Raw genomic sequence first — 144,179 nt, 5'->3', positions numbered from 1 at the left:
AACCATAACATTTTGAAACAATTCATCGTGTCAAGCTTTGAACTGCTGACCAACAGCCTTTCAATGAATTGAAGGCTGCTGAGATATCTCTTGTAACTTAGTGCTGCTGCAACAAAATGTAAATTTAGAAGTTCAGTGAACTTATTTTTAAAGATTGAAGGGAAGAAAACTTTACCCTTGTTTACCAAGATACTGCAGAAATAGAGGTTGAAAAGTGGTGTGCCATATGTTAAATCTTTTTTGGACAGAGTGAGTACAAAACCCCTGAATCCCAGTTCTGCAATGACAAATGATTTCTCTAGTATAAAAGTGAAATGAAAATGTTGATATGACTTTATCTTGTCTGGGCTTCCTGCTTTGGGATTTAATTTTACCAGCAGACTGCCACCTGCAGTATCACTCTGAAATTCTGTCATTTTCTCAATCATAAGAGCTTTTTTCCTCTGAATGTGAGAATCCAATCACTCAGGTAAAAATTTATTTTTTTAATTAATCTCTTGTTACTGTTTTATATCAGTGTCTCCTCTAGTGTTTTGATGGGTTTGCTTCCAAAACAATGATTGCCATGAAAATCCCCAGAAGATACACTGTAATAGTGTTACACAGATGATACAGTCTAGTTTGTGAGCAAGATCCAGATTAAGTTTCAGTGGCTTACTGGCTTTTCAGAAGCTTTATGTGCATTTTTATGAACAGCTTTATAAGTAAAAAGCAAGCAACCAAAATACCTTGATTATTAAAAGTTTTAAATAATTTTGTAGAAATGAAGGGGTTTTTTTAAATCTTACTGGTCTTTCTGGGACATTTGGAGGTACAGTAACAACTCTGAAAAGTAACCTCTGAAATTTTTCATTCATGGGATTTTCACAGAGGGGAAAAAACGCTTTGGGTGAAACACCTCTCTTCCACTCCCTCTCCAACCTACATTGTGTGTCAAGTAAGTCAGAGGCTATTTCTGTTCACTGCTATGTGAAAAGCAAGTATCTCACTGTCATTTAAAGTAAGGTGTCCCATACCCTGTGACAAGAGAGAGCTTTCTTGTCCTGGAGTGGAGAGCAGGTTTCTGCCAGGTCAGTCAGTTCCATATTTAATTGATGAACTCGCTGTTTGATTTGCCTGTGCTCTGCTGGAGGGAGAGCCGCAGGACAGAAGCAGTGGGCAGCACATGCAGAGGTGTCACGGGCAGCTGTGTCACTGTCATCACCTGGAGCCCCCTGCCTCAGGCAGGAGGTTTTGGCTGCCACCAAAGGGATGCTGAGTTAGCAGAGACTGAGCTGCTGCTCTGCAGGTGGGAGTTGCACAAACAGGGACTATGCCATGGAAATGTTCTGCTACAGGTGATGTGGGACTGCAAGGGCAAGGTAAAAGTCTCATAAAGGCAAAATGACAGGTGGTATTTATACACACCAGCAGATTAATGTGAAATCAATTTTTTCATCAGACTTAAGTCTTGAAAATAAGCTTCTAACTCGTGTTCAGATATAAGTGTACTAAGATAACATTTCCCCTCCCAAAGACAAACCCTGTAAATTTACTTCACTCCCACGGAGATGGGAGGTGAGGGAGTTGAAGGGTGAGGTTCTGGGGGGTGGAGCTGTTGGGTCATCTCCAGACATTCTGTATTCCTGCTTCCTACAGGACTCCTTTTTTCCATAAGACATTGGAAGAAAAACCCCACACTTTTTAAATTAGCAGCTTTTCTGTTCTAAGGCCAGTTTTAATTTGTTTATAAATACCTTTTTTTTCTATTTTTTTGAGGAATAACTTTGTTGTTTGCAATAACAGAATTTATTTCCAGGACTAAATTAGAAGTGCTGTGTAACCCAGTCACTCCTGCAAATTCTGATTTTCTGAAGTCTCTTAGAGAAACTGCTGACAGCAAACTCAGGAGCCACTTGAGACAGCTTTGTGCTGTGTGTGTGACTTTGACTTCAGACACAAAACAGACAAAATGGGCTCTGTTCTGTAAAAGCCAAATGCAGACTATTTTTTCGGAGATTTCAGGTCTCTAGCATTCTCACTGAAAGATTTTTATAGAAGGAATTCATAAGTTTCCTCGAAGAAATTAAGGTAAATACAGTATATTAAACCTAGAAGTGCAAACTTAGGACTGAACAGGTTGTGTCCATGAATAGAATTTACCAGTGGTACTCTATGCAGATGCTCGGCCCTGCAGGGAGGAATTTGATGATACCAGGAGGGCAAAGAGGAGGGAAAAAAAACTTGAAAAGATGTGACTGTGTACCTTGTTGCCTGGGAGACTTTTTGTATGGATTATTGGATATAAAGCAAATTTCTCTATTATACCTGTAGTTTCTGGAAGAAAGAACCTCCTAAAGACAAATGTGCTGTGAACACAATCCAGGTCTTCCTTTCACCGTCTCAGTCTGACATGTCTTTCATTGTTTTAAATGTTTCAAATATCAGGTAGGTAAAGCTCCTTGCCCTCAAAATGGGCAGAGCAGCATTCAGTGGGGACACTGCCTTGGAGAGCTGAACTGAGCCTTTTGATCCGCTGGGATCGGGTCTGGCCAGACTCTGCTGTGTGGGAGCGAGGCAGCCGCTTGTCACCAGGAAATTGGGGCTTGCACCTGCTAGAGGAAATCTCCTGAAAGTGAGTTACAAATTGCTGTGGCTCCAGTGCTTTGATACAGGTTTGGAGTGTGATCATGCAACGCAGCCTTGCCAGGCAGCACTGGGTTATTTACCAGGCTGAGACACCCCAAACAGACGTGGGATATTTAGCTCTTAGGATTTATTCTTAGCCTTTTGTCTTGCTGTGCAGTTTGACTGACTTGTTAGTCCCATGGGTGAGCTCTTTCCAGGCAGAAGTTGTGATGGCCGTGTGGCAAGGGGTATAGAAAACCCTCAGCTCCTGCTTTTTGTTCGGGGAAAGGGAAGTGCAGGAGGACAAATGCTCATGGGGAAGCCCACCTACAGCAGGAAATGTGAGAAGAAAAATGGGTCCTGCTGGGTCCCCAAAATGTTAACAAACCCAGTGTTCAGGCAGAGCAATGGGATGAGTGAGCTCCCAGTTATGGAATGCTCTCGCAGAGGAGCACGGAGCTGGTGGTTTCTCCTTGGTTACTCAGTACAGTGCTGTGGCAAACTCCCCGTGGGCACTACCTGTGCCAACAGCTTGGGCAGCTGGATTCAAAACCATCCATGGACTAAGTGGTTGAAGCCAACAGAATGCAATATCACAATAATAATAATATTTATAATAATAATCTATTGAAAGGATGGCATCAGCTTCAAAGCATCTCACTGCTTCCAGGTGGAAGTGATGAGTTGTTTCCCTGGCCCAGAGGGAGAGTTAGAAGCTTGTTTAACACACAGCTCCTGATTGAGTGGAGCACTTAGCCACGGATGTGAAGCGTATGGATGCTCCTCAGAGTGTTACGGGAGCTGCTCATCTTTTGAAAGCAAAGCCTATAATTAAGAATTCCTCTGAATGGGGACCAGTCTGCTTCTCACAGCCTCGTGCCCCAGATTCCTGGTGTTTTGCTCATCCTTCGTGTAGCAGTGTATTGACCTCCAGTCTGCCTTGAGGAAAAGCCGTCAGGAGGGGGGAGGCTGCTGCAGGGCTGTGTTCAGAGACTCTTTCAAAAGACACATTGAGAAAGTGGGATTTGGTAAAAGACACAGGGAATGGTGTGTTTGTGTCAGAGGCAGGACTGTGACTGGCAGAAGGTGATGGGAAGGAATGGAGAATCCATGTGGGACCCCACAGGTGTCGTACATCTAATAGAGCAGTTCCAGCAAGGGAAGCAATGCCTATCAGTCCCTCCCTTGTGCTTGTGATTGGAAAGTGGATTTTTTGGTCAGCTTGAATTCTGAGCCTGGTGAAACAGAATGTTTTCTTACATGCACTTTTCACACATTGGCTAAAATTGTGGTGGTGCCCCATCCCTGGAAGTGCTCAAAGCCAGATCGGAAGGGGCTTGGAGCAACCTGGCGTTGAAAGAAGACCCTGCCCATGGCAGGGGGGGTGGTACTGGATGATCTTTAAGGTCCCTTCCAGCCCATATTGTTCTGGGATTTTGTGATTCTGAATATCATTAATACAACTTTCTTCTGCAATAGAAATGATCCTGAATATTGATGAGAGCAACAGAGGGCATGCATAAAAGCTTTCCCAGAAAATCAGTTAACACCCTCAGCATGACAGGTTCTTCTGTAGTATTACTCCAACCAGGCTGCAGAGAAAAATAGGATTATTCCAGAGTTATTCTTGAATGTTTAAATAGAGAGTGCAACACAACATGTGCTCTGTCAGGTTCTGAGGCTTTTGCCAGCAGAAATTCTTAGACCCAACTCATTATGGCTGGTAGCTGAAAACAAGCTGTCATTACTTAAAAATAAATAAGAAATGCCTGATTTGATAAAACTTGATTTATTCAAAAAGGGCTGAGAGAAACACACTTGCATTTATTGTTGCTTTCTACATTAGAGTAACTACTTGGAATTACACCAGTTAAATTTGGTTCAGAGGAAATATTGGCCACATATCAAGGAATAAAATATTGAGATCTGTTAAGTAGTAGTTTAGCTTATTTGAGCAAAATAAAACATGGTAACAAAGACAACGACATGGAAGTGTTATCAACTGCACAATTTTTGGGTTAAAAAAGAAAATGCTTGCAAACAGACTTCCATATATACACATTTTGTCTGTGTGCTCAAGTGCAAGCCTGTATGTGTGTGTAATTGCATTGTAAAAGCTCCTCATTTGGATGAAAGAAGTTATGTACACATATATACACACAGTTCCTCTGTTGTACTCTGCTGGTCAAGAACGGGGTTAGGAGTACAGCGTCTGACTCCACTTTGAACCCCATTTCAGATGATCCAATACCCAAAACTGCAGCTAAAATACGATATGGGATGGGACTGGGTGTTTCTGGATAGCTGCAATTCTCCTGTACGTTGAGCCATTGGGTTTAAAAAAAAAAAAAAAAAGCCCTTTGCCCACTGTTTGTGGGAATTATGGACACTCTTCCCAGGTTCATGCAGCTTGATCTGGAATTGTGCTGTAATTGCAAGTTTACAAAAAATCAGCACCACAAAATAGCTTGTCAGCTACCAGTGTTGAGCAGAAGCTTTTAGAACAAAATCAGATAGTTAATAATTTAAAATGGTGGGGGGTACCAGTGACCAGTGTTGAATCAAGCTGTTGCCATATTGATAATTCATGCTTCTAATTGGGCTAGATTTAGATGAAGAGCAAGGAGTGGGGATACTGTGCAGTAAAGCAACTATTCCTATAAAGCTGTGTTTTATGGCTTTCAGAACTTATCTACTTTGTGTACTAAACTTGGAACACTCTGCTCACCCCTTTCATTAGTTTACATAATATTAAATATATTCATTTCCTTTCCCCCCTTCTCCCCATCCTGATTATTTTGGTTTCATGCTGTGGCAAATAATTTCCTTTGTAGCTTATGAAAGCTGAAAACAAATTCCTTGTGTAATAAGTGTTTCACATAAGTAGTAACTTAAAACTTGATCGATGACACATTCAAACATCAAAAACACCCTTAACAGAATGACAATCTAAAGCCTAAATAAACATTTGTCATTTTCTCCTCCCGCCTGGTAGGCCTCCCAAGGCATCACCATGCAGTTCCAGCAGCAGTTGGGAGAAATGGGTCTGGAAAGTAAACTCATCTTGGTGTGGAGCTGTTAGGTAAATACACAGGGTTTTTACATTTGATGCTTGGTTTCATAAACACGGGGGAACAAGCTCCACCAGATGCCCAAATCAGAGATTGTTGTTAGTACAATTATCCTTATATGGACACTGAATGGGTGGATGATGACATTTGCATACACACAGAGCTTAATCTGGAATCACGGGGCAATTTTTTGCGAAAACTGTATGAATTTGCTAAACCATTCTCTTCAGTTCATAACAGCTTTTTATTTACAGCTACTCAGATTGGCATACAGCATAATTTTCAGCAATCTCCTGCTGCCCATTACTCTAAACGGGGTCAAATCCATGCACTGGCACATGGCATTAACTCCTTATTGCACAGGGTTTCTGGTGCCTGCTCCTGCCGGAATGAGAAGTGTCAGACAGCTTGTGTCCTCCACGGGTTCCTCGCTTCCCTGAGCGATCTGTCGTAAGGAAGAGTAGCAAAAAAAGAATTTTTCAGCTGGCAGTTTATGAAGAACACAATGAATGTCACAGTCAAGAACAGAAAGAAAAACAGAATGATGTAAGTCACCAGGTCTGGCTTATTTATTTCCCCTTCTTTTAACACCCTGGCTGTCGACGTGTAAAGAGCGGAGGAGCTCACGGGTCTCGGAGTGCTGCTCAGGTAGGGTGTGTTGGTCTGAATGATTAGGTGAGCTTCAGTGGCACTGGTTGAATTGAGCAATTCACTATACATGTTCTTGCTTAAATTTCCTCCACAGTAGAAGTAAAGCAGGAGGGCAAATGCAGTCAGTCTTTGGCATAGGAAAGAAAAAATGTTCCTGCTTGTAAAAGGCTGCAAACCAGCCTCATGTTGTCTAAAACAAATTAATTCACTTGCATGGCTCAGTGACTTTCTTTTAAATCTTCTTGGTTCATATTAACAGCATTTATCCACAAATATTAATCAAAAATGATACGGGTACCTCGTGTCCTGGCCCTTGTTCCCCCAGCACGCCTCGTTTGGGGAAATGCGCTGGTTCATCTGCTGGTCAGCCGGGACGTCCTGGGAGCTCTGGGAATGTGCTGGGAGCTCTGGGGATGCGCTGGGAGCCCCGTGCCACCGCTCCACCTGCATGGGGTTGGAAAGAGCCACTTCCAGCCCCGGTGCTGGCACCAGGCACAGAGCAGCCACGGCTTGGGCTGGCAGCACTCACTGTCCGTGACGGGAAGGCACGATGGATTTCCAGCCGATTTTCAGAAGTGGGATGCACATAAATCCGGAGTTAAACGGCATCTGCATGGAGAGGCAGCTGCTGCCTTGAGATCCTGCTGGATTTGCCGTCGCGGTTCTCTGCCTCGGGAGTCTCCGTGCTGCTGAAATCCTGGTGCTGGGAAGCATTAGTGGACTTTCTTAATCCCAGTTAACGGCGCTCTGTGGAGCCAGTGTTAAGAGGCTGAGCTTTCTTCTTGAGCTTTCCAGGCACTCCTTTCATAGCTTTGAGAAAAATAAATTGAAAAAAGAAATTTAAAAAAAAGAGCAATGTCCCTTTGTTCAAGAAAGAAACACCAAAAAAGCCTCCCTGGGAATGGGAGAGGGTCAGTTCTTTGGAAACCTCCTCCCTGCGCTGGGCTCAGGCGAGCTGCGAGCTGGGACTGTGCAGGGTCTGTCAGACCTGACTTTCCCCTCGACAGCCGCTCCACTTGGTCCGTGGGAAGGGCAGAGCTGCGTGGTGGTGCCGACCAGCTCCGCAGCCCGTGGTGCAGCTGGCAGTGACACGATGCTAAAGAGGAAGAGATCTTCGGATAAATTCCCGTGAGTGCCTGAGGCTCTGGCTGGAGGTTTTGAGCTGGGGGAGGGTAGCAGAGAATGGGACAAAAAAGAAGAAAATTGCCTCAAAACCTTTCTTTCTTCCTCAGTCCTTTATTGTTTAAATCTAGAGTAATCAATGTCTTCTCTTCTCCTTTTTTTTTTTTTTTTTTTTTTTTTTTTTTTTTTTTTTTTTTTTACTTCTCTGTGATCCCCAGCACCCTCTCCAGCCTGACAATTAGCATGTTAATTCTTTTTTTTTCAGCAAATTGCTTTATGCTGCTATTAGCTCCTGGCTGCTTGCCAGCTTGCTCTCACAATCTCCCATGCATCAGATAAGCACTGTTAATACTTTTATTTTAACGCATTGCAACTTGAAAAAGGGACAGGGGACAGAGCTGGAGGCGAGAGAAGCGGGGAAGAGAGGAGTAACTGGGCAGAGGAAAACACCATCTCCGGCCCCAGGGTGCTGATCCCAGCAAATGCTAAAGCTGCTTATGATGAGCTGTTGCAGCCAACAGTGCCAGTGGTTAAACATTTCACTTAGCATAATAAGTGTTTCTGCTGAGAGAGGGTGAATGAAGAGAAGAGAAATCTTCTGGTCAGTCAGATTTTAATAAACTCAAATCGCTGCAACACCCTCTGAGGCCCTGGTCAGTGTGTTCTCACCTCCTGCCAAGCTCCAGGTGCTCCAGTTAAACCCCTTGGTCCTCCAGCAGCTCTGCTGGGGTGGTAGAAAGCTGACACATCTCTGTCACATCCCTGTTCAAATCCTCCTGCAGCCATCCTCAGAAAAGCCATTACCTGTGTATTTACTTACAAGTCCTGGGGATCCTTTCATTCACAAGGAGATCTTCCTCTATGGAAGGTTTTCTTGATTTTTGTTCCTCTCTCTCTCTCTCTCTTTCCCCCCTTTTTCAGCCCGAGTGTTCTGACTGCCACATGCTGCTCTCCAGGATGGCAGCGGGGGCTTTTCCTGCCTGCCCCCAGTGCTCCTTCTGGGAACACATCTCCTGCCCACAGAGCCACAGGAGTGACACCTGTTTACTCTGTGTGGGTTCAAAGAACAGGACGCCGAGGCAGGCAGCCGTGGGGGTTGGAAAAATCAACAGAGCCACAGAGTTTGCAACTGTCATGTTGCAATGTCTCCTTTCATGTCTCCTTCAAAGCAGGGAGTCTGTGAGCAGCAGCACAGCAAGGCTGAACGTCTTCCCAGCACCATCCCATCCTCAGCTCTCTCCTCTCTGATCTGTTTTTGAGTTTAACCAAGCTTTACATCCTTTTTTATTTATTTCCTTTATTAATATGTAGGAAAAACAAGAAGGCATCTGGGGCTGAATCCTACAAATAGTGTGCACAGTTGTAATGTTTAACATACAGGTTCTCTGCAAATAAACTCTGTAATAGGGGGAAAATACTACAAAAGTTGCATAGGGATGTCATGGTCATTGTGTGTTTTCTCCCTGCACGGAAGTGTGGTGCAGAAGAAAGGGTTCTGCCAGGGGCTCCTTGGCATCTTTCACCTCCCTCCCTCCCTTGAGCCTGTGGGGAGCATTCCCCCACACCAACTGATGTGTCCCTGGAGGTGGATGGGACAGTCCCATGGGTGGGATGGTTCCCTCACTGCTGGGACAGGGCAGAGGGGCTCTTTACTCTGCCAGGTCAGTGCCTCCAAACGGCCTCGTGGGGCTGTGTCCCTTCCCTGCAAACACGGGGTGCCCCTCTGAGCATCCTCTTTCCACCCCTCTTCACATGCAGGTTGCATGTAGACACAGAACCAGAATCTTTATTTTTCCCTTTTGCTCCTACAAAATGTTCTCTCTCATTCTCAGAAGATGCAGTAGTTCAGCTCCAGTGCCAGCACTGTGGGTTGAGGATTGATTCCAGTGGTCACAGTCCAGCTGCCCAGCATGGGGATAAATCCTCGGGGTGTTTTACAGCCACTTTGTGTGCATGCAGGGAGTTCAGAACTTCTGCTTTTTGGCTGGCTGGTGCTTATATAGAAACTGATGAGAAGCCTTGGGAGTAAATCAGATGTATTTTCTGTGGCACTGTATCCAGGCTTAATCTTAAAACAGCTAAATTGCCATAAATAGCACCTTAATTGCAAAAATAAGAGGTGATCCTTTCCCTTTGTTCTCTTTAATTTGGAAGAGCATTTAAAGTCTTCAGTTCCTTGTAATTTTTCCTCATTAACTTATTCCTTATTTAGGAGTTTCAATAGGTTTGTTTCTTGGGTTTTGGGATTTTTTTAATTCTTTCCCAAGGCTGTCAGCATTTTGTGGCTTATTTTGTTAGTTTTTATGTGCACTGGCAGTAGCACTGCAAGGACAAACACAGAGCCTCTGACACTGGCTGGAGTTTAATGATAATAAACCTTAGAGTGTTGCAACTTCCTGTCCTGCTTAGAAACTGGGTCAGCATCACTGGCTCCGGTGGCATCATGGGGACAAGCATGGAGCTGGAAAGGCTTCTGCCTCCTCCTGTGTCACCCCCATCTCTAGGTTTGTCTGCCCTCAGCTACATTAAAGAGCAAGAAATGTGCTTCAGATGTGTTGGAGCTGGAGCCCCAGCAGACCTTAAGGAATTTGCTGATGGTTGTGGTGACTCGGTGACAGTTCTGGTCCAGTCTTGCCAAGGTGTGAAATAAATAATGACATAAACTGTCCAGAGATGGAAGGTGGGAGAACAGAGCCTGTGACCCTCAGCCCCATCCACTGCCACTCTCCAGGCTGGCAGGATGATCCTATTTGCTTTAACAATCCTTCAGCCAAGCTCCCACCAAACACAGCACAAATCTTAGCAGGTGGGAATTGCTGGGCGTTCATCCACACTGTGAAGGCTGGAGCCTTTCCCCTGTTTCAGCCTGGTAAATAATGCATGATCTCTCTCTCATATGCTTACGCAACCCCTACCACGATAAATACCAACCCAGGGAAATGAAAGTGGAAAGAAACATTATCTTTCTCCGTAATGCAACCATTTACAATCTGCGTTACGATCCTTCTGCTCTGCAGAGTGAGCAGCAGTCAGGGGGATGTTTCTATTACCAGACCAGAATGCAACAAATCACGGGCTGTAACTTTCCAGTGCCGCATAAAAGCAGCTTAAAACCATATAAAGGAAAGAAAATAAAAATAATATACAGGGATTATTTCCTTTTTTGTTCAATCCCAAGGCAAATACTTATTTTCAGGTGCCTGAGATTCATATATTTAGGAACATATTTTCAAGTTCAGGGCCATAAAACTTAGCACTAGACATCTAATGTGGGGATCTTGCCCTTGGTTCTTAAATATGGGGCAGGATGCCTGAAGAAATTGGCTCAAGTGCAGAGAAGTCTTGAAAATGTTTTGCTTCAGAAGAGCCTGTGTGTATTATTTAAAACTCACTTCTACCATTAGGTTTCTGAGGACATGTTTGCACCAGCTAAAGGAGGAGTATTTAGGAAGTTTCCAGAGAAGTCTGAGGCAATGGGGCTGGAACTGGATGATCTTAAGGTCCCTTCCAACCCAAACCATCCTATGATTCTATAAAGGGGAGCTTGTGTGCATTTGGTCAGTGCTGCATCCAGATCCTTTTTTCTTCTCTAGGTTGGGAGGAGCAATGTGACTCATCAAGGCATTGGGTGGGCAATAAGCACCACACACCTCCTGCAAGCCCAGTAAGCTTTGCCACTGCTCCAGTGGATGTAGGGAAAAGACTCTGGCTGTTACCTGAATGGGGGGAGCATCCCAGCCTCCCTGCCCTGCCTTCACTGGTCCAGCATAGCAGGCAGCTCCACACGGCTTCCGGGGGGTTTCGCAGGGCAAAGAGCTTCACTCATAGTGAACGGTTGGGTGTGGTCATGCATGGATTCCCCGTGTCCTGACAAAAATTGCCATTGTGCAGTAGCTTTTTTGGTGCATTCAGAAGGCAAAGCACAGCTTGATAGAGCTTCATACAGCCAGGAGCATGTGGGTGGGCATCCAGTGGCGCTCCTGGGGATGCAGCTTCCGTACATCCACACGTGTAGAACACGAGCAGGAAGGGGTTCTGGAAGTAAAAGCAAAAGGTTTAATTGTAGAGAAAGGTTGTCTTTGGTACCTCCTTTACACTTGAACTGATCTCTAGTCAAACAGCACTGGTTTGTCAGCTGAGCTGGGAACAAAAGGGGCCGTGGATGCTGCTCTGGGCTCTGCAGCAGCCCAGCTCTGGGCAGGAGAAAAGCTTCACCCAGGTCAGGGGTGTCAGCTCAGTCCTTGGCTGGACACAGGGGTGCTGCTCTCAGGGCTGCCTGCCTGCACATGTTGGCTCAGGACCATGTTAGTCCTGTCCCTGCAGCACAAGGACTCTCCCTGGGGCTGTTTCTGGCCCAGCCTGTTGCTCTCTCAGACAGGGAGACATGTCCAAGAACAGGCATGTGCAGTAACAAGGCTGTGTGCTGTTCACAGGGGCCGTGTTCCCAGTGTTTAACCCCAATTATTGGGGGTTGAAGTTTAGTTAAGAAAAGATGAAGGGTTACAACTCACTACAAGGTTTCGGTTTTGAATATTATTTGCTTCTGGTGTTAGCAGTCCCTTACCAGCTTGCAACATGAATAAAAGGCAGTATCAGTCCCATCCTGAATAGATCCTCTGGGGATCAGAAGTGGATTTGGGGAGGCTGTGGAAAATTGTGCTTTTCATCTCTCTCCTATTCATGCCTCTTCTCAAAAGGATTAAAAGGAGTCTTTCTCCAGGCTGCCGCACAAAAACATCCCACCTGTGTGTACAACCCTCCTCCTGCCTGTTCCACCGGTATGCTGCAAAACTTCCTATTTAACTGTAATGTTAACTTCGTTGTAGGGAACTCAGATCAGGAGTGGCTGGGAGTCCCCATCATCTTTTGAAAAAGTGTTGAACTCTCGGGGAAAAATCAGGTAGAAATTGCCCTCCTTCTTCCTACGTTAATTTTGCCAGCATCAGGTATTTGGGATGAGCCAAGGATTGTTCATGAAGCTATAGATCATCACAGGGATCTTTTATTACCAGAATCTGTCTTTATTTATAGCTTCTTGCTGGTACAACTCACCTGTCTGGTGTCAGAAATTTTTCCTCCTCTCTTTCTGACCCCTGGGCAGGGTCTGTCAGTGGTGGGCAGCTGTGGCTGTGTCTGTCAGGCAGCAGGTGACAGGCTGGGGAGATGAGGTTCCTCTTTCTTCTCTGGTTATTGATTTTTGCTCTGTTTTTCTTAAGGTTGGTATTAATTATAAATTCCAAGAGGAGTCAACACCAAGTAATAAGGGGAGTTATTAAACCTGGGTGATGCCCTAGACATACAGATGGAAGGTTTTTTTACAGACTGGGGGTGTTCCTGCCTCCCTGCATGCATGCTAAGCCTGGATATCTCTGGTCATGTTCTGTGCAACAAGATGCCTATTTTGCAATATCTTTGTTTTCAAACTCCTCCTTAGTTTGAAAAACAGACTTGGTAATACTTCCTTGCCCTGCAGGGATCCAGAGGATTAATCAGTAAAGGTGGCAAGGTGCTCTGGTGTGGTTAAAAAATTTAAAAAAAAAGACTAAAGAACCATCTAAAACAGGGTGGAAGATGGAGCTGAACCCTGGGGGTGATGAAGCTGAAATATTAATAAGGTATTGACACTCTGGAAAGTTAAACCATCATCCCACTGAAATACCAATCCCTCAGTGTGGCTGGTTGCTGCTTTAAGACATATTTTCATTTATGATTGTGAAAAAATTAAAGGAAAATTGAACACAGTGTTCTCCAGCAGACCAGGGCATTGGAGAATTTAATTGCTTGTGTGCTGCTCAATAAAGAAAAACAGTTTTGTGATTCCTAATTTGTCATTCAGAACAGTCTGAGTGAAGAAATCACATTGCTTGTTTTTAACTCCAGGGTCTTTTTGGTGTTATGATAGAAACCTTCTCTAAATCACACAGAGCACCTCTGAAAACAGGGCCTGCCCATAGCAGGGGATGTTCTGTCCTCAGTAGACACAAGGTTTCCATCAGTTGAAATCTTGTTTGCTTCCCAAACCGAAGTAAATTATCTGTAGGATGGCAGAACAAAAACTTTGTTTCGATTTCTTTGTATGAAATCCTTAATGGAGAAAAGCAACCTCTTCCCTATTTTTATGCTCTCTAAAAACACCTGCCGATGTACAAGGAAAGGGTAAATTTGTCATTTCCATTCCTACAGAAGAGCTGATCTGAAAGATTTGTACTGTTCACTGAAGATATTCACCCAAAAAGGGAGACAAAAGGCTCTTAGACCTCTACATCAGGTTTCTGTGTCTGTTTATTCCTTGTTCTGTGGAGTCTGAATCCCAGAGAAGGATTTGCATATTGTCAGCACTTTATATTTCAGATATATTTTATTGTAGAGATGACAATGCATTGTCCCTGCCTGAGCAGACCCAGCCTTGAATCAGACGAATTTTTTCTGGTGATCAAGATTTCTCAGTCTCTCTGCAAACCTTGGAGCACCCTCTCCTCATTTCTGTGGGCAGTTACTGGTCAGAGCTTTGGGGAGAGCCAGAAGAAAAGAAAGCCCAGGTGCCAGGGAGGGATGGAAAATGAGATCTGTGAGTGGGAAGCCCACCTGTCAATGTCTGCAGGAGGGGAATCCACCCTTACTCATCCCTGTGGCTGGCACAGCTTCTCCTTGTGAGTCCTCTGCGTCCTCTGCGTCCCCTTCCCGGCTCTGACAGCTCCGTGCCTTTGGCTCTCATTGCCTGAGCCTGTAATTAGCAGTGATCAAGGCAAGGTGCCTGCCCACGGCTGTCAGAGGGGATGGGAGCGCAGCGTGCTGGAGCAGCCTGTGCTTTGGGAAGCCTTGGAGAAGGGCTTCGTGGCAGGGCCATGTCTCAGCCACGAGCGTGTGGTGTCCTGATGCTCGCTGGCCACCCCCAGGAAAGCTGGAAGATGCCCTCAGCAAAAATGGTCTGGAACTTGTGCTTATTGAATGTACCCTGAAATAAAATCTATCAGGGTGTGACAAGGGTTATTTTAATAATCTAAAATCTTATTGCTTCTGGAACATCTGCTCTTTCACAGAGCAAGCAAATTGGTTTTAATTTCATTGCCATAATTTCATGGAAATAAGTTTGAAAAACTCAAACCCCACTATCAGTTAGAAAAACAATATTATCTTTTTCACACCTCTAACAGTGCTCATAAAACTGCATGAAATAGAAAGCAAATAAAAATATTTGCAACTAATTTCCCCCCTTAGTAAAGTAAAAACTTCACCTGATTTTTAACTTTGCAGAGAAAAGCAGTGTTATCAAGAGATGGTTCTTTTGAGGTGATGGAAGAAGATGTTACTCAGTCATGTTCCTTGCCTACATAGAGGCAGATACGTTCCTGTTGTATTTTAATTAGTTCTAAACCTATGCAGGTGAGGAGTACAGTACAGCATTATTATTAAAATTCATGCTTTATAATCAGAACAGTTAGTACAGTCTCTGAGAACAGCAAACTAAAGAGCTTTTAGCTTTGGTTAATAGTGGAATTATCTAACTCCTGCTATCATTTAACCCATTGCAAAGTTTTTAAGTAGAGAGAAAGGTTGTGATCATAAAGTTAAATTGTTGCATTAAGATCATCAAGAGAAAATCTGTGATCGTTCTCAAAGGCTACATCAGGCCAGCCATTAATTATGAATGCTCATTAATTATAATGGATTTTCTGCCACAAAATCTCTTTAACTGATCTCTTGAACGGAACTTCAGTAGGGCAGCTGTGACAGATGTAGGAGGATTGCCCCTTTTAAAAGGCTGGGAGTTTCTCTCTTGTGGCATCCATACTGAAACAGAAGCAAAATGACTAATGAAGTTAAGGACCTCATTTTTTAGAAGATCAAAGTCATAAAATTCTGTTAATTCCCTTTGAGATGAAACTATCAATTATAGCAAAGAGATTGTTCCCTGTAACTTTTTATTGCATTTTAAAACTCCCTAATTGTTCCCCAAGACCATCTTCTTTTCTATTTTGCTATAATCTAATTTGCCGAAGTGTCAGGAATCTAAAAAAAGTATCTCTAGGACAAAACATCACGTATTCTTCTTAACATATATTCTTCTTAAGAACAGAAGTAACACCCTATTCCTCTTCAGCAGAACCCAGCACAGGCTGTTTGGTTATCAGAGAGCTCTGCTGGCGCTCAGCTACACAAGGTCCACGTTCCTAGGAAAGGGGGAGTAAATTTGGTATTTTTGTTTAGTGTTTATAGTTCTCATCTTCTCCTCTCTGAGCTGCTTCCATCTTCTCTTTTTGGGGTTAAGGACTCTTTGCTGAATTTTTGTAGGATAAATGTCAGCTGAACTTCTTCAAATCACCCCTCCCAAGTGTATTTTTGTGTCCCCATTCAGTTTTAATGAACCCTGGAAGGTAAGGAGGGACAGAGATGTTTAACTACATGGTGGCAACACAACTAAATTTGGCTGTAGTTTTTACCTCTCTTTAACTGCAGTTTTTAACTTCTCCAGTGCCAGGTTGTTCCTAGAGCTGCTGCCATGGCTTTCCGCTGTCTAGTGCTGCATTTGGCAGAAATACCCCAGATCTGTGTGGACCCTGCTGTGCAGCCTGCAGGTGCTCATCTCTTCAGTTACTGACAAATTTCTACAGAAGTGTTTTTCTCCTTTGATATTTTAGAAAAAAATCACAGGATAAAAATGTAGCATCAATATTTTTAATGGTTATTTAGAGAATGAGGTGTTGGACATGCTTGAGAATACTGCTGGGCATCTATTTGCATGTGTAGGTGCCTAAATATCTGAGAAAAACAACCATCTGGTGTCTCTGGGCTTGGATCCTCAGGAAACATGTAGGCTACTCAAACAAAGAGAATTTAGGCACATACATTTCTTTTGATGATTTGCTCAACTCTTAATGTTTCCTTCTCTAATGCGCAGAGGAAGAATACACAAAAGGCTTTGAAAGGCTCTGATGCCTTTGTACTGTCTGTATGTACAGACAACATTATGGAAAACTAGCAGGAAAAAACATATATTTTATAGAAGTATTCTGCCCTCCAATTTCAACATCCCTTAGAACTCTTACTTTATAAAATAAATAATTGCCCACCCGGTGCCTAGATAGCATTGCCAATTATTTCAAAGTCAATTAATTTCTGAAATAATTTTGAGCTACTTCAAATTGCTTCTCCTCCTTAAAGACTCATTTTCTTCCATCCTGTTCAAGCAGAATTTCAGATTTCATATTTTAATTTCTGTAGAACTCCTGGGTTGTCTATAAGAGAGGATTTGGCCTCAGCATGCCAGAACACAAAGAATACAAACCATTCTGCTGCCAGAAATCAGCCCTGTTTTGTGCACACCTTAACCTGGTACAGAAGACAGAAGCATTAACACCTGAATGCAGAATATTTTCTGATCTGTGCATGGTGTCACTGCTGCAAAGCAATACGAAATCCTGTAATTCATAGCAGAAGACCATATTTTGCCAGATTTGGGTGGAAGTTCTTGCTGACATCAAGGTAACTCCCAGTGGGTGACTGCCCGCGGAGTTTTGGGGGGTTTTATGTTTGGTCACTAGATTAAATGGACACTGAGAAACATTGGTTAAAAACCCCCACTCCTAAACATAGGAATTGCTCCAGCTTCCACAGGGCAAATCCTGGGACAGGGAATTAGTAAAATTATATTAATTTCAATGCTGATTCTTCAGATACAGGGCAACGTCTTGATTCTGAACCTGTTACATGACTTTCTTCCCTCAGTGTTGACAGTATTTAATGACAAAATTAATGAGATACTCATTGATGCTGGGCCAATTCCCTGACTTGCACATTGTCAATCAGGTAGAAATCCAAATGTTCACCCACTCTCTAAACCATTTTATGTCTCTGACTCCATTAGGAGCACATGACACATCTTGTGGATCATGTGGAATAAAATCAGATATTCTTTCCTTTTCACTCTGATGGAAAAGAAAGCACCCCACGATTCTCAACTGTATAATCGTTTCCTATAAAATAAATTACTTTATCTGTCTTAATACTGTCACACTTCTGTTCTCCAGTGATCTACTTCTTCCATCTGTGTGCATAACTGTAATCTTCTCTACACCTACTCTATGTATGCTCAAGTGTCAAAATCCAGCCTCAATCATTCCTGTCATCAGTCTCTTGTTCCTGGTGGGATAGTGGGTAAGACATTACTGCTCCTCAGGCTTCTTTGGGAGATTTCTGGGCTCACTTGGCAGAGTTTACATGAGCTATCAGAAATATGGTGTGACAGAGCTTTGCTTTGCTTTTTGTCACTTGAAATTTTCCACTTATGGAACAACAGGGTATTTTCATTGCTGTGTGTGTCTTGTTTCCATCATGACTGATGCTGCAGCGAAGAATAACTTCAGGAGATATCCACATTACCCAAATCCTGTGAAAGTTGACTTGCTGTTTCTTATTGAGTAATTCTAAGTGACTCATCCTTTGTTCTCTGATACAATTTTTTTCACTCGTTTGCAGAATATTGTTCAGACAATTGAGCTTACCTACCCAAATCACCATCTTTTCTGGTGAGGCAGCGCAATCACTTTCCTCTTTCACAAAGCCCTTGTGAGGGAATGAGGTGACCCATAAGTTACCACCATCTTGTTTGCCTTAAAATACAGATTATACTCGGCTAAACGAAACAACTGCAGGAAAAAAGAAACCCTTTGGAAGCTGTGCATCGTCGTAGTTTGACGTGACAACGTGCCTCTCCCGCTGAGCCATGACCTACTTTGCTCACAAAATGCTCTCATTACCTTCCCCCAAACACGAGGCTGCGGGAGGCTCAGGAATTCTGCACCTCGGGATCCGAAGTGTCAGTCACCAACAGTCCTGCAATGGTGAATTTCCTTGTGAATCAGTGTGTCAGGGGCCGTGCTGCTTATCTCATGTAAATAAAATAACCCCTCTTCTCCTGCTGTTTGTATCATTTCCTGTCTCTGCTCCAGATTCCAGGCTGCCCTCAGCACCCACTCTTCAAACTCACAGCTGGATAAATTTTGCCATCTCATGAAAGATTTTGATACTTTTTGGACTGATTTATTTATCAGCCTGATTAAAATGTTTTGCTCTAGTAGTTCAAAATTTTCCTTTTTTTTTTTTTTTCCCCTCCTCCTTTTCCTCTTTCATTATTGGAAAGGAATCCTTTCTCTTTACCCAGTCTATTGTGTGCATCAAAACTTGGTAGGATGCCTGCTCATGGAGAAACAAGAGGCAAGAGTTTAAGCATCAACAGCTGTAGGAATGACCTACAACACATGGGACATTTGGTAATTATCCAGTCTGTATTATGTAAGACATAAAATCATGTAGTTCTGCTAAAACTTGAAAGTGGAGAGAAGGAAAATGATGGCAAATGACTGATTGCAAAGATAAAGATTCTTAACTGTACATTCATATTGTTTGGATCTAAAAAAAAAGCCTAAAGTTTGCTTGTTGAATTCAAGTTTGTCACAGAGCAAAGGCTCGGCTTTGAAGGATGTTTATTGATAAAATAAGAGATGTTTGAATCATAAATATCCACAGCTGAGAATGATTTACAAATGTATGACTGCAGGGACTGGCTGTAAAAGAAAGTTTGTGCTGGGATTTTTCTGCTCCAGTTGGAGTAGGGAAAATCTCTGATGCATGTCAGAAGACAGAAGGGTAAGCTGTGGACTTTCAAAACCCTCCCACCCCCAGTGCGTGGTATTTGATGTCCAAATGAGGCAGGCATTTATACTTCCAGAGGGTGAAGTCATCAGAGCAGAACCAACTTACAGCAGGGGGAACTGTGAAGTTATGTGCTGAATAGATCTCAGTAACGAAAAATTAAGTCAGTCTGTCCTGCCAATTATGGATGTTGAGTTGGACACTACAGGGAAAGACTGTGTTGGAAAGGCTATCCACTCCTGTGATTTCTACAGGGAATTTCCCCCCCCCCCCCCACATTATTCAATGTTATTGAGCCTAGTAACATACTGGAAAACCAGCTCACACACAGAGTGTTTAGGGACCCAAAATGAATTTACAAACTCTCTCCAGGAACTGGTCCAGTATGTGATTTCCTCCCTGACACTGGAACTTCAAGCAACATTAAGGAGTCTCACTGCATATTTATCAGCTTGAAATTTGGATACCACCATAATGTTGGGAAGTAGAACTGGTTTATAATAATATATACCATTATTTTTGAAAATATGTTTCTTTGTAATTAAGATGTGTGCAGAAGTGGCAGAGTGAAGGCCATGGTATTTAGAGGTCCTGTGTTTGACACTACAGCCCAAATGATGAGTCCTGGAAATTCTGTTCCAGTAAGAAACACCTTCCATGTTTTTAATGCTCAGAAGTTGCCATTTGCAGTAGTTCTCAAACTCTTCACTTATTACTTACAAATTCATTTTGTATTGTGTTTTGCCTGCTTATGGTATTGCTTTACTTGGATTTACAGAGCCCACCCGTGCATATAGAAAGAAGCTGTTTGTGCTGTATCTTGCAGGAATAAATGCTGTAATCTGTGTATTTGGGTTAATACATCTTTTATTATTCACAATTCCAGACATTCTCCTGGTGAAGCTCAGCAGCTCTGCTTTCTGAAAGCAATGCCTGAATCAAGGATGAAAATTGTCCTCTGAGTTATGAGAAACACACACAGCCCAGCACTGCCCCTCCTCAAGAAACTCCCAAAGAGCTGTCGAACCGTGGCTGTGCTGTCCCCCTACCCTGTGCCACACACTGTGTTGAGAGAACTTTATAGTAAATAAGTGGCATAGAAAATAACTCCTCTCTGAGCTTGTAGGGGCCTCAGCAACTTCCATGGCAGCAGAGCCAAGGTGATGTCCTGTGCTGTTCTTACCAGCTGGCTGAGGTAAAAAATCTGCTGTGATATGCAAAAATAAAAGAAGGGGAGGACTCTGGTTTATAGCTGAAACCACAGTCTGCCACTGGAGGACATTTATCAGAAGTGGCTCAGACTCTGCTTGCCCTCCTCATTTTGAGTTGTCCCTTACTCTGGAGTGCATTGATTTCATCAGGGCTACTTGCACTCTTAAGTACAAACAGTTCGAAGTGAGGGTGAGAGAACTGTACCCTAATCCCCACACTGTATTTCAGATCTCTTTGTCTACCCACTAAAATTTTTATGCCACCAGAGTGTAAAAAAATGATTTGCATCAAAAATCTTCATCTTAGATAAAAGATTTGAGTAGCTGTTTAAAAAAAATAAGTGACACTACCTCTCAAAATGCTGCAGATTCACCTTTCAGATATGCAATTTTCGTTCTATTGAATTTTTTGACATATGGTTATGTAAAACATCTAATAGCAAACTCCATCCGTTTACACCTTCCAGAAGGCAGCGACTTCAGGAGTTAATGTGGGATTATTTTTAGCATGTATTCAAGTTTATTCATGCTGAAAGGTAGTACTTATCTTTTGTAATTTTAGAGTAGTTATTTGAATAAAAACATGAGTATAGTTCTATTTTAACTGTCATGTGACATCTGGGAACTGGTTCAAACCTCCCTCTCTTGGAGAGGTGGAAATCTCAGCAGTTTTTCTTTCCAGCATCTCAGTGGTACACACAATACCTGTGTATGTGTTGAGACCTATGTCTGTAAATAATATGAGTAACAAAATATGAGTAATCTTCTATACACTGAGAGAACATTATACCAGAAACAATGAAAGCACCCATCGACCAGAGAAAGTGCAATTTTCAGTGTTCTTTGTAGGAAAAGCTTGTTGAAGTTAAATTACCCCCTTGAATACAAATTCCATGTTAAACTGTCACTAGAGACACTGTTAGATAAAAATCTGTGGCTGAGTATTTTCCCTTGAGCTGGGTAAATATTTCTGTTAGCCAGCTAAGTGAGCCCTTTTTCAAGTTCAGAGATGGTCTGTGCAGAGGTTGCAAGTTTCTCAGGTTTTGGGGTCACTCTTCATATAAATCTTACACTGTTTCTACTCTCCAATGGAATAGTGAAAAACAAGGGGTCTGCAAATTCAGTGTGTAATTTTGGTGGAAGGAGTTGAACTGTTTGTCTGAGAGGACACACAGGGATTTGGCTGGGGCAGGCTGATGCAAAGGCAACAGCAGGAGGTCAGCAAAATTTTGCAAAGTTTTATTTGTTCCAAGTTTGATTTACAGGAAGGGGAATACAAACCTCTTACTTAGAGACGACTGTGGGTCCAACAGTGGGAAAAGCTTTGCAATAAAAATAATAATTAAGTCACAATGATAATGAGGCTGTAGTTACTCAATGCCAAGTGATCTCTTTGCCTTTGCAGGCAATTCGTGATTGTACATTTTGATATTCGAGATAATCTGGGTTGCTCCTGCCTTGGGGCCTGCATTGATAGGTCTGTGCTTTATCATCCTGCAGAAGAAAATATACCAATATTCACAGAATAATGCCTTTCACAGTCTCTTTCACAAGGAAACAGGCCATAAAAGTATTAGTGACACTGGGTCTGTTGACAGTGATGTTTGAAGAGGCATTTTACAATGTAGTTCTTCTCCTGATCTGTATTTCTATTCAGTGCATTTTGAAAGCATTTTCCAGCTCTGAGTCTCAGTGAACCAGCCCTGAATATGCCACTTCCCTTGATGACAAACTCTGAACCCTCAGGCAGTGTTTGGGAGTTGATGTCACGTAGAGCAGGTTCATGGCAGTGCTTCATGATGTGACCAAGTCACAGGAACAAGAGAGTGTGCTCGATTTTCCCCTAACAGCAGCAGAGAAATACAACAGACCCATTACTGTGGGACCCCACTGTTTTCTTAGACCATGAGCTGTGTGTGGGGTTGGGGCAGGCCCAGCAGAACTGTGCTCTGACAGGGGAGGTTGGACCCCAGCTCTGCCCAGCTCTTTCCCAAGGGCTGTACCCACCTCCCGCTGGGATCCCAGCCCCCACATGTGCCTTGAGATCTTCTCAGCATCTGGTCTGACCCCCCACAGATGGGCAGAGTGTGTGCCTCCTTCAGGTCCCATAAAACTTGAAACAGCCCTTAATTTCAGCTGGTTGAACCCCCTGCTGGCTGCAGCTTTGGTGGTAGGGTGGAGAAGAGATCATAATTTCGTTCCTGTGTGCTGCTAATTTTCACACCAAGTGTGTGTATCTTCTCCTAATCCTTTGCCTGAATGGAACATTTCTATCACTTGTTATTGCAACTGATTCCAGAAGACTGTAAAGAGGTCCCGAGCTGAGTGATCTATTGTAATTGACTGAGAAAAGACTCAGCAACCTACATGGATACAAAAAGAACTGAAGTAAATCCCCTTTGTCTCAGTTACAGGCCTCTTCTCTTGAGTTTGGAATTCCTTAGTGAGAAGAAGCTCCAGGAGATGTTCCCTCTCTCTTAGCACTGCTGCTGCATAAGAAATAAACTTCAGTAAAAGAGTTATTTAAATGAAGGAACCGTTTTGCATGGGTCCCGTCAGCTTTGTTACCATTTTGATCAAACTGGTCTAGTGGAAGGTGTCCCTGCCCATGACAGGGGGTTGGAACAGGATGATCTTTAAGATCCCTTCCAACCCAAACCATTCTATGATTCTGTGTTCTTTAACACTCCTCTGACCTGCATCTCATTTGGAGAGTGGCCACTTGGGCAGGTTGTTCATGGGAGTGTCAGTATTCAGCCCTCCAAGTTTGGCAGGGATGTGATTTGCCAAGGAGCCTTGGGCAAACAGAAGAAACACCTCTGTGCCCTGCTGTCTCATCCCTGCTGCCAAGTCAGGACAAGTACTCCCCTGGCTATGGAGAGAAATCAGACCATATTTCTTCACCTGCTTTGGAAACACTAGTACAAAAAGATTGTGGAGTCTAGTAATTCCTTGATGTGAGAAACAGTTGTTTTGTGTTGTGTCTGTCTTCCTTGGGAAGGTGTCAGTGCCATTACTCCTGCCCCTTCAGTGTCCAAAAATGCCCTTTCATCCTCAGACTGAAAGCATAAACAAGAGCGTCTGTCACTGGTCCACCCTCACCCCAGTGGCTTGGATAAACCAAGAGCCAGAGAAACATCCCAGTTTTTTGAAGAGCTGCACTTTTGATTCCTCCTTGATGGCACCTCTTCTCCTCTTCAGCCACCCCTCCCCAGCACCCACCTGTGCCTTGCTGAGAGCCCAGCAGCCCTGCTGGACCCGCCAGGGCTGCCACTTGATCCCAGCAGGAACAGCAGAGCTCACCAACAGCCAGAGCATTATTTCTTTACCCCTGAGCCTTCCTCATCTTGTTAATCCATTCACTGCATTAGTAATTGATTAATTGAGGCAATCTCCTTTCTTCTCTTTCCACCTGCATCCTTCTTTTCCCTCAAGGGCTGCATCACTGCTCTTGCATCACTACTCACAGAAGCTGCTCTGCTCCTACTGCTGGTCTCTCTGTTCAGTTTTTCTGCATTTCTGAAGCAGAGTTTTGAGTGGAATTGCCTAAATCTGGAGAAACACCCCCACGAATCAGACCCATTAGTTCCCTGATGTTTTATTCTTTTGTTTGACTTCTCTTTAAATATATTTGGTGGGAAGTGACATTGACAGATCCAAAAAGCCAGTATTGACATGTCCCCAGGTGAAGCCCTGCTGCAGCATGTGGCTTACACACACACTGGGCTCTGTCAACCCCTCCACTCCTTCCTGCTGACACTTTTAAGACTGTCAGTAGTGAAAGCAAGGCAGGAGCTTGCTCCTGACCCTGCTACAAAAGTCTTAATACAAAAATTCCTCCTGGGTGGGCTCCAAGCACACGGCGATTGGCAGGAGCTGCTGGCAGCAGGTGGATGGCAGTCTCTTCTGGGGACCTGTGTTACACATTGCTTTGGGTTTTAGCTGCAAGCAAGCAAGAGAACAGCCCAACATCTGCTTTGGCAGGGAAAACGGTAGGAAGCTCCCGGCAGTGCCAGGATGTTTCTAAATTGATTCTTACTCCCTCTGCCTTCTTGTGTGAAATAAATTGGTATATTTTGTTTGTGAATTAACATAAGGTGGCTTTAGAGATACAAAAGGTCTTTGCCAGGCTTAATCCGTTTACAGCTTGTGAGAAAATTATTTAATTAGTGGGAAATATTTATACTAAGGCTTTAGCCAGGATCTTATTCCAAGCTATGTGGCAGCCCTGGAGAGCCCAGAGTGAGCTGGTACAGGATGAAGGGCCATGATGGGTGATGGCTCAGATCCTTCCTTGGACATTTTCACTCCAAATGAGACCTGGTGTCTGGTATGCCTGACATAGCTCCATATTTCAAAGGTCAAGGTGAAAAGTGATTTTTATCCATCTTTATGGCAGTGTCTGTCCTGCCCTGCAGGAATGACCCGTGAGGCCAGGCTGAGGGCCAGACTGCCTGTGTTGGCTTGTCCAAGGATGGGCAGAGCTGCTCAAGGGATGGCCCTGGCTGGAAGGAACGGGGGCTCTGTGGTTTGGACTGGCCTCAGTGGATCCCAGTCCAGTTTCCCAGGGGCCCTCGGAGCCTGGGCCATACTGGGACATGGAGTGGGCTGGTCCCAGTGCCCTGGGACACCCCAGCTCCATCCCCTCCAGCCTCTTGGCAAGACGGAACACAGCAGGATGTGGTAGGAGAGACCCAAAAGCAGCAAAGCAGATCTGCAGTGATCTTGCAGGTAGTGTCCTTTCTTATGTCTACAAAAGACTCAAAAACCTGAGAAGTTTTAGGGAAAACAGAGCTGTTTTCTTTATTCACTTGCTTCTTTGGTAAACTAAAAAAAAGGAGGAAAAAAACTAGCTCTTGTTTTTTTTAATCTCTGTATCTGGCTTTATTTATACAATCCATCAAGAGGCATCTCATGAACAACATTATTTAAGCTGAAATAGAAGACTCACTATTAGTCTTAAAAATTCATAAAATAAACAGGTTTTGACATTTAATTTGTTGTAGCCAGTGAAAGAATAAATCACCGAGCAAACATTATGCAGAAAATATTTAAGCAAAGAAGAAATCAGTATTCTTTATATGGGAACTTAAACCAGAACCATATATTTTGCGTGTTCTGTTTATTTTTGTGTTGGGTAAGATGAAGTGTGCAGTTTGCATTGTTTGCTTAGGGAATAATTTAAGCATGGCTTAGAATGGAGCATCTGTCGAACAACTCTTGGTCAGTAAACAGTATAAGATATTTTTTATTAAACATAGCCCAGCCCTCCCCCTTTCCAGGGATGGATGAGAACAGCAGGCACATGAATTATCTCCAGCAGAAGGACCAGGCTGAGCAGTGGAGGAAGAAATGGCTGCTTTGTTTCAGAGCTATGCAGGCATCGAAATGATTTGCACTGTGAAGAAAAGAAATGAGGGGTAGAGCCAACACAGCTGGGCTCCAGAAAAAGTAATGAATGTCAAATAAGTGAATGCCTGAGGTACCATCCTCCAAAAGAAAGCAAAAGTGAGGTTGTGCTGCTGGATGATAGATTTTCCATTCGTTTACCCAGGCTCATCATTTCACTGAGTTGATTTTGTTACAAAAAGGACAATCATGTCTCGTTTAGAGATCTGCTGTGCACCACTACCTGCTGAAATCCATGAATGGCCAATGCAGACAGAGACCCTGCAGAACAAGATATTCCTCAGGGGGAAACACATGGAGAAAACCCAGGCGTGGTATCAAAGGGCAGTTTGGGGCTGTTGGGACTTCACCCTCTTCATCAGACAGTGCTAGGAACGGCCTGACTCCAGTGCTGCCTCCTCCTGCCCTGGCCTCCTGCACTGGCTCTTGTGCCAGAAAACACCCTGGCCTCAGTATCTGCGATAAAACAAACATCGTGGTTATGATTTTAAAGGCATCTTCTTTAAAATTTACAAACTGTTAAGAAATTCTGTTATAAAAAACAGGTGAGGATGGAGGTAAACACACTGCTCTGATTATTTACTTCTGTTTAAATTTCAATAGCTTTTAAAAATGTTAATAATGAAAACCACACTCATATAAGTGTTATTCAAAGGAGCACATGGCATAAAACATGGAATTTTGCCTATCTTTCCCTGTTTTGCTTTCCCATCCCTCCATTTATTCAGCTGCATCTCTCACCTTCTTCTGACCTGCAGAGATGAGCTCCCAGGGTGAGCTGGGGCTCCTGGCTTTGCTGCCCTGCAAATAATGAGAAGACAGAGTTAAAAGGTGTTTCCACACAGAGCAGAGCTATTTTGATTATTTCTAACAAAGCATGTGAGACTTCCAAGTTCAGGTACAAATTAATTAATACGTTCTGCATTTGATCTAATGGGAGCTGTGGTACAAACAAGAGAGATGAGGCTGGGACTGAGCAGCCTGTGCTGGGACCCCAGTATGGAACAGCAGATGCTGGAGCTTGTGCTGAGAGATTGGATTCAATTTGCTCTTCTGCATCAAGTGCTATAAAATTGGGAGTGGGGTGAGCCAGATCAAAGCAAAGAGGTGGCAGATGGGATGAGGCTAAGATTAATAGAAATATACCAAGCAGCCTTGTATTAGCTCCTGCTGCGTGTTTGTGTGATATGTGTGAAATATTGTCTCCTGAAATGTGTGATTGTGAGGATCATCTCTGCTTTAGGGGTAAATCTGCTTCTCTGTGGTAGCAGTCCCATTTTGGCCTTCAGAAGCACTTGACTGTCCACACTGCTTACCAAGCTGGGAAGTGAAACAGGAAGAGAGAGGAAAAGAAAGGAAAAGAAGAAAAGGTTACACAGGAACAGAGTCTCCAATTCCCTGAAGGCTGAAAAAGAGGGACAAGAAATGAGGAGCTGCAGCAGGAAAGCATTAAATAGAGAATCAGACAGGCATAATGATAGAGACAAACTTTTAGATCAGTAGGAAACTGTGAAGACAAGTCAGTTCAATAAAAAATCTGCCAACAGGGAACCACAGGGAGAGTATCCACTAAATGACATCATTTACCACTCTGCTTGTTATCACTCATTATGCTGTAGATCCTATTATGTGCTGCTTAATGGGAATCTGGCCCCTGCTGTGTCAGGCACAACACACAAAAAGAGGGGAAAAAATAATTTCTTGCCCCAAGGAGTTCATGGTGGAGAGTAAGGAGTATTTCTATGAAAGGTTGCATTATCAGTTCAGTGCTGGAGGTTCTGGAAGACAGTGACTGGTGGACAGTGTTTTTCTCAGAGTTCAGAGTTTTATAACAAAAGCAAATTATATAAATGTAAAGTAGAAATTACAGTTGGCTGAGTGCACTACAAGAAAACCTTGGAGGTATGGCGTTTCATTTTGTTGAAGGGAAATGATTCATTTTAGTGGCATAAGGATGCTGGAGATTTCATTAAATCTTAGAAGGCTACAATTTTCACTGTTCTAACTCCTGTGGGATTTGGGCTTTCATCTGGGACTCGACAATCCTTGGTAACAGCTCTTGCTTTGATGTTGGTTGCTGCTTCTAATAAAGAACCCAAAAGTTCAGCAAGTGATAAGTGCCAGCAAAGAGAAGAATTCAGGCAAAGTCTTGTAATCCAAAGTGATCTCTTTTTAAACAGCTCCAGGAAGTCTTCATAGCACCATGGCAGCCTGAGTATAAGGGAGGAGCAGGAGTGAGCAAGAAGGATTGGCCAGGAGGAGGCTGTAGTCAGCCCAGCCCAGCAGTACCCACAGGTTGGCTGAACTTAGGATAAATAAGAAACTTGACTTGCCCTTGGTAGGGGGGAGCTTGAAGGTATGCTGTTGGTTTTAAGCAAAAATTGTTTGGCTTTCTTTTGGCAGGGAGCATAATTTTCAGTTATTAGAGGTGTATTTGGTGATAGCTGGGAATTTGGTGTGATATTTGGTGTGAATTTGTGAAGGAATGATTGTTGGCAGATGGCTTGTAGCTACAGAAGGACACATCCCAAGCCTGAGGTGTCCTTAACTACCCCAAATGAAAAAATTATCCTGAGACCCAAGAGAAAGGAGCTTTTTTTCTAAATTCATCTACTGTGGTAAGTGGGGTTGGGTGTTCTTTGCAAGAATGGCAGGGTAAGAGATAATGTTCAACAAATTTCAGGGTATAAATTAAACTCCACAAAGCCTCACCAGGCTTCTCCATATGTAAATGTATGTTTAATTCATACATTTAATTGAACAAATTCAGGAATGTCTAACAGCACAGGACTAGGCCACCCTGGACTCTGCTACAAACTCCTGAAAGAAAATCCAAGCCTTAGGCTTTGCCATTTGCATGTTAAAATGTATGCTGGAGTCAACCACTGAATGGGTGTGAAAAGGGTATAAATATTTCAGAGCAAAGGACTTCCATGGGAAATTCATGTCAGCACCCTCGGGCCTAGCCAGAAGAAAACACCTGCTCAGGAGACAGAGGCTGAGGCCAGACTAAGCCCCAGTGCTTAGCTCAGTCACAGGGACGTAGCTCTGACTCAGTTTCTTCAATTTAGGGTTAATTGGATTTATTTTGAAGAACACGCCTTATTCCACAGAACTTACCATATTTCATTTATTTCCACAAGTCCCCATCAGCTGCAGAAATTTCCTCCTTTGTTTCACTGCATTTGACAATAGAAGAGAATTTTCCTCTCAACTGGCAGATTAACCATTATAGTTAGTGAAAAACACTGTCCAACAGGGTTAAGTCATCCCACTTAGATGGCTTTGACTTTGCCATGCCAATTACTAATTTCCATTAAATTCAAAATATGTTTTATGCTGATAAAGCTTCTTAAAGCATTTTCTCTAAAGCTGTATTAAAGAAAGTGATGCTTACATAAGTCCTTTGGAATACCTAATGTGCTGTGACTTTTGCTATAAATATGTGCCAGTTCATTATTTTCACTAAAGTTCACAAGTGAGTAGGTATTGATTACTTTACAATTAAAAGGGAAAAATCTTGGATAATTGCACATGGTCTGGATAAGCTTGCAAAGCAATCTGCTGCCTTCAGTCTGGCCATGTGGGTGATTATTTTCCTAGATTTCCTACCTTCTGTTTCCTCCTGGGTTTTCGTATTTTTATGCTGGACAGTAATTTGCTGCCTGTTAAAGGCGCTTTACTGATAGGATTCAACTAGAAAACTCTCTCCCCCAAGTCCAAATAGGTTTTTCACACCAGGGAAGAACCTTAAAAAAAACGAGGATGGGAAGGCTTTAGAAAAAATGTGAAGATAGGGTGGTGAGGGAATGTGAATCCTGGCAGCTGGCTGTGGGTAGAGCCGCCTAATCAAAGAGAGGGTAGAGCAAATCCCTCCTCTATGGGATAGACAGGATTTAATGGATCTATCTGCACAATGGAGCAGCATCTCACACAATTTGCCCAAATTGGTCCTTGTTTGTCTCTGACTTCTACCTTAAAGCTCCTGTGGCCTCAGGGTGATGGGTTCCTGGTCCAGCACCCACAGCAGGCTGAGAGTCACTTTGGGATGTTTGTCCACACTGTTACACACAATTTAATTAGCCTGTCTGCCAGTTGATTGCCTGCTCCTCTCACTAACAGGCCCAATAAAGCAAGTGAAGGGCTGTCAGTCTGGTGTGTTTTAGGCACCTTGGAGCAAAAGCAGCGTGCCTGGCTGCTGATGAAACTGCTGTCAGCTGAAGGACATTGTGCACAGTGCTCTGGGGACGAGCCATCAGCTCTGGGGCACTTTGGTTTGCTGCTTTGCTGCTTTGCTTTTCCCTGTCATTTTCTCACACAGAAATAATTTCCAAGGTCTTGTGTTCTATTATAAAAGTCTATAAAATCATCTTTCTCTGACAAAAATAATTCAACACTGTCCACGGTTTTCTCACCTCTTCCATGGTTCAGGAGATTCACAGCCATGCTGGATGTGACCTCCAGTTAATCCTGAAATTTCAGAGTGTAACATGTCCTTTATTTCTGAATATCAGAAAGGAATTTGCTAATTAGGGGGAAACCAAGGTCTCTCACATGGGGAACATTCTGAGAAATCAGAAGCGTCATTCTTCTGTGACAAATGACACTTAACAATGATAAAATAACACTTCATAGCAGCAGAGGTTATTTGCTGCTGATATTGCAGAAGTCAGAAACTTTGAAGGACTTGAAAAACTTGATCTGTGCTTCCAGCTTCATAAGACAGAAATAGAGAAAAGTAAAACATGATTCCTTACTTAAAATAAGAGAGGGGGTAGCAACAGAAGGAAGATGACTCTCCTACCTCCAAAGGGAAAGATGTCCAAAGACCCATCTGGAACGTCTGAAGGAGCAGGCAGAGCTCATACTGCCACGTTGCAGCTTTTTACACTAACCTCTATCACCACACCTCCCCTCCACTCTGAAATTACCTTCAGGTCACTGAGCCCAGTTTGCTGTGGGAACTGGGTTAGGCTGAACTGGGGGTTATTAATTTTAGGGGGCAGAAGGAGGACTTAAGGCAAATGCTTGTGGCACTGATAACTCCCATCCTGGTAATTCCCATCCCGGCTGTTTCACATTGGTTTCTCAGTGGAGGCAAGCCCTGAGGATGTGACTTTGATTATCTGAATCAGGCAGCTCCAGATTACCGTGATGTGGTGCTGACCTCATCTCACCTGGAGCGCTCGTGCTGAAAGGGTGATTAACCACGCAGCCATTAACCGAGCACAGCCGAGGGCAGCCGCGACCGGATCAGCTCCAGGGGCTTGGTGAAATCCTGCGAAATTGCCTGGTCTGGTTTGACACTGCACCAGAGCAGACTGGAACAGCAGCATCTGCTCTTGATGGATGAGCCCTAATTTATTTCCACTGCACGAGGTTTTGGTGACAAAGTTACCCTACAAATAATGTTTAAATTGTAATTTTGTTAAATACCCTTCTGCTGTAGGAAAAAAAGAAAAATTGTTGCCTTCTTTGATTATTCCAGATATTCAGTAACCCATCCTCATGTCCAATGCTGTCAGTTATTTTATACAATATGTCTGTATTTTTGTATAATGTGTGAATCTATGTGTACGTGTATTTATATACATATATATACACATATATGTATATGTATATAGATGTGTTATCAGGAGAAAGATAATTCATGGAGTGATGCTTGATCCACCTAAGATCTGCACAGGTCCATCAGAGCCATGGGCAGCCATCACAGCTGTACCTGCTGCAAGATGACACATGGCACCATCCCCGTGGGACAGCGTGTGCCATCTTCAGGAATGTGTCATCACAGCATTTGCTTCTAAGAGGGTTTCCTCTGGCTCACAAGAAATGAGGAGATGCTTTCTTCCTGACAAGCCATGGACAGGAAGTGACTGAAATCAGACATCAGAGACACCAGTGTGGGGAAGGGGAGGCACAGCCCCGGGTGTGTGTCCCAGTTTCCAGGGCAGGGTGGAAGCTCAGTGGCACTGTGATCCCTGTCTGAACCCTTTCCTAGAAAGCCTCAAATATGGTTCTGGTTTGCTGTGGAACAGAAGAAACATGGACAGATGACTTCCCATCCTGACTCCCTGATTTATTCTGATTCTCTTCACTGGGGCATGGGGCAAATTAAAAACTGGGGCTGCTGCTGACAGATCCAGTGGCATGTGCAGCACAGCGGCCGCTGTTTCCCAGCACTGTCTGTCATTTGTGTTCTCTCGGTGCTGGTGCTGGCTATGGCTTCATTAATAAGGAACTGACCTTTTCCGAGCAGCTTGTTAGCAGGAGAGGTTTCAGCTTGACAGCTTCTGGCTCCCAAACGTTACCTGGTGCCTGGCTGGGAGAAAGGCAAGCTGCAAACACAGCCTTGGAAAACCTCCTTCCCTGAGGGCATGTGGCAGAGAGGCTGCAAACTTTTCTCGGTTGATGCTTGAGCATGATAGTTTCCCCTGCAAGCAGCTGGGACCTGACTGGTGTTTGGTTTAAAGGTTTAATTTTTAATAGAAATTTGGCACTTGATTTTGAGAACAGCTCACTCTAAAAAAACTGCATATATTTTAAAATAATTTTTCTACTATAGACCCTTGTTCTTTTTCTGTAGCCTTATTAGGGATGTGTCAGCCAGCAAAAGGCCGGCTGATGTCTCAGGTCCAGGCGTTTTGTCTTTAAAAAATGAGAAATACTAACATAAAACCGGGATGTAACAGGTGTGTAATTTAAACAAACTTTGGGGTAAACAAACGGGTATTTGTTTAAGTCTGTCTTCAACGCTTTAGTGGACAGCTTAGAAACTTTTCTGCCTGTGAGCAGGTTTGCTGGAGCATGATGTGAGCTTGCAGCAATCCTGCCAAAAGCAGCATTGCCTGTTTTACGAGTGGGTGTATTGCAAACACTGTCTGGAAAAACTGTTTCGAGGGGTGTCATTGAAGGTGTTTCAGCCAGGATGACACCTGGGGCAGCACGAGCAGGTTTAGTGACACAACCCGGCTCATCCTGGACGCATCCCAGCCATGGCCGCAAGGAACAGCCCAGCCCCCGCTGCCCAGGGGGGTTGGCCCCATTACCAGCGCTCACACAGCACCTCCCCACATTCGGGCTCCGGCAGGATGGAAGATAAATCTCCGGGGGTCATCTCCCCTCAGGGATTTTGGCAGCTGCAGCACATGGTGCCTTGCAGTGAAGCAAGTCTGTCTGCTTTTCCCAGCTCAGGGCTGTGTCTCCTCTTGGGTCAGATTCAGTCAATGAACCCTGTTTCCCCATCCCCTCAGAGACAAACACGAAGGGCTGGATGGAGATTGCCTGAGGAACACCAGGAACTGGCAGCAGCAATTGCTCAGCATCTCCTCTAGAAGCCTTACCCACTGCTTGGAGGATGTGGAGATGCATGTGGCATGACAAAGGTCACCAGTGGGTATGTGACATGGGGATGGTAAAAGTAAGGCACTCCAGATACCTACCCACCACTGGGAACTTACAATGGTGTGTTTATCCAGGCAGAGGGGGAAGGAGTGTGCTGATATTCACAGCCAATAACTCAATTCTCAGTGCAAAATATTATTTACGTATTTACCTCAAAAAATCCCCTTCCAAACAATCTAAAAACCTTCATAGGGGAACCAAGGAATTTATAAGGGCATGTAGTGATAGGACAATGGGGAGTGGCTTCAAACAGAAATGGAATAGGTCTAGATTAGGTATTAAGAAGAAATTCTTGCTTGTGAAGATGATGAGGCCCTGGCACAGGTTGCCCAGAGAAGCTGTGACTGCCCCGTCCCTGGAAGTGTTCAAGGCCAGTTTGGATGGGGGTCTGAGCAACCTGGGATAGTGGAAGGTGTCCCTGCCCATGCAATGAGCATGGAATGAGATGATCTTTCAGGTTCTTTCCAACCCAAACCCCTCTGTGATTCCACAATCCTGTGAAATAATCAAACTAAGAGAAGATGTTTGCAAAGGTCAAACAAGTGAGTTGTTCTGCCCTAGAGTCAGAGAAATTTCACTTGAGTCATAATTGATTTTTGTCCATGGAAGAAGTCTGAGACAGACCCTGACACAGACATTCTGTCTACCCAGACATCAGGGAAGGACTTCTTTCAGTCCCAGGGATGTGACTGCACAGGACTCAGGACTGAGGGCTTGAGCTCCCTGATTCGCTGCAGTTATCTAATGGGAAGACTAATGTGAAAGGTGAGAAGGGTTCTCAATTATCAATTTATGTAGCTTTAAACTGCATTCCTGCCTCTCTGGAGCACTGCTGCAATGAGACACTCACCGAGGAGCAAAGTGCAGAAGTCTTGGTTCAGCAGGTCCCATCACTGCCAGGTTAGAAGCCTGGAAAATCACAGGTTGCAGAAGCAGACTGCCTTAACCTTAACTATAGATGTGCTCCATAATTACAGTGCTGTTTATGTGCAGAGCCAAGTCTGCTGTGGGACACTGTTCTCAGCTGGAATTAATGAAAGAATCCAGCAGCCCCATTGACTGAGCAAATCAGGAGTCAGTTAAGTGCATTCTGTCAGCAGAAGGTGATTTTAATACTAGGCTGTGGTCTATCATTAATTAAAATAAACATCTATTATTTGGTTTTGAGATTTTTCCAAGAAGGAAAATACAATTTGGAAAGGTTTTCAAAGCTGATTACTTTGCACAGCTAGGGCTGTGCTTGAGACAGGCACGAAGAGGATCTGGGAAAGGAAGACAAGGATCAGGAGGAACAAAAGGTGTTGAAATCAATGTCAGAAATTAGAGAAAGAACAGGCAGGGAGGGAACAGAAAAAGCAGCAGAATAAAACCAAAGAAGACATATAAATGTGATTGATTGGGAGGGAGGGTGGCAAAAGACGGCTGAGTGACTGGTGGGAGTGACAGCATAGATATGAAGCTGGGGAGGTGGGTCTGGAGACATTGTCCCTGGGGTCTCTAAGGACAGGCTGGGGAAGCATTTGCCAGGCATGATGTTGGCGTGGTCATTGCTCTCTGAGGTGGAGGTGGATGAGAGGATCCCAGAGGTCTCCTCCAGCTCTGGTTGTCCTCAGGCATCCCATGGAACCCTGTGCCTGCCCATCCCCTCACCCAGAGGGACTGCAGGTCGAGGCTTTACCTGTCAGATCTTCTCCCAGGTCTCTTGCCAGACCACACAGCAGGTAGCCAGATGCAGGAAAGGCTTGGAGACTCCTGCCTGGCCAACATCATCTCCATCCTGAGCACACAGAGCCCAGGGCCAGCTGCAGCACGTGCTGCTCTTGTCCTGCTGTGGTTAACCGGCAGCAGACACCAGGTAAGCACAGCTTTCCTCTGGGAGTGGGGTAGAAATTCCTGGTACCTCCATAAAACATGTCCACAAAACATCTGTGTGTGCAGGGGGTGTCAGGGGAGTGCTCCAACCCCAAACCCACATTCCTCAGAGGCTTCCTTCACTGAGCAGACGAGCTTTTGTGGTGGCTGCTTGTCCTGCAGGGACCTTGAGTCCTCTGTCCTGTGGCTACAGGAGAGGCAAGCCTGCACTTAGCCATAGTTTATGCTCTCTGTTTAGTTCCCAGCAGAACAGGGCGCTGTTATTTTATGGGAGGCGTGAGGCAGATCTAAGGGCAGAAGGAGGAAAATGTAATAGAGCTTCACACCGTCTCTGTAGACAAAAAAAAAATAACAGCAACTCCCTAAAATCAGAGGTTTTTTTATTGCTTGATGCTACACCTATAGAAATCAGAGGAGAATCTACCATTGAAACCAGATTAAATGCTGATATTGTCATTTTGGGTTTTATATTGACCAATAATATGTTGACTGTCATTGAGAGTAGACAATATGCAGAGACTGCAAGGTCTGTAGGCAGAGAGAAATTTTTTTTAATTGATCTAGTGTTACTGGAAAGTTAGGAGGGCTTTTCACAATCCAAGTGCTTGTAAGTAGGAATAGCAGCCTTCAAAATGAAATAGGAATTGAGAACAGCTGTTAAGAGCTTACCTGGATGTCTGTCCCTCTCATGATAGGAGGGAAAGAAGCAGGTGTAGTACTGATCAGCAGTGAGAGCAGCATCTCCTCATCAAGGGCTCCATGTCTTGTGTGCTTTTCTGAAGGTGTCTCAGGCTCCTCTGCCTGCTGCTGCCTGGGAGAGACAGGCAAGGAGAGAAATGGGAAATTCAGGCTCAACCTCAGCCGCCTCTGGACAGTTGAGATAACGCAGAGGGGGATATTCCAGTTAATGGGATGGGCATGGGATGGTGCATTGTATGACTCAGTGGGCACAGGCTGCAGCCTGGACAGTTGCCTCCCCCCTGGAGCTGGGTACAAGGTGTCCTGAGAGAGTGCAGGGCTTGGGATGCTCAGATGCTTGGGAGTCTGGAGATCCTGTAGCCAGGTGCAGATTTCAAGGACCCACAACCCCAAAACATCAGGATATTTCATGCCTTTCAACTTCCACCTGCTCGTTCTCATTCCTGAACCCCCATGGACCTTCATGTCCGGGGAATCCCATGTTGTGCACGCATCCATGTCACAACTGAGCACGTTTCCATCATTTTCCACTGCTGCAGAAAAGCCCTCAGGGATGCCTTGGGATTCCCGGGTGAGTATAGACACAGACGCAGCCTGAGCTGTGTGGCCCACATGCCATTTGATAAATTCTTAGATGAACTCCTTAATAGTATTTAACTCCCATGGGGTTTTTAGTCTTTAATGTTAAAGCTAATGGTCAACAGTAGCAAAGAGTTGCCACACTATCAAATGTGAGATCAGAGATGTGGCATTGCTTATGTGCTCTACACTAGTGACTACTTTCAGAGCATTTGCTCAGACATCCTGTTGATGGGGGAATGTTTTCCTTCTTCCTGTAACTATTTCACACTTTAGAGAAATCAAAACCTGCTTTCCAAACAGCTACAGACACTGCCTGTTTTCAAGAAGGTATTTATGGAAAGATGCTCAGCACCTCCTACGTGGTTCTCTGCTCCCCTTGAGCAACAGCACCGTGCAGGATGAGGCCCCGTGTTGGCATCAATTCCTGAGTAAACTGCCTCTACAGAAATGGAGCATCTGTTTCTATTAGCAACAGCTGCTTCTGCATGTAAGAGTGTGCTAGCGCATTTAAACACCTCATTATTAAATTGTGTTTGTTTGTGGGTTTGGGAAGTTTGGGGGCTAGATGGTGAGGAAGGGGCTGCTACAGGAGAGCAGGTTACTGTCAGTGGGGGAGATGGGAGAGCACAATTCCTACATTCACCTGCGCAAGAGCCAGGCATCCCTCCAAACCCCCTATAAAACCTCCTGTAAAACAGGGTGTTTCGTCAGCCAGGGATGTGCCTGATGGCCAGAGAGGAGCAGAGGTGAGTGTGGCTGAGCCCCGTGCCCAGGGCCTTGCTGTGTGTCCTGCTCCTCCCAGCCAGCCAGGACAGACGGACACGGCAGATAGCAAAGGGGTGAGGTAACATGGGAAAGAACTTGCGGGGCAGTTCTCGTTCAGAATAACAGGATGCTGCCAGCATGTTCCTGTAGCTATTCCCGGTAGGTACAGGGAGACGGAAATGCCTTTTGCCGTGATGACTAAAGCAGCACGAGAAGAGCCGTCGGCTTTACCTTTCCCTGTCACAAGTGCCGGGTTCAGCATCGGCGGGCGGGGTGGGATGGGACCGAAGCCAAGCTGCTCGTTCGCTCAGTGGGCTGGGGGATGAAGCCCAGCATCTGCTGCACCTTCCCGGTATCCGCACGTCTGCAGCCTGCATCCACAGCAGGAAAAGAAATAAACACTACGGAGAGGCTGGATGTGGGAGGGTGGGACGCTGCAAAGCAGGAGCAGCTTCAGCTAAGAGCAACTCTTGTTCACAGTGCGACCAGCCCAGCTAAAGGAAAGGCTGGAGAGCAGCCACAAAGCAGCCGTGAAAGTTTTTTCCTATTTAGCTGCAGGGATTTTGTTGCACGTCTGAAGGAGACTTTTTCATTTCCTTTGGCAAATAGGCTGCAATCACCCAGAGAAATGGCGTGTGACAAGATTAGGGCAGGAATCACCAGTGAGATGAGCATCCAAAGTGAGCCACAGGCTACATGAGCATGTTTCACTAAAGGTGTGAATATTTTGTTCTGCTGCGCTAAAGCTTCTATCTATTGAAGTATCGGCATTTCCGCATCGAAGAAAACAAACCCATGAAACTCGGGGTGCACAAGGTGAAAATTACATTGAAGTTCCTCTCAGGCTCTGACTTCCTTTCATACAAGCTTTGTCCAAGTGGAACTTACCGTTTTCTGCCATGGAAACGCTAAATTCTTCTGACTCAAAAAGTTGTGCTGGAATGACTAAACAAATCAGACAGGCTTGTTTGGAAGGTTAATGCAAACCTTAAAAGCTGGGCCAAGCTTATAGCAAATTCAGCTAAGCAGATTAACATGTATGAATCTTGCAAGCTGCCAATCCCTTGCACAGGATTTGTATTGGGCACTTTGGACACTCTTGGCGAGTCCCTGCCGGCTGACACCGCCTGCTCACTCCAGATTCACTGAGCAGGCAAACTTTTCTGTTCTTCTTGGGCTTTTGTCCTTCAGCTAGTTTCCCTGAGAAGGGGGAAGGGAAACACATTTACGTATTGCCATGGTTGCAAAACCTGGCATTCCAATGGCAAATCAGCTCCCTTTGTGTGTTATTGGGTCAGCTGTGATGAAATGAGGGGCAAAGAATGTGTCTAAGCCCTTCAGCTTTTGAATGTTCAATGAGAGAAGCATTTAAAGGGCACCAGCAGGTCGGCTGTGATCTTGCTGCAGCAGCTGCAGAAAACATCTCCACTTGATGCTCACAACTCCTCAGCTGATAATAACCACTGTCACAGCCAAAGTTGACAAAAATTGCATAAAGGCTACTGTTTCTGCACAAAATCAGCTGGTTTATTTTAACAACCTTCATTGGTACAATTAGTGACCAACCCCTGTGAGCTGAGCTAGGATGGGGGGGTGGGAGGGGGAAGATGTGCAGGCAGCGTCTGCATCTCCAGGTAACAGCAAACAGCCCGAGGGTTGGGGTGGAAGGAGGGCATGCATACAACTTCTTAAATGCCTCCAGGCAAGTTTCCTGGCACAACACGGATGCTTTTAATGTGTTTTAGTCATCTTTTAAAAACAGCACAATGGTGAATACCTGAAAAGAGCAGCACCTCTGCTGTTTGGGAAGCAGGTGGCAGCTGACTCCTGTGGGTTTCCTGGATCTCCGAGGTTTGCTCAGCAGACAGCTTAGGGAATACTTTCTAGTAGGGCTGCTGAAAGACCTTGCTTTTGCATGATGTTAAAAAAAAAAAAAAAAAGAAAAATAGGAAATGCTGCTGAGACTGCTCATTGCACCTCTCACTTACTCTGGCCTCGTTGCTGTTTAAAACTGAGTATTTGCTGGTTTTCTCCTCCAGTGCTAATCCTGTGCCTTATTGCTGCCAGTACGTGATTTTTATCAACCCTCTGATGGATACCGTTGATGCTCTGCCCAGTACAGCAGACGGTAGCCAGGAAAACACATTCCTGTGAGACCCTGCTCCAGAAAAATACATGCCGGGGCTGTACGAGTTCCCTGGGTCAGCAGTGGAGGTGCTGCCCTCTCTGCTGGCTGTCCACAACCTCCACTGAGGTTGGAAGACAGGGGTTCAGGCTGGGATCATTCCTCCCAGGTATCCATCTCTAATCACCCTCACCTTCCGCAGTAGGAAGGAACTAATGTTGAAACCTATTTGCCTGGAAATGAGCTTTTCCTGAGCAGGCTCATGATTGGCTTCCTAGGTGAATTCCTATAAATGTGTTTATAATTATTTACCTAATTGCAAGTACTTTCACCAATGCTGTTGTTAGCGCTTACTGGGACTAAAGTAACCTCTGAAGTTATAGTAATGAAAATGTAATGCTACATGAGAGCATGATAACACCACCAAAAGGACTGGTCTGAGTGGGAGTAACATCTCAAGATCCCAGCTGTGGGTGGGTAGTTAGGAGCTCTCAGTGCAAGGAGCTGCTCTAAAGTGTAGACAGGCAAGGGGCATGGGGAGAAGGGAGATGGTAGGGATGTAGAAAAGAGGAGAATGTAGGACACCAGGAGACAAGGACCCTTTTTTAGAAGCATTGTCAGGCTATAGGGGTCATGGGCACCAACAGAAAGAAATAATTTTTTTTTCAATTGAAAAGTTTGGTTGGTTTGGTTTGGTTTGGATTTTTTGTTTGTTTTTTTTAAAGTGACTGGGGCTCTGAATATGGCATCCTGGCTTTCATTGTCTTTTTCTTCTACAATGATGTGAGAATTGCAGGGTGGTCTTTATTGCTGAAAAAAGACAGTCTAGAATACAGAGCCCATAGAGGGGAGTTCTGTGGAGAAGGTACAAGGAACCTGTACTGAGTGTGTGCTGAGTATTCAGCATCACTGGTGCAGGGCACAGCCCTTTGCCGACGCCCCTCCCCCGCAGGTAAGACTGGAGGTTTATCCTCTGTGGGATGGATCCAGAGGGACCCCCGCAAGGTGCAGAGGTGACATTACCCAGGCCATGAGGACACTTGGCCTCTGCCCGGGAGTACTTTTGTTTATAAATCAGTATCCACTTCCCAGGAAAATATTTTTGATGTTGACTTCAGACATCCTCTCTGGGAGACGGCCCAGCCTCCTGGCTTGCCCAAGAGACAATAGAAGGAAAACAAGCACAATAGGTGCATGTGCTAAACACTTTAATGAGCACTTCCACACCATTCTCCTGCATTTCCCCACATCCCCATGAGTCAATAAGCACCTCATGCAGCTTTCTAGATAGTGTGCAATAAAACGATGCAGCCACAGACCAGCCCGAACATCAGCTCTCATTCACTGAATAATTGATGGAGATGTGAACTGATTTTATGCCGTGTGTATTGTCTCAGTGACTATTCCCAGTAATCTCTGTGCCTGTGTAGGCCTCCTACAATGAGATTATGCTTAAAATATTTCAGATACAATTATACTCATTTGTGCAAGAGGGACTGAGACAATTTTTGCACATGCACAAATGCCCAGTTGATTGATCTGCACCTGCAAACAGAAAAGGGCCCTTGAATTTGTTGCCCTGTGGCTCTGGAGGATGTGTGTCTCTTGTTTTCTCTGGTTCATTTTGAATGGTAAGTTAATGATAGAGCACAAATCCCCAGTGATTATGCTCTGGTCTCCATTGTTACCCAACATAATGTCCTCCTCCTGTGGCTCTTTGTGATGATGCTCTGTGATGCACAGAACAGTCAATAAGTGCTGTAAGTTCAGTATTAGAAACTCAGCATTTATAGCAGTTAGTTGGGGCAATTTTATCTCCTGGAGACAGGGCTTTTAAATTATGACTAATACATGGTATCTGGGAGTCTTTCATCTCCAGCTCTCTCTCAGATATTTAGCCCAGATATACTTACATTACTCCCAAACCACTCAGCCTTTCTCTTCCAATGCACACAAGAGAAATTTTTATGATTTATGTAAATGGGAAATTATCAGGCTTCAGAAAATTTATTTATTTTTTAATATTGTTTACATACAACCAGTAAGAGGATCTGGACTGAGGGATGTGGATAACGGAGCTTTGCAAAGAGAAAAGAGATGTGAGCAGAGAGGACTTAATTCTCATTCATTTAGACATAAATTAATAATAAATATGCTGGTTTGGGATGAAATTCTGCCTTCATGTCCACCAAGACCAGCTATTTTAATAAAGTTGGTTTGGCTCTGAGCTCTATGTTGATTGCACCAGCTCAGGACCTGTTCTGATCATTCCTGCCTCTCTGCTGACTCTCTTTGAAAGTTTACCAACAGCTTTTCAATTATCTGAGCCTGTGAAAGCTCATATAAGTATCTGATTTCATTTAGTGTTTTTCCATCATGCTCTCGGCTACACTCAGTGCTCATTATCTTTGCACATTTAGTAGGTGTGTGACTACAAATATAACTTAGTGTGAGTATTCAGAATTGGGGACTGTTGGGAATTTTTCAATGAAATATCTTTGCAGAAGAAAAAGAGTTCTCAAACTGGCAGTGCAGCACTAAACCCAACTACTGTACTAGGAAAGGTGATTGCTCAGGGTATTGGAGAACGGGATCCATTTTTCATGCTGCCTTCAGTAAATGCTGTAACTCGACCTTTGCACATCTGGGTTGGTATCTGAATCAGCTGAACTTATTGGAACAATTTTATTATCGAAACAGGGATTTTAGCCTTAATCTCTCAGACTATACCCACACTAATATAATCAGCACCCCACTCCAGCAATATACTTTCTCCTCTCCTCTGAGTGTTTGTCTTCTTGCAAAGGCAACCCAAGACTGAGGCAAGAGTTCTGCCCTCAGTGAGTGCATATCACTGAGGAAGTGATGTATGTGCACTCTCAGCCATGTCCTACAGCCTGCTGGCCCAGCCTTGTTCCTCCTGACACAGAGACATTCCATTAATTTTGGTTGGGGAAAAAGAAAAAAACCCCACATTTTTAGGAAGTTCTTCATTTCATCCCTCTGCCAAATCAGACCTTTCTGAGTTCTTTTGATGGCCAGAAGACTTTGGCAGAATGAGGCTGTTCCTCACTGTCCTTTATAGCTTTAATCACTGTTTTCCCTTGTTGGGGTCTCCTCCCCCCGCCGTGTAGCCCTGGGAGAGGGGCCCTGAGGGCACAGACACGGGGTTTCCCTGCCCCTGCTCAGCCTCGTTCCCATGGGTTGGTTTGTGTTCCCTGCGCGGGCAGAAGGATCCTTGGTCCCGTGACTGGAACAGTTCCTGGGCAGAGCTCCGGCCATGCGGCTGGAGAAATAAACACCTCTGAAACATCTAGCAAGAATCTGTCTGTCCATATATATTTCCTTTCCGCGGGACTCCTGGTTTGATATATGCATGTTGCAGTATCCCCACTGCAACAAATGGTGGAGAATTGTGAGCAGAACGATCCCCGATCCCTAAGCGACTGATTTGTGTGAGTAAACCCTGGAAACTTTGGATTCCTCTTCTTGGTTTTGCTTTGCTATTCCATATCTAAACTATGGAGGAACGGTGGGAAGACTCTTGGCTCTCAGAGCCGCATATGGACATTTATCTTAAACTTAAAATGATTCTTGAACAACGATTTGTAAATTTTAGCTTGATTCAAGCTCAAAAAGAACTGAAACACTTCCTGGCATGGTTGTTTAAGAACTTTTTCTATGTTTCTTGGGATTTAATTCTTACGAAGGGCTTTTGGAAAACCGTTTGGACACAGTTAATACTGGAGTCAAAATATATGCCAATGGAAGAATATTTTCGTGAATATTATTTAGTTACCGAGACGGTTGAGCGATGTCAGCTGTGTCCTGGCGAAGGGAAGCCTGGCTCAGGGACCGTGCGGCCCAGGCCACGTGCGCCGAGTGCTCTGCGAGCAGCAGCGAGGCAGTTCCCGCGCGCGGGCGGAGCCACGCGAGCCACAGTGTCGGTGGCGGAGCGAGGAGTGGTGGGAGCGGCGGGACCCGGCAGTGTCTGCCCGGCCCTGCGCAGCGCGTGGTGGAGCGAGCCCCGTGAACTCCCGGCCGAGAGGGGCGGCGCGCGGGCGGCGGCTGGCGGCAGCGGCGGTGGAACGGAGCCGCGCCGAACCGAAACACGCGCTGGAGCAGGGCGCGGGGGGGTCATTGCTCGGGGGCCCGGCCGAGACGTGGGTACAGCGCCTGGCAGCGGCAGCGAAGCTGCGACCAGAGGAGGTGACTCACGGAGAACTGAGCGGCGTGGCCCGGCCCGGCCCGCGCAGCCCCGAACGCGACCCCGGGAAGAGCGCGCAGGCACCAGCAGCCTCGACAATTCCAACACGGGAGCGACCGAAAGAGAGAGCAAAGACGCAGCGAGACAGAAAACAGCAGCCACTCGGAAAAAGGAAAAGATCATAGTAACTAAGACCTTAGGGATAGTAAAATGGTATAATGTTAAGCAAAATTATGGTTTTATAACAAGGTGTGACAACCAGCAAGACATATTCGTGCATAGAACTGCTATTAGAAAGAATAACCCTGAAAAATGCATCCCAAGCTTGGGAGATGGAGAGGTGGTGGAATTCAAAATTATACGAGGTAGAAAAGGGTTACAAGCATCGCAGGTCACTGGGCCTGATGGTGTTCCTGTAAAAGGCAGTATATATGCAAAAAATCGTAGTCATGTTAGACAATATCTCCATTGTAAACCCCCCCTACAGTCTCCCTTTCCTAATCCCACCTTTCCCTTTTACCCTATGTCCTATTACCCCCAGTGTATTCCCAATCCATTTTTTCACCCATGGTTTCCCTCACAAAACCATGCTTTTGCCAATTGTTTCCCCAAAAATCCCTTTCCAATGCCGAGTGGGGGATGAAAAGGGGGAGGGAAGAAGTTAAACCCTCTCCTGCCTCAGTTTCCCCACAAAGCATGCTCAGAGAGTTCTGTCTCCCTTCTGTCAGCCCTAAGATGTTCCACAGAATCTGACTGGACATTTAAAGACTCAGGAGGGTGGCTTGTTTTGTTTTGAAACTGTTCTTGTTATGTTTATCCAGTTGTTTTCATTCTCCTTTTATTAAAATAAAACGGGTGAGGTGTTGGGGTCCCTCCCCTGCCATGTAGCCCTGGGAGAGGGGCCCTGAGGGCACAGACACGGGGCTTCCCTGTCCCTGCTCAGCCTCGTTCCCATTGGTTGGTTTGTGTTCCCTGCGCGGGCAGAAGGATCCTTGGTCCCGTGACTGGAACAGTTCCTCGGCAGAGCCCCGGCCATGCGGCTGGAGAAATAAACATCTCTGAAACAGCTATCAAGAATCTGTCTGTCCATATATATTTCCTTTCCACGGGACTCCTGGTTTGATATATGCATGTTGCAGTATCCCCACTGCAACATTCCCTGTTGTTCATATGATGAACTCCAAACCATAGCTTGGTTGGCAGCTCAGTATCTCTTTAAATCACTACTGGTTTCTCCTATGTCATTAATATTTTATTTATGTTGTATTAAATTTCACATCAGTCTCCATGCCAACAGTTCATGCCAGCAGCAATGTCTGACAGAATAATTTAAATCCTCAGAGATATGAGCAATTTCTTTTTGAAAAGCATCACAAAGTTGGATTCATTTTGTCCTTGTTTTGCAGTGTCAAGAGTTAGGCCTGGACACAGAGGGGTTTGGGTTGGAAGGGACCTTAAAGCTCATCTCGTTCCAACCCCCTGCCATGGGCAGGGACACCTTCCACTACCCCAGGTTGCTCCAAGCCCCATCGAACCTGGCCTTGAACACTTCCAGGGACACTTCCAGGGACAGAGCAGCCACAGCTTCTCTGGGCAACCTGTGCCAGGGCCTCCCCACCCTCACAGGGAAGAATTTATTTGTAATATCCAATCTAAACCTGCTCTTTTTCAGTTTGAAGCTGTTCCCCCTTGTCCTAGCACTACAAGCCCTTGTAAACAGCCTCTCTCCAGATTTCCTGTAGCCCCTTCAGATGCTCAAAGGCCACAGAAAGGCCCAGAGCCTTCTCTCTCCACACTGAACAATCCCAATTCCCTCAGCCCTACGTGTTCCTCCTCTGGCCTGTGTCTGTGGGGACACCAACAGGGGCATCTCTTCACACAGAGAGAGCTGATGACTAACACTCAACCTGGCATCAAATGTCATCTATGACTGACACCAAATCCCTAGGGAAAGGCAGAGCCTTTTGCTAGACCAGATGATAATTCTGGGAAAACAGAAGGTTTTGAATAGAAAGTCCCTTCCTCAGGACACTTACAAACTCTTGCTTGTGGAGTTGCATCATTCTGGCTACACCCCTGTTACTGCTCTCATTCCCATGGTAAGTGCAATCCATGTAATTATTTTATTGTTTCCCTGTTTATATCGTTTATCTGAACTGTAGGTTCCTATCTGCTTGGCTGCTGTCAAGCAAATCTCTTTGACACTGGTCTGGAGATAAAGACACTGAGAGGGAAAACCAGCAGCCAGCTTAACTCCCCCTTAGCCACATACGGTATGGTCTTAATTTGAATTTATTCATTTATTTATTGTTATTTCAGCCCTTAGTAGATTTCCAGTAAAGAACAAGGAATGGTACTTTGTCCCAGACGTTCAGCAAGAAGGGACAGCTCTATTGGGACTGCATGGCATCCATCCTGTCATCTCTGGGATATCACACCAGCACCAGAGAAATGCAAAAACCAATAATAAAACAGTGAAAAGTTGAGTAGAAATAAAAAAGGAGAGTAAACTCTTCAGATTTAAATAAGAGAAGAATACGCAAGAGAGTACAGCCAAAAATGGATGGAGTCTCAGGCGAAAGAGCAGCAAAAAAAGCTTGAGTGTGTTTCTTCATATTTAACAAAAAATGCGTTCAAGGGACCCCTAAAGAATCGCTATTTGAATGTGAAGTCTGGATAAAATAATGTGTAAATGGGGATAATCTAATGCCACACAGGGAAGATTCGACACTTAAAACACTTTAGTCTCCTGGGGCCCAACAAATTCAAATTTTCTCCCACCATATTCTCAAAATCCCAAATCTGCAAGACTTGGGGAATGCCATTAATCACAGGTGTAGCCAGAGGCAGAGATCCAGGAATCACAACTGCCTTCATAAGCCTCTGCAGCAGAGGGGATTAGGGAGAAATGAGTTTACTCGAGGAACTGTGCAGTTAGCACATATCATCCCGAGGAGCAATTTGTCAATATACAGCAACTCTGAGTGGAGGGGAAGGAAAGAAAGATCCAGGCAACAACTGCAGCTTATCCACATGGCTGTATTGATTTTCCATGCCAATTAATGCCAGCAAAGAATACATCCCTGGAGACCACACAGCACGAACTGTAGGTAAAATTGCCTCTCTTGAGACTGCAACTGCCTTTGCAGCCTCATGGTATCAACCCTCCTTGTTTGCTTCTGCTTCTTTTATTAAAAATCCACAGTGGGAAAGAGGCTGGCGCACCTTCCTGCCCTTGAAATGTAGTTGAGGGAATATCCATCTGTTTCAATGAGCCAAATCTATCCTCTATCTTGTTATTGTTGTGTTTTGCTTTGTTCTTTGTGAAATATAATGAATGGTCTTGCTTCTTTCTCCCAACTAGCAATTACTTTAGAGATCAAACCACAAGCAGCCCTACAGCCTTCTGACCGGGCAGGATTGTGAAAGACCGGCAGAAGTGTCATGCAGACTCTGCTGTGAAATCTGACAGTTTAAGAGGTTCTATCTTGGTCTAGGCAGTGATGATTTTTGATACCCTTTTAAAACATCCTGCCTTTTTTTTCTGCTCTGACAGGTATTGGAGAAATAAATGAAATCTGCAATCCTTTCTGCAGATGGGAGGGTATTTGACGATTCACTGGCCTGGAGGGTGTTAACAGCCATCCCTTGCGTGTCTTGTCTTGGTTTAATAGGTAGTTTGCAGCTGTGGGATCACTGCTATATTTCACACTTTTGTTCTATTATTAGGTATTGGGGGAATATGAGACCATGGACAGTGTTGTGTTAAACTACTGGTTCCTGTATTTATTGGCACCACCTGGGGATTAAAACAGCTGCTGTCACTCTGCAGAGTTATCTTCAAAGCAGGGGAGATATCATGAATACATGATCAAAGCACCCTCACTTTGTCCCATTGTGCAGTAATTACAGATGGAAATGTTCTCTAAAAAGGCAGCATTGGCTCAGGGGAAACAGCAGACAGAAGCTTTGCCCTGACATGGGAAAGCAAAGCCAGTCATGGAATCATGGAATATCCTGAGCTGGGAAGGACCCACATCGAGTCCATCTCCTGGCCGTGCACAGGACAGCCCCAAAGATCTCACCCTGTGCCTGGCAGGGTTGTCCAAGCACTCACTGAGCTCTGTCAGGCTTGGTGCTGTGACCACTGCCCTGAGGAGCCTGTTCCAGTGTCCAGCCACCCTCTGGGTGAAGATACCCAACCAAAACCTTCCCTGACACAGCTTCATGCCAGTCCATGAGAGCTTCAGTGGTTCAAACACAGGAAATGCTCAATGGTTGTTTTGGGTCCCTTCGAAGAGGAAGCCACAGCAGGAGAGTCCAGCGGTGCCCTCCAGGGCATGTGAATACCCGGAGGTAGCAAGATGGCTCCTTATTCACAGTGACCAGAACCACATTTATAACAAAAACTCTTTCCATGGCCTTTTGTGATAATTTCAGCTCATTCTGCCATGGTTCCTGGGCAAGATCCTGCCTCTCCAGAGGCTGGTTGGAATCTTTTCACCCAAGGAGAACTCTGCACCCACGGGAAAACATATTTAACTTGAAAATAGCCTGGTAATCTGTCCTTTAGAGGAGAATAGGAAGGAAATCTTGGAGCTGGGATGGTGTATGAAACCTGTGGCAGAGCCACTGGCATGTTCCTTGCATGGGCAAAAGGAACTCAATAAATAATGCAGCAAATGCACAATAAATAATTTAGGTACCATGAGGCTTGGATGAGATACACAAGAACCCCTCTTAAATTTAAAGTGGCTCTCCCTTTCTGCATGGCAGGATGGCATCAGCCTCTGGGACCCGTGTTGGTGGCATCCTGAGTGTGCCACTGCCCATCACGGCTCCAGTTCAGCAAGTGACACACACTGAAAGGCAGCAGTTCCAGCAAAGGCCTGAGTGAGTAATTTGAACATTAATTTGCATTTATGTAAAGTGCAGCTCTGTCACATGACTGCAGCCCTGTGCCAGGTGATGTGCTGGAGGTGTGTGGTGGCTCTGGGTCAGTGAGTTTGTGGTGAGTCCTTTCTGGGACCTGCACGGTGTTGCAGTTCAAAGTTTGGTGATAAGGGGGTGTTGTGGTTAATGATAAATGTGATCTTCCTCCTTCAAAAACTGTGGGAACTACTGAGGGGAATGTGAAGCTGGAGGCCAGTGAGAGAAAGGCAGGAGCTGGATCCCGACAGCCCTGTGTTCTAATGGAGCCCTCGGAATAATTACGAATAAAGCACTGTTCTTCCAAATCACTTTCTAAAATAAACCATCCAGATGGCTGTAGGGGAAGACCTAGTCATCAGTCTGAGTAATGCTTATTTTGAGTACATTAACCATGAAATGTGTACAGTTGTGCTGGATTGTGCATAATGAGGCTCAAACGGATGCAGAAGCAGGAATGTCCCAAGTGCCAAACAGTGGTGGCCCACGCTGTCATTCTGGGCTTGGTCTGTGGGACAATCCTGAGAGCTGTTTCAGAGTGTCTCACATGCAATGTGTAGAGAGGAATGTCTTTTCTTTCCTACAGCTTTATTGGCTCTCGGATCACTCAGAAATATATATATGAGGAGATACTCAGTGCTAAGAAAAGGTAAATGTTCTCTCTTTCCTTTTTGGGAGAGGTGGAGAGGATAGAGACATTTTCTGATAGTCTGTGTGAACAAGGTTATTTGGCTTTTCAGTCAGTGCTGGGATTCTTGCCCCTCCTTGCCCCCAGAGTGTCCAATTCAAACTTGATAAAAATGAAATCTGAAAAGCAACACTCCCACAGAAATTCAGAACCCCGGTGCTCTGATAGGGTTGCCTGTGTCTGCTGCAGCATAGTAGAGTGAACTAGAAATTCACAGAGGTGTTTTCCAGCTGCTGAGCCCAAGCTAACACCTTGTTTAGTGCTTGTACTGCACTTCCTGGTACGTGCAGAGCCGTGCTTGACTGCTTTTTATGGGGGCACTCAGCAGGATGGCTTCCAGCAGCATTCGTGCATAAGTGGTGAGGTATTGTCACTAGGTCAGCTGGAATTGTCACCAGGCTGAGGAATATTGGAAGGGTCTTGTTGGCTTCTGCCATTCCTCAAACCTTGAGTGAAAAGCTCTCCACAGGGAACACCTCCATCTGGCTGCTGGAAAGTGCTCCCCCAGTGCCAGGACAGGTGGAGGGGCCTTGCAGAGCCCCCACCCCACTGGGTCCCTTTCATTGGGCCCACCTGCACATGGCAGAGCTTCAGCTGAGAAAAATACCTCCTGAAACTCAGTTTGGCCACCACACACTAATTTGCATCACCAGACTTTGTGCTAAAATACAGCCCTAGTAATAGCAACTGCTTTATCTATTTAATTTTCCTGAATGCAATTTTTATTAGCTGTGAAATCAAGCCCTTTCTGGAAGTATGTGAGCAGCCTTCATGTATAGGAAGATTATAATGGTATAGCAAAAAAATCAAACCACTGGAAGCTCCTGAGGCATAAATTCAAACCCTCATTAATCTCTGTGGGCTGCATCTCAAATCTGAATTTTTATAGAACGTGGGTGGTGTTTTCAAAGCGAGTTGCTGGAATTGGTTGGCTGAGAGGATTGACTTAGATAACAATACGTTTCTGAACTGCAGCCTGCTGCCTGAACAAGATGCAGGCTGTGGTTCAGGCTGAGCATGTCATGTACAGGGGGGTGCCTGTGGCGTGGGGGTGGCTCCAGGTCCCCACAGTTCAGGGCTGTGGGAAGCACGGGGAGCAGTGGGACTGACACACAGAGCTGTTGATAGACTCGTTTTGATGTTTCTGATGTTCACTAATTCAGTTACAGCACGCTTTTATGTCTGCTTTATTCTTTTTTACAAGAAACAGTTGAACTTCTTTATCTGGGCCAGCTCAGCTTTTTTACTGTGAATACCCAATTTAAAGTGAGGTGTGGTGGATGTGTCATCCCCATAATTCTGTGTCACTCCTGCCTTTCACCCCACCCCCACAGGAGTCCCTTACTACTGACAGAGCATCTCAGGTACTGCTGGAGACCTGAACACCAGGAATGAGTTAATGCTGGCTTTGGAGAGCTGCACTTGGCTCCTGAGCTTTCACCTGTCTCTTGTGCTTCCGGGAGCACCAAGGTCATTGGTTTAAGCTGTTATAACATGAAGATTTCTGGCTCACTTCTGCAAGAAGACTAGCAAGAAATAAACTAGTGCACTTATGGAACTTTAGGTTATGGCTGAAGTGCTTGTCTTTAATCAAGGACAGGCTTTGTGCCTAGAAAGGGGAACAAGAAAGAGGCTTAAGGCTCAATTCCAGCTCCAAGAAGGATGAATGTCGGAGGGAATCCCCATCAAATTTTGGAAAAAACTGTCAGTCATTCTGCTATCACAAACATCTTGGTACCTCAGATGTAAGAATTGTCCACATTTTGTTAGAAATACTCCTAAAATTGGAAGAATGGATTAAGGAAACCCTGCATGTGAGATGATAGCAGAAACATGATTTTATTTTCTAATTTAAAGCAGTGTGGTGTTGGCTTATGTAGGTACAGATTGGAAGAGAACCTAACCTTTATATTTTTAAATAAGTTTAAATAGTAGAATCTCTTATTTAGGGAAGCAGCAGTTCTGGCCACAGTGGGTCCTACACACAAAATTCAGCGGAAGAGGGAATTTTCTTCTGGAGCTCTATGTCTATATTTTGTGTAGGTATGAATGAGAGAGAGGTATTGAAAGGTGTTGTCCCCTGGGAGCCAGCAGACACTTAAAAAAAAAAAAAAGAGTAACACAGCAAAAAGCAGAAGACTTCTTTGCGTTCATCAGAGTCAGCTGAAGAAGTATTGACTTTCTAACAAGAAAGCATCAGCTCAACATTTCTTTTTTTTAGTAACAGAGTTTAATAAGTGCCAGATCCTTGTGGCTTTATGGGCTGTTAAAACATGCAGGCAGGCTGCTATAATGAGCTGGAGAAAAACCCTGCAGAAAGAGGAATGTTTTTTTCCTGTAGCTTTGCTTTTACTCCGGAGCATCCCAGAGGCAGAGCTGTGGATTTCTTGTTCATGAGCACAACCTGCTGGCTTCCACCGCAATCAGCAGCGAGAGGCACGGGTCCATCTCCCTCCTCTCCCATCCACAGCAGTTTGTGTTTGGGAATGCTCTGGACTGTGTTTTCCCCTCGTGAATGCCCACTGAAATCCCTATGAGACATCCACAGCTTATTCTAAATCATGGAGGAAATATTAAAAAGCCAGGAAAAAGCGCCTGAAAAAACCCCAATCAAACAAACAACAAACAGTTTCTCTCCTCTCAGAACACCAGGTACTTGGGGGTCTTGGGCACTGAGGGCTTACTGCAGGCTGGGGCATCAGCTGACATTACCATGCACAATTATCCCTTATGATGCTCTCTCTGAGCCACAGCCAGTGTCACAGAATCACAGAATGAACTGGGCTGGAAGAGACCTTTGAGATCATCAAGTCCAACCTATGACCTAACACCTCCTCATCAATGAAACCGTGGCACTGGGGGCCATGTCCAGTCTTTTTCTAAGCATGTCCAGGGATGGTGACTCCACCTCCTCCCTGGGCAGACGATTCCAGTGCCCAATCACTCTTTCAGTGAAGAATTTTTTCCTGATGTCGAACCTAAACTTCCTCTGGCACAGCTTAAGACTGTGTCCTCTCATTTTGTCAGTTGTTACCTGGGAGAAGAGACCAACCCCCACCTGGCTACAACCACCTTTCAGGGAGTTGTAGAGAGTGATAAGGTCTCCCCTGAGCCTCCTTTTTCCCAGGCTAAACAACCCCAGCTCCCTCAGCCATTCTTCACAGGGCTTGTGTTCCAGGCCCTTCACCAGCTTTGTTGCCCTCCTCTGGACATGTTTGAGCATCTCAATATCCTTCCTAAACTGAGGGGCCCAGGATTGGCTTTTGGCAGACTCTGTAGGTGTATCCATGCTCTGTTTATCCCCAGGGGTTAGCTCTGAGCCAGCACAGCTTGGGTAAAGGTGTTCACAAGCAGCAGTTAGTGCTGGTGGCTGTAACTCCAGTTGAGAAAGGGCTATTATTTTCTCTTATGCCTGCTGACACCCACTTTCTTTCCTCACTTAATTATACTTTTAGTTGCACCTTTCCTTCCTCATCATTTTCACTTTAGGCTGGGTGCAGAACATGAGCCCCCACCTTCCCCAATATTCTTCTAAACATTTAAAGAAACCCAGCAGTAAAACTCAGAGACCATGGCCTGTAATTCACCCCAAAGGGTGATGAGGCACAGGCAGGTGATGCACAGCTCAGCCTCCATGCCACAGCTCAGTTGCCACAAGTGCAAATTTCCTCCTTCATTCCCATGCCTCTCCTGCCTGCAGACACCTGCTCCCACTCTGTTCTGCTCTGAAAGCAAAACCTGCTGTAAGTTTGTGGCTCAAGTCTGTAATATCATTGCTTCCCTCCTGCCCTGGAGGAAAGTGGTAGCAGTTTTACCCCCAGACCCTGTTGCTCTCTGCGGCTTCTGTGCCTGTGCCATCACACCCCTCCACTGTATTCCCCACACTGATTCCTGTCACAGCAGGAATGCTGGCTCAGGAGCATCACGACAAAGGTGGCTCTGGTGCGATGCCTAGATGGCAGCAGGGACCGAGCCAGGTGTTATCAGGTACATAATATACACTTAAGAGTGTTTAATAAGCACAAAAGTCTCCCTCTAGTTGTGTCTTTTCACTCTGCAGTGAATGCAGAGTGTCTGATGAGGTGTCTGTTATTCATTCCCTGTCGTACTTCCATCTCACTAATGCTTTGCCTGAAAGTTGGGAGCTCTCAGGTGTGCTTAGAGGCTGCCCCTTGAACAAGCCTGCTGGCCTCTTGTCACCTGAAGGCTTGCCTGAAATCCGTGACAAAAATAAAAATCCCTAAGCTGTGGGCTCACTTGGCTGGCTGCAAATGCACAGTTGGGAGGAGGAGTGTGGTCTTCTGAGTACCTTGCTGAAGCCCCGTCTGTCTGTCCCGGCTGGCTGCAGGAATGACTGACAAAACCAGTCAGCGCTTATTCTAAACACATGAGCCCAACAAGCTTCTTTTCAGGATGAGCTCAATTTTTTAATTGCGTTTGGGAATCATGAGGAAGATTTGGCCCAAAGCATATTATTGTACAGAGAACACTTTTGCATCAAACCAGCTTTTTAATTTCATGGAAGCTTTCATCTTCAAATGAAAACCTTGGAGTGAGTTATTGCAATCCCTGCTGCAGAGCCCTTGCCATCAGAAGGGATGCTGGGTACCAGAGCAACGGGACTGGGAGCCCTGCTCCAAGGGGAGAGCAGGACAGCAGTGCAGGATGCTCTCAGCTGACAGGGGACAGGGACAGGTTTCTATCAGCTTGTTTTCAAAAGCAAATTGTTATGGAGTCTGTGTGCCACGCACTTGGATGTGGGAACAACCTTCATCCTACAGAAGATCTCAGCCATCAATCTGCTCCCTCACCACATGGACGTGCTGTGGTGTCAAAGCTGTGCTCACCACAGGGGCAGCTACTGGAGAAGAGCCTGGAGTCAGGGCAGTGACTCTGCACAGAAATTCATCTCCTCACCAGATCCCCCATGCTCCTGCTGTGTAAGCCTAATTAAAACTTTGCAGCACAATAATTAATCATTAGTAGGGGAATTAAATATTAGTCTGTATTATTGTAAACATTAGCTGTATATTAACGGGATCATTAGCTATTCATTAACTCTTTAAGCTCTTCAAAATCCCCTCTGTCACACTGCAGGTTTGTGTTAAATGTCTGTCTCAAATGACCTGAAGCAAGTGCCCTTTTACCTGCTGTTACAGGCATCACAAATTCCAGAAGCAGTTTAGTTATTTTGCTCCTTTCATTATAATCTATTTGAATTTATTTAAATTCAACTATAGTGAAGACATATCATTGATATAGAGCCACTAAAACCTCCCAGAGATCAAAGGGAACGACTTCCCAAAATTATATATGGCCACTGAGGCAATCATTCTTGTTTTCTTCCCGTTGCTCTTGCACTGCTGGCATCAGGCATTGGCAGATCTTATCCCTCACTGAGGAGTATATGCCCTATAAAGATGCAGAACAGGGACTAAGAGAGGGCAAAGCTAATGATTATATTTTCATTCTAATAAGATTCAGAACCACAGTCCCATTTTTGGCCCCTTCCTTTCAGGTCATTAAGGCAAATCACTGAATTTCTCTGCACCTGCCTTCCTTCACTGGAAGCTAAGGTTATTTCATTTCCCCTGTGCAATCTCTATCCTTTCTCAATAAAAATGTAAGTTTTTAAGGCTGTAGTTTGTGCAGGCTGCTGTCCAGCACCAGGTGTGGTACCTGCGGGGTTTACAGCCCAGTCACAGCCAAGGTGAAATGGGAGTAATGGGACCTGCTGCCTGTAGCATCTAACATGGAGTGCGGAGGGATTTGTGGGCAAAGCAAGGGCAGCACTGTTTTGCAGGTCACAAGGAAAGTATTTATAGTGTCTGGATAGAGGAAACACCTACCCTTCCCATCTGAAAGCCACCAGCCTTGGCTATGAAGTCATGGCTTTCATTCCCCTGCCAGTTGGTTAGCTGGGGAAGCAAACACAAGCCAACTGAGGAATGAAATTCCCTGTTTGTCAGGTTCTTGTTTGCCAGGCTCCTGCTTGTGCCTGGGAGGCAGCAGAGCTGTTCTGTGGCAGGGTGCTGCCCACCATGCAGGACTGGTCCTGTCTCATCCCTCCCATCTGCAGCCCAGGGCTGCAGCCCAGACCTGGCCATGGCTCAGCAGAGATCTGCTCTCAGCTGGAGATGTGTTTGGAACCCCGTCCACACTGCTCAAGTCTCCTGCCTTTGTGGTGATGGACTGTGTCCTGGCTTGTCCTTACTGAGTGATCATTCATTTCTTGCATCTTTTAATCAGGGCAATTTCTTTTGGCCTGCTGCAAATGCTTTCCTCATGTAGATTAATTAAAAATAAAGCCTAGCTCTGACTATTTAATATGAGCCCTGGTCAGGATGCAGGCAGCCTTTTAAGCCATTATTCATTACACCATTCATATTCTTATTCATATATACTTTTAAACCATGTTTTTGGGAGCTGAGGACAGTATTTGTTAGTCATTCTCCATAAAGTTTCAGGCAGAATTAGTCCAGCTGGAGAGAAAGATGTGCACGAAGCATCACATCTGCCTTGTGGCTGCACAGCCCATCTCTTGCTGCTGAAAGCAGGGGCATGATGCCAGCTGCCCTTGGACAGCTCCTTTGGTTTGGGGCTTGCACGTCTGGGCAACAGGGCTTAAAACCAGGCTTAAAACCAGGCAGCTCAGCCCCATGAAATATCAAGTGCTGTTAATGCTTACTGCTGTTTGTTCCTCTCTGTTAGCAGCAGCTGACTGGTTTGGCCTTTGCAAGGTGTGAAACAACTGTCTAGAGACTTGGGCAGTCAATAAATCAATACTGGCTAGTGAATGATTTTGTTCTGATTTCCTCAGGGTGTCTATTTAAGTTCTAGTTTGATGGGCCTGGGGGATTTGCAGAATTATGACGATCCCTTGGAGAATATTCACCTTTCTGTGGACGACTTCAGATTAGTTTCATTTTTGTATGACCTCTCTTATTTCCCATAAAAAGATATAATTCTATCTCTACAAATAATTGGGGTAAAGTTCCATCCCTTCACAGTATGAATTTGTCCAAGGAACATTAAAACCTGTATTACAAAGCCAAAGGTAAGAGGTGTTACAGACTGGACCAAATGCTTCTCAGTGGGTGGTTGATGTGTCACTGCACTGCCAGGAGGTCCCCCTGGTGATGGGAAATGGGACAGGGGACCCACATGTCTCAGGTCTAATCTAATCTGGGACTCACCTACCTTGATTCTTCCTCTTCAAACTCTTTAAGTTCTCCAAGGGATCTTTCAGTGAAGCTTCTTAATTTTAACTTCTTATAAACTGACCTTGGAGAATCAACTTTGCTCCTGCTGGCAGCCCAGTAATACACAGGGAGCAGCTCCTTTGGGTGTGCTATTGGGACCAGATGAGGAAAGTGCTCTGTGGAAGTGGGATTTTGCTTGTCATGAATATTTATATAGAGTCTCCATACTTTGATACTTTCAAAAATGTAAATGCAAAAGGGGAGGAAGAAGATTTTTTTAAATAGTATTTTTAATACATCTTTTAGTCTACTTTTGAAGTCCTAGAGAATATTGTGCTCTTCCATGGCAGATTCCTGAGTGAGAGCAGCATGCCAACTACCTGTTGATGGATTGCATTGCTTCACCTGTACAGATGCTGGAAGGACAGGAGCTGATGGGCACAGCTGTACCTCCACCTGGGACCCAAAAATTCAGCAAAGTTATTCACAGTACAGTGTTATTTGTGCTGACCAGACCATGCATTGATTGCAATATTTAGCAGCAGAAGAATATTCCCATAGGTGTTGCTGTACTGTAGATCAGGCATTTTGCTGAGCTGCATTTAAATATACAAAATATAAGTGCATCATAGCATTTCCACTAATCCTTTTTGCAGGACTTGCATTCAATGTCATGAGAAATTTAAATTATGGTGGTTGTTGTAAGTTCTACCAAGAACAATTTTCCTTAAATCCCTAAAACACTAAATGGGAAGGGTAAAGCAATACTTCGATCAGGAGCCATGTGTAGAGCTGTAATCCGATTAAATTTTAAGACAGTGCCATGACAACAGGGCCGTTTTTTCAAATGGAAAAAAAGTTTTACACAGTGGCTGGAAAGGTGGGGAGGGGGAAAACAGTATTGCCATAAAATATATTCCCTCTTCTTATGGGGAAAACTGAACATATATTGGCAGTACTTACTGCGGGAGACAGCCCAAAGTGATGAGTAAATGCTGTTACCTGCAGTGTCTGATTTCTCACACTGATGCTGGGTGTTTCATGCCAACACCACATTGCAGGAACCGTCGCACAACAGGACAGATTTCCCACAGCTGCAACAAGCGGTTTAGGGGAGCAAAGCCCCCCTCACCCAGATGGGGTGATCAGGGCAGATGCCCCTTCACTTGTCCTGCCAGCTAAAGTCTATAAAACCTTTGTGACTTGCTTGACTTTGGTTTGCGCACTCAGTACCACCACTATGTTTGCTGAAGCCAGCAGAGCTGAATTTCTCTTTTTAGATGTTGATTTTACAAATGATACAATAATTTCAAATTAAGCACAAATGAGGAGTCATTTTTGTGGACTGTAGTTGGTCACACAGCCTTTAATTCCCTAGTTTTGTTCATTTTAAATGTATTTTAGTTTAAGTGTTGCATTTTGGCTCTTTCAGGCTTCTTATGCCAGAATTCTTATGGCAAATTTGCTTCATATAATGATTTTATTGTTAACAAACACAAAAAAGCAAAAAAAAAAAAAAAAGGCCCTGTAATAGGTAGTCAAAAGATCAAGCAAATATTTCACTCAGTGTACAACAAAATATTATGAGGTAATTTTATTTTTTTTTCCATTTTTAGGTAAAAATATTACAGTATACAAGATAATCTTATTAAAGGTAAAAATACAGTATTTTTTTGTCTAAACAGATCTACGTACAGTACACTTTTTTATTTTGTTTTCTTTTATTTTTGTACAAATATAACTATTATTCTATTAGGCTATATGTATTCTCATCTGGCACTTAAGAACTGATCACAGGTCACCTTCTGGCTCTGCTTGTCTCAGCTGAAACCTAAATGTCATCTTCTTTTTATAGGTGTCTCTTGTAAACAAACAGTCCAGTTCCATGGTTCCCAAGTAGTAAGGTGTGCTTTAAGAAGTTGAGATCATGTACCCAACCATGAAAACCCAAGCCATCCACTTCTGCAGTTGTGTTGCACAGACTCACAACTTTCCTGTTGTAAAAGTGTGATCCTTGTATTACCACAGCCTTAGAACAGTTTGAATCCCTTTCTCACCCTCTGTAAGAGCCAAAAACATTACAATTTCTACAATGATTTTTCCTTTATTTCCTTTTTTTTTTTTTGTTTTTTTTTTTTTTTGTCACAATGTTCGATTGAAGCCTTTTTGTATTAATTTCAAGGTTGGAAACTACTGGGCAATGTTCTTCGTGATTGATCTCTCCTTATGGCTTGCAGTTTGACCTCTGGAATCTGAAAGCTGAGCTCAGTTGCATCGCTGTCTCTGGATTAATGCTGTTCTTTGAACTGAACACTTTAGCACAAGGTGTTTTACCTCTGGGTATTCCTGGGAAGTGAGCTTCACATCATTACGAATATTTCAGTACACTGTTGTCGGAGATGGGATTGACTAAGGATAAAAGAGAGGCTAAGTGCATATAAAGAGACCATATCCATCAGCAGACTAGCTAATACAGCTGGAAAAGGTGGAGAGGAGTGTTTGGCTGGAAATCCTTTCATCAGGTTAAAGGATAATTTACCCCACAAGCTTGATTACATTTTTCCAGTGCTGCCAGTGTCTACTTGTTATTCACTGCCTTGGTCACTTCAACAGATGATTTCTCATTAGTTTTTCACTAGCCACAGTGCTGTTCAAAGTCAGGGTTGCCAATGTAAACAGAAAAGGAGCGTACACACCCAAGAATAGGAATTTTAAAAATTTTGCAGGGAATATGCTTGGCACATTATTTCTTCAGACTTCACCCAATTCTGGTAAGTACAGACTCTGTTGGTATTAATGAGCACAGTTACATTGTCTTCTCTGGTGTCAGATGAATGAAGATCTGGCTTTTTTTGCCTTTAATTGGAGGTGCCTTCTCTGTGGTGCATCTATTTCTGATGTCAAGGGGCATAGATTTTTACCATTAAGTCACTTTTGTATTAGAAAAGATTTAACTGGTCTCTCACCAAGTGCAGGAGTAACGCAAAGTGCTCCTACCAACACTTGCTTGTCAGCAAAAGCTGAGTGTGCAGTACCCATCTTTCCCATGGTTTTTGCCCTCCTAAGATGCTGGTTGAGAATGAGCAATGTCTCAAGAACAAGTTGTCTTTCTCTGTATTCACCATCAAATGTCCTTATTTAAGGTCTTCCCAAACTTGTCACTCAGCTGCTGTATTAGTTTTGCCAGCTCACCGGTAGCTTGGGACTTTTCCTCTAAGAGTTCATAGCGGAGACTGGAAATGTCTTGTTTGATTTCTTTAAGTTCTCCTGAAAGAGGAAAATGTTCTTATTAGCAGTACTGAACCAAGTCAGTAATCCCTATGATTTCAAGACCCGAGAGAGCAGTAATTCCAGTGTGTTTGGTCAGGAATGTGTGTGGAGCTGCATTTGATCTCCCTGCACTATGCACTTGATATCTGCAGTTATAAGGAATAACCTGTACTCGCAGTAGTGGTACCAATAGCAACAGCAAATATGTGTGGAGAGTTCATGATTTTTCCTCAAGTTTGTTCTCTCTCCACATGTTGATCTCCACCTGCACAGGGTATTTGCAGGAGGGTAGCAGTTAAGAGGTGTTGGAGCTTCTTTTCCATCTGCACACAAATGCCACATGCCAGCATGGCAATATGGATCTGGATCCCGCTCAAAGCAGTGTCCTTGGGGCAGGCCTGGGCAGCACAGTCAGAAAATGCTTTACTTAGACACCAAGGTCAGGTTGGGTGTTGGCAACACCCTGGCTGTTGTAAGGGAAGGAGAGTTAGAGCTACAGGGGTTAGAAGGGCTGTGGAAGATCCTGTGACATGTGTGTTCCACTAAGGAAAAACAAGGACCTGGAGTTTCAAGGTTACAAGGGTGGCTCAGAGTCAGCACTGCTCACCTGAGTGTGAGCACGGGCAAGCTCTCTCTACAGAGGATCTTAACTGAGCTCAACCCTCGTACTGGCCAGGTCAGCAGCAATAACAGCACATGCTCATTAGGTCTATCAATTATAAAATTCCACTTGCCTTCATTGACCTCATCATTTTCTCGGTCAACCTGAGCCTTCAGCACATAGCGCTTAATCAGACGCTTCATTATCTTCTGAAAGGAGAACAGAACCACTCCTTTAGTGGGAGACTGTCCACATTGCCTTCATTCCAGACTTACTATGAGCAATTCAAACATCTGTCTTCACTAGGGGTATTATTATTATTACTATTATTATTATTATTTCTCATTTATTTTATATTTTATATTGTGGACATTGTACTACAGTAGTTGATTGACAGCCATTCGATCATGACCCCACATATGAAGCACTTTGGGGTATTTTGTGGGATGTGTGTGAATGTAGAGCATGTCCCACAGACAGAACGAAAACACAGCTGATCCAATAGAAAGCTAAGGAATGGGTTCCAAAGCCTTCTTTTGGCATGTCGCTGTCTAATAGTAATTTACAGGAAAAAATAAGTGGTTAATTAATAATGTTAGCAAACTCACGCACGATGCAGCTGACCTGAGGTTCACAGAAAGACTGTCAGCCTTGTGACTGGGTTTTTAAGAGAAAATAAATTTAGAGGAGGACAGAGAAAAGAGAGTTTGAACAGAGGTGGGGAACTTGGCTTAAGAGAGAAAAGTTCCTTAGGGAAATGGCAGATTTTAAGAGACATATACAGTGAAAAATACAGAGCCACGTAGACTTACAAAATGGAAGATGATTGTTAGTGAGGAAGGGTATGTATGGAAATAGATTATGGTTATGGATATGAGCTTGCAATGTGCTATTGTTCCAAAAATGTCTAAGTTCTTTTCATCTAGAAGGAAAGTAACTTTGGCAGTCTTGGGCTGCACACTGGGGTATCGGTGATAGCCTCGTCTTCAATGCAGAAAAGATACTCAGTGGGGAAAAAAATCTCATAATAAAAAGCTATAAGGGAAAAAAAGGAATAAAAACATCTAAACATAAAAAGAATTGCTCTCTAAGAGACAGAGATTTAGGTACATTCTCTGCAAACATAGGAGAGCTCAGTGTCTTTGATTGACCAGATGTCCAGTGTTAAGGGAGAAGCCTCTCCCAGCATGGACTCACTTCTCCACAGAGCAATCACATCTCTGCTTGGAACATCACTGAAAAATTCTGCAAAGGGTCTGAAATACAGATTAAGGAAACAGTACACCTGCTCTTTTTTCTGAGCAGCCGAATAAGGCTTATAGCAGTGCAAAAGGCTTGTGAAGATCAAAGAAGGATCCAGTCATTTGTATATGCCATGCAGCCATGGAATATGGGATGTCTAAGACTGTCCTTGTATGTCAGAGGCATCTGGCTAAGCAGGTGAGTCACTAAGGCAACAGAGATGAGGCACAGTGCACGTACGCTGTGTTGGAGATGGCCAAGGTAGAGGAATCCAGAGGGAGGTAGGGTTGTCACCTGAGAAAACATAAATGAAGTAATGTTTGGGGAAAGTAGGGAAAACCTGGATACAAAAATAAGTATTTTTTTCCAGAGCAGAAGTCAGAGGAAATTTAGACTAAAACAAGGAGTCAGAACACAGGCTCTTATTACGTGGGAAAAAAAAAAAGATAACATACCCTCTCTCTACTCCAGTTCCCATATCCTCTTTGATAAAGGTATCATTTTTCCTAGACTAGTTTATTCCCAGATCATGGCAGCTGCGTTGACTTGTTCCTCATGCTTTTCAAATTATTGCATGTTCAAATTCTGTATATTTTTGTTATCCCTCCAGAGCACTGTCCATATGTAGTCTTAAGTACACAGACTGCAGGGACTGCAGATACATCACTCAATAAACACTGCTAAAGAAAACAGTTCAGCAAAAAGCATCTGCTTCAAAGGTTTTCCCAGTTGTAGAAGAAAAGCTTGCCAGCCAGATTATCACACTGTTCCTTCTTCTTTATTTTTAGATAATGAAGACTATTACACTCTCCTTATATTATTTGGGCAATTTCTTCCTGCAGCAACTGAAATGTTCTAAGATAATTTGAAGACAAACCTAGCATTATTAAAACAAAATAACAGGTACTTATCCTTTTCTATCTATTTTTCACAGTCACCTCTGGCTTTTTCAATATTGGAAATAAGGGTCTAATTTACCACAACTGTTAGGTGGTCTCATTGAGAAATAATAGCTACAGGAAGAGAACCAGTCCAGCAGAGGCTGACACATCACCTGTGGGTTTGGATGGGAGGGAAAGTGTCAAAAGTGCTGAAATGCCACTTTGAGCAGGACACAATCTCTCATCCCTTTTCCTTTGATGGAATCAAGCCAACTAACTCCAGGTGCCCGAGTGAATGTATCCCATTTCTAACTTAAATTTTAGATACCCCTCCTATTGTGGTAGAAAAGCCTGAAAAGTTTTTGAAACCAGTAGAAATTTCTTACTGGTCAGCTGAACAGCTTGGGAGCCCATTGTGCTGGTTGCTGTACCAACAGAAGACAAACCACTTCTAGAGTGGGCATTGCACATTTTAGCCAATTTAACTATTATTTTCCTCATCTGTCTTCAATGTCAGTCCCTTCAGACATATCACTTGCCATCAGATTCCTTTTCACTATATGTTAAAGAAGAAGGCAAAAATCCTGTGGGGCACATTCTGTTTATTGTATTGCCCTAGGGACACACTTGCACGAGAAATAACACTTCTGCTGGCACAACACTCTTGCTGGACAGACAGCTGTGGTACCCTGTGCCACCTCTGCAGCCACAAGGAGGTCTCTGAACCATAGCACATTGCAGGTTTAGCTTGCCAGGATGAGCCACTGCCAGAGGAAGCACATGCAAATGTTAATGAAGCAGCCGGAGAGATGACTCTGTGCCGTGGGAAATGAAATGCTGTCAATACAAGATGGGAGGAGCAAAGGTTGGATGACATCTCGTGTATTAAGTTAAACACCCTCGAGTGGAATTAATCAGCATGACAAATGCTAACACCAAGCGTATTTCCATGGGTGACAGGCTGCCTTTGTCTCCAAAACACCCCAGCCCAGCCCTGTGCCAGTGCCCCAGCCTGGCACATCCCAGGATGGCATCGACTGGGAGAATGCAAACATCACCCCTGCAGGTAAGAGCTGTCCACCGGCAGACCTCTCCCCTGGCTCTTGCTTTCATGCTGTGATTACCTGGTATCTTGTGGGCTTGTTATAAGCGTTCTTCCCAGAAAAACTCTCAGTGTTTTGAATGCTAGAGTGAAAACGAACTTTCTGAAATTATAAAACATCATGATATGATTAAATCAATGATAGCTTCTCATATCCAGACAGCCCCAAACTAAGCAGAGCTTTAGAAAAACAGTAGGAAACGCTTCTATGTACAGTAGAGCAAAAGCCAGAACATTCAGGGCAAACAAGTAAATTTTTGGAAGACAGAAAAGAGAAAAAAATATATAAATTAATGGAAAAATCTGGATTCTAAATTATCTAGACAGAAATGGTATTCACACAAGTTTTAGACAACAAGGTGTTAAGAGGCACAAAATACTTTTATCTTAATGAGGCTGATGCTTATCAATCTAGAACACAACTTAAGAAAGATAACTACTTGTATCTGGAAAGAACAAGACTGTGGTATAAAACCTAATTCTGAAACACAATTGATTTTCACTGGTCCTTTTAAAACAGCAGCACATTTTGCCACTTCTTTTGGCTCAAGAAAAATATATATTTTTAAAATAAACCATTTTATTTTTATCAGAGGCATCGCAACTCTAGAAGCTTCCAAGGAGAATTTTCTGGACTCCACACACAGTATTTGTTAGAGATTTCTCTGACTGTAATCCACCTCTGAGGTTTTTGGTCCAAGTACTAACAAAAAAAAAAAAATCACTTATTCAGAGGAATAAATATCATAGACTTCTGCACCTATGTGCAATTGCATGTAGAGGGAAGGCCCTGGATAAAGGTTTTTCTTCCCTGGTTGAACCAGAGATCCTGATTATTATTATTATTTTTTTTTTCAAATCAGGATGCTTATAATGATTAGATTAAAAATCTGAAGTAATAATGTAATTTTTAAAAAAATTCTTTCTTATTCATCAGGTGTGTCATGAGGTTACAGAGACTCTTGAAGATGTTATGTGAACAAAATCAATAGGCAAGCAAGAAATGACTGATACTCCTAATTGTTTATGCTAAAGCCATGGAAAATATGAATTTTGCATGAGTTCCATGAAAAAGGGCAAGCCAGACACTTTCACCCATGTGGCCTGGGGAAGAAGAGGCTTAGAGAAAATTGTATTACTTTGTTTTAGGCTTTGAAGCAGAAATTAAATTTCAAACAAAGTGAGCTTAATGGGGTTTGATTCAAATAACATTTTAAAAACATTATATTTTTAAATCATTCTTTGAGGTAGTTGAAGGAGAAACACTTCTTTCATTTTGATACTCCACTGTTCTAGTGGTTCTTTCAGTAACAAACAGCAGTGTTAAATGAATTTGTAGACATGCTTGTCTATCTTTGCAATGCTCACTATGTTGGTAGTTAAATTATTTGGTAATATGGACTAAACCCCATGGATAGACTTCCCGCTTTAATTTAGGGGCTGGCAGAGACTGGATGAACACCAGACCCGAGCAGTTCTCTCAAACTCCGGAGAGAACTATCCTTTTTGGAGGCTGTGGGCTTTGCCTGGAGCTGGATGGCTCACCATGGGTGGATGGCTCACCCTGGGCTGGATGGCTCACCCTGAGCTGGATGGCTCACCACGGGCTGGATGGCTCACCACAGGCTGGATGGCTCACCCTGGGCTGGATGGCTCACCACGGGCTGGATGGCTCACCATGAGCTGGATGGCTCACCCTGGGCTGGATGGCTCACCATGAGCTGGATGGCTCACCATGGGCTGGATGGCTCACCCTGGGCTGGATGGCTCACCATGAGCTGGATGGCTCACCATGGGCTGGATGGCTCACCACAGGCTGGATGGCTCACCCTGAGCTGGATGGCTCACCCTGGGCTGGATGGCTCACCATGGGCTGGATGGCTCACCACAGGCTGGATGGCTCACCCTGGGCTGGATGGCTCACCATGGACTGGATGGCTCACCCCGAGCTGGATGGCTCACCATGGACTGGATGGCTCACCCCGAGCTGGATGGCTCACCCTGAGCTGGATGGCTCACCATGGACTGGATGGCTCACCCCGAGCTGGATGGCTCACCCTGAGCTGGATGGCTCACCATGGGCTGGATGGCTCACCACAGGCTGGATGGCTCACCCTGGGCTGGATGGCTCACCATGGACTGGATGGCTCACCCCGAGCTGGATGGCTCACCCTGAGCTGGATGGCTCACCATGGACTGGATGGCTCACCATGGGCTGGATGGCTCACCCTGAGCTGGATGGCTCACCCTGGGCTGGATGGCTCACCCTGGGCTGGATGGCTTGGCTGTTTGCGCCTCCAAGGAGAGCCAAGAGATCCAGGTAGACATAAAGCAGTCTACATATCCCAAAGGCAAATTCTGCAAAGCCTCCTCCAACTTCCCTTTCCTTCTCCTCAGTCTCTCTTTCAAGGTTACAGCTGAGGGCGGGCTGCACACGTCTCAGCTGGAGAGTCCCAGTGTCACTCTGTTCTCCCCTCCCTGGGCAGAGTCACAGAGCTCAGCTGGGAGAGCCTGGACCAATGGGCCTGAGCCAGACAAGCTGTGAGCCTGTTTGTGCCTCTGCTTCTGCCCCTCTCTTTGACCTTGTTTATTTGGCCTCGGAGTGCCTGCTTTTACAAAAGTTATAAAAGTGCCTGTTCTTATAAAGGTTGCCCTTTCCCTGGTGTGAGGATGGTGCCTAGGACAATGAGGCCACACCTCTGGGAGGACCCTCTGCTTGCAATGTGATACAAACAACATGCAGTGATGAGGTCCTGTGAGAGGCTGTGCTGTCCCTGATGTCCCCGTGTACCATGCAAGCCCCTCCAGAAGGTCCCTGGCAGGAATCCTTTCCACAAAGAAGCTGAAAAGGGAAGATAAAACATACCCGTTTTTTGGAATTCAGCATCCCCATCTCAAGGTCATTTTCACAGTTTTTGGCCTTAGATTTGCAGAGTTTTATGAGGCACATTTTTATTCTCAGTATGAGATAATAAAATGACTTAGGGCTTGGCACTAGATTAAAAGGAGCAGGTAAAGTCCTTCCTTCATCAAAGTAGGATAGCCAGAGCTTGGCACGTGCAAACTTCCACTCCACATCCGCATCCTCCTTGGGAAGGGAAGAAGGAAAAACAAATCAACACCCAAATTAATAAATAGGAAGGAGTTTAGCTATGACTAGGACAAACATACAGGTAGGAGTTAACTAGAACCAGATTCTGCCTGCCAGAACAAGGCCCCTGCACAAAATGTGTATTTGTAGGCTTCTCTGTGGTAATCTCAAAACAAGGAAAATTTAAACAAAGTAGTGCATAAACAGAACATATGTGTCTTCCAAATATTAGACTATTTCCCTGTATATCAAAGGGGTTGTCTCAGTAACAATCTGGTGGTTTTGCTATGATGATGAATGAATGTGTCAGAACATAGAGACATGGAAAGCAGGAGAAACTTTTATGAGCATAACAGCAGCAAAGACTGTTGCGATGAACTGCAGTGCTCTGTGTCATCTGTTACCACTGCACTGGCCAGGAATCCCCCATCGGGAGGCTCAGACACTGCGTTCTTCTGTCATCCGCTGATTTCCTCATGGATCCTGTCTGCATTCACCACCATGTATCCCTATACACCTTAATCCTCCTACTATTCACCTCCTGCCACTGATGAAGGTGGAGAAAAACTCCATCCTTCAGTGTCTGTGGATCTCCTTTATAAATTGCCAAGGTGGGCCATGATCACTTCCAAGTAACAAGGGCACGGTTAGCAAATATTTTATGGAGGAAACCGTTCACTTGGCATTGATACACGAGGATGGTCAGAGCCATGTATCAGAACCATTTATCAGGCAGAAGAAAGGATGAGATACAGCTGCTGTACAGCTGTGTTCATTGTGGTGTACATGGAGGGCAGAAGCAGCAGTAGAGGTGTGGATCTGCCAGCTCCCCGTACTCGTGTATATCTGTGTTCTGCTGGAATTCATAACCTCTGATTACCCTGTACCTCTGAAACCTGGTCAGGAACTGGGCATGACACAACGGAGATTAATTCTGCCACAGTTACAGCAATGTGTCTTCACCAGAGCAGCAGCATTCACTTTTGCCATTTGCTCTTCTCATGGTTTGGGGTTGCACCTCACAGAATCCTTAAGGTGAATTACAGAATAAACCACTAGTGAGCAGTTCTAATGCCTTTCTGTTAAAGCAGTTAAAAGTACTACTGATGGGAGTAGCTCTGTTTTATGGCTGGCAAAAGGATTTCTTTCCATAAATGCAAATTTGTCAGGAAGCACCAATACTTGAGGCATAAACAGAAGAAAACCTGAAGCAGATGAAGAGGGATATTAAATGGAAGGCAGGAGAACATGGTCTTGTCACTCCAGCTTATGGTAAACCACCTGCCCACTGACCAGAATGGAATTTAATTCCTCAGTAATGTCCATCCTAGGACACTACTGACGTTGCTCTCATCAGACAAACACTTTGGCAGTAGGGACTTTTGCTGCAGTCAGTCACCATCCCTGGGGATATTGAAAGATGTGCAGATGTGGCACTTGGGGACATGGTTTGGCACAGCCTTGGCAATGCTGAATGAATGGTTGGAGTCCATGATCTCACAGGTTTTTTCCAACCTACGTGACTCTGATTTTACAACTATCTTTAATCTCACTGCTAGTGAGGACTGAAATTAATTAGTATGAGAAGAACTAGTTTTTCCTCAATTAGGAGGATCTGGGCCAAACAGTTCACACTTGTTTTGCTTGCTGATACTTAAAAGTAATCTTTAACAAAATTTTGAAAATTTCCATACAATCAAGAAGAATGACAAAGCATTTTGCCAAGAAAATGGCCATCAGAAAGTTTAGACTGCAAAGTTAATATAGGGCACCTCTTCAGATAGTTTCAGAGATCTTTTTTCTCTCAAAAACTTTCAAGAGCATCTCTGTCTACTACAATAAACTAGAAAATGCAGTAAGAGGCTGAGACCCCTTCTGAAGCAGAGCTTGTTTCAGGTGAATAGAATTCAGGAAATTGCTTGATCTTAAGTGATTAGAAACCTTTGGAGAAATGACTCCACTTTCTGCAAGCCTGGAAGATTCTGGGACAGAGAGCATATGTAAGGTCTCTCTGACATTTAGACTCAGTTACAGCATGCACAGGATAGAGTTATACTTGTACTACAGCACATGGATGAATCAGACATTACAGTGAGAAAATATTTTCAGCCCTGGCCATTTTCAATGTCAGGTTCTGAGTGGAGATTAGGACAAGTAATTAATACAAACCCAACTGCAGAAGTTTGACATTTAACAAATCAGAAGTAAGAGGTGACTCAACATTAACATTATCCAAATAATGTATTTTTTTTTCTGCCTTTATTTAGATTAGCAGGGAGTTGTTTATGTCCAAAGCATTTAGCAAATCCACTCTGTAACAGCCATACTACTGAGCAGGGCTGGGTAAACCCTGCAAATTCCTTTCTGCAGAAACCTATTCATATTCCTTGAGGGCTCTGTTTATATGCTTTAAAAGATGGTTTTTGTAAATGTCCACAAAGTCTTGTTTTGCACACGCTAGAGACTCCTCAAAAAAAAAAAAAAGTATCAAATTTTATGCCTGGTGATTGGAAAATACGGAATTTCTGAATATTTTCATGAATGCACATGAGCTTCAGATCTACATGGGCTGGAATGTTTAAGCAGTAGAGAACAGGGCAAAAAGTCAGAAGAAATATTACTCTGTCATAAGCAAACAATGCAACTAAGGCAACACACATTGATAAATTATCATAACCAACACAGGGAATAAAAAATATCACAAGCCACTTTCATTAAATATATGTAAAGGAAATTGGGTTTACTCACAGAGGGTCATTAAAGACAAGGAATCCAAAATTGTTCTAGAAATGATTCACTGTTGATTATTAATTCAGTCATAATCCGGGAACAGACTCAGCCTTAACTCATAATGTGTAAGATCTGTTTTCAGCATTCTAACCTTGGATGTGGAATAAGATACACTCTCTTTGGGTTTTTACCATTTACATTATCAGTTACAATTAAGTGCATTGAGTTTATAATCTGATTTCTTATCTTACCTCAATTTCCTGATAGGAGTTGTTGATCATGGCTATTAGCATATTAAGCAGCACAACCACCATAGTCACGTTATATACTCCATAGAGTACATATCCAATATTCTCAATGAATTTATGGTCGTACTTCAGCACCACAGATATCACTTCAGATAAGCCAAATATTGACCAGAATAAGGTTTTAAAACTTTCTTCTACCCTAAAAATAAAACAAACAATCACTTTATAGAGTTGACACCAGGTTAGCCAGGCCACATCCTACTAATAAAAGCAGCAACACACAAATATAAATATGTCTTGGCACAGTTGTTGTAAACCATTATCCATCACCTAGGGAGGTGCCAAATCATATTTCCTAATTTGATAAAGAAATATGATTTCTGGTTAATAGTACAAAGTTCCAGTGTGCCCTGATTTGCTCCATCTGTTATCAGGTGCATTACTTGTCACTTGGATTTTGTGTCCCTAATAGGGATGACAAATCCATGGGCAACTTGCAGTTTGAAACTTTTTATGTAGTGCTTTTTGCTTCTACTCACTCACTCTTTTTTCATCCTGAGAAGATAGAACCAGGTCTGACCTCATTCTATGCAGTTTCCAGGGCAGAAGAGAAGCCTTTTACCCAGGAGAAGGGATTGAAAAGTTCTGCTTTGTGGCATTAAGATAAAGAACACAGAGTGCAAATATAGTCACACCATAGTCTGATTCTCTTCCCATACTGCTTTGGGACTGCAAACATGTCAGACACCCAAGCATTTGCAGGAAAAAACTGGGCTTAAGGAGGGGTAGAAGATGTTGCAGAGAGGCATTTTGATTTGTTTATTATCTTTGCTTAAAAGTAGAAAGGAACAAGAGGAAAATTAAAAGGTTAAAAGATGGGAAAAAGGGGAATAAGCCAATGACAAAGAGAAGTGGGGCTGGAAAGAATGTGGCTGGACTAACATCTCAAAAGGAGAGACTGATCCAAGGAGTCGGGGCTGTAACAGGCGGAAGGGGAGCAGCCACAAGCCACAGCTGAAAAGGATGGAAGGAGGAGGAGGAGGGATGCTGGCACATTTTTAAAGCATTTTGCCTAATAATTAATTTAGAAGGCATTTTGCCTTTGCCGAGCAATCCTTAGCCATTAACAGTTAATTTCCTCCTTTCTCCTCTTGCCTGCCAGGAGGTGAACACCTTCAAATGAAACAATGCCATAGACAAAATTATTTTGATGAAATGTTTTTTACTAGGGTGGCAGACTAATCCTGCTAAATCTGTTAAAAACAACTTATAGACACAAACCACAGCATATTCTACAAGAAAAATAAGCTTTACATCAACTCTGGTGTCAATTACACCATTCACAAAAGCAAGAGAAATTAATTTCAACCCTTTGAAAGGCTGGTGCAGCTTGCTGGGCAGTTCCTTTCTGCTGCAGCAAACTGGGTTTTAATTCCCATCATACTTTGTGTTACACCATGTTTCATTTACAAGTAAAACTGCAGTAAATAGAATAGTTACAACGTACTCTTGTGGGGAGTAACCTTGAGCGATGTTTCAAATAAATGTTGCACAGCTTTATTGATCCGTAGAGCCCCTGATACCACAATCACTGACCCCTGTTGCTCCGCACAACTGCAAAGATACCCTTGTGGGATGATCTCTGCCTGTGCTACACTCAGGTACCAGCACTTTTCCACTTGCTGCACATTTCACGTCCTGTAACACTCTGCTCTTTTCTCCTGCCCTCATCTGCAGCTGAGCTGACCTAGCATTAATGTGTCAGATTCCCTCCACTGTACAGTAGCAATCTGGCCACTGCTTCTTCAATAAATGTTGTACTTTCCAGTTAAGGAACACATATTACACCAACGATCTCTGGCATTGAAACCCACCGCCTAAGTGATTTCACAAACTAATAAAATCCATAACCCCCAGCCTTGAGCCCAGCTGCACCCTGCTATTAACTTCCCTTTTAATTTGGAAAGGTTCCCTAAGTTTTCCACCCTGCTGGCAGATTTTAATACAATGTGTCAGCTCTGCTCCTTTTCTGCAGCTTAAACATTAACCTCTACACTTGAGCAGTGCCGAATTCTCCTTGAAAAGTTAATTGAGAGCTGCAAGCAGCCTTGACCACCCTGAGCCCCAGAGGTAAGGGCGGGGGTGCTGGGCTCTTCTGTACTGTCCATAAACCTTATTTCCAGTGTTAGGTAAGGGACCAATGCCCGTGGTGGTGGGACTGGGAGGGTGGTGGAGATGTTGACCTAACCTGTAGCGCCAAAGTGATGCTTAGCAGTGTCCCCAGGCAGATACAGTTCTCCCTCTGTCAGAGGAAATGGTTTAAGGAGACCTTGTACTAGTCCATCCCTACCCTTCAAAAAGGCTGGATGACCCTTTCCTTCTCCCTTTTAGATTACTGCCAAAGTGCACGAGATCTGGCACAGGTTGCAGGGAACATCAGTTGGGCTTTTTTTTTTAAGAATATCTCACTAAAACGTGAGAGGAGGACCTCAGGAGCCAAGTTCTAAAATACTCCACGATGCCAGTGTGTCTCCTTGTTGCCAGCTAAGCAATTTACCCCCTTCCTGCAAGGTCAGCAGGTGTTTTATCCTTCTCAAAGGCAAACAAATGAAGGCATGGAGGAAGTCAGGAGTCCTGCACAGACTGACAGCTCCTGGCAGCAGGAGGGTCTGGCAGTGACAGATTGGCTGATGCTCCTTGCGGAGGTGGGTACGCAGCAATCACCTTCTTTACTGACTGTTGCAGTGGGGAGACCACAGAGATTTTTTGGTTTTTGTTTCATTACACATATTACAGATTATTATTATATTATAATCTGTATATTATGTTAAAGATTTTGCATCAAGGAAGATGATGCTTCCCAACAGACCATAGCCAATCGTCTAGTTGCAGATTTTCCTTGCTTTTGTAAAGAGCAGTGTGCTGTTCATCAAAAAGGATCATGGCAAGTGTTATAATTGAACTGACTTAAGTTGGTTTTCATAGCTGAGAGAATAGTTAAGGGTTCTCTGTTAATTGTTAATTAGTTAACCACTTAGTATTGGCTTTGCCAGTTGATTGTTAATTGTTAGGAAATTTGCTGATTAACAATTGTTATGGGGAAGTAGTGTTAGGAGCATTTTCTGTATTAGTGTTAGGATGGTGGGGAGTGTTGCAAGTTGGTAAAGAGGGAAAGTTCTAGAAGCTGTGAGGGTCTGTGCCAGTCATGTCTCCTTAGCATAAGGGGATCAATACCATCTGCTGATAGGACCGAGACCAGTGAATCGCTCGATGCCCAAGAATCACCCCACAGATGAGAACCTATATCCTAGAGGTGACATCTAAACGAGCCAATCGGACTATGGAAGGTGCAGGGGCCTGGGGTGTAAGAGGGTGGTGCCTCTCTGGGGAATAAAAGGCAGCGTCCCTCAGGGGACAGGGATTTCTCTGCCCGCACACGGCCATGAGTGGAGCTTCCCGTGCGCATCCTTTCCCTCTGACTGTTGTGCTGATTTGCCAAAGAGATTCTTAATCGTCTCAACTTAAACAGTGAACTCTAAAAAAGGACAACTGGCTGCTGTGGTCATTTCTCTCAGCAAGGCTATGATTTCATATCAGTCTTGTGCCCTCTTCAAGAAAGCTCAAGGCATCCGTTCAGATTTATCTCCTTAAATGTGTTTGAGAACTAACTCTGCCAAAAAAGTAATGCAGTCAATATAATTACAAAATGATCACATTTTGACAAAACAAGTAGAAAAAAGCCTTCAAGCCTCAAAGTAGCTGTGGCACTGAAGAGTGAGTCACATTTCCCTTTGGGAGAGTGAGACAGAAAAGCTTCCCTTGTAGCCTTCAGCCTGATTTCTGATGCAGAAAGCAAGATGAACACAATCAGCCTTGCCTCCATTTCGATTTTGTTTGCATAGCATGTTCTTAATTACAGGCTGTTTCAAGAGCTGTGTGCTGTACACAGCATATGATAAACAGATAAACATAGCTGGCGTAGTGGCAACTGCTGAGGAAATGATCTGCTCTTCAGCATTGAAGAACTTCCAAAAAATTTTAAAAGTATCCCATGGTTAGTTAAATAATCTCTATATTTAACTGTGTGGAGTAAAAACAACTGCATCTTTATTTCCTTTGCTTCCAGAACATCAAAATGAAAGAAATGTCACAAACTTCATATAATAACTCAAATCAGAGGCCACTGGGGTACTATGTGCTTGCTTTGTAGATGACAACAGAGGAGAAATTGAGCACACACTTTCAAAAGTACAGTAGCAAGGGAGGGTGAAAGTTAAACCAAACATTCACTAACCATTATCATTAGAACGAAGCAAGCAATTCCCTCAGCATACACTCTTTTTTTCTGCTTACATACTGCCCTGGAAAGGTGTGCTTTTCTTAAATGTGTAATTTGGAGTTGTTTTAGTGAGCAGCTGTTTGTCTAAGGGCTCCCACTGAGGTATCCAGGGAGCTGTCAATGCTCTTTGGAACTGGCCACAGTCAATTAAGTGCACAAATCCAATGGGTCTTTTTCTGTCACAACTGTCCAAGTGACCTCTGAGAATCAGGTCCCACAGTTAAATAGTCATATTTTGGACTACAAAACAGTGTAAAATTTCACCCATTCTCATTAGAATTCACAAACATGCCCCCCAGGAAATGCCTTCTGTGATGTTGCTGAAGTCACAGAAGGGTTAGGAGGACACCAAAGTAAGCATTACCCCTTTTTGGCCCAATGATTTTTCAGTGAAGGAACAGCTGAGTTCCTTGTTCAGCTCTAATACTGAAATCTTCCTTCTTTCCATGAGTAAGTTAATGGCAGCAGGAGACCACCACCTACAGCAAGGCCAACAAGCAGCCACAAAAAATAGAGCAGGAAGCATTGCTAGAACTGGTGACTGCCCATCTGCCAAAATAACCTTGTCATTAGCTTATTAAAATTGTTTGAGACTGTCTACCTCAAGGCTTCTAGTTTGTTGAAAGGAATGTCTAAGAAGGATTTTTTGGAATGAATGTAAATCTATTCTCTTTGTTTCACATGATGAAAGGGCTTTTTTTCCCTGATCATCATTTGCCACTCTTGTGTGTTTAAATAATCAGAAGAAAGTAAGTATTTTAAAAGTCTTTTCTGAATTCTTAAAAGGAAAATTTATGCTCTTGCAAAATTTGCTTTATAACAACATGAAGTCCCTCCAGGATAAGTAATCAGCAGTCTGAAGTTAAGGAGGATCTCTCCCCAGTCCAAATATACCTGGGGCATTTAAACAATCTTTACTCCAGTGAGCAGTCATCATTTTAGTGAATGTTTGATCATTATTTCAATCAAAGGACAGTAACTGCTGGAAGATCCACTTAGATAATGAGTGCTAATAAGAGAGTTACTGCGCTGAATTGCACCAGCAACTGGAATTTGTCAATGACGTTCTCCAGGGATGTGCCTGGGGGATGCTGTAAGTGAGGGCTGCTGTGCCACCAGGCAGTCAGGGATGGTACTGACTTGATTCTCATTACGTCTTGTGCTTCAAGGGCATCTTCTTTTCAAATATGAAGCAAGTCACATCCCACATACTCAGCTCTCTTCTCCCTGACTACTGAGCACAGATAGATGTAAATGCATCTGGTCTCACAAATCCTTCCATTAAAATACACCCTGAGGCTACAGGAGAAGTTTAGAAGGCACATTTGGCTCAACAAGGGAAAGTAAACATTATGTTACAGGTTACATGTTGCACAAGAGGGTGTGTGGTAAAACTGGAAGGCAACAGCCCCTTGCAGGACAGAAATGATGCTGAAAAGGTCATTTCTCCAAGAGGAGCGATGAGCTAAGCCCCAGGCTCGCTGTGTAACATGTTCCAGAATTGACACATCAAATGCAGCATCAAGTGTCTGCTGTGCACACTGTAACCACTGTGGGCTCAGGCACTGTGGCTGTGGTTTTCTGGAAGTCAGCTCACAGCAAGGGCAAAACACCATGCCAAGCTTCCCACACACACAGGTGTGTGGGAAGGAAAGCCCCCCCTGTGTCCCTAAGGCAGTCAAGGTGGATTTGTGAGACTCAAAACTGACTGTCCCAGTGGTGTGCTGGTGCCACATCGCAGTGCAAGGGAGGAGGCTTTCTCCTGGATGCATGGGACACGTCCCTCATAGTCAGCAGGACTGTACCCTGCTCTGAAAACTCCTTTAGGACCTCAGCTGTCCCTCACAGGATTGAGACTTGTGCTCCTGGGGTCCTGCAGAATTGAGACTGCATTTTGTCCTGCCACCAAAGGGCTGTAAGTTCAAAAGCAGCCTCACTCTGAACCGCATTCCATTGGCGTTTTTCAACCTCTTTCTCTTCCCAACATCCCTGACAAGGTGAGGGAGGGGGACACCTAGCACAGACAGCTGTGCAGGGCTGTGGGTGCTGGCAGGTGAGCATGGGCCAGGCAGACCCACTGTGGAGAAGAGCCTGGTGTGATGCTCTGTGCAGCTTTCAGATGGCTTCTGCTGGAAAGTTCCCAGTCAGGACTTAAACCCCACATCCCAGGCACCCTGGTTGGTCTTGCTCTGTTTTGAGCACTATGACCAGCAGTTGGCTCTGCAGAAGGGCACCCAGTAATCACACCTGCACTCAGATGATGTCCTAAAACAGATCACACAATCAGAATATTCTGAGTTGGAAGGAACCCACAAGGATCATCAAAATGAATGATGGCCCCCAATCTTAAATGAATGGCCCCTATTTGTTGGGTTCAGTTCCCCCAACGTTGGCTCTCAGAGAAGCAGAATTCTTTCTTATTTTACATACATTTCATCCTACAGGTTTAGGAACAATAATCTTAGGTTTAACTTATTCTCCACTGCTTCTCTTCACACACTGAACTGAACATCTCACAAAACCTGTCCCTGATCTGCTGTTTTGATTTCCAGAGATAACCATTTCTGAACTGCTCCTCTCCCTACCCTCAGGCCTAGAGCTGGCTGCCAGGGCTGCAGGCTGTGGTACAGGTTTCCCTGTCAAAACCTGGGTGTGATTTGCCCACACAGCTGCAGCAGAAGGTACCTGAGCAGACCTTGCATCAGCAGCAGGCTGGAAGGGGCTGAGCCCTGCGAGAGCAGCCTCTTTCCCCCAGGTACTCACGTTGTAAACGCGGGGTTGTACTTTGCACCAAGGTAGTAGGAGTAAAGGTTGAACATCCCAATCATGAAGGCTAGGAACACCATGATGAAGATGACCATGAACTTGAAGATATCCTTCACAGTCCTCCCCAGAGAGATCTGCAGGGGGCCGAAGCTTTCGTTGGCTGGAAGAATGTAAGCAATGCGGGAGAAGCTGAGTACCACAGCTATGGCATACAGGCCTTCTGAAATGATCTGAGGATCCGAGGGGAGCCACTTGTTCCTGGCTAAAACAATACATGTACACTAGGTGTTAGTAACAGAAAGGGTTAGATGGAAGCTACTATGATAGCTTTTTTCCAGACTCAGCCTTGCATTTGGCTAGGAGTTAAAGAGAAAAAACAGCTTTGGAGCAATTGTTCACTGGACCTCAGCATGCTGTACAAATAGGGGTGAATTAGTTGTATTTTTCACATGGTAAAGATGGGAAATGACCAAGTCACTGGGATTTACTGAAGCCAGACAGTGAAAACAACCAGCATGGGTTTAAACAAACTCAGTATTTTCTGTTTCCTAGTTGAATATCAACTGGGTTATGCCTTTTCCATTTGAAGCTCTTAAGATGGAGAGCCACAACCACAACACAGTGGAATGTAGCTGTAGATTTGCATACAGGGCACTGTGTCAGTATTTGGAACGGAAGCATTATGGAGACCAAGATCTCTCTCCTCACCATTAGAGAAGAAAGTTAGGATTTGTTCGAATAAAGCAAGTATAAACATTAAGTATACCATTTTCATGTTAACTCTAAATTAAAACCAGTTTCTGAAGTCTAGTAACTGTAATATTTTTACTTTAGAAAACTCCAGATATGCATCATTTACCTAATATTCTGAAAATTTAAACATTTATATTAATATGGCTTATAAGTGTCCTTGCATCAACTGAGGTTCTTGGTGGAAAGATTGTGATTCACAGCTAAAACATGCGACATCTTCAGGGCCACAGCAGTAAACTTAGGCATTATTTGCAGTAATGTGAACCAAAGGAAAAGCAGCAGATGGAGGGATTCACAGGATCTCATTGGGATATTCTGTTCTGGACCCTTTGCACCTTTGTATCATGAACTCACTTTAAATGGGTGAGCAGCAAGCCAGAGAGGGAAAAGCCACATTTTCTGTGGCCTCTTGCTTGCGTGGGCAGAGAGGGATGCAAGAGACGGAGCTGGTGGGACCACGCAGATCCTGTGGCTCTATACCCTGCTGTGGGTCAGGCACGTGGCTCTGGGGCTGTGTGGGGTATGTCTGCAGGGCAGGAGGTGCTGCCTCAGCTCTCCGCTGCAGCCCAGCACTACAACAACCACCTCACAGCTCTAGGGAGCAAGTGGTGTTCTTGGTGCCCAGCTCTGGAGCTCCTGCAGCCCCTCTGTGAGCAGAAATCCCCATGGATTTTGCCCAGGGTGACATCTAGAGTTTGCAGAGGTGTGCAGTGGATCCAGTCCCCACACGGGTGTGAAGCTCTATTCATTTCCGTAAGCAAAGGAAAACCATTTCAGCCATCCAAAATAACAATTTCAAGGCACTGCTGCTCCTTGCATTTCCCAGTATCAGCACTTATAGGTGATACAGGCTTTACAAAAATGCAGGTTTTGAGGAGCAGCAGCTATTGTTATTTATTTTTATAGAGGTGTTGGATGTAGCAGAAGTACAGACTTACTGCAGCCTCAGTTTACACGTCTCCCTCCTCTCACATCTGGAAAATGAAGCAGATTAATTCATCTGTAATTTAAATTATATTCTGCTCACTCCCAGTTCCTGATTATCTGTTGCTCAAGCTACTTTTTCAGGATGTGATTGACCTGAATGGCACAAGAGCAGAGGCTGCATGAGGCTTGGATCCTTTCTTACTGGCTGGGAAGATGGCTGGAATGGGTAGATCTAGGGAAAATAATTCGGTTTAATTAGGAAAAAACCTATATAAATTCACAAGAAAAAAGCTGCTTTCAGTACTGCCACACATTAACCTAAAAGAACAGGAAGTATTAGATAGCAAAAAGCATCTTACCGTAGGTAAAGTAAGCAACTTCAGGGGGAAGGGTGACATTATTGAGGTCATCATCTTGAACGTACTGGTCTACGTACTGTTGTGCCTCAGAGGCTTTGAGAAAAGCCATGAACCTGGCAGTGAATGATGCCACGAAGATGGACAGCATCCCGAAGTCCAGCAGGTTCCAGAGATGCACCACGTATTCACGTGGACCCTCTTCCCAGATCTCCTTGCACTCTGACCATATCATACCTGTGGAGGGATCAGAGCATCTTTAACTGGCAAACACAGAAGGTGTTTTTGTATCCAGACAGATCTGTTTCCTGTTTTCAGTGGCTTCTAAGACCAAAGCAAAAGACTCTTTAATTAAATGACTTTATGGGGAATGGGTCATGTAATCTTTTCTTAAGAATTAATTCAACCTTTTAGTTTGTATGTCCTTTTGTGCTTACAAAGTAGAAATCTCAAAATGTCACTGTTTAAGTCAATGGTAAAGCTGATTTCTGATGATGACAGAAAAAGCACAGTTCAAAAATTCTGATGACATGACAAAATCCTACTGCTGATGTGTTTGGAAAAAATGTAGATTTCCTTTCTTGTCCCCAAAATGACCTTCCTACACTGTGCCACTGAAAATGGCACTGCTTGCTCTGCTGCTCTTTTCCTCCTTCCCTAAGATAGTGGGTGTGTCCATTTTGAGAATGCAAACAGAGCTGTTCAAGAGTAAGTTTAGTATGATTAAAAAAGGGTAGGATAGAAGTTCTGTCCTTCCAATTTCATAAAGCTTTCTGTATTAAATAATGAATTTCCATATATCAAAGGCTGATCTATCACTTTGAAAACACTGAGTTTAGCCCAAATTTAGGATTTCTGAAAACAGACTTAAAAATAAACCTTAATGCCAAACCCAGTGAATTCAAATATTTAACATCCGTGTCCTACTGGGAAGGACTGGGGTGGACAAGTGAATTCAGTGGGCAAAGAGCTCAGGTCAGATTCACTAATTTGCCCAACTTTCAATCCCAGCAGGGCTCCAGGGCCGAAATCTTGGTCCTGAATAGCTAAAGTGTTGGAATATTTAACCCACTGATAAATATTTCCTGCACTCTACCCAGTCCTGTTTCCATAGCAGCAGCAAAATTCACATTTAATCAAGAAGGAGAGGTGCCTGCCAATTTCCATGTGACCTCCTGCAATCTTCTCCTTTCTGTGAACTCCTTTCATTCTCTCTGCTGGAAGCTCTCGTCGTGTGGCATGTAAATGCATTTGCTTGGCTACTTCTGAGACTCCTGGAAGCACAGGGTGTCCCCAGAGCTGCACTCAGAAGATGGGTTACTGGGAGGGAAACAGGTCAGTGGGAATGTAGCCTGGGGGTAGAGGAGTGGAGAACTGCTGCTGTCAGTCCATGTGCATGGAGAAGGATTTAAAGAGAAAAAGGAAAGCTGAGCTATCCATAGCACCATCAGCCAAGGTTACAGCGAGCCCATGAGCTCCACATCCCTTGAATCTCCCTGGAGATGTACCCTGATATAGGTTATGCCCTGTGTAGATCTGTCTTGGGAGAGAGCCTGAGATCTGCAGAGCACTGAGCAGAGGCAGAGGGAGGGCAGGAGAGGAGCCTCCCAGCTCTCCTCCTCCAGTCTGCAGGTGCTTGGCTGAGTTAAAAGCAGGAGCTTCATCCTGCACTGGCACTCACCGTGAGTGAGATTTAATAATAAATAGCCTAAGGGAGAAGGTGGAAGAATTGGTTTCTCAGGACTTTTCCTGGAGCGAGGATGAAATATTAAAGAAACATTTCTACCTTGAAAAAAAAGCATCCCAGAAGTGATGGATAGGAGCCATTAGCCCTGTGCATTACACATGTGTGCTGTATAAAGGTGCTAAAGCACTCAAGGAAATACCACATGCGTGGTAGCATTGCCCAACAAAGCACTTGTTCATTGATGACCAGAAATGACTCCCATCCAAATTTATTTCTAATCTTGCTCACTTAATATACCTAAGTCACAGATTAATGAACAAAGAAATGTCTAAAACTGAGGAGTCTGAACAAAATTAGAATCATTATGTGAAAGTAATGTGCCTATAATTTGCACTGTTTTTTTCCCCAACTTTGTGGCAATCATTTTTAAAAAATGTCTATTCAGGACAAGTAGAAAAGTTCCAGTAATTACTTGGTCAGCACTGCTGGGTAATTGTAGATACATTGTGAGATAGTAATTCAAAGCTTCTCCTTAGTAAAAGTATTGAGAAGAGAAAAATCAGCTAAAATTCAGGGGATGGGACATAAGAGGAGGTGTAAGAAATAAGGAGAAGCAAATAGGCAAAGCAGCTCTGCCAGGATGTAATCACATTTCCATGTGGTGTTTCTGAGACCCTCAATGGCTCTGGCAGGGGGCATTTCCCTGAGTTTGATGTTCAGAGATGTGGGATATGAGCAGCTCCTATGCTCCAGCTTCTGCATGTCTCTTGTTCCCACAGCAGGGATGATCAGAAATGTCACCTTGATGGGCAATTCTGGTTTCAGCGGGGGAAGGAGAGTCAAGATATAGGCACAGCCCATCTGGAAGAAAAATGGGAGTGTGAAAGAAGTGCTGTTCACCACCTGTGCACACAAAGGAACAGTTTGTCAGATTTTTATATCCTCTGGCCTGGTACATAAATCAAGAGCATCAGCAGATGTTGCAGAGCTGCCTTTGAGCCTTTCTGGGTCCACCAAAGGCTGTTGGACTAAGAGATTAAGACTGCTCAGATTGCATCCACCCAGAGTTTAACTGCTACCCTGGTTGCTCTTGCAGTGGGGATTTTGAAATAAACGCCCCCTGCTTTCAGTGCACGCTTCTGTCCATACTGATCACAAGGAAAATCCCAGCCTTCCTCATTTGAAGGCAAGAGATAGGAAGACCTGGCCACAGGGAAGAGGCATGCAATGAGCCCTGGATGCATGAGCCAAAATTGCTGTGCCCAATGTACAAGGGGATGTTGGTCTTGTTTAACCTCATGAGATCCCCATGGTTCCATTTCTTAAACTTGTCTGGATGGTGCATGCCATCCTTCAGGTGTGTCAGCCTCGGCACTCACCATCTGCTGGCTTGCTGAGGGTGCTCTCGAGCCTCCGTCTATGTCATTAATGGTGGTATTAAATAACACTGGTATTAAAAAAAAAAATATGCCCTAGGGTATAGTACCATGTCCTGCAGCTGTAGGGAGGAGGAGAGAAGATCCAGCAGGCAGAAATTGTGCAGCAAGATTGATTTATTTAATTATTTTACAAACTCTTTTATAGACTTTTTTCTTCATAGTCTAATTGGACAAAGGACAAGCCACCCCTTGGGGGTGATTGGCTAAAATCCTAAAACATCCATTGTCGAAATATTTGTCTACTAGACTATAAACAAGACTTCTCCAGGTTGCAGGTATTTCATTGTTTGCATAACTCTGCTACCGCTTCTGTGAGAGAGAAAAGTCTCTCACGGGCTTAGAAAATAGCAAGAAAATCCTTGCTAGCAGCATTTTTGTATCCACACACTGGTCCCAGTACAGACCCCTGGGGGACACCACTTGTCACTGATGTCCATCACTGGACTCTGAGCCTCTCACCAAGCAGCCCTCCAACAGCTTTCTTATCCATCTATCAGTCCACCCATCAAATCTGTCTGTGCTTTAGAGAGAAGGATGTTGTGGGGGTCCATGTCAAAGGCTTTACAGAAGTCTGGTTAAGTGACATCTGCAGCCCGTCCCTTGTGCACTTACACAGTCACTCCATCAGAGAAGGCCACTAGGTAGGTCTATGTTAGCCACTTTAACTATATTTGTACTTAAAGATACATATTTATAATACCTATAAGATTTTAGCACCAAAAGTTGCCACCCTTGGTGCTTTCAGAGTCCTTAAAGTTCAGGGTCACACATGGGGCTCAGGAAGTGCAGGTGTCTGCAGGCCATGTGCACCAAACTTTCACCTCAGTATTGCTGAAACATTATTTGAAGCTTTATGGAGGCAGGCAGGTAAAATGGCCAGAGAAGATTGTCAGTGCAGATGTAGGCAATCATTAGAAAATCTCATTATATTCAGGAGTCTGTACAATGAATCACCTTTCTTATCCCAGAAAAGTGAAAACCTTCAGTTTAAATGAAATGTTTTCTTCTTCATCTCTCAGGAACTCAACAAGCAGACAGATACCTACTGCCTACAAGAAAAGAATGCCTAGTTTAAAATCTAATCATCTTGTCCAACTGCTTTAATATAATTTTAAAAATATATCTTACAGTCTTACTCTATCCAGTCTGGCATCTATTCAGTATTTTCTAGCTTAATATCCTGTATGGGATTCTGATTATCATGGGAACAGGGAACAAAGAAACATTGGACAGGAAGTCATCAGATAGAGCAGCCATATCCTATTTTTAAGGGGAATTTAATGCCATCAGTACTTCTGGAACAGTGGAATTATTTGCTGCAAGAAAAGAATCAAAATCATGGTGGTGAGCAAAAATAGATACAGAAGAAGTAGACAAAGATTCTACAGAGTTGATAAGCTCAATTTCCCAATAAATCTTCCCAAGCTTGTTTAGATTAGTGGTTCAAGCTAAGTGACCTGCCAGGAGTAAATGATGCCTGTAGGAAAAGTGAGACATCTGATTTTGTCTAAAACTCCTTAGAAATTTAACTTGTGCATGTGGCACACTTCTGCACTCAAAGGGTTCACCCACGTGAATCTTTACTTTGTAATTGTTGAATAACTTAAATTCCTTTAAAAGATTTGAGCACTGCACTGTCCTCTCACCAGTAAAAATTTCATACTACTAATTTCATAAAATCCAGTGCTTACTTGCCTAGCAGGTTTCATCACTAGATCTTGGAGTGCATTACAAAAAAAGCACATGACATTATACTCATTTTGCAGACAAAGAAACTGACGTTCAGTGAATTATAGTAGGATCCCATGGCAGGGTAATAAATCAGGCAGACTCACCACACTTCTTTCTGCTCACTTTGTCCTAGAGTGAAGCCACAAGACCTTCTTTAAGATGCAGTGATCAAACCAAGAGAAGTAAATAGGCAACATCTATAGCATTTACCATGGAAAGTGGAAAATCAGGTAAGTGAGAATTTGCTAAGCATCATTCAATGTTTTCAAAAGTGGTGACCATGATCAAAGTCTTCTTTGCTCGTCTTTTAATTAAAACTTTTGACATCAACCTCTAGACTCATAGTGAATTGTTTAAGTTTCGGGGAGTTGTCTTGGTTTGCGTTTTTTGTTTGTTTAGATTGGTTTTGGTTTTTTTTGGTTAGTTAGTTGGGTTTTGGGTTTTTTTAAATTTTTCCTTTGTCTTGTCACTGGGTATGATGCTATTCCTAATGAGGTTGAGTTCCCACGGAGAACTTGTAGACATTTTGGTTTTACTTACCCAATACCCACTTCATGATCAGCAATTCTGTCCATGAGAACTGAGTTGTTTTGACTCTGAATATTTGTTTTGGATGATCTGTGATGGTCTCGTTGGGGAGATTTTTGACTCCTTCAAAGCGGTCTGAAGCGTTCATTACTAACAGTCCAAGGAAGATTGTGAAAGAAACTGCATGAGCCACAAACTTCATGAAAGGACTTCGAAGGGTACGTCCCAGCTGCAATGGAACATACACAATCATAAAGTTTTTATTTACCCACCTCCTGGAAGTTTTTTTCACTATAAAAAAACCTTTTGAAAGCTTTTGCCCATGGTAAAAAGGATTCAATAATTGATTCTGGATCATTAGCTAAATAGGGTTTAGATTTGTTCAAGTTGTTATTTGCTATTACGAGACATTATACATTGGGTAATTTTTATGCATGCCAATGTCTTACAATGCCCCTTTAAACCCACATGTAATATCTAATTGTCCTGGCCATATGGTGAGTGGAAAATGAAGAGACAGGACGTTTAGATGAAAGACATGTTTGTTTGTGTATGTGTTATATGAGTGCACTCTTGTGTCAATATAAATCCTAGTGATGGACACAATTGTCATCCTTAAATCATTGTTATATGTCAGAATCTTTTACTAATGGTGAATTCTTGGTTTGTTATCGATGTGTAAGAAAGAGCCTTCTGTTTAAATATTCTGTGGCAATGCTTTTCATATGCTTTGCTATGATAGTCTTCTCTCATAATTAGTACAAAAGCTGGAGAATCACTCCCTGAACACAAGGATTTATTTGAAGACATTAAGCCAAGAACCAGAGCAGCAGGTCTCTTCACTACAGATAATATTTGTTCTGCTCTTCTTGAAAAGCTTTCTTTGTTAATGAATTTAAATATCACTCTTTTAATTTTACATTTTCTGTGAACCAAGAAAACATTACTCCAGAAAGATAGAAAGAGTAGAAGCATTTTCAGGAGCACTAGGGCTGAAGCCTGTAGTGTTGGACAAAACAGGGAGCAATGGAAGAGCTGGCCTGGATGGGGCCTTTCCAAACCCCCCAAAAAGCAAATTATATATATATATTTTTTTTGGTATATTACTCATTGATTCATTCCCCTTGATGCCAAGGTATCATCCATTTTTTTTTAATATCTACTGATTTGATCATAAAACTTCATAGGAAAAAGGACATTAAAAGGAAAATCCTTGTTTCTTATTTATCTCCAATAGCAGATTAATTCCAAGGAGCCCTGGTCTCTGCTCATGGCAGAACAGGAAATATTTCAAAAGTGGAGGTCTCTAGGTCTAGCAGAAATTCAAAGGAAGTCCTAGGATTCTGGGTTTTATTTCTTTTTCTTAAGAGAGTTTTTAAAATGTCAATTAAATCTTTTATAAAGTTGACAGAATAGGAAATCCTACTGGAAAATTTGCATGTTTCTAAATATGGAGAGACTTTCCATTAAAGAAAATGAAAATGTCTGCTCTTTCCCCAGGTCCTGGCTAACATTCCCTGAGGTCAGTAAGGACATGTTTAATTGGGTAGATATTGCACTGACTTGAAAGCCAAGTTTCTTTAATCTTGTCTAGGAATAATATGGCAGATGTAGGAGTGGATGAAGTGTGTTAAAAATAGTCTCAACACTTGCAGTTCTGGTTCACCCCCAGTGCTGTCACCCTTGGTGTAGTGCTAGTTCTCAACAGTTTTTATGGTTGGTGTTGTGTAGATTTATGCTTTGTAGTAGAAATTACAATTCCAGTACTGATGGGATGATGGGATAGGCCTGAAAAATGTCCCACACAGTAATAATCTCGGATGTTTTCCTCCTGTGACCTGAGAGAGTTCAGATTGCAAGAGTAAAGTGGAAGAACAGCCATGGATCCTTAGCAAGAAGTTTTTAAGAAAGTGGATTTGCAATCTGTATGAGATTCATTTCTACCCTGAATTCACTGAAAGAGAAAAATTGAATCTACCTATTGAATCACGAATCCTCTCCAGATAATGAGAATTTTTCTGCTGTCTATAGAAATGTAAAAAAAGAAAGACCTTAGATTAAAGCAGCATAGTCTCAGTTATGAGAGAAATAATCCCGTGTATTACAGAACGAAATGAATTCTATGGGTAATTTCACTTACTTCTCTCATGATTAAACAGAAATTTGTATTTAGTTAGTGTTACATCAGCCTTTCGTCCCATTTATTACTGCAGAAAGTTTACAATTATTTTCTTGAGCTGAAGCTTTTTCATCTCTTCTCAGAAATCTGATTTTAAGTAAGAGCTACAGAAGATGTTGACTAAAATATCCTGTAAAAAATTAATGAAGTGTCAATTCCTCCAGCCAGTCTAACACTTTATGACTAAAAGATTTTTCAAACAACATGATACCGTTAAACTCAAGGTGTGTAACTGCATGAGGGTATCAATTTCTCGATTTTTTAGAAAATAAAAATACCACTTTCATCAAGCCAGGATTGCAGGGTAGTGTCTGGCTGTACTGCTAAGATAGAAACACTAACAGTGAACGAATACAAAGGTTCATTCTGAAGAGAATAGATCAGTGCATGACTTTAGTATCCTGTCTCTATGATAGGAAAATAATGAAGCATACAGACATGTCAGAACAAAAATATATAGTGTGATATCATTACAAAATTTTGCGAATGCTCAGGCAGGAACAAAAAAGGATAGAAACATCATAAAGAAAAAATCCATTACTGTGCTCTGTGCTACGCTCACAGCAGAAGCATGAAGGATACTGTTGTAGTGATTTCATGTATTTCAGGATAAAAAGGTACAGATACAGCTTAGGCAGAGTGAGCCATTAAAGTTCCAGTGCTTAAACAATGCAGAGTCCGTTGCAGTGGGAGCTGCAGTCCACAATCCCCAGCATGGTTACAGGAAATTGAGACAACAGCCATTGAGGGCTGTGTATGAATGATCTCTCAGTGTTGCAAAGTTTGGCCGTGCACGTCAACCAACCCGAGGAGAAAGAGAACACATCTGGAAGCTCTACAGACAATCCAAACAGTCCCTCGTGCTCTTGTCATTACATTTTTGGGCAACAGACTGTGCAATTTTTCTATCCAATCTCTTTTCTCTTTTGATCACCAATGAAAAAAAACTTCAGAGACCAACATATAAAGCAATAGTTTATTGCAGATTCGTGGCCTCCAGGAGATGGATGAGTGAGCATGGATATTTCAGGATAGGATAGGCTTAAACTTCATGGGTCGTGTCAACAGTCTGTGCATCCAGAAATGAATGAATGAATGACTGACAGTAAAACTGCTTCTAATAAAGGCAGCTCTGTGCAACTGAGTGGAAAAGAATACATAAGGTTGAGGTGCAAACTCCAGGCAATACTATGTACCAAATTTTTGTGGGTAGCATTTGGTATGGTACATTCTAACCTCACAGAGCTTTATTAAAGAAAATTTTCTCTTGGGGAGGATAGGCTCCAAAGTATGTTCCTAGCTAAGATACATCAGTATCTTTGAAGTAATTTTGAATATGAATTCCTTTACTATCCTATGTGAAACTGCAGAATGTGAGCAGCATAAGAATATGATACACAGTAGTGTTGATTGGACAGCTCCTATTGCAATATTTCACATTAGAAATTTCCTCCATTTTTATCACTGCCTTGGTAAAGAAATGAGTCCCTGACTCATTCCTGGGCACCTGTGTGTCTTGTAAGACAGGCCTGATTTAAGTTAAATATCATAACTGGTTGTTCCTATGGAAAAAATATTTCATTGCCCAGTTGTGTAATATCAGTATTGCTTCCATCAGTAAAAACCAAATTAAACATTTATAAAGTTGACCAGGACAAAACTGGACTGCTCAGAGTGGAAACGCTGCCTATGTAGAATTTTCTGCAGTAACACTGTGAGAGGACACAAGGCTCTTGGATCAACCTGCAGCCCTTGAAACTGAGGCCAATGATTTTGGGTAAGGTACAAATTTGTGGGGGAAAAATGCATTTGTTATTCAGTTATTTCTATCACAGGCCCCAATCAAAAATCAAGACTACATTGTTCTGATCAAGGCAAATCCATGCATTAAAAGACAATACCTGCCTGAAAGAAATTTCAATTGGACTTTGTGCTAGAGGATTACATGTGGTTTTTCACAGTCTAAAGTGGGGTGAAAAGAAAGGACATTGAAAAATGAGAATGCATGAAAGGTTTAGTGTAATGAAATCAAAGCTGATGAAAAGTTAAGTATCTCCCCCCTCCCCCCTTTTTAAATTTTAATACATCAACTTCAAGAAATTAAAACCAAGTAACTTTCTCAATAGTTTCTTACTTCTGCTGTAAAACTGTTTTAGTTTTAGGGGGGTTTTGCCTCAGTTTCTTTCCCCTTAGTTTTTTTGCTTTTCTTTTAAATTGTCCGCTTATTTCTAGTCTAATTGTTCTCCCTACCTATTGCTGTATTCAAATGTGGCCTCTGTAATTCTGAGACTGCACCACAAACGTTGCTGTTGGATGGTGTGCCAACTCCCAACACGTTCAACAGAGGTGAAGGAAATGAAACAGCTTCATAAATCCCTGCTAGACTGGGGTCTGACATGAGGGAATCGAGGTGGTAATTCCACACTAATTCCCTCTATGATCCAGCCAAAACCACCTGCAGCACAGCCTGGCTTTCACATGCACTTCTCTGTGAGCACCTCTGGAGTCCTGTCTGGTACCCATGGAAGATGAGGGGCTCTGTGTTGATACAGACCTCGAGGAGATGAAGTTACATCCTCATATACTCTAACACCAAGTACTCTTCTTGGAGCTATTTTGGAGGAGACCAAGGCTCGGATGTGTTTTATTATCTCAGACATACTGAAGGACTGTTTTTCTGATTCTATTAATGTACGTTTCAAATTATAATCTCTCCTCAATACTAATTGATGGATCTATAACTACTTGGGTTTGATAAATTTAGAAGGGATTCCTCACTGGTTTTTAGAGGAAATGGGAGAAGATACTTTCAAGACTGAATACTGTACAAAATCACCAGGGGTGATTTTGATCAAATTTAAGTACCTGTGATAAGCCTCCTGCAGAAGACATCTACCTTGGAAGGGATGATGTTGCTGGCTATTGCTGAATGTGAAATGATCTTTTCCCCTGCCACCCGTTTTTCTGTGGCAAGAGCAGTGAGAAAACTGTTTATCACTCAGCCACACACCTATTTATCTGCCCTTGTTTGAGCAGACTCTTTCAGGATGAACCCTCTACAATTTCATACCACAAACAACTCGAGATTTTACCCAGGCTAATGGTTGGCTCTGGTCCTTTGCCCTTTAGGTCTCAACAAATTCTCCTCCTCCATCTGATCTATATTTAGGTATACAGCAGTATTCTAAGTTTCATCATCTTTTCCCTCAAAACCATAAATATTTTATGATTAAGTCTAGTCTTTGCTGCAACACTAAGAAGTTTCCTGGGGCTTGCCAGAGTATCAGGCCCACGTGTCATAATAATGCTCCACTAACTAAAACCACAATAATGCTCCACTAACTGAAACCACAATAATGCTCCACTAATTAAAACCACAATCATGCTCCACTAACTAAAACCACAATAAAGCTCCACTAATTAAAACCACAAGCTCAGAAAGAAGGAGGAGAGGTAACAAAGGAGCCATGAAGAAGGGAGGAACCCACAATAAAAAGTGCATGAAAGGAACAAGAGTTTAACTAAAGAATCTTGTCTTTAGTTATTTCCAGTTTTGGTGGCTCTTCTGTTCTTGCTTCACTCTACTCCCATGTTGTTATCTCCTATAAATTTCTTGTTCCTTTCTTGTCACCCACTCTTCACCCTCTTTCCCCACCACCCCACTTTTTTCCCTGTCAAGATGAATCTCAAACCATGCCAGTTTGTTCCATTTGTGCTGTCAAGCGACACCTCCGGCTTGCTCTCCCCCGGGGCAATACTAGAGGGTGCCATTAATCATTTCCCAACAGCATTATGGAAAAATCTGGGGCTTCATTCCAGGCCCTGGGTAGAAATGCCCATAGACCCCACGCACCGTCAGGAGTTTGTACCTTGCTGCAGGGAGCGATCCAGTAGGCTATTGCAAGGAAGGGCAGGCCGATGGAGACTCCAAAGACAGCCAAGAACTTCACAGCTATGGATTGCTGCCTTAAGCCTGAGAGGTTTTCATACCACATGGTGAGCAATTGCTGCTGGCAGTTGGGGTGAGCAACAAACTGTGAGAAAAGCAGAAATAGAGACATCAGTAGCATTGTCTAAGGAGGATGAGATTTCAGGGAATAACCTTCTGAGCTTGCCCATGGAACGTGACAGGTCATGTCTTTGTTGTCTGACAAACAAACAGAAAACTGCAAAGCAGGCACACAAGACCCTCAGGTACTGGCAGAATGTGCATCACTTCAACTCCTTGTCTTCCCTAGGGTAGAGCTACCTTTATGTGATTAAAAAGCAGAATGTCAGAGCCAAACCCCAAAATCCATGTGGTCAGCACTGACAAAATGCCTCTGAGCAAGTTACCTCTTGGGGTAAGACAGTCTACCTGGGATTCAGAAAAGACACAGATGTACTTGGAAGTCAAGCTGAAAAACACCATCATGACTTTGCTAGAGACAGAGGCCCTTGACCCAGCAGCTTAACATGGCACTAATATTATAGTGTTCTATTCACTGTGTAAAGACCAAAAGGGAGCCATTCTGCAGGGCTCTCCTGCAAATTATGAGACCTGGCTGGTATTTTGCTGCTTTAAATGCTTTATCTCAGAGTACCTTTCAAAATATGACAGCTCATTCTTTACTGATCAGACAAAAAGACAAATTCAAAAGCAGAAGGAAAAGCTGTGGTGCTCTGGTACAGAAAGTACCTGTTTTGTACCCTGTAACTGAGACTCTTCTGCAGTTTACTGTTCAGAGGTAAAAAAAAAGAGATAAAAGGAAAGGCGAGCAGCAGAAAAGTGAAAAGGACAATTTCTTAATGGCAAAATTACAGCACCACCAGATCCCACCTAACGGTTTTATAATAAAAGATTAAACTTCTTTATTTCATATTGTTCTTTGAGGTGATTGAATTTAGAATGTGGCTACCTTTAATCACAAAGAAGGATAATTAAAAGGCAAAATAACAGAAAGAAAACATGAAAAATAAATATGTTGCTGATGCAGTTAATTGCATTAGCAGAACTGAGGGTTTCATTTATTAGTTCAGTGGCTGAATGAATGTTCCTAGGAGGGAAATATAAAATGCGCTACTATTTCAATGAGCAGAACTTTCTGGAGGTGAAGGGGAGGATGAAGGGGGTCAAGAAAAAAAGAGAGGAGGAAAGCAGAGGCTGCTGGAGCTTGGTGGCCACTGCTGCCCTGCCTGCCTGGACATGGACCAGGTCTGGCAGCCACTCCTTGCCCTGGATCAGCCCTTTAAGCTGAAAGATTTCAGCCGTTGTCTGTAGTTTTCTTGAGACTGAAAAGCAGAGAAAATGCTAACTCTGCTTTCATCTTCACTATCTGTGAACCATGATCGAATTGGGAACTTAATGGACTCTTTTTGAGATGTTTGCATAACAAAACTGTTACTGTTCAGAAGGAAATACAGTTGCACAGTAATTAGGATTGCTGTGGAATAGCACTTTTCCTTCATTAAAAGCACATTAGCAGATGTTTAAAATGTGCTCTTGAGATGAATTTGGCTTTTCTCAAAAAGAAAAAAAAAAGAAAATGAGACTTTACCCCTTCCACTGAATAAATCAATCAGAACAAAGTAATTTGTAGGTACTTTTAACCTCCTTTGTCTTTCGAATTTTTTCCTGGAAATATTAGCATTTTAATATGCTTTCTTTTAATCTGCTTTCAAAAAAAAGCAAGCTTTTAAAAAAGATAATTATAAATCATGAGTCCTAGTCCTTCTGAGCATTTAAAGTTTGAGGTGATGACAGCAGTATTACACGGAGGCATTTCCTAATGCCCAGCGTTTATGTCTGTACTAATGCTGCTTGGGCTTGTTATCTTTCTGGCAAATTGACAGAAAAATCAAGTGGAAGGAAGCTCGGTAGAGAATTGATCCCTTTTCCAAGTTTTATTTTCAGATATCATGAATTCAACAACAATTGTAGAGGCTCATGGAAAGGGAAATTACACTGGTGAATGTGCAGACTTCTGGGATGAAGGGCCCAAGCAACATCCAGACTTCCTCCTCCTCTTGCAATTGCTCACTGCATTATGAGAATTGATTCAAACAAAGAAATTCAGTTGTCCTTGGCAATGAGACAGTCAAAGACTTCTGGTTGGCATTTCAGAGACTTCATCAGACATTTTAATCTGTCCATTTTTTCACTTTGTCTGGGAACAGCTACAATGAAAATACAAATATAGGAAAATTGAGAAGGAATTGCCATAAAACCCAGTTCAGTGGAACAGTTTATTTTGTACAAGGCAATAAAGACAGGTGGAGTGGCATAGAGCCTTAATGGTGTTCATCTTACTCTGATTATTACAAAAATGAGGGAAAAATAGGTTAAGGATCAGAAAGATCAGTGCATGAATGAGTTTTGATCTGTTATTTGCTTATAGCAAGCAGTACAGTTTTCATTGTTTTCTCTATCAGACATTAATGAAACACACAGTGACCCCTGGGCACTGCCAGCCCTCTCTCTATCAACATTTCAGAAACTCATCTTAGATCTCCTCAGAGATGTTACAGAGCCATTTAACTTTCTCTGTCCCCTGGGAATGGGCACTAACACCAAGTTAAAGATTACACTAATGCTTTGCTTAGTGACTTAGGCACGGAGAAGAACAGAGCTTGAGACAAAAGCTTCAAGGCAGAATGCTTCAAAGCATTATGACAAATGGTGATGTGTGATATTGAATTTCAGAGGACTGAATGCTGCAGTGCTTTTTCAATGTTCCCATTAAATGCTATTTTCCTTTCTTCAGTGCCGGAAAATGAGGCGAGGAGGCTTTTAGGGACAAACTGTGGATGCTCCTGTGCTGCAGACAAGAAAGAGTGGTGTGAGCAGGGCTGTGCGGAAGGGCAGGATATCTCTGATTGAAATGGAAGCACTGGCAGTGGAGGGGATTGCCTGGCTCCAAAACCAGCCACTTAAAAGCATTGAGTGCTTTATCTCCTGGGCAGAGGCAGTAAGGTAATGCATCAGGACCTGCGAGCTAAAGCAAAATGTTTTCCAGTGCTTGTGCATTCAGAAACCACGGTGGAAGCTTTTCTGGTCCCATGGCCCTGGGATCCCAGTAGATGGCAGTGCTTTTTGCTGGTACCGTGCATACCTTTTGATATAGGAAGGAAACTGTACTTCCCTCCAGCCTATCAGTCACCCAGCTTTTTAAGTTAAAAAAAGGCTAAAATAATTATAATAAAATCACACATCAATCAGCTCAAATAATGAAGCTGCCAAAGCAGCATTTTTGAGAGGCAGTGAAAGACTCAGGAAAGTATTGACAGCTCCAAAAGCCCCTGTCCTGTGCTACAGGGGATTAAATGAGAGAGATTAGTATTTGTCTGGAATATGGAAAAAAGTTCCTCAGAGACTTCAGTGGGAATTGAAAGGGCCTAAAGAAACAGTTTTACATATAGGAATAAAGAGGGTGTTTCAGAGATCACTGTGGATACCACATTGAGTGATAACTTCTCCACATTTCTATCTAATTCGATGTGTGGCAGCTCTTTCTGCTAGCTCAGCGTGTATATGCATTGTGGAGAAACACTTTCCAGCCCTTACGACAGAATGAGAGTCTTTTCCTCAGCATAGCTGTTCAAAACAGGAGTTTCAGCCCACAGATGATAAAGTACCTTTATATTTCTGTGAACATATAGAAAGTTACTTCTGATAGAAAACACTGTAATAGAGAGACTTTTATTTTTTATTTTCTACTATATTGAACAGAGAAAGAGCCTGTAAGAGGAGAGGAGAGGAGAGGAGAGGAGAGGAGAGGAGAGGAGAGGAGAGGAGAGGAGAGGAGAGGAGAGGAGAGGAGAGGAGAGGAGAGGAGAGGAGAGGAGAGGAGAGGAGAGGAGAAAAATCTCTGTCTTGGACAGAAAAATGGTGTCAGCAGAAATAAGGAAACTTATGGCAAGACAGCTAAAAGACAGAGGTCAGCCTCAGATCATTGGAATTAATCGTGCAGAAAAAAACCAGTCTCTCTTTTATTACTGAAATAATTCTATTCCCCTTAAAAGTACAGGCAAAAGAATTAACCACCCAGACAGGATCATCTCACTTTTCTAATGTACCCTACACAGAATAGCCAGGAGCTGTGGTAGGAAGGAAAAACTCATCAGTGAAGCAGTGGAAGCAGTTTAAAACCCTGCATATCAGAACTAACAACGTGAACCTGTGACTGTAGAGTCCTGAGGTGCTCCTGTCATGTTCTCTCAGCTTGTCCCTTCTTGTCAGCCTTATGGCAAACCTCAGTGTGTTTAATCACTGAGTGTGAGCTAAAATGGAGCTGCATAAATAGACTTTCAGTAGAACACTGGGGATGTCAAGAGACACTGGCAGGGGCAGGGATGAGCAATTTCTCTTTCCATCATGTAGCTGCATTCATGTCCTTGGAACAACCTTTCTGGGTTCAGTATTAAGCATTTATCTTTTGAGGTAGCTCTTTGCTTCTGCAAACCTACATTTATTAACACATTTTAGGCTGCAGCACCTGCTCACAGGAACCCTGGGCTGGGTGTGTAAGGCATCAAATGCCAGAGATCTGAGGGAAAATGCTGACTGAAATGAGTCATCCAAAGGGTTTCAATTGTCACCTCGTGCCTCTAAATTACAAGTGAAAAAGAAGGGGACAGCAAATGGGTTGCATACATGGCTTTTCCCATTTTGCCAGCATCCCTGCCCATGGCAGGAGTGTTGGACCTGGGTGATCTTTAAGGTCCCTTCCAACCCAAACCATTCTGTGATTCTGTGTTGCCAGGAACAGAGGAGCAGTGCTCCTTCCGGGATCCACACATTGGAAAAACCAGGTGGGATCTGAACCCCACACATTGTGTGCTCTGCAAAGTTAAAAGTACGTCAGAATTATCACAAAGATTTCCTGACACCTCACAGACAAACACAGCCTGAGCTGACTGAGCTTGCTGTGCTTGTGTTCCCAGCAGGACCAAAGCCAGTGCTGATCTGGAAAGGTGAGTTGGGGTTTCCTTGGCAGCTTTGCTGTGCTTGAGCAAAACCAGAGGGAGGGAGGGAGGGAAAGCTGAGCTTGCTGCATAGGCAGTGTCGTGTTTCTCCCAGTGAAGCATTCACCAAAGGAGAAATGAAATCATCCTTTTTCAGCAGGTTGCTGAAGGCTGTGGGAGTATCAGCAAACATTGGCAGGGGTGGAAGAAACTCAGGGAAAGGTCAAAGCAGGATACTACTGCTCTTCCCCTGAAGGGTGAAAAATACACTGCCATTTCACCAAAGAGGATCAGGGTATACATATGCCCACATGCAAATGACAGGGGAAAAAAACCAATGAATGTATTAAAACAAAACATAATTTCTTTGCTTTTATAACACTTTTCCCTTTTGAAGATTCTTTTGATATTTTAAGCATTTTTAAGGCTTGAAGCCTAAATAAAGGGTCTGCATTTATACTGAATAAAATACTTTTCTTTGACTGAAAGATACATTTTTGGAGGCTGGAGAAAAGGTGGAAAATGTGTCAAAACATTTTTTTTATCCAGTAAAAGACCCATTGCAGAGTCATTTCACCTGATGCAGAGCAGAAGATGACAGAGCTCAGGGGGAATTACTGAAGTTTGCTGGAAAACACACAGTGCAGGGAAAGACCAGCACAAGCAGAAGCCTTTTCTTATCTCCACGTTGTACTCTGCTCTGTGAACCTCCAAGTGAACAAAGAGCCCTTTGTTTTGTAGAAACTATTCTGAGACCTTAGCAGAAGCAGGTGGGGTATTCTGTATGATACTATGGATTTATTTCATGCTCTGGAGTGCGAAAAAAATTTGCCTTTAGCAAATGCTTGTGCTGTTAAATTCTGATAGGTGAAGTTGTCAGAGGGTAAATATGGCTGGAACTTGGTTCCCTCTTTGCTGTTGTGGCTGCAAGAGAGGCAAATAAAACTGCAGAAAGTTTAAGAAATAAATAGAAAAGTACATGCCCTACTGTTAATGAATTAAAAATAACAAGTGAAGTTCAATTCCAAAGACCCATGCTGTGACACCAGGACCTTTTCACAAAAGAGACTTGCTCTAATTATATTTAAATTCTATCCATGGCCACAGGCCCAGTTTTAAAAACACTTTGCACCAGACTAACCTTATAAGAGAGAGTAAAAGCAGGTCCAAATTCCTTTGTCCAGATGCAAAAGTAAGATTTTCATGGACGAAAGAAAGTTCAACTGATCAAGACTCATTTCAATGGGATCTGACCACGGCACAAAAGGAAACACTACGTGACAAAAGATATATATCTGAGATATTGCTGCAGACACCCAGACAATAAGGAAATGTCCCTGCCCTGAGGATTGCTGCAGCTTTCCCTCTGTCCCTGGGGTTCATTTGACTGTCTAATGGCAGCACACAAATATTCATGAAGATCTTGCTCGTCCTGCACATGAGCTTTGTGACAGGCTTGGTGAATAGTCAGACCTGCTATCTGGAGTCTAACTTCAGTGGTTTTAAACCTGCAGCAAAGGGAAGAGGTTTATATTTGTAAGCAGGGCCCAGATGAGCCAGAATTATCAGGAAAAAAAGCCCCAACTAATTGTGCAACTTCACACTCTGAATTACTTTTAAGGTGTAAGCCCACAAGTATTTAGTATTAGTAATTAATTGCACCTTTCACAAAACCTTTCACATTGTTTCCTTCTGAACCAAAATCTTTCTTGTTAGAGCCATTTGGCAGAGGGCAAATACATAAAATCCCAGGATACTCACACATTCCCCAGTTTTATTGAAATCCAATACCTGGATCCACTTGCTGGTTGACCTGAGTTATCCAGTACAAAATTATAATTTTGAACAGTTGAAACCTTCACATAGCTCCAGCTTACAAGCACATCTCCTTCCTGTGACTCATTCTGCTCTATAAAAACAAGAGTGTTTGGGGCAGATCTGCTCCCTGCTAAACCAGTGAGTACGTTAGCAGGACTGGGATCTCACTTTGCAAAGGTGACAAAGGACAGAAGCAGGGCAGTGAAGATCATCCCGGTGCTTGTGTGATTGTCCCAAAGCCCCCGTGTGGCTCAGCTCCGTAAAGGCCATGGCATGATCCTGGCAGGATGAGCAACGTGGGTAGAAACAGGCTTTGACCAGACACCATTTAAAACCCAATAAAAACAAATTAGTCTAATAGAAGACAAAAATGATGGGGTAAATAAAACTGCCAAGACCATTGCAAATGCAATTTGCCCATTGACACTAATGCTTTTCAGTGCTGACTGGAAAAGCAAAATTAATAATAATAGTGGAAGGGACTTTTGTTGTTCTGTTAATTTTATACCATACGAAATGAAAAGGTAAGCCTGATATATTTGAGATGTGTAACTAGAAAATGTAGAGTTTACACAAATTCTTTGGTTCAGTTTAAGCCTTGTTTTGCCTTCAGTTTCTTTATAATTTGACTTTCCTGAGACAAAGATAGGGCTTTTTTGGGCTCAGCATTCTTCTCTAGGGTAGGGAATAAGGCGGTTGGCTCTTTGGAAAACGTCAGTTTCTTGTTCTAGTGGGCTGCATGTTTGCTGAAGAGATTTATTGTTACTGTCTGATTTCTCCTCTTTTTACATATATGAATAAATATTATCATTGAATTATTTATCTGAAAACAAGAAACTGAATTGCAAGTCCCAGCCTTTAACATTCCAGGATTTTCATATCTGTGCAAAATCAAAACCACTTGAAAATCCTTATTATTGAATTATTCATCTGAAAACATGCCATAGTAAAAAACTACCAAGCAACAGTGTCCCTTTGGTATCTCAAAAAACAGCCACAGAGGGCACAGAAGAAGAGATTTAAAACGCCATCGCCTCTTCCTCCCCCAGGAGAGCCAGGAACTATTTTCCCTTGGCCACATGGTGAAGAAACTGGGCTGGTGCTCGAGCTCAGCTGCCTCTAGTGTAGATGGATTTATTCCCAGCAGGGCTGGTGGGGAGACAGACTCGCTCATAGGATGAGACTCCTCTCTCCACCAGGTGTAGAGTCCCAAAAATATGCTCAAATGCAGACATCTACAGGAGTGTGACAAGAAGCTCATGCAGGAGAGCCTCACCCTGGGACAGTATCCATGCAGATCCACATTTAAATATCACTTGGGAAAAGACCCTCAAGAACTTGAAATACTGGTTTATTTATATTTATTTTAGGGGTTCTATTAATCCATATCTGACTTTTCATCCCAAATACACCTTTACAGGTCTATTGCCTGTGGGGAAATAGGCAAAGTCAAAATTGAAGTCATGTAAGGTCAGATTTGTAGCAAACCATATCAATTGCTCTTTCCTGTGGGAATTTTATTTATTTATTAAAGGTAATTTAAGTCCTTTCATATGTGAGGTACATCCATGCAATGATTTTGATGTGTTTCTCTGCTCACTTGTCTGTATCTTGATGGACATTTAAGACCCTGACACTTTGCAAATGAAAATAATTAAGTCTGCATATTACAGTAAATTTGGAATATTGCAAACAATATTCAGGATGGAGAAATGATTCATTTAAACCTTAAGAGGATGGATGTATGGGCAGGAAATAACAAAATGAGATTTGTCAAAGAAAAGAAATTAAAACATCTGGGAAAAAGGAAATAATCAGAGTCACAGATTTCAGTGGGAGGAAGGAACCTTGCTAATGAAATACTCAGATATAGAAATGCATTCTGTGGGGAAGGGAAGCAACTCCTTCCCTTTCCAATCTCTGTCAAAACATCTGCAACATGCAATTAAAAGTGTAAAAAGAAAAATTACATGGATAAGCTTTAGAGTCCAGAATGACCACAGTGTTTCCACTGTTCACTTAGATATTAAATTACATTTTACAGTATTCACTGGCTCTCCCCTGATGGAAACAAGAGATACTTCTCTTCCCACCACCACTGTCCAAGACATCAATGACTTCACAAGGCCTCAGTTAAATATTCCTGAAACTAAAAAGTGGGAAAAAAAATTAACGAGGGATTGCACGAACAAAAGTACAACTTCCCGAAAGCCCTTTTGACTGAGGAGTTCTCCTCCTTGAGGCTTCTCATTTGGTGGTAAAACATAGCCCTGTCCTGTTCCAAGCTGTATCTGTGCATGTTATAACCACTGGGGCACTGAATGTTCATCCTATGAGAAATTCCTAAACTAAAGTTGTGCATCTGAATAATTTCATTTGTGTTACCAAAATGTAGTTTTCCATTGGTGTTAAGGCTGGTGTGCAGGCTGTGGGCAGTGCCCTGGTGTGCCCTCTCCCCTTTCCCCTGCAGCAGTCCCTCCCCAGGGCACTCCCCACAGGATTCTGCAGGATAACTGCAAATTGAGAGCGCTCAGATGTCACCCACCATGGCACGTGGCACAGATACACTCCTTGCTCTCCAAGGGGAGAAGTGTCAGAACTTCTTGTCAGTTTTGGGTTTCTCCTGCCCTCTGTTCTCCACCTTATTTTCCTGTGCTTCCCATGCAAAACCCAAGCTTTCCCAGGTAACCTTCCTAAGGATGCTCTACAGGAGCTGTCCCCCAGCCTGTGGCTGGGACAGTGTCTGTTACTGCATGTTTTGGGGTCAAAACTCTCTCTTCAGCACGGGCAGGGCTGGTTCTTTTGCCCATTCAGGGACTAACCTTCTCCAGCTCCCACTCAGGCTGTGGCAGCAGTTAATGAGAGCTGGGACATCTTATGCCCTCAAGCATCGGAGTCGCATGACCAACGCAGTGCAAAGTTATAATCTAATGCAGCCACGAGTATTCTGTTCAGAGCATCCTCCATATGTTAATTATTAATAATATAGTTATGAAAAAAGTTCCTGTTCCAGCTCTCTCTTAAATAGGATTTACACAGCCATCTGGTGTTCTGTTTAATTTTTTTTTTTCCAACCCAATTTGTGTGTCTTACTGTTAATTAAATTAAAACTCATGAAAGAGAAAGGTGCTCTGGCTTTATGGTGGTTATGAACGGAGCTGCTGAGAAGACAGAGGTGGGCACTCAACATTTGCAATTAAAAGAATAGAGCAATGATAACTCTGCCATTGGGAAAGAAGGAAAATGAATGTCACCTCCTACAGAAGAGCAACAGCTTTACACCTACAGAGAAGCAACAGCTTTACACCTAAAGGTAAATGTCAACACAAGTCCCCTGCCAACATTAAAGAGAGGCAAGAAAGGATCATATTGGTACAGACTAAAATGAGAATATAAAATATGAAGGCATCTGTGCAGCTGATATACAGCAGCAAAATGGTTTTGTTGTGAGACATCAAAACTTTAATTTTCTCATCATTGGCTGTCCAAAGGTATTTCCAACCTCTGCTTCTCAAAAGCAGAAATCATGTGCTGGCTTAATTAGAAATGAGTTCACACACAGAAAAAATGTGTGCTACTCTTACACTTCAAGTATCTGAGTGAAAACAAATTTGTTTGAATGTTTCAAGAAAAGAAAAAAAAACCTTACTATAAAAATTTCAGTCAAGAACACAGTAAGCTTTCAGATGTTGTAAACCTGCCTGAGGAGCAGCTGAGGGTATCCATGGCCCACAGAGCTCATCGTCCTCGGGATCAGAACTTCCACTAGGCAACTGAAGCCACTTGTGGTTATAATCCACCAAAACCACCTGTTCCACCTTAATGCTGCTTTTTATTTTGCCACTTCTATGAGCAGCTGCTGGACTCCACAGTTTGCTCTCACCATGAGACTTCCCAGCCTGTGCTCCAGTGTCCAGGTTAACACCTGCACAGCCTAGCTGCAGCATCATCAGAGTGCTTGGCTGCTCTTCCTGCACCCAACCTCCCTGTCCCTGAGACCCTGCATGGCTGGAAGAGCAAGAAATCTCTTATTGGCTGAAGTGTGCAAGTGCAAAGCATCACTAAATAAACCAGGGGAGACAATGGTAAACTTGCAGCCATCCCATAACATGGGCTAAAAGTCTAGTTCTTGGAAAGAATCCAGGACTCAGTAAATGCTTAAGTGTTTGAAAATTGTTTGTTTTGCTCTTGACAAACTGTTCCCATTTTAATAATTTTCCGGGAATCATTAAGACAGCTGGTCTAAACAGAAAAATGCCTCTGAAATACTTGAGCAGAGGACATTTGAGTGAATTTTTTCCAAAAATCCTGGGGTACAGAGTGATTATTTAGTTCTTTCAAAAAGTGGTAAGAATAACAGCAATACAGCATTTTTATAAACAACTTTGTAAACTACTGTAATTTTGGGTTACTCTTTGGTGCAAAATATGAAAAAGCAGAATTTCCTAATTCTTCAAATATCTTTTATGGGGAGTCCTTTAATTAGAGCCTTAAGCTTCTCACCATCATCTCATACGTGCTAGTAGCATGCTTTGCAAAAGAAAAAAAAGGAAAAAAAGGAAAAAAAGACCAACAAGTGAAGCCTGTAATTTTTGATGCTTTCTTGAATGACTTTACAAGATTCATCTCAAACTTTGTAAATTAGGAAGAAAGATACTGATCAATAAAGCTGTGTCCTTTCACTTGACCAGAGAATTGCTTTTCTGAAGTTGAAAATGAACGAAGTAACAGGGGACTTTAATGGGAAGCAAAGACGGAAAAATGCAGAGACAGATCATTTAGGGCGTGGACAAAAACCTGCTATAGGTACCAGTTACAGGTTTCCTGAGCAGGGGAGGTGTGAAGGCTTCAGCCCTGGTGTGAACACAAGATTTTCCTTAGGCACTGTGGCTGCAGTGACTGCACTGTATGAGGACAGTGAAGGAACAAAGAAATTTAAAAGAACAAGGGAGATTTTAAAAGACCTGATGAAACTCTGATGAACAATTGCTCTTCTGTCTGAGGGTGGGAGTCCTTGACATCTTTCCCAGACTCTGGAAATAAAAGCGTGATGAAATACAGACTGCATCAGCAGCTGTAAAAGTAAAATAATGGATATTAAATAATAATTTTCAATGTGTTTCATTGTTCTCTGCAATTTTTCATCAAAGAAAGCCTATTGTAGGCACTGAGTGTTAATATGGAAATGTGAATTAGGAAGCTAATGGTAGAAATAGATTTTTTAAACATCAAATATTTCTTAAAATTTCACATGCAAATGCAAATATTTAGTCTGCATATGAACTTAATGAAAAAATAACTCATAACCTCTAACTCCTTTTTTTGGATTTTTTTTTTTTTCCAGACCATTCTGAAGTCCCTAAAGTTGTCTTGTATAAAACTCCTGTGCAAGCAGGGTCATCCCAGAGCACACGGCACAGGATTATGTTTGGACAGTTCTTGAATGTCCTCAGTGAGGGAGACTCCACACGCTCTGGGCAATCTGTTCCAGTACTCAGTCACATGAACAGTAAAGAAATTCTTCCCATATCCAGGTGGAACTTCCTGGGCATCAGTTTCTGTCCGATGCCTCTTTTCCTGTTACCTGGAGCACTGAGCAGAGCCTGGTCCATCCTCTCGACACCTTCCCTGCAGACACTGACAGACATTGATGAGCTCTCCTCTCAGTTTTCTTTTCTCAGCTCTGAGCAGGCCCAGCTCCCTCAGCCTTTCCTCATAAGAGAGATGCTCTGGTCCCCTAATTACCTTTGTTCTCTGCTGGACCCATTACAGGAGCTGCACATCTCAGACTCAGGAGCCCAGGACTGGACATGGTTTAGTCATGATGAGTCATTAGCTTTGAAAAAGTGACTTGAAATTTACAGAATCTGTCCAAAAATTGGTCTGTTAAATATCCATAATACTTCACCCTCCCTTTCACCTCTCTCTATTACAGGATTTCCTTAAAATGGAAATGGATTTCAAAGCACTGGATTTGTACACATAAACCTAAATATCTCTCAACTGAATAAAAAGCTTGCACCTGAAATGCATTGCCTCTTAAGGAAATAATTACTGTGTTACCATAACACAATGTCTTTGTTCAGCAAGTGTGACCAAAACCAGTCTATTATCATGTCACTGCCAAAGCCCAAAACCATTTATCTAAATGTGTCTGTCTCCCACAGATTCAAGATAGCTGCTAAGTACTCATCTTACACATAGACACACACTAGCTGCTGAAAAGATTGTGCTGACCTGAGAGTCATCACCAGACTGCTGAATGCTCAAGGTCATATCCTGCAATTAGTTTAATGGTTTTTATCAGTGTGCAACAAGTTGCTGTGATCCAGAAAGGATGCTCAGCTTTCCTGGGTATAGGAAGATATTTATACATGAAAAGATCAAGTGTACATGACCTCCCACAGGTGCTTTAGGTCAGCATTCATGCACTGTGAAAAGTTCTATGTATAGAGAGGGTAAGAAATGGGGGAATGTCCCTCTGGAACCAGGCAAGCCAGGATGGAAGTGCTCAGAGCAGCACAGCAGCTTCAGCTCATGGTCTTGGTATCGAGAGGAGGACACAAATATTTAGAAGGATAAGTGAGCAAAGTAGCACAGGAGAATTCACACACTGAAAAGGCTCGAGGTTCTGACCAAGTCCTTTGCAACTCAGAATGTTCCCTGATTCTGTGACTGATGATTCTCAGGCCATGGATCACTGGGCACTGTTCCTTGATGAGGTACTATCTGTGTTGTTTAGATTAGTTCATTTTCTGAAAGACCATCAGAGCAAGTTTGGCCGCCTGTTACCAAAGCAACAGCTTCAACAACTAAACTTGACCCAGCTTGTTGAACATCTGACTAAGAGTGAAGTGGGATGTTCCACTTGGTTTTGGTGATGGAACAAAGCAGAGACACAACATTCTAGGAGAAAATATTTGGCTCCATACTACATGCTCGTGCATGAAAGCATTTAATTTCAAATATGTTTTAAGATTCTCTTTAATTAATGGCTTTCATAGCAGGAAAAGACTTTCTCCAGCCAGCACAGCAGCACAGTCAAGAGGCAGAAGGAAGCAGGTGGTGGGTTTGGGAGGGGAAAGAGAGAGCAGATGTTAGCTTGAAAATTTGGAACGCTCTTCGAGTCCTGTAGCAGGAGCCCAGTTTCCATCAATGCATATTGTAGGAGCAATTAGTTGGGACCACCCAGGCCTAGAATTTGCCAGAATAACATTTTCCATTCACACAACACCCTTCTGTAAGGCTGAATCATTGTTTTAAATACTTGTAGAAGAATTTATTTTTCACTTTGCAAATAACCTTCTTCATATTAAAAGATGTGAGAAAATGCAAATCAAGCCACAAGCTGCTAAAGTTCTAGGGATAGTCCTGGTCCCACTGAAATCTATCTTTTGTTTATTTTTCAGGTGACATCAACGAAGCATAATTAAATGCAACGACATATTCACCAGGGACCCAAAGGGACTTCACATGTACAGGAAACTTATTTTAAGTTTCAAATAGTAATAAAAAAGGTTGAGAGTGGACTGATTCTTACCTTTTTGACCTCATATTTAATAGCAAGTTTAATCCTGCTCAGACTTGGCCGGTGATGCTCAGGGCACAAATGGATGTTCACATCTCCATTCAGAATAGCCTCCACTTCTTCAGTGTCTCTGCACAGGTCCAGCACCCCCACGACAAAGTCCTTGCATTGCATAGATAACTTCCGATAGTCGTTCTGAGGGAGAGCAGAAAAAAAGGTCTTTATTTGTGCTGCAAACAGGCAAACGAAAAAAGAAGAGACAGCAATTGTGAGCAAGGTTACTTCTGCAAAACTACTGCCTGGAAGACTAAGAAAGCATTTGATTCCACACAGCATGTTGATGGCTTTTCATGAAAGTACAGGAACTCCTCCAGACTTAATTAGCAATGTCTATATCAGCAGCATAGTTTGCATGACAACAGAACAAGTTTTACAGAACAAGTAAATAATTTCTAGAGAAATTTTGATTTTAAGCAATTAGTTGACCTCTCCTCTCTGTGTGGCATATTTCTAGGAATGTAAAAATATGTCCAAAAAAAAGGTCCTGCTAACTGTATTAAAATAATACAGCAAATTTTTCAGTTTAGGTTCTTTCCTAGTAATTCTTTCTTTAATAACTTTCAAGAAGTTTCAGACTGGTACAACAAGCTGGAGCATCACGCACAGATGTGTTCAAATGAATTATATAGTTGTAATACCAACTTCAGCCTCAAACCTTAGAATTTAGTTAACCATTCCCAAAAGAGCATCCAGATGATCATTGTCATAACACCTCTCCAAGAAATGGGACTTCAGAAACTCAACATGACTTCCTGTGAAATAATTGCACTTTGCAAACCCAAATTACACTTACAGGAAAAGAGATAGCCTATAGCTGACTTGACAGAGGGGTAGAAGAGCAATTTCCCTGCCTTAAATTAAATTGTGATTGATTTTCACATGCTGACACTTAAAAAACAAGGAAAGTGCCACCTGAGTAAATGTTGTAATTTAGAACACAATTAAGGCTACCATTAATATCATAACAAAATGGTGATATTAAAGGCTCAATGCAACAATAGAATAATAACCGTAAGACAAGCTCTTACTGACTTGAGAGATCTTTTCAAATTAGGTTTGATGAGTTAATTAAATTCAGTACCTTATCTAATTAAGCCAGCAGCCAAAAGAAGAAGATAGTTAAACCTGGCTTTGCAGAAATGATAAGGGCAACCTGACTTTGTGCTTCTATATTTTCTAAATTATCGATTCTATCATTTACTCATAGCAACACATTAGCCTTCCTTGTTAGACAAAGATCTCAAAGCGCTGTGCAAACATTCATTAATTAAGTAGAACGGCACTGTCTAAAATATGATGTCATTAGAGGTGGCTTAACTTCTTTGGTCAGTTTTTACCCTTCAGGACTGAGATGATAAGGAGTTTCTAACATCAGGGGGTTTAATGACTTCGTTATAGGTTTGAGGTTGTTTTTACTGTGCATGTGTGTGTGTGTGTCCCAACTTTGCTTTCCATGCATGGAAGAGCTGGGAAGAGCACAGAATAATTGAAGAATCACAGGGAACTAGAAAGCCCCTCAGGAGTGGAAGTGGGGCATTCTCACAGGAAAGGGAAGAAGCAGTTTCTGATCCGTGTTTAGGAGAAAGGGCTGAAGACAGCTGGGGAATAGCAGGGATTTTACTGCTGACACCTTCTGCAAGGTGAAACTTGTATGGTTACATCCTCTTAGCTATCAAAAAGGTTTAAATCTGAGTTCCTCTTTTTGTCCTTGAGTGCTGTAATCATAAGAGTCCAACAAGCAGATCTTTATCTGGGTGAATGCCCCATTGCAGAAGCTGGGGCACCAAGACTTCCACAAATGTGCCAAGCTGGAGCACTAAGATTTAAGATGTCCTCATGGCTCAGGCAGAAAACGATGGTCCATTTATATCTAAATCTAGTACCTGAGCATTTTGTGGAGATAGATAGGATCTGTGGAGTAAATGTTTTCAAATACAGGGTGAGGTAAGGTCTGCAATGTAAATGAAAGACAGATTGTTCTTTATGGCTTCAAAGTGCTCCTCTCAAATCAGTTCTGTGCTTTTATCTTCCCCACACCAAGATGAATTTCAATAAACAGAAAGCTTGCCTCTTCACTGAGAGAATAGATGGCCAAACAAAAATATCAGCCTCAAAATAACTACAGAAACAGTGAAGGACAGCAAATATAGATAGATTTGAAAGTAGATGTAGAGTGGGAATGAAATGCCTTGCTGCCACAGGTAATAGAGATACTTTATTAGCTCTGCAGCTTTAAAATAACAAGAGTGAGAACTCTGCTGAGCTTCAATATCATTCTCTATGTACCGTTTGCAAAGTTCACAAGGTTATCTCTTAACCAGCACATTTTAGGAAATTCTCATCAACACTTCCACATCGTCTGAGCAACTAGCTTGTATTAGATTAGGTTTTCTCCCCTCTCTCTTTTCTTTAAGGAAAGAGTTTAGTTAGCAACTAGAAAAGTGCTTCCAAAACATCTGCAAATGGCAGGTTCCCAGCTGGAAAACGCTATCACGACCCAACTTTATTCACATCTCCAAGCTTAATGTTTTTACTGGTTCTGTACATTTGTAGAGACTATGGACGATTTCCCCATTCAAAGTTTTTTACTCTGATTTTTAAGCAGACACAAGCAGCCATACACCCTATCCAAGATACAGACTGTAGAAAGAACATATAACATAACATAACATAACATAACATAACATAACATAACATGAAGTAAAGTGCCCTCCAGCAATTCTGCAGCCAGGCAGGAGAGCAGATTACATCTCTCAGGAGACTGCTCATCTGTTAAGACATGTCTCAAAGATAACTGAACCTGCTGTGTCTTCTGATGATCCCTTTTCTAAACCATTTGTCATCTTTGTTCTGGCTTCCTTAATGCTCACAGTCTTCACAGAAAATCCTGATCACCCTGATGGCGAGAACACACTCAATGACTCTCCTGTCAGTGTATTTCTCTCAAGCACACATTATTCTTTACTTAAAATCTGAGATTAACAGAGGTCTGACAGCCAAGCTTCTCCTGATCCTGGCTTGCAAAGCACAGTTCTGGTGATGCAAGTAGAAATTCTGTACCTGCATCTAAAATCCTGAATTGCGAGTTCTGACGCATAGGAAAAATCCCAAGGAAGCCAAGAAGATTTATTTACAAGCAGCATCCAAGCTCTATCGGTGTTTGTGCCAGCACTGGGTATTTCACACATTTGCCTATATTTCACACATTTGGAAGCATCCAAGATCCTGCTTTCCCTGCAGGAAGGAGTGTGGGACAGTGGATGGAAGGCTGCACCCCAGGGCAAGGATCAGTGAGAGGCAGGAGGAAGAGGTGAAGGAGAGCAAGCACACATTTCCAGATACTCCCAGACACTGGTGACCAGTGACAGGACCTGAGGGAATGGCCTGAAGTTGTGTCAGGGGAGGTTCAGGTTGGATATTAGAAGAAGGTTCTTCACCCAGAGGGTGGTTGGGCACTGGAAAAAGCTCTCCAGGGCAGTGGTCACAGCACCAATCTGACAGAGCTAAACAAGTGTTTGGACAAGGCTCTCTGGAATATGGTGGGATTCTTGGGGCTGTTCTGTGCAGGGTCAGGAGCTGGACTTTGATGATCCTTGGGGCTCCTTTCGAACTCAGAGTATTCTGTGATTCTCTGTGATACTTGTTACACCAAGTTTTAGAAGATCATAGCCCTGAGGACACCCGTGACTCTGCCAGAACACTGAGGGGCACATGGCCACTGTGTCTTGGGGTGCAAAGGGACAGTTACCACTTCACCACTGCCCTGCCAGCGAGGTTCAACCCCTAAACCAGGCACCTCATGGCCCTCCTGTCTAAATAAGTTTTGTGGAGAACTATCCTGGCTGCAAGCCTGGGCAGGCAGTGGGCGGCAATTGGGGTCAGACTTGTACCACAACAAGAAACTCAGGGCTGGAGACACAAAATCCAGCTCAGTCCTCCTGGCAGTGCAGCAAAAGCAGACACAGGCAATGAAAATAACCCAAACCTTCCCAAGCATCCCAATCAGGTGCCATATTATAGAAGTCTGAGGATTATGAGGTTCATAAACCAGATGGATTTTTACAGTAATGAAAACTGCAAATCACACATGAGAGATGCAGGGGCCTCATCCTGACAGGCTGAGAGCTGTCAAGCCTCAGGGAAGAAGATGAGGGATACAAGTAGGCAACAGAGCCAGTCTGTTTCAAATAACACATGTAACAGAATTTTATTTCCAATAGAGGCAGTGAGCAGAGAAGGGTCAGGATAATGCCTGAGAATGTTACAATATCATTTTTTAAAAACTAGAATGTAATAAAAGGATTCCAAATTAGTCATTTCCTGCTTCTTGTAACACTGTTGTGCATGTGGAGTTAAAAATGTCTAATTTTGCTGTTTTGAAAAGGCTGATGGTACTTGTCATTCACTGCAATTTCTCCAAGTACCCTATTATTATCTGTTGATTATGTTCTAAATGAACTCTGTCATGTCTCCACATCTGTTCAAAAACAACCAGATTTTTTCAGAAAGGAGCTGTTTCAGGTCAGAGGGATGGAGTTTGAGTAAAAAGTTAAGTGAAATGAGAAAAACTAAAACCAAGAACCTATCTGGAATTACTGGGTAGCATTAAATTTGCTGTGCAAATGCAAGCTGTAGGCGCATTGCACAGAGCCTCTTTTCATGTTTCCATGAGCTCTTGGCTCTTTGTATTTAATCTACATCACACATGCACATATATCAAGGGGAGAAATATTGCATTGCTTAGATTAGCATTTTGAGAAGAGGCAGCAGAAAAAAACATGGAGAGGTAATTCTGTAAATATGAACAGAAAACTCCCCCAAGTAAAAATTATTGTGGAAAGAAAACAAAGCTGAGAGAAAGGAGGGGGACAAAAAGCAGAAATATTTCATGCAATATTTGAAATGAAATTGTTAAATAAGCCATCATATCAAATATTCAAAATGCTTATAAATATTTACTGATTAGATATCATATGAAATATGCACAAGCCGGTACAGAAAAGCTGTGGGACAGATTTCCTTCTGGGTATTTACAGTGTTGTTGACTGGCCATACATTTGGGAATGAAAAGAAGCACAAGGCCTGTGGGAGAGAAGGCAATGAGAGAAGATGCTAAGGAAGGGCTCTGCACTGATCCTGACCATGTAACCTCTTATCCTCTGAAATGCACTGAGCACCCCTCCCAAAGAGCTTTGCCAGCTGCTGACACTTTTGAATACAGTTGAGTGCATTCCTATTGTTTCCAGACTAAATGCCTACATGCACAGTCTATGTATGCCAAGGCTGTACAGTTAATTTTCCAGAAAGCACATCCAGTTGGTCTATGTTCTCTTGCTTCTTAAGTGGCAGCAGAGAATTATTGGTGCTCTGGGCATACTGTGCCATACCCAGTGGGCATGTCTCTGAGTTTAAAGCCAAGTGCTCGTTTAAAACATTTCACTACTCAGGTGCAGGTTACTAAATGTTTCTAGAGGTAGGAACAGATGCTCTGGTTCATTTTTAAAATCATCCAGACCTTGACTTCTTAATCTCCAGCGAGCATAATATAATCAACAATCTGTTCATATACAAGAGTTTGACATTTCAGAAGTGTGACTCTGTTGCTTTCCAAGCAATTTGGACCCTTCTAAATGGATCCAAGAGAAACATGGCCATGGTTTGTCCTCTGAACAGTGCTGCAGCATGGCAGGGCAGAGGGGCCTCCAGGCAAAGGGGGATTAGATCTGTCATGAGACACAAAGAGGTGTGGCCAATATAAGAGCCCAAGGACAAACCACAGTGCTGTCTGTGTTGACATTATTCTTCTCCAAAGAAGCCCAGAAAACAACAGGATGATTTGATAGAGACAAAAAATTTTCTGACTTCCGACAAGCCATGGAAATAACATCCCTTGCATCACTACAGGGATTTCAATGGCAGTTGCACTGGCTGATTTACCATAAGACTATTTTTTTGTGTGTGTCTTTATTCTCCTCAGCATTCTAGCTGCAATTCATCTCTTCACATGCACTGCAGAAACTCATCTCTAAGAGAGCATATCCCTCCACCAAGGGGATAGAGCAGTAAGGAATCAATCAAACCACTGACTTTGGATTTCACCTTATACCTATTTTCTGGTAGATATATCAAATCCTTAAAGAAGCTCGAGAAGATGGTGGTAGTGATTCCAGATGTGGAGTTGAAAAGCCTTTAAAATTTGTCACCATGCTTTTGCAGCATCATTTGCAGGTGCAGGTATATGTTTAATCTTCAGCAATAACATTCCAAGAACTTTAAAGTGCAAACTGTCAAAGGCAGCAGAAAGGACAGGTTTGCACCTCCCTGTTTTATTTCTACTCTTTTGCACTTTAGCTCTTTTCTGCTCTAGCTCTTATGAATCTACCAACTCTACCAATAATTTCTTCTGGGAAATTATTCATGTTTTTGATAAATGTAGCTTCTGTGCGACCAAAACTAATGAATAAATTTTGGAAGCTATTTTTCCATCAATAAAAACATCAGAAAATGAAAAATACTTTGACTTGCCCTTGGAACAATTCCTTTAAAAGGTGTTTGGTTGTTTTGTTTTTTTTAAATCTAAAATTAATGGATGGATTATTTGGGGAAGCAAAGGCAGGAACTGAATATAATCCTTGAAGAAAATTAAGGATTGAGACTGAGCAGAATTCCTAACTCTTCAACCAAAGTTTTAGATTCCCTAGCATAAGAAATTTCAGAATCAGTCCACTCTCAACCTTTTTTATTACTTCTATTGATTTTCTTTACTATTTGAAACTTAAAATAAGTTTCCTGTACATGTGAACTCCCTCTACACTGAAATTAAAGGATGACTTGACTTATCCAAAGTTCTCACCCTGAACAGAATACAATCTTTCTTTTTCATACTTAAGGAGTTGCCGGAAAAGCACCTCCATCTCCTCTACTCCTTTCTCCCAAAGTCACCTTCAGCCTGACAGGTGCCATTACTGAGCATCCCTGTGCACGAGTATCAGTGCGATTCAGCAGAGAACTAACAGTCCATTCCAAGTCTCTGAAAATATTTATTTAACCTAGAACAGAAATTATGCTGGTTGACAATTTTTTTAAAATGAGAGAATTTAAAGTCCCAAGGTTGGCATAGCAGCTTTTCAACATAAGATGGCATTTGATGCTTGATGTACTTCTCTTTCATATCACCACAGCTCATTTTCAAGCACACATCACAAATAAGCCACACGCTTTTGATTCCTCAAGTAAGTGAAAGGTGGTTTTTTTCTTGCAGATTTTCCCGAGCTCATTTGAATGTTTATGCTGAAACACCTGTTTTCTGAAGATAAACTACCAAGTCCCTGGACGTCACAAAAACAGGACAGGCTGTACAGAGGTATTAGTGAAATGTGCATGCCAAATGTAGGGAACACACAAATTCGGCCAAGGAGAGGGTCTGTCTCCTGTGCCCTGTCAACAGCTTCTCTTTAAATGCAATCTATGCATTTCAAAGGAATACTCTGATAATTTTCTTGTTGAAAAAGAGTTTAGGATCTGTTCACATTAACAGTAAAGTCAAGCTCATGCTGATGCAGTGCCATGCTCCAAATCCCTCTCCATGACATTCAAATACTTGTTTGCTCCTTGTGTGGGGATATGACACTGAGAATCACTGGTTACCTGGGAGAAAAGGCCAACCCCCCACCCCACCACAACCTCCTTTCAGGTCATTCTGCAGCTCTGATGTGAGAGACTGTCATAGGTTAGCAACCATAGTCCCGGAAGGGATGTCCTTGCTAAGGGGTGCTTACAGCTTCCTCTGGGACCTGACAGAACCTATCAGCGGCCAGTTTGAATATGGACAATTCTCTAAGCCACTTAAAGTTGTGATCACCTCTGTGATCCACATTTAAGAATAGGCAAACTCCCCCTCCAAGCTCTCTCTCGTTTCCGGCGCTGGCACAGGTGGCTGCAGGCCCCGTGTGGGGGCCAGCGGGCCCGGCCAGGCCCTGCTTGGGCCAGGCCGGGCCGGGCCACGGCCGTCCTGGAGTCGATGGACCTGTTCCAGCCGTGGAACCCCCCACAGCCCTGCTGTGGGCAGCCAGAGCGGCTCAGCTCTCCCCCCTCTCCACTGCGATAAGAAAAATTCAACATTCCAGCTGCAAAGCTGCAAGGCCGAGGTGAGATTAACCCTTTTACTGCTGTGAAGAGCTGAAAACCTGAGGGAAGAGAGAGAGGAGATGCTTAAAGCTGAAATTCTGTTGTGAAGCTATGATATATCAGAGTATCCTGTTGTAATTTCATGAAGATCTGGGGGGTGGAGTGTTCAACTCGTAAGCAAAAGCACCTGTGCTGAGATAGGCAGATGCTGACGCAGCTGTAATTTCATGAGAAGTTTGGACAGGGAGAGATGGACCAGATGAGGACTTTTGCTCCAAACGGGAAAGGAGAAAACCTCAGTCCCTAGAGATGCTCCCAGAGATAGTCCTAACGATGAAGATGCTGAAGACCCTTTGCTCCCAGGGAAGGAGAAGGGCCTCTGTTTTTGTTTCTGAACGGCTCAACCTTAAAATTGTACCCCAAAAAACTTCAAGAGTGGACCCTCGAAAGCAGTTGCGGGAAAAGCTGCAAGTCGGGGGAAGGGACTCACATGCGAGCAGAGAGACTCCTCTTCCTAAATGGACTGAACAATATTTGGAAGTGGGCGGCTGTCTCGTTGTGATAATGTTTTCATAGCACGAGCAAGAAGAGACTTCTCTTTCTAAATGGACTGAACAAGGTTATTATGGAAGTGGTAACAGACTGAACATCTTAAGGGTTGTCTTTTTACACTGTCAGTGGGAGAAGGGAGGAAGGTGGGGGGAGGAGGAGAGTTCTGAAGGTGGTATAATTTTTTTTTCCCTCTTTTAGGTCTGTTAATAAACTTCTTTATATTCTTTCAAGTTTGGTGCCTGCTTTGCATTTCTCTCACAGCAGATAAACAGTAATGAGTATTTCGGACCAAACCACTACAGAGACGTAATCAAAGTACAAAGTTATCTCTGGGCCAAGCTTCTCATTCCTCATGCCATGCATACCTTTTCTCTCTCACATTTTCCCATGTTTATTACATTCCTGATCTCTCTGTGGCAAGCTTCACTGGGGAAGATTTCTATTTTCTATACAATTTGAGAGGAAATAGTTTCCTTGCACTAAAAGAATTAGCTGCTCTCTCTCCCTCAATTGTGTGGCTCTTTTCAGCTCAGCTGCTTGAAATCTCTGTTTCCTGAAAATCAGATGGGAAAAAACTAGGAGAGAATGATGGATTTAAATTCAAAGCAACTATTTGCTCAACACAGCTTCATTTATCCCTTAGGCTGAGGTAAGTGTGGCAGCTTCAACTCGCTTAAGGAACACACTTATATGTTCAAAGGTGCTATGAGTCCCTCCTCTCAAGGGAATTTTGGCTACAAGCAGCACGTGCATATCAGGACAAAGACTCCTCCTAAATGCATCCTGCAAGTGAATGTTGGTTTAACTGCGAGCCATGGTGCAAATAATATCAATAATTAAAATAACCATATGTCTTTCAGGTCTCAAACAGCCAGCTACCACAGTTCTCAATGTCCGGGAAGAACAACTCCTTATAAAACTGGTCACAAGCATCAATGTGGGTGAAATTCTGGTTCCCACAGCACATAAGCAGCAACCAAGCACTTTGGAAATATGTGATCCTAGCTGCAGAGTCCTGGCACAGAGCACTCTTGACCATATGGAAATTGTCCTCTCTGTAAGAAGAGCAGACTTAGAAGTCATGCTGCAGAACCTTCTTGAGCAGAAATATGAATATAAAAAGTGCATAATTACATCTCTTTGTTCTGAAATGAGTTCAGATCCTGGGGTTTGGACAGTGAGAATGAAATGACACTCAGTGGGCAATGAGCTCTTTCCATGCTGCACTGGTGACAATTTCCCTGCAACAAATTATATTCCAGAAAAATTCCATTTTTGATCATGTAAATGCCAAAACCCCATAGATACTATAGTACCTAGCACCATTTTAAAGCAATATAAAATTGTTTGTATACCATTACTGTTTATCCACAATTGTCTGAATAGTCTGCCTGGGCTCAGTGAGGATAAGTTCATCATAATTATCTACAATAACAACAATTAACAACATAATGAGGGATAAACTAAATCACTTCCCATCTGCATCCTATTTAATGTCAGACTTGAGATCCTCAGAATGTGTTACTTCGTTTACATTCATTAATATGATATTGATTCCCTACTGTGCCTTGGATAAATGTACCTGGCTCCATTCTCCCATCTGCTGATCTAACATCATTATTCTATTCGGAGCAATCGTCCTAATTATGCTCATTTGTAGTTCCAGTAGATATCCCTTCCCAACGTGAACAATGAGCAGCACTCTTTGGAAACCAGTCACCTTGCTCATAATAAACCTCCCGGCTCCTAACTATCCCCAAACCCCCAGTGCTGATACCAGCTGAATGGGTTGGCCATTTGGTGTTACTGATTAAATGCAAAGCTTACCAATGTTGTATTGGACTGATATTACAGTAGTGATCACAGCCTTTTCTGTCTGTTTTCCTCAACAAGAATTGGATTTTGGCTTTCTGAAAAACATCTTTGGTGGTCTAAGGTGGACCCCTCTTGGTTCCACTCATTGCTGATGGGAGGAGGACAATAATTGACAATAAATGACCTTGCTGTGTCATTTTATATCAGTAAATGCACTGAGAAAATTCTCTTAGATGAATGGTGAGTGTGTAAGGGCAAGGTGAAAGTCAGAGGAGCTCTGTACTCACTGCAGAGGATCCAGTGACTGGCAGGGAAAGAGCCAATAAGTCTTTCCTTTCAAACAGCCAGCTCTGGGCAGCAGGAACCCTCCTTGCTGCACTGCCATCGAGTGCATGCACCAGTTTGATTACCAGGACTCATTTTGTCTTCCACGCTCAGTGGGCAAGAAAGGAAAACACTCTGTCACTGTTAACTAAACACAGGCAACTGGCCAAATCATTCTCCCTACTGATTGGAGCTCTCTGAGCAGCTGGCAGCAGACCTGGCAGGGAAATGCAGGATGCTCTGCTCTGGAGCAGCAGCGAGGGCTCTGGCTGAGCACCACAGCAAGGGCCTGGCACTTGGGCCAGGCAGCCAAAGGAAGAGCAGGAGGTGGCACAGAGGAGTTTGTCTCACCTTTACTGCTTAGAGACTGGAGAGACCAAGGTACATTCTATGGGAGAATCCAGATCATTGGGAGAGGTTGTGGTAGACATAGATCCCACCTACTGATACACCAGCCTATCACACCTTGCTGTGATAGATGGCTTGATCCGAGATGTGATACATTATTCCTCATTTGTATAAAGAGAGGAATCCATGAGCAGGGGGCAGCCTCGGATCAGACCCACTGGTCACCCCACTGCTTCACTGCACATGATTCTTTCAAAGGGTGAGGATGAAATCATGGCTTCAACAAATCTGAAGGTGACTCAATGGTCAAATGGGTCATGATTTTGCCAGCTACTGAGCTTTTCTCCCATGTTAAAGCTGTTATAACGATCAAAATGTGACAATAATAAGATTGTAGTAAGCTGAACTTTTTACACTTAAATTTTGAAAGTATCTCTAAACTATTTGTTGCTTCTCTGCTGGGTTTGTGACAGTCATTGTATCTGTTAGATTCAACCTTCTAAGCATCTGTACTCAAAAAGTTGTTTCAGAGTAGTGCTTGCACACAAAAGACGCAATGCAGGCAGGTCATCTTCATTCCTAAACTCAAAATAATCTCTAAATCCAAAGAACTTTCTTAACACCTTGTCTCTGAGGAGCAGAAACAGGCTGAGGAGCAGGTATCAGCCTCACTTCTGCTACAAGAGCTCCCATTAGCCAGTTAAATGCCACTTAAATCTTCGCAGCAGTTACCTTACTCTCCCTTGCTCAGCCATGTGTGGTGTATATGACTCCACAACACCTGTGGACATTATATTCATTTAATTTGACCTTATTTCACTTGCTTTATATCATAGTAGCACTAATTAATATAACTGTATTTAACCTTGCCTTCCCACAAATCCCCTTAAACACAACAAATTATCTCAAAATGTCAGGTGTTTATTTTACTTCTATTTAGTCAAAACACTTTACATTCCTGATTAACATTACAAGCTTTATTGTACTTCACCCTGGCTACAAAACATTCAGCAACTGCTTGTATCAAAGGTAAATGACTCTTGTATTCACTAACAGAAGTTTAGGTTTAAGAAGGATGAAAAGGAGATCCCTCAGCTCTAAACTCCTTCTAAACATATTCAATATGCTCCATGTTATGTATATAAGATGGCACATACACAAATATATTTCCTGAAAATAATGGTTCAGTAAAATTACTTGCCACAAGGCCATGGTGCCTCAGAAGGGTTTACAGAAATCATGTCACATAACAAAAATTAATTTCCAAATTGCTCATCACATCCAGAATTTTATGAACTATGTGGAAAACCTGGACTTAATATAATCATAACAGCAGGCTACAAAAGGAAAAAGTAGAAGTCACCAGCCATGTATACAGAGAGAAGCATGCTGACAGTCCCAGTCCAACCCATTTTCTCGGAGGTTGAAGCTTCAGATTCAGAAATTTAATATCAGATATTTCTGGCAGGGGAGAAAAAAAAAAATGCAGTGCTGGATTTCCCCCCTTTTTTTTGTTACACTTTCATCCCAGGATTATTTATGTGTAAGAGAGTTCACTCTGCTCACCACCCTTAGCAGCTGCTGCCTTTCAGGTCCCTTAAAAATGTATCTGTTAATAGGGGTTTTCCAACTCCACAGAAATGTGCTCTTGTTGGAGGATGGGCTGCTTATTTGTAAGGAAACACTGAAATCCCAGGAGGAAAATTACCTTAAAGCAATTTCAACTGGTTCCAGATTTTACATTTATTTCTCTACCTGGCTAAAACATCACAGTGATTGGCTTAAAAGTTTTATGCATGAAAATGCTTCTAAATTGCTCTTCAGTGGTGAGACAACTGCTGTGCTACTTCCTTATGTGACACTTTTCTATTGCTCTCTACTTTCCACCTAGCTGGTGAACCCACCTGTTGTCTCCTATTAAAGATTTAAGAGGATTCCATGTTATTTTATATTTTTATGATAATGTCTGTTGCTCACCTAAACTAGAATCCTGCTCCAGGGACGTGTTCAGTCAAGCTGGGAGCAGTAAGCTGTAAGTGCTGCAGTTGCAATGTTGCTCATCCTTAACTGAGTAGGACTAAAAATGACTTCCCAGGGAGCTGTAAAGGGTAATAAACATTGCAGTGATGGCGTGCACACTGGCATTGCCAAGAATCTCACTTGCAGTAGCATCACAGGAAACAAAAGTACACCAGCTATACTCTGGGAGAGTCAAATATTTCCAGGGTTGCAGCTGTCTTGCCATCCTCAAATGTTGAAAGTTTCCTTCAATTTTTAAGGTTTTTTTTTTTAGGGGAGCAGAACCCTTGAGGCATTAATTCAAACACTACATTTTCTTGCACTAATGCAAGATTATGGTCTGTGATTTGATGTGTAGAAAGAGTCTTTTTTCCCCTTTCACTCTTTCAAAAGAGAGAATGGACTGGTTCCCCAGGAAAGTGAAGAAAACATTTTCCTGCATAAAGTGTTTTGGCAACATTTAAAGAGGTTTTCTTTTAGCTGGGACGTTTTAACAATGTCACTCATAAAGTAGGTGAAATACCCTCGTGGGCAGTGGACATTATCCAATTTTATGTGACTGCTCAGTGGCTTGTGCTGCCAACAGAGTTACAACTTCCATAAATAATGGTCTTAATTTTTCCAGGTACAGGTGTGGGTTGTAGATGACTGAGTGTTACCCTTCACTATGAATCACAGCATCCACTACTCTGCTTGACTGTGAACAGACATAGACAGATGCTAACACACCTTCGCACACACAGATACAAATCTGGATTTCTCAACACAGCTCCAGACATCACAGCTTTGGCATCAGTTCTACACCCCTCTGAAAAGCTTTGAATTTTCTTCTCATGCAACATTTTAAAGCCATTTTTCTTGGGCAATGTGCCAGGCACAAAATGATTTAATCACAGAACCTAAAAAGAGCACTTACAATAACAACTCTCAACATATAAAGGATATTTCCTAATTTATAAATATTTAAAGCGAGCAACACGAGTCACAAATTTGGTGGGTTTTAAGGGCAGAAAGACTATATATATCCTTTTTCCACAGTCTTTGCTACATACCCATGGAAAAATGTAACTGCAATTAATTAATTTAGCTCTCAAGACAAAGCTGGTGTAGCATCTATTATTAGTGAATTTGTCTCTGAAGAAGAACAGCATAGAGAATGAGTTCCTTCTGCACAGAGCAAGTCCCACTCAGAGAGCCAAACACTAATTTCACTACAAGGCTTAAATATATTCTCCTTCTCCCAGGCTATTTCCATTATAGTTTGTAATTTCCTCTCTTATTTTAATACCTCATTTGTTCCAACAAGAAGTTAAACTTCTAACAATAGGAAATTTGTTTCCCTGCTTTACTGGGACTTGATTCTTTCCTGTATTATGAGTTGGATAATTGGTTGTACCTGCTTATGCATTTGCTTTGCACAAGTGAAAATTGAAATAAAAAAATCATAGGTTCTAAATGTGCATGTTCTCATGGCAGTGGGGAAAATTGGCTTATAGGTGAGAGGGGAAAAAAAGATCACTTCTTTTTAAAGGTTAAAAACCACCAAACCACATCCCTGACTCCATCCCTAAGAAAAAAAATAATATTCTCACTAAACACTGACCTGAAAAAGTTCATATCAAAAAAAAAAATCACTTGGGAGTAGTGACTGTTCATATATTCATAAGTATTTATATTGGTGATGCTTGATTTTCAAAACAGGCACTAGGTTAGACTGAGAGCTGTGCAGCAGAAAATAAAAACAGAAGAAAAAGGCAATGAATACATTCTGCATACCAGACCAAATTTCTGAAGTTCCCTTCTGCCTTCTCTTCTTAAAACCCAGCAAAGTGAAACATCACAAAAAAAATGAAAGCTGCTTGAGTAAAAATACATCTCTTTAAAATATGTAAATCCTGTCTGGAAGAAAAATACAGAAAAGAACAGAACTTCTGAAAAATTAAGTGAAAACCTAAACAAATGCCATATAAACACACTAAAGCCTGTAAGAGCAGCTTGCTGAAATATTAAACATGAGTCATAAAAAGCATTCCCAAACATAACAGAAGCAGGATGTCTACCAGAGAATATGCTGAGGCCAGAAATTAAGAAAAGATTAAAGGATCACTCAAGGAAGAACGGGTCAGAGCAGAAATATTAAGTGAGAGATTTACAAGAATGTTCATGAGGCTAATTAGGGAGGTTCCCATGCCAGTTTCTGGTTTCAGTGGGAGAGGAGTTGCCGGCACCTGCTCCCATCAGTCAGTCCTGAGAGCAAACAAATCCAAGAGTCTGTGCAGTCTGGGTAGGCAGCAGAGTTTAAAATTGCAGCCTTGCTGGTTTACAGTCTGATGGTTTTCAAGTATTCTCTTTCCAAGTTCACTGCTATCCTCCATTCTCACAAGCCCACTTCCTACTATTTTACTCTTCAGTGTTTTCTGCCATTTTCTGGTTTTTATCACTCATTTCAAAAAACCAAGAGTCTAATAATGATTTTCTTAACACCATGCAGCATGGAGCCAGAAATACCAAGAAAATTGTCAAAGTAATTTCCCTTAAGATGTTTAAGTTAAGCGTATCCTGTGAAGTTAACAATTTGTAGTTAGGCAGAAGAAAAGTTGGAGTTGACTTACTGAGGCAAGAGGAATGCCAGCCAGATCATCCCTAACAGCTACAAGCCATTGAGTCTCAAGGGCTGTTTTGTTCTGTTTTGAACACCATGAGAATGCAGGGATTTGAGCCTCAGCTGCTTTGCATCACTGCAGCCCCAATGGAACAAGAGGCAGCTCCCCGCAGGCACATCCCTGCGGGCATCCACACGCTTGACTTGCTGCCCTGCCAGCCACCCATCCCACAGCCACTTGCAGTCCCTCAGCCAGCTGAGCCTGGACGTGATGCTCACCTGCACATGAGAGCAGGTTCACTGCCAGGACCTGCTTTTGGATCCCAGCAGCTTTTAGAGAAAAGACAACTGTGAGCGGAAAAGCGACAGCAAAGAAGCATGGGAATGAGAAACAAAACATTACACTGTAGTAAATACCCTGACAATGTTGGTGGGAGCAGTAAACAAAGACCACACACCATATGTCTTCCAGGTGGTGATTTTGATCTTGCTTTTAGTAACATTTTAATCAAGAGGAGCTGAGATCTGATTTACCGCTTATGGTTGGTGAGATCTTTCCTAAGCCTCCTTTGCAAGTCTCTAATTTGATTTGTCCGGATTGCCTGATTTACTTCATCACAAGGATGTTTCCTGACATACACAAATATGTGGTCTAATTTGAGAGCATGCAATGCTGTAAAACAGTCCTGGCTGTGGAGGGGGATCTCGCCAGAGAAAGGAGTACACAGCCAGGAGTACACTGCTTTAGGAAAAGTAAACAGAACTATTATTCTGCGTTTCACTCAGTTTCCTAAATGTGGACAGTAATATTAAGCCTGATGCTGCTATTAAAGACACTTTCAAGGGCATTTCCTGCAGGCCGGTTGCTAGAAATTCAATCTCCTAAGGCTTTTGATGGACATATAAAAACGATTCTGTTGACTCTGCTTTTAATATTCCAGTCTTCGAAATGAGTCACCTGGCTGTGAACAGCTGGCAACTGTGCAGACATCTGCATATGCTTTCACACCAGGCTGACATGAGGGAGATTGATTTCTCTGGACCAAGGAGGAGAGCAATTCTCATCAGCCTGGCTCAGGGGTGATCACTGGTTCAGATGGACAAATCCTGGCTGTGTTATTCATACTACAAGTGACATAAGGGTTATTTATATGAGCAGAACAAACAGAATCCTCTGGTAGATGGCAGAAGAATTATTTGCTTTATGACTGAGGTCCAAGATCTGCAAGCTTTTAAAGAAATTGGAATGTACAGCAATGGGGTTTTTGAGTAAAAAAGGGAGAATGAGAGAAGAGAATTCTTCCGGTGTGGACTAGAGGGATCCTAGCTCTGCTAGGCTGACAATAAATGCTTTTCCCCTCAAAACAGATTCACATATTAATCACTAGCCTAATGTCTGGTTTTCACCCTTTGTGGAAAACTACAAATCACATTAACTTTGTTCTATATTTCTGTCTTAATTGTACTTTTGATTTTTTAATTGATGTGCCCCTCAGTTTCCTACCCAGTTGTTCGTACACTCTGCAGAAGCATGGTCACTTGGAACCCTTCAATCCACACAGGATCCTCTCTTTCTGTGTTTTTCCAAGAGCAATACAGATGAAGGGACCCATCCTGTGGACTAAATGAGGCCCCCGATCTCTACTGCCTTTGCTCCAGTGGATGCTTTTTTGGTTTTTTAAAACACAAAATGAAAACTAGAAACAGAGAGACAGTCATGAACTGGTTCTTAATTCTCAGCTTTCAAGTGGGATATACAAAACTGAAAAAGTGCTTCATTAAGGTTATTTTTTCAACTTGGGCTGCCTCCACTACAGGAAAATATCCTTGCATAAAGATCTGCAAACATACACAGGGACTCTGATGTTCACTTCTCTCTTTTCTGAAGTCCATCTCCTAGGGGTGTCCCACCCACCCCATTCCTACATGTATTTTCATAGAAACAATTGGTTCCTTATTTTTCATTTTACTTTGGGGAAACGGCCTTACCTATTTCTGGATTAATGGGCTACATATTTCACAGCAATTTTTTTTTCTCCAATTAATATGAAAACTTTTCTGGGGAATGTTTTGCAAAGCTGTTTCATCAGATCTGCAGCATATTACTGAATCTTAGCAATTTAGAGTGAGAAAAAATCTATTCAGCTTCTGCCATTGTAAAAAACCAAAAGAATGGATAAACTGGCCAACCACAGGTAACACAAGTTTTCTCCTTTAAAGTGGTTCATGTGGCTGTTTTGTTTCACATTTCTCTGTACAAAGAGGCAACTTGCTTAAAAAAATTCATGTTCTCTAAAAACATAGCACATATATTGGCTTCTCATTTTGATGTGCTGAAAGGTGCTATTGCATAAGAGATTTGGGGCAGCAAGCAGCAGGCAAGAGGCACTGCATTTATATTTTAATTAGCTCATGGTAGGAGTTTCTTTAGAGGTTACTAAATTACTATTTGTCCACCTACATTATTAAAATTTTGTGTCTTTCCGTTTCAAGGACTCTTTGTACCTCCTGAAAACTGTATTGCTGCAATTGCATATCATTTTTAAATAATGTTCTTAAATAATCCAAAGTGATCATTTTATAAATCTGTTGAGCCAATTTTAATTATAGAACTTTAGGAATCAAACAAGTTAAGATTCTGGGAAAGTACTATTTTAGTCACAAAGAAAGCCCTCTACAACTTGTCTAATTTCATAAATCTTCTTCATTTGTGGGCTTCTTAAATTCATTTTCAGCAATTGTGTTCTTTCCTCAAAATAAATTCTTAAATTGTCATGTTCTGTGAAAAAAACCCCACTGTTTTATTAATACCCTATTTCACATCACACTGATTATGTTAATAAGAATAAATATTTTTACATAAATACATACCTCTGGGGTTTTTTTGCTACAGTGAGAATACATTAGAATCCTGAGAAATTTCTAATTTCTGGAAGAATTAATACACTAAAGGAATGTGAAATCTTTGAAGTAAACTAATGGTAGGGGTAGGTACTTCACTAACATGTATGGATGTGTTGCACAGAACCTTCCAATAAGACAAATGAACATGGAAAACCTGGAAATGCAGTCATTTTGCAAATGGTTTCTAATGTGCTGGGGTTTTTTCTGGTATTGATTTATTCCCATCCATTTGCCAGTGCAGAGATATAACCACCATGAAACTCTTCAGCATTTGATTGCTGGTTTGCTCCTGGAGGATTTGTGTACCTGCCAGTGCCAGTATTGATGCTGCTGGCAGCTCCAGGAACAAAAGGAAGGATTCTGGTAGAAACATTTACTCTTCTGTGGCAAGACACTTATCAGGACTGACAGGCATGCAATGCTGAGGCTGCTCATGCTCCACTCAATACATAGTTTTCTATGAGAAGAAGCTGGAGCATTAATGAGATATTAATGTTGTTAAGTGTGGGCATGAGCCTAATGGCTTCACACTGGAGCAAGCAGTTGGATTCACTGAGCCCAGTGAGGTTGCTTCACTGAGACTGAATCCAAATGAAACTTCCCCTTCAAGTTATTGTGTCCTTGCATTCTGATAGAAATGAGGAAAAAGAGTTTGCAAAATCTTACCCTGATTTTATTGCCCAGAGATCTCAGTGGTTTGGGAATTTTTTCCTGTTAGAGGGTTACTAAAGTGTTTTAAAGCCCGAGAATATGTTTTCTTCTTACTTTTCAATTGGAGAGCATAGATTCATAGAACCATTTAGGTTGGAAAAGCCCTCTAAGATCCGGCTGTAAACCCAGCACTGCCAAGGGCACCACTAAGCCATGTCCCCAAGTGACACATCTACACATCTCTTAAATCCCTTCAGGATTGGTGACTCAGCCACTTCTGTGGGGAACCTCTCCCAGGGCTTGACCCCCTTCTCTGTGAAGAGATTTTTCCTAATATCCGTCTAAACCTCCCCTGGGCACAACTTGAGGCTGTTTCTCCTGTTGCTTGTTACCTGGGAGAAAAGACCAACCCCCACCTGGCTCCCCTCAGGGAGCTGAAGAGAGTGAGAAGGTGCCCCCTGAGCCTCCTTTTCTCAAGGCTCAGCCCCCTCAGTTGCTCCTCATCAGACTTCTGTTCCAGACCCTTCCCCAGCTCCCTTGCCCTTCTCTGGACCTGCTGTAGAACCTCAATGTCTTTCCTGGAGTGAGGGGCCCAAAACCAACCCAGGATTCAAGACGGCCTCCCCAGTGCCCAGTGCAGGGGGATGGTCTCCTCCCTAGGCCTTCGTAGTATAGAGCCACAAATCCTGAAATAGATGCTTTAACACATGAACAGTTTTCCAAATTGGAAATCATGGATTCCTGGTGAGCATCCTACCCCAGTGTACTCACAACGTGGACTTTATTACCCCAGAGTCACTGATCATGATTGTAGCTGCACAATAGCCATAAGTCAGAGAACAGCCTTATGTTGATGGCTGAGCCACTGAAAATGATGGGTTTAATGACTAGTTTATTTTAGAAAGGGAGAAAATGCCCTTTATGTCATGTAAACGACTTAGAGAAATACTGCAAATGGCATTGGACATTTACAAACTCATTATGATAATGGAAATCTCAAATAACTTGTAAGAGAGTTCCACAAGCCACACTGCTGTATTTGGCATGATGATAAACTTCATAACAATTTATTGATTGTTTCTCTTTTCCTGTTTTTCATGAAATTCATCATGTATAGTTGCAGCAGCAAAACATTAAGAGGCAATGCAGTTTAAATTATTTTACAGAGGACCAAAATGTCTTGATTTATACCTTTTATCATTGTAGCAGAACTAGATGTACTGGATTCTTAAAACAGCCTCTAGAACTCTGCCTCTGAAATAGATTGCTCAATTAAAAAGACTTACCTTTTTTACAAAAAATGAGTCTCCATTTTTGGAATAATCTAATTTTTATTCCTGCTGCCAGCTAGAGATTCTCAGCAATCCCAGTGTGCAACACAGAAACTTAAGCTTCTGCTGTAATATGCAATGTTCAGTTCCAAGCATTTATGAACTGGAGAATGACAGTGATCTGACTCTGTGCATAGCTAACACACCCGGCAGTCTCTGCCAGTCTCTCTTACTCCCCCACCCCTCAAACAGCAACCCAAAATTTGATCAAACATGTAAACCACACAATAGCCTGAACACTCTCAGCCCAAGGAAAAAGGCACAGTGGTGAGTTACCTTAAATTCAGTTTCAATGTTGGCTAGTCTGGCCAATTCATTGCTAAGCTCTAGAGCAGTAAGGACAGGGTCTTCACTGGACAGAGACAAATAAGCAGCACTGGCTAATCCTTTGTAGGCATTCATTCTTGAGCGAGAGTGACTAAAGGAGTCTTTCTTCTGCTTTTCCATACATTCATTGCACTTGCAAAAATAGTCATGTGGCCTTTCAATCCGTGCGCCTTTTAGAAGTAAGATGTGAACAATTTCATACTCCTGGCAGTGGGCAGCAAGTATGATGGGGGTAATGTCATGGGAGAACCGAGTTCCATCTTCATCGTAAGCATAAAAATCATCATCCCTCAGTTCCTGCTCGAGAGGGCTGAGTGTGAGACGCTGTCCTTGTGCGAAGGCTGGGTGGTTCAATATTGCTTCGACAATGCGCACGTATCCTTTGCTGATGGCTAACAAAAGTGCGTCCCCGACTCGAGCGAGATTCTCCTTCTTGAGGAGCAGCTCTGTCACTTCCAGATGCTCATTCCCTACCGCTAACTGGAGGGCATTTTGTCCCATGTAATCGACACAATTGAAGTTCAAGGTTTTGGATTCCTCCAGCATTTTTCGCACAACAGGAATGTTGCCATATTCTGCAGAATCGAGGAAATGTTCCTCCTCTGCAGTGAGGCTGGTGCCTTTCTCGTTGAACATGTAGGCAGGGCCACGGATGGCCTGGCGCCGGCCCTTCTCCCGAAGGGTCGCGTGCCTCCGATGCATGTCTTTAGAATTGCTGTGTCTCAACCTGCAGAAAACCAGAAAGGAATGTTGGTTATACTCTGGCAGAGTCATAATTTCACAGAACCTGAAATAAGGTTGGAAATGTGTCATTGTGACCAGATCTGGCCTGAGCCAGTTACTAATAATCATTTAGGACACATGTGGAATGAAGATTAGCTTCTGAACAAAAGACAAGCTCTCCTGTGATTTGTTCACCCTTTCCGATTGCAACAAGGATACTCAGCATATTCTTGACTTGATAAATAGAAAAAGAAATGCTTGAACACATAATTTTCCATTTGTATTGTTTAGAATTTCATTACATCATATTTAGGATTCATATACACAGGACATTATTTCTCTGAATTACTCTTCTTGAATTTTGTCCTTGAGGGCACAAGCCCTAAAGAAAGTTAGCAGGACTCTCTCCTGTCAATAGACCTTGGATCAGGCCAATAAACTATGTTCCATAAAGTTAAAAACCATGTTTCTAATTTTAAACATGTGGTAACAAGGATAATTATATTGCATATTCTGCTAAGATTCAGCTGGTACAAGCAAGCCACTTATTCATTCCCTGCTTTTTTTCATGGTACATAATACCATGTTTCTGTTTCCTGATCTAGAGCAGTTTAATAATGATCTATCTAATTTCTTAGTGAAATACAGTTGGCAGCTACGCCAAATACAAGTACCCAGATTCAGGGGAGAGTCTAGAAAAACACAGGAATAACTCTTGATGTAGTGTCACATCAGTCCCCAGTAAGCACCTTTTAGAGAGCTACTGCAGAAAGACAAGATACAGATCTCTCACCACAAACAGAGGGCAGGAGAAAAGGGTCATTAATTTCCCCACTGAGTACGTGGCTGAAATGCCCTTCACTTGGAGCTGGTGAGATGAAGACAAACTATTCTTATTCCACCTTCTCTGGAAGTCCCAAAGAAAGCTATGCTATGTGCAATTGGGCTCATGGGTGAGAAAACACACTGTTGTATGAAATTAACTGAGATCCTAAATGTATTTGTGCCTTTAAAACATTCACACTTTGCATTCAGTGCTCTCAATGTTGCTCTTCTTTAAAATTTTATTGCAGCAGAATTTCAGCAAATTCATAGTGTCTTTTAGAGTCTAAGCATGCAGAGTTAATTGCCATCCAAAGCCCATAGAATGTGCAGCCTGAGTAAAAATGTAAAAACACCTCTTTCACAGACAGCATTTGCACTCAGGCCAATAGCAAGTCCTAAATCACTTGGGTAAAATCTTCAGGAGCCTCTGAGCTGCAGTGGACAGATGTAACGAATAAGCAGGTGTTAATGCTCAGTGGGTGGCAAAGGTTCATCCTTCCACACTCCATCTGTTCTCCAAGTCGGTTATGACCTTCAGTCAACGAAAAGTTCATGTGTTGCTCTGAAGAAATACTACAGAAGTTGGAAAATGCTGCAGTGAGTGATGAGAGGGAACTGTGCCAGAAGACAAAGTGGAGTAGATGCATTGCCTTCAAGAACAGGTAACAAAGGAGTAAAGGAAGCAGCAAGAACCTGGTAAAACACAGGGTTATCAGAAACCCAAAATACCTAAAGATCTGAGACACAGAAATTCTCAAGGTAGCTGTTCTTATGGAACTAACATATACACAGGTATCTATCATTTTAATTCATTGCTTTTGTACTGATGTGGAACAGAAAGCTAGTACTGAAGAGTTTCAAACAAATTTTATAGCAATTTTTTAGAAGTTACATTAAAATGTAAACAAATCCTAAGAAATCAAATTTGTGACCACACAAGGTTGAAAAAGAGGTTCGTAATTGAGAATCTCTCCTCCTAAGCTTTGATGCATCAGTGTAACAACTTAATAAAAGCTAGTAGGAACTGAACATAACATCTCAGGCTCCACAGAGAGGTAAAGTGCTGTATGAATCTTAAAACTATTTCCTTCCAACATGGTTTGAAGTTGAAGAAGCACACAGAAATGAGGGATACAAGAATAATGAAGGAGATATGGTTAAGTGAATTAATTCCCTAGACTGCATGAAGTTCACTATAAGAGAAAACAATAACATCTAAATAAATAAAGTATGCAATTAACATCTGACAGAGATACAGAGTTTCCTAAAGCAGAAAAATGCCTGGGGTAAATTTGGGGACCCTTTGAAGTCAAAATTTTAAGTTTCATTGGTTTCAGTGGAGTCCAAATTTTGGAAACATATATGCATACATACATATATTTTCCTCAGCAATTAGCTTTCATCTCAGAAGCAGTTCCAGTGATGCCAGGAGGAGCAACATGTGGTTAAAATGAAGTTTTTAACCATATGCACAAGTGCTTCTTTAAACTGGAGCTCCTGTCCTTAGCTATTCAGGACAGCATTTAAGTTTTAAACATGTAGTGAAACCTTGCTGAGTTCAAGCAAGGACTATACATGCAAATAAACACTTCTCAACTGTGACTTTGTTAAATGGGGAGTTACAGAACCAGAAAGCACTTTGCACATTTACAGCCTTGGGAGCTCCTGAATGTTGAATTAAATCTTTTAAAATGTTAAGCAACTTGAAAGGATGAGCTGGTGATGACTTAAGCCATCATTTCTGGGATCACGTGGAAACCAGTCCAGCTCTGGTAGGTGCTCAGTGATCACCCTTGAGTGCAGGAGCATTGCACATGCATGAATATTTTAGGACAATTAATTTTATTAGCTGCTTCAAGCTGGAGGAATTCCACTGGGCTTTTCTGATATCCAAACCCATGCACAGTAAGATATTTGGCAACCTTATGTTTGTTGTTATACTTAAGTGTCAATACTGGAAGAAACTCAGAAATATCTATAATTTTCAACAGTGACGAATCTATTAGATATTTTCCCTGATGTAGAAGAACAGTTCTTGATACTTTATTCTTTTTTTTTGTTAGAAAAACTTTTCTCTTTAGGTATGTTATTACCTCTGAAGGACAACCCAGATAGATGGGACAGATAACCTTATAATCACACCCAAAGTAAACATAAACCCACATAAAATTTTGCTGTTGGCCTAGTTCTAAGATTTTTGCCTGCAAAAGAGGTTAGAGTTTGGCCTAGAGCTAATTCACACCTGTTTGTTGTATATGTAATAACGTGCCAAAAACAAAGGACCTTCATTTCACTTTCTTCAGTTCAGAGAGAACACTGGTTTCATACACAGTTTCTAAAAACAGAAATTGCATCAGAAAAAGAGGAAACAGGAAAGCACACCTGCTCTTCAAAGAGATAATGACTATCCAATATTTATCCTGAAATAAATGTTCTGCAGGGATTTCCCTACAGCACAGAGTTGATCTACACTCCCTGCAGGTAAGGGCAAGAGCACCATCATTCAGAGGGCTTCACCTCAGATGAATTATGACCCCCCCCCCATCTTGGCCATCAGCAGAGGAGATCAATATCTCAGCTATTATACTTTACCATCTTTATAGAGATGTAGAGATGAATAAAAAATTACACTTTTAACTTTGAATAATTTCATTAGAAATGCTCAGCTATCAAACCCTGTTCTGAAAAAAAAGTTACAATTATGCTTGACCTGAGCACTGAATCATGACAAGAGAAGCAGTAGTGCAAAGAGTGAAGTATGCAGCAGCTGAAGCTCTTGGAAACTGAACCCTACTGCAATGTCACAACTGCACTCAGCACCTTGTTCTGTTCTGCTTTTCAGTTACACACAGGCAGATTTAGAACTAATCATATTTACTGAGCGTGTGTAATGTGCTTTCTTAATAAAAGTAATTGTAACTTGATTGCATTTATCTTACCATTTTTCTTCAAAGGTGCTTTGGATTGAAATGACTGTATTTGCATATTTTATTGAGACAACTAGTGATCAAACTCATCAGGCACTGCAGTTAAATACTGTGTTTTCTAGGAAAGGATGCCAATACATGCAGTGCTGTTGGAGAGAAAATGGTCTGGGAAATGAAAATAAAAAATTTCAGGGCCTGAGTACCGCTTGCAGCAAAGCACATCCAGCTGTCCATGGCTGTGGGAGCCACAAGATGTCTGGACTCCTGTGGGGAGTGGAGAAGAACAGCTCTTTCTGAAAGGTGATTTAGCTCATAACAAATCTTCCTGTGGGAGTGTTTCAGTTTCTAATTAAAGTGACTAAGAGCAGGTCCTTGCAATTGGCTCTGACAGTACTTGGTGCTGAGACACTCAGTGTCTGAGAGGGGAACATGGCATAACATGACATTTGTTCTTAACGTGGTGGCATTGGAAACACACTGAAGCTGAAACTCTGCTTTTTTTTCCTCAACCACACTCTCTTAACTGGTCTGAGTGCTGATGTGTAGGACAGGGTGGACATAGGAAAGAAGTTGAACTGCTTCATTTCGAGCTTATTCCAGCAAATGGCCTCTCCCTGACCCTCCTTTCCACAGTGCTCCCGACTCTGCCATTCAAGACCTTCTGCTGCCTCTCTAGTCCCACACAAAAACCTATGGAAGGGCAGGGCTACCACCTGGAGCTGGGGCTTGGAGAAAATATTCAAAGGCCCAAGTGCCTTAAAAGGCTGAATTGGAGCTCTTACAGATGACTTTGAACCAGAGTTTTAAAAGTGTATAGGAGAGGCTGAATAGTACCTACTTGAGTTTTTAAAACATCTGAAGTCTATAAAAGATACTGAAATCAATAGGTATTAGGAACTGCAGCAATTCTGGAATTCTCAAGTGATATCAACCTTTACTTGTCTTTAAGCCTAAAAATTGAGCAGGACATTTACAAAGGCAGCTTTAGGAACTTATGGTCTCTGACTACACTTTGGGTTTGCTTTCCCTAAGTGGAGAGAGGTTGGCAGGAGTCTCCCTGTGCCCTTTCAATGGCCCTTTTTGTCCAGAAACTACAGAAGAGTCTTCAGATACGTAACCATTACTATGCTCTATAAGCTCTGTAAGCACCCATCAGAGCAGGCTTTGATGAGACATTGCCTCTGCCTTGTTGAAAAGAAAATTTCAGTTTCTGAAAGCCATTTTGAAAGCACTGCCCTCGGTTCCTGCAGAGCCTCAGAAACTGTCAAATTGACACTTTACTTATTATTTTTCTTTCTACTTACATCAATACTTCTGAAAAGAATCAGGGCACATAAAGGCTGCAGACTCCCTGAGGCCTCTTTGGAATTGACACAGCTCTTATACATCAAATGGACCATTTTTCTCTGTTAACCCTTAGTTCCACACAGAAAACCTGGCCAGCCAAGACATGCTATAAACACGAACAAAAACCAAGGAAGTTGGGTTCTAAAAGCAAACACAAATTGATATAGAAATCAATCCATTTAAAAGAGTAATTCAAATTGTTCAGAGTAAAAACAGTAGGATGTTTAATCTTTTAATTAAAAATTGCAACTTATTTTGAAGTATACTCCAGACTTCAGAGGAGTGCAGACTGAACACAACTGCATACATTTATTATCCTGTATGCAATAGGCTACTCTGGCTATTCCAAATGCTGCACGGGCTTGTATTACCAGAGTCCTCTGATATCCCCTTTTTCTCCAATATCTTGATCAGCCTTCTAAATCTTACCTTAAGTCAAGGTTTTTTTCCTGTAAGACAAGACTTTTAAGTATCCTTTTTCCCATATTGCTGATTTACTATGTAAACAGACTCAGTATAATTTGGGATGGCTGCCTTGATGGACAGCAGCTTTTTCTGAAGTTTTCTATGCTTTGAAAAGCTGAAGTGCCACTTCATTTATTCTTGGATTGTGGCCAACATTGAAAACCCCAATTCAATACTGTCAGCAATGTGACCATTCTCCTACATGAAAAGTTGAGTACATGTCTAGGATGTACTATTAGATTTTTTTAATAATAGATTTTTAGATGTAATTAATAGAATTTTTTAGCCTATGCAGGTAGATATCCATTCATTTGCAGCATAGCCCTACAAACCAGTAGCAGGAAGCAATATCCCCTCCCCATCATTCCCACTGTTCATACAGATAAAACAAAAATTTGGAAACAGATCTTTCTCCTTGTAGAATTACAGGAGCAGTCAGCAAAACCACACCTTTTCAAATCCCTTTAGGGCATGGCAGCATGAGAATGTTCAGGAAGACAAACCAGACCTCTCATGCCATTAAAAAATGCTGATCAATGACACACACAAACACTTTCAACATCTTCATGTCATGAAGCACAAAGTCTGAGGACAACAGCCAAGAAACATTTAGGACAGACCACCAAATCTTTACCAGTATCTACATTTTCAAATCCTCCCTGATCTCTTTTAGAAAGGAGGCACTGTCTTGTGGTTTGAAAAAAAAAGGAAGTGGAATTTGGCTTTCTACCAGCTATCTTGCAGAAAAAAACATCCACTGCTTTTCAGCTGTCTCGCCCTCCTCTTTCTTATACACTAATCATCAGCATTTTCTTTCCCATCCCAAAGCAATGTCATGGACCAACAGAAGACTTTTACAGCAGGAGCGACTGAAAAATAGTCACCTTTGTTCTTTTATTCAAGTTCTTCTTGTGTTATAAAATAAATACTAGGTTACTTTTTTTTCCTTCCGTCCCTCCTTGTTTCCCCTTAATCTATAGTTGTGAAGTTGGTTAGTTATTGCAAATTTATCACAGAACACATAAAATAGGTGTACCAAAAATAAGGCTATTTTTACATTCTCTCCCATTGTTCATTCATTAATATGTTTGACCACCAAATGAACTGTCATGAAAAGAATGAGTTCTACTTTTCCTTTATTTCAATCTGGCTTTGGGAACTAGGAATAATTCAGTCTCACTGTTGAAGTGCTTCAAAACTCAGGCCCAGATCATAGTGAGAACACAACAGAGAAATACCTGTTCATTCATAAATTTTTACTAGTGATGAGAGCAACGAAAAATCTGTAATTTTTCAAGCAGGGGGCAGTGTAACGCTGATTTTCAACAAGCAGTTCTATTAAAAAGAGAAAGAAAAGCTTTGAAAAGAACTAGTAATCTCTGTTCTCGCTGTATTTCGTTTTTCCCTACTGATGCACCCTTTTCAATGCTCACTTCATAGGTATCTCTCGACAGGAAACAACGTGGACAGAAGGACTCCTGACAACCATTAGACCCTGCAAGCTGCAACAGGCATGATACAGTGTCCCCGTTCACTTTTTTTTTTCTAAATTTTTTTCACCTTGACCACACTACTTTCACGAAAAGAAACCCCTTACAGATCTCACCCAACTACAAAAGAAGACAACAGCGTGGCTCCAAACCATGTGGCTGGTAACAACAAGCCCTTTGCGTTACACTGAAACCAAGCACAGATTCCAAGAGTAAAAAGCCAAACCACTGCCACACGCAGCCAACCCGCCTCACTCTCACCAGCCCATCCTCAGGCTCTCAGGACACCGAGTCGCCCCGACACGTCTCTAACCCCCACAAAACTTCCCAGCGCCTAAGTAAGGAGCGGCATTAGAGCCAGGGCGCTTCTTAAAGGAGCTGAGAGGAGAACGGCTCGGGCAGGGCACCACCCCCGGTCAGCATCTTACATGTGCGCGTCGGGGCCGCTCCGCTTCAGTGCCGGGGCGCGGGGCGGGCGCGGCCGCCCATGTCCGCGGGGCCGCTGTCCGCGGTGCTGAAGCGCTCAGCGCGGCCGCACGGGCCGGCCGCTGTCCGCGGTGCTGAAGCGCTCAGCGCGGCCGCACGGGCCGGCCGCTGTCCGCGGTGCTGCAGCCGCCGCCGGCGCGGGCGAGGAGGCGTCTCATCCTTATCCCCTCCGCGCTGCTGGGGCAGAGCTCCCCGGGAGCTCCCGGGATTCGCTTCCTGCAGGAAGAGCCGGCTGCGAGGTTGGCATGAGAGTTGCGTTGTTCTCCCCGTCTTCCCTCCCCCTCTTCCCACGCCGTTGTCCTCCTGTAGGTGTGGATTCGATTCTGTTTTGGGAGCGCCCCCTTCTCAGCCGGAGGTGGACGAGTACCCAAGGGCTGCCCCAGAGCAGGCGTGGCGAGAGAACCTTCCTGGAGAGGGCAGGGCTGCCTGCAGGCTGTCCAACGGGTGGGGGGCTCCGTCGGGGGTTTTCCCCCTCACATGCCACACTCCTGCCTCATCCGGCTGTGCCGCCCCTCTGCTGGGAGTGGTTGGAGCCGCTTCTCCCCATCTGCCGTGCCCAGGTTGAGATTGTCTGGTCCCTTACCTAGGAGATTTTGTCTTTTAGGAGGTAGCAGAGAAGGCGTGTGTGTATGTGTGTGCCAGGAGTGGAGGGAAAGGGAGAGTGAAACCGACATGCAAAATAATCAGTCAATTCAATGAATCCCCTCCCTTCCGTGGCAGAGGAGAGCTGCCAGAACAACTTCAAGCTGCATCCAGGAGCACTGGGGCATCATTCTGCACCCCATTCCAAGTGGTAAGAGCAGGTGTTCTTCTCCTGATCACCCCCCAGGATGCTCCCACTGCCTCCCATGAAGCTCCAGTCACACAGGCCTCTACAAGTCCATGACCTTCTGTGTCCTTCCCCACTGGTGCAACTCCCCTGCCCACCTGCTTTACCTTACCTGTGTGCAGGGATCCCCACCTCATCATACACCCCATTTCAATTACCATATAATGCCACCCTGTCTCACCTGCCGTGCCTCTGGGAGTTTAAGCCCAGAGGAAACCCTTTGCCTGGAGAGATGATGGTGGGAGATGGCCCAGAGGTCTCTGAACAGCGCACATGGGAGGATGGCACAATGATGATTTGCCCCAAGTTCGCCTTCTGCCATCCCCTCACAGCACTTCACGAAGTGAGAACACTGATTAAGAGGAGATTTTTCACCATCTTTCAGTCTCAGATCTGTGTAATCAGCTGAGGATGTTATTTGATTGAAGCACCTGAGGGTGCTGACCATTTTGGCAAGGGCCACGGAGAGCTTGGTGTGGCTTCTGCAGTGGCACTAGAAAAGCATCCCAGGTGATGCCTTTCAGAAACCTTTACAGGTGGCTGGTGCAGGACTTTCATCCCACATCCTTGGGCAATGAAGTTAGTTTCACCAGCCTGAGCTGTACTCACAGCTGTGAGGAGGGTACTGAGGGTGCCTTTCCCACTGAGAGGTTTCATCTTGAATAAGGGGGAGAGAGTATTAACCTCTAATGATCACGGGCAGCAGCCAGACCTGCAGGGTTCACTGCACTCTGCTTTGACACTGTCAGTACCTCCTGTTCTGTAAAACACAGCGATTACTTTGGTCTTGCCCTATTTAGGGCTTCTTGAAGTTCACTTAGATATTAATGAGGGCCCGTATCGGCCAACATATGAGAAGGATGTGGATGTTACCAGGCTCAGGGGAGAACAGCACTATGTGGGAAGAGACAACCTGTGCAGACTGGAAAATAAAATATAATAAAACAAAAGAAAAACTCCACAGCAACATACTCACTTATGCTGTTGAGATAATTTTGAAATGATATGATGATGCAAAGACACAAATGTCTGCTTTGGGTAGCAAACACAGCTTGGGGTAAGATCTATACCTCTCTTGCTTTTGGACAAATCTTTCCCAAAGCAAAAAAAATAGCCCTCATAGTATCTTGGTACTCATCTGGGTTCTGGTTTTTGCTGGGGTAGAGTTAATTTTCTTCACAGTACAAGTATGAGGGTGTGTTTTGTGTTTGGGCTGGAAACTGTCAATAATTAGGGGATGGTTTTTGTTACTGCTGAGCAGTGCTTACGGAGTCCAGCCCTTTCCAGCTTCCCGCTGTGCACCCCTAGTGAGGGGGCTGGGGGTGCATAAGAAACTGGGATGGGGCACAATCAGGACAGGTGACCCAAGGGACATTCCATACTGTGTGACATCATTCTCAGCATAGAAAACTGGAGGAAGAAGGAGGAAGTGGGAGATGTTTGGAGTGGAGTTTGTCCTCCCGAGTCATGGTAATGTGGGATGGAGCTCTTCTTTCATGGACATGGCTGAACAGCTACCTGCCTTTGGGAAGTGGTAAATAAATTCCTGTTTTTTGGGGTTGTTTTCATGTGTGGTTCTTGCTTTACCTATTGAACTGTCTTTTTCTGCACCCATGAATTTTCTCTGTTTTACCCTCCTGATTCTCTCCCCCATCCCCCTGGACAGGAGTGAATGAGCAGCTGTGTGGGGATGAGTTGTCACCCAGGGTTAAACCATGACAGTGAAACTCTTCTTCAGGGTTCCTTTTTCTGCCATTGACTTGTCTGTCACCATAACAAACTAATTAAGAATCAGATGTGTTTATAGGCTCTTACATTAAAACTGTTCATTTATATTTCATTTCTAAGGCTTGGGAATACTTGCAAAAGGTCAATTTTTTCACTTCTTTGGGTTTTTAACAGGGTAGATAGAAAATGGAGGTTAGACAAAACCAGCCTTTTTTTCATTTATCTTAGTCATACACAGTTTTGCCAGGTCATCTGAAAAATATTAATTTTAGGATTGAGCATGGAATTGATTTGACCAAATATATGTAATCTTTCTCCTGCATATATCCTGGAAAATATTAAGGTATGGAATCGATGTACTGTATCGCTGCACCATGTGTCTGCACAGTTGCAATTACATGTCCTGATCCTTTAGAGCTGTAGCTTCACTGGAAAACATTCACCATTTCTATTTTTGTGCTCATATCTTTTTTTCCCCCTTTACTAAAAAAACCAAACAGCAAGAACCAATCGTAAACCCCTAAAGCCCCAGCAATGTCTAGCACTCAGTTATCAGGAGGACCTTCTTAATAATCTTAATAATCAACACCTTACCCACTCCATAAATCTGCAGCTGATAAAATACTGACAGCACTCCCAATTGCAATTAATTATGCCAGATTAACATGCGAAGCAAACAAAGTGAGAGGGAAAAAGGGGACTGAGAAGTCCATAGTTTGTTATTATCAAGTGTTGGGGTTTTAGTTTAGTCTTAGGTTTTTTTTTTTTCCTGTTAAAGGAATTTTTCTCCCATATGCATGTTGCTAGGGGACAAATAGCTGTACTTTAGAAAGACAAAAAGGGGAGTGAGGCGGGCCTGGCTACTCCTTTGTCTACACCTGGGTGTGGGGGCAGTTCGCTCTGAGCGTCCGGAGAGAGAAGCTGCAGAGAAAGGAGCTGCTGCTTCTTTCTTTTTGGCCGTTCTTTCTTCCTGCTGGAAACAACGCCGGGACCCCAAAAGCCGCTTTCCCTGCCCTGCTGGAGACCGGGCTGTGGCTGCCCTGCCCCGCTGCTGCTTCGAGCTTTCGCTACGCTGTAGCCCTGCTCGCCCTGCCTGCCTGGGCCTCCGTGGGTTCTCCCATCTGGATACATCTCGCCTGCCACCCGGGATTTGCGTCCGTCCCTGCCGTTCCAGCCTGCCGTTCCAGCCTGCCGTTCCCGAGAGTCCGGGATCGGCTGCCCAGCGGTTTGTGAAGCCTTTGTTCCATCCCTTCCCGGGATCCCGGGCCACCAGTGCCGCGGGTTTCCCGAGCTCGCCCCGGAGCGCCCCCTGCAGCCGCGGGGGAACCATCGCACCTGCCCTGCTCACCGGGAGCCGCCAGCGCCCCTGCCGGCTGCGAGCGGAACTGCACCCGAGGGGAAAGGGCCCGACAGCCGAGAAGGCTGGGACTGGGTTTGTGATTGCTGTTACTGCCATAGTTGTTGTTGTTTTGTTTGACTGGTTATATACATATATATATATAGTAAAGAACTGTTATTCCTATTTCCCACATCTTCGCCTAAAGGCTCTTGATTTCAAAATATAATAACTTGGAGGGAAAAGGGGTTATATCTGCCACTTCAAGGGGGGCCTCTGCCTTCCTTAGCAGACACCTGTCTTTCAAAACCGAGACAGATCTTGGCGCCCAACGTGGGGCCTGAGGGCATTAAGAGATAGAGGTGAAAAAGGAATAACAGTTCCTCGATAACTTTATTTTGTGTGCTGGATATTGGAACCTTGTTAGGCAGCACTATGTGGTCTAGTTTACCCTGGTTTGGGTGGCATGTAGCCGTGGCTATATTCTTCCCCTTTGCAGCTCCTTACTTGAATATGGGTCCTCTGACTAAGGCTACCATTGCTGTTATCCAGCTTGCGTTATGGGTCGAGAAGGTGAGGAATTCATGGGTTTTTAACTTCCTCCGGAATGTGGGCACATGGATAAACAGCTATCACACACTGAGCACATGTTTTTGGGGTTATGTTAACAATGGTACCTTCTGTGAGGAAATGACACCAGGGGAAGTTTTCTCCCAACCCCTCAACCAGTTCTTTGGGCCCACTCCATCAATTCTCAAAGGGTTTAAATTCCCTCTGAATACTAACCATCTGCTGCTGATAGGCCTACTCTATTTAGCATTCAAGGATAAGTTGAGATTGGCTTGGATACCTACCCAGACACCAGCCCCAGAGACTAGAGATCCTGCCCCAGAACCTGACATGGCCCCAGAGAGTAGAGTTCCTACCCCAGAGCCTGATCCTGCCCCAGAGCCTGACACGGCCCCAGACACTAGAGATCCTACCCCAGAGCCAGAGCCTGCCACAGCCCCAGACACTAGAGATCCCGCCCCACAGACTGATACTGCCCAACAGTCCACCTCAGAAATGGACTACCCAAACTGGGTGGGGGTACTGGCAAAAGGGATGCAGGAGATGTGCCAAGAGATGGGTCAGGTGCGCCAGGGGATATGCCAGGAGCTGGGTCAGGTGCGCCAGGAGATATGCCAGGAGATGGGCCAGGTGCGCAAGGAGATGTGCCAGGAGATGGGCCAGGTGCGCCAGGAGATATGCCAATTGCTAAGGGAATACACCTCCTCAGCTAGTGAAAAACCCTCTCCCTGCCCCAAAGAGGGTGAGTCCGATGGTGCAGCAGTGGAACCCACGGATGTTACAACCGTCCAGGCTTCAGCTGAACCACAAGGACAACCACAGCCAGCAGCAGTCGCCCCTGTGCAAAGGAGGAAGTATAAGACCAAATCAGTACGACCAGTTAATGATGATGGGCAACCAGGGCCCTCACAACCAGCAGGAGAGCCAGAGCCAGAAGTCATCACTGAGTCCCTGTCGCACGACAGTCTCCGTGCTATGCGAAACGACATTGTGCGAAGGGGGCGTGAGCCTTATACCACCTGGCTGCTTCGGGTTTGGGACCTTATGGGCACAGGTGTGCAACTGGATAGTGGTGAGGCAAGGTATCTGGGATCGTTGACCCAGGACCCAGGTGTGGACCAGATATTTGTGAGGGAGCCAGGGCCTCTCTCTCTTTGGGAGCGGCTCTTAATGAGTGTGAGAGAAAGGTTCATTCACAAAGAAAGAATGCAGGAGTATCATCATAGAATGCAGTGGAAGACACTCGAGCAAGGGATCCAACAGCTAAGAGAGGTGGCAATATTAGAGGTACTCTTTGGGAAGGATGGACAGCATGATAATGACCCCGATAAGGTCAGGTGCACAGGACAGATGATGTGGAACCTGGCAAGGCTAGGGCCATCACAATACACCACCTTCATTGCAACGATTGATGCTGACAATACCCGAGAAACAGTGGGCTCTGTTGCCAACAGGCTCAGGCATTATGACAGCATGATCAATGGCCCGCTAAAAGCTCATGTCTCTGCTGTGGTCCAGGACCTCAAAGAGGAGATGAAGGAGATGAGGGAGGAGATGAGGGAGGAGATGAGGAGGGTCAGTGTGGCACCAGTGCGAGTCACAGGCCCCCAAGTCAGAGCCCGTCGTCCCCCTGCTAGAGAGAGAGGGTACACCCCACGAGCTGAGCTGTGGTTTTTCCTGTGTGAGCATGGGGAAGACATGAGAAGGTGGGATGGGAAACCCACCTCTGCCCTGGCAGCGCGGGTGCATGAACTCAAGGAGGGAGGCACTAACCGAGGGGGTTCCGCTAAGGTGAAGGTAGCCTCAGCCTCCCGTGACCGAGCTGCCAGGCATTACAGAAGGGAGGATGATATGTCGGATCCCCTTGAAGGTACCTCGAGCATGTACGCCCAGGGAAAGAATGATAACCAGGGCTAGAGGGGCCCTGCCTCTAGCCAGGAAGAGGCACGGGAGAACCGAGTTTTCTGGACGGTGTGGATCCGATGGCCTGGCACATCAGAGCCACAAAAATATGATGCATTGGTTGATACTGGAGCACAGTGTACTTTAATGCCATCAGGACATGTGGGGGCAGAACCTGTATCCATCGCTGGGGTGACCGGGGGATCACAGCAGTTGACCCTTTTGGAAGCTGAGGTGAGCCTGACTGGGAAGGAGTGGCAAAAGCATCCGATTGTGACCGGCCCAGAGGCCCCGTGTATTCTGGGCATAGACTTCCTCCGGAATGGCTATTACAAAGACCCAAAAGGACTCAGGTGGGCATTTGGGATTGCTGCTGTGGAGGCAGAGGGCATTAGGCAATTGAACACCCTGCCTGGACTATCTGAGAATCCTTCTGCAGTTGGGCTCCTGAAAGCGGAAGAGCAACGAGTGCCAATTGCCACCTCGATAGTGCACCGCCGGCAGTATCGGACAAATCGAGATGCTGTGATCCCCATCCACAAGATGATCCGCGAGCTGGAGAGTCAAGGGGTGGTCAGCAAGACCCACTCACCCTTCAACAGCCCCATCTGGCCTGTGCGCAAGTCTGACGGGGAATGGAGATTGACTGTGGACTATCGTGCCCTGAATGAAGTGACTCCACCGTTGAGCGCTGCCGTGCCAGACATGTTGGAGCTCCAGTACGAGCTGGAGTCCAAAGCAGCGAAGTGGTACGCCACTATTGACATTGCCAATGCATTCTTCTCCATTCCTCTGGCAGCAGAGTGCAGGCCTCAGTTTGCCTTCACCTGGAGGGGCGTGCAGTACACCTGGAACCGACTGCCCCAGGGGTGGAAGCACAGTCCCACCATCTGTCATGGACTGATCCAGACTGCACTAGAAAAGGGTGAGGCTCCAGAACATCTGCAGTACATTGATGACATCATTGTGTGGGGGAACACCGCAACCGAAGTGTTTGAGAAAGGAGAGAGAATAATTCAAATTCTCCTGCAAGCTGGTTTTGCCATCAAGAAGAGCAAGGTCAAGGGACCTGCCCGAGAGATCCAGTTCCTGGGAGTAAAGTGGCAAGATGGACGACGTCAGATTCCCATTGAGGTCATCAATAAGATCACGGCAATGTCTCCGCCGACCAACAAGAAGGAAACACAAGCTTTCCTAGGTGCTATAGGTTTCTGGAGGATGCACATTCCCGAGTACAGCCAGATCGTGAGTCCTCTCTACCTGGTTACCCGCAAGAAGAATGATTTCCACTGGGGCCCTGAACAGCAGCAGGCCTTCGCCCAGATCAAACAGGAAATTGCTCACGCCGTAGCCCTTGGCCCAGTCAGGACAGGACCAGAGGTGAAGAACGTGCTCTACTCTGCAGCCGGGAACAAGGGTCTGTCCTGGAGCCTCTGGCAGAAGGTGCCTGGTGAGACTCGGGGCCGACCACTGGGATTCTGGAGCCGAAGCTACAGAGGATCTGAAGCCAACTACACTCCCACAGAGAAGGAAATCCTGGCAGCTTATGAAGGAGTCCAGGCTGCCTCAGAAGTAATCGGCACAGAGGCACAACTCCTCCTGGCACCCCGACTACCGGTGCTGGGGTGGATGTTCAAAGGAAAGGTTCCCTCCACGCATCACGCCACCGACGCTACTTGGAGCAAATGGATTGCCCTCGTCACGCAGCGCGCCCGAATTGGAAACCCAAGTCGCCCTGGGATCTTGGAAATAATTACAAACTGGCCGGAAGGTGAGACTTTTGGGTTATCTTCTGAAGAAGAAGAGGAGCAGGTGACACGTGCCGAAGAAGCCCCACCATATAACGAGCTACCAGAGAATGAAAGACAATACGCCCTCTTCACCGATGGTTCCTGCCGAATTGTAGGCGCTAGCCGGAAATGGAAAGCCGCTGTATGGAGCCCCACACGACAAGTTGCACAGGCTACTGAAGGAGAAGGTGGATCGAGCCAATTTGCTGAGCTCAAAGCTGTCCAATTAGCTCTGGACATAGCTGAAAGAGAGAAGTGGCCAAAGCTCTACCTCTACACTGATTCATGGATGGTAGCCAATGCTCTCTGGGGTTGGCTGGAAAGGTGGAATAAGGCAAACTGGCAGCGCAGAGGAAAACCAATCTGGGCTGCTGAAGAGTGGAAAGACATTGCCACTCGAGTAGAGAAGCTATCCGTGAAGGTCCGTCATGTAGATGCTCACATCCCCAAGAGCCGGGCTAATGAAGAACATCGTAACAACAAACAGGTAGATCAGGCTGCGGAAATAGAGGTGTCCCAGATAGACTTGGATTGGCAACATAAAGGAGAACTGTTCCTAGCTCGATGGGCCCATGATGCCTCAGGTCATCAGGGCAGAGATGCCACCTATAAGTGGGCACGAGACCGAGGGGTGGATCTAACCATGGACAGTATCTCCCAGGTGATCCATGATTGTGAGACATGCGCTGCGATCAAGCAGGCCAAGCGGGTGAAGCCCCTGTGGTATGGTGGGCGATGGTCCAAATACAAGTATGGGGAGGCCTGGCAGATTGATTACATCACACTGCCTCAAACCCGCCAAGGCAAGCGCTATGTGCTCACAATGGTAGAAGCCACCACAGGATGGCTGGAGACCTACCCTGTGCCTCATGCTACTGCCCGGAACACCATCCTGGGCCTGGAAAAGCAAGTGCTTTGGAGGCATGGCACCCCTGAGAGAATCGAGTCTGACAATGGGACTCATTTCAAGAACAGCCTTATAAACACCTGGGCTAGAGAACATGGCATAGAGTGGGTGTACCACATCCCTTACCATGCACCAGCAGCTGGGAAAGTTGAGCGGTGTAATGGACTGCTTAAAACCACCTTGAAGGCACTGGGTGGGGGGACTTTCAAAAACTGGGAGGTGCATTTAGCAAGAGCCACCTGGTTAGTTAACACTCGAGGCTCCACCAGCCGAGCAGGCCCTGCCCAATCCGAACCCCTACAAACAACAGATGGAGATAAGGTTCCAGTGGTGCACATGAGAGGTATGCTTGGAAAAACTGTTTGGGTAAAGTCTGCCTTGAGCAAAGACAAACCCATCCGTGGGGTTGTTTTTGCTCAGGGACCAGGTTGCACCTGGTGGGTGATGCAAAAGGATGGAGAGACCCGATGCTTACCTCAAGGGGACCTTTTATTAGGGTGAACTACCCATGGCTCTGTACTTGTATCAGTATCAGCATGTATATTTGTATATAATTTGAGTAATGCATAGATTTATATGGTTAAAAAAGTTAAGTTTCATGTAACATGTTAGTATGGGAAAAAATTCGGGGTGGATAATGTTGGGGTTTTAGTTTAGTCTGAGTTTTTTTTTTTTCCTGTTAAAGGAATTTTCTCCCATATGCATGTTGCTAGGGGACAAATAGCTGTACTTTAGAAAGACAAAAAGGGGAGTGGGGCGGGCCTGGCTACTCCTTTGTCTACACCTGGGTGTGGGGGCAGTTCGCTCTGAGCGTCCGGAGAGAGAAGCTGCAGAGAAAGGAGCTGCTGCTTCTTTCTTTTTGGCCGTTCTTTCTTCCTGCTGGAAGCAACGCTGGGACCCCAAAAGCCGCTTTCCCTGCCCTGCTGGAGACCGGGCTGTGGCTGCCCTGCCCCGCTGCTGCTTCGAGCTTTCGCTACGCTGTAGCCCTGCTCGCCCTGCCTGCCTGGGCCTCCGTGGGTTCTCCCATCTGGATACATCTCGCCTGCCACCCGGGATTTGCGTCCGTCCCTGCCGTTTCAGCCTGCTGTTCCTGAGAGCCCGGGATCAGCTGCCCAGGGGTTTGTGAAGCCTTTGTTCCATCCCTTCCCGGGATCCCAGGCCGCCAGTGCCGCGTGTGTCCCGAGCTCGCTCCGGAGCGCCCCCTGCAGCCGCGGGGGAACCATCGCACCTGCCCTGCTCACCGGGAGCCGCCAGCGCCCCTGCCGGCTGCGAGCGGAACTGCACCCGAGGGGAAAGGGCCCGACAGCCGAGAAGGCTGGGACTGGGTTTGTGATTGCTGTTACTGCCAGAGTTGTTGTTGTTTTGTTTGACTGGTTATATACATATATATATAGTAAAGAACTGTTATTCCTATTTCCCACATCTTCGCCTAAAGGCTC

General features: G+C 43.4%; 3 protein-coding genes across 3 annotated transcripts; all 3 read right to left on the bottom strand.

The window, feature by feature from the left end:
- Positions 1 to 4,377: 4,377 nt before the first annotated feature.
- On the bottom strand, positions 4,378 to 8,510 carry SMIM32 (small integral membrane protein 32). The gene is made up of 3 exons (XM_032125301.1): positions 8,272 to 8,510; positions 6,859 to 7,139; positions 4,378 to 6,773 (listed from the first exon to the last, which is right to left on the bottom strand). The coding sequence occupies exon 3, from the start codon at positions 6,396 to 6,398 to the stop codon at positions 6,078 to 6,080; it is 321 nt and encodes a 106-aa protein (XP_031981192.1). The 5' UTR covers positions 6,399 to 6,773; positions 6,859 to 7,139; positions 8,272 to 8,510; the 3' UTR covers positions 4,378 to 6,077.
- A 16,660-nt stretch (positions 8,511 to 25,170) lies between these two features.
- Positions 25,171 to 37,911, bottom strand: LOC116451654. The gene is made up of 5 exons (XM_032125310.1): positions 37,277 to 37,911; positions 35,669 to 35,810; positions 26,465 to 26,524; positions 25,947 to 26,179; positions 25,171 to 25,712 (listed from the first exon to the last, which is right to left on the bottom strand). The coding sequence occupies exons 1-5, from the start codon at positions 37,420 to 37,422 to the stop codon at positions 25,625 to 25,627; spliced, it is 669 nt and encodes a 222-aa protein (XP_031981201.1). The 5' UTR covers positions 37,423 to 37,911; the 3' UTR covers positions 25,171 to 25,624.
- Positions 37,912 to 58,287: 20,376 nt separating this feature from the next.
- TRPC7 (transient receptor potential cation channel subfamily C member 7) lies at positions 58,288 to 134,310 on the bottom strand. Its single transcript, XM_032125279.1, is given in 13 exon segments — positions 58,288 to 59,329; positions 59,332 to 59,463; positions 60,201 to 60,276; positions 63,315 to 63,395; positions 66,159 to 66,380; positions 69,365 to 69,560; positions 76,464 to 76,728; positions 78,506 to 78,739; positions 83,900 to 84,116; positions 89,936 to 90,100; positions 104,368 to 104,550; positions 125,365 to 126,142; positions 133,621 to 134,310. Coding segments are annotated over 13 exon segments (2,691 nt in total). The 5' UTR covers positions 133,623 to 134,310; the 3' UTR covers positions 58,288 to 59,189.
- Between the last annotated feature and the right edge of the window lie 9,869 nt (positions 134,311 to 144,179).

This window comes from Corvus moneduloides, chromosome 15 (genome assembly GCF_009650955.1).
Source record: "Corvus moneduloides isolate bCorMon1 chromosome 15, bCorMon1.pri, whole genome shotgun sequence".
In the NCBI taxonomy this organism is placed as follows: Eukaryota; Metazoa; Chordata; class Aves; order Passeriformes; family Corvidae; genus Corvus; species Corvus moneduloides.
Note: the sequence above shows the minus strand (reverse complement) of the source record. Positions and strands in the feature narration are given on the sequence as shown.

Bases quoted from the DNA above. Each gene is read 5' to 3' on its own strand.
- LOC116451654 (XM_032125310.1), bottom strand. From the start codon at position 37,422: ATGCAGGCTGCAGACGTGCGGATACCGGGAAGGTGCAGCAGATGCTGG. The intron at 26,180-26,464 runs GTGAGAGATGCA...GTTTTATCGCAG, and splicing joins TCTCTGCAGGTCAGAAGAAG to ATACTGAGGCCAGGGTGTTT. The intron at 25,713-25,946 runs GTAGTGGTGCAC...TTTTCTTCACAG, and splicing joins CCATTCATGGATTTCAGCAG to TGCAAATCATTTCGATGCCT.
- SMIM32 (XM_032125301.1), bottom strand. From the start codon at position 6,398: ATGTATAGTGAATTGCTCAATTCAACCAGTGCCACTGAAGCTCACCTA.